General features: G+C 55.3%; 1 protein-coding gene across 5 annotated transcripts; it reads right to left on the bottom strand.

Moving 5' to 3' along the window:
- Positions 1-13,286: 13,286 nt before the first annotated feature.
- Positions 13,287-109,289, bottom strand: Ece1 (endothelin converting enzyme 1). 5 transcript variants are annotated; one of them, XM_046418846.2, is made up of 19 exons: positions 109,178-109,289; positions 64,794-64,880; positions 55,994-56,135; positions 50,684-50,896; positions 41,817-41,938; positions 40,633-40,779; positions 39,554-39,619; positions 38,485-38,676; positions 32,344-32,486; positions 30,808-30,922; positions 27,142-27,252; positions 25,153-25,251; positions 24,367-24,444; positions 22,715-22,818; positions 19,461-19,571; positions 18,791-18,858; positions 17,888-18,078; positions 16,398-16,493; positions 13,287-15,632 (listed from the first exon to the last, which is right to left on the bottom strand). In XM_046418846.2, exons 1-19 carry the CDS (start codon positions 109,178-109,180, stop codon positions 15,456-15,458), a joined length of 2,265 nt encoding a protein of 754 aa, XP_046274802.1. In that variant the 5' UTR covers positions 109,181-109,289; the 3' UTR covers positions 13,287-15,455. The 5 variants fall into 5 exon arrangements, with proteins under 5 accessions (XP_046274802.1, XP_046274803.1, XP_058427058.1 ...); XM_046418847.2 differs by lacking the exon at positions 109,178-109,289 and adding an exon at positions 103,334-103,545; XM_058571075.1 differs by lacking the exon at positions 109,178-109,289 and adding an exon at positions 73,629-73,655.
- Between the last annotated feature and the right edge of the window lie 504 nt (positions 109,290-109,793).

The following is a 109,793-nucleotide window of genomic DNA, read 5'->3' as shown; positions in this document are numbered from 1 at the left end:
GACTTCACTCAATCACCCACACACCCCTCCGGAGTCTAGAAACCACATCCCTCTACCCTGGGTGGCCCAGCCTTCCCCTGGCTCTTGTTGAGTCTGAGGCCATTTAAATATCCTGCCAAGCTAGCTGCCTTGGGAAAATCCTGGACTCTGATTTACCCCGTATCTAGTGACTAGAGGAGGAAGCTGGATTTCCAGATGCCCACAGCTGGCGCCGTCCAAGGCTGGCTCCTGTGATCTCCGTGGGAGCCAGCCCCGCCTGGCCGCCCTCGCTCCAGACACCTGGAAGAAGGCCGCAGCGTGGCTCGGCTCTGCCTTTTCCCACCAGCGGGAGAATGGAAATAGCAGTGGTTCAGGATTAATTCTGCAGATGAACATTTTTCATTTTCCCAAATTTGGCAATTAGCTCTTTTCTCCCCTCCACCCTCATCGCCTGCCTTCTCTTGCGCTGGAATAGACGCACTGGAGCAGCTGCTGGCTCTCGCCCATTATGCCGGGTAAGTGGGTATGGGCTACGGTCCAGTTCCTCAGATGGGCACCTGTGGCCCATCATTTCTGGTACTTGTCCATCTCAGTCCCCGCCCCGTGGCCCTCTGACACACACCCCGGACACCCACACACTCTGATGTCTCCAGGGCTTTTCCATACAGTGGCCCACACTCCCCCTGAAGGATCTCCTGGGTTGCCTGGAAGCTCCTATTTGCCCTTCCAAACCCAGCTCAGGTATCATCCGTGAGACAAACTTTCCTTGGTTCCCTCTCCCTGCCCTAAACAGAATTAATTGTTCCGTCCCCTGCGGTAGGACATTATTTTCTTGTGATTTCATTGCACTATATTAAAGGGCTTGTGTAGCCTAGTATCTGGCACAGAGGAAATATTCAATACTTATTTCTCCTGGGCAGGAGGTAGAGCTCAGTACACTTGCCTAGTGTGTTGGGAGGGCCCTGGGTTCGATCCCCAGCCCCAGAAAATCAAACAAAATATATTTATCTCTTCTGTGAAGCTGGATTTTTAAATAGCTTGGGGATAATAGCACAACTTGCTTTTTGAACATTAAAAAAAAAAAACTTTTTCATTTCATGCCTCAACACAGAGGCTTTCTTTCTCTCAGGGACAGAGACTGTGACTTTCACCTGCATTGCTGTGTGCCCAGCACAGAGCCTGGCACATGGGAGATGGATGCTCCGTAAACAGTTAAGGAGGGAGGTTGATTGAGTCTTTGAATGTTCCTCTACCCTGTCAGATTTGGGAACTACCATCTGCAGGGGTAAATGGGAGCCCTCTGCCACCCAAATTTCATTTTATTTGTTTGTTTTGGTACCAGGGATTAAACCCAGCTTAACCACTGAGTCACATCCCCAGTCCTTTTTATTTTTTACTTAGAGACAGGGTCTTGCTAAGTTGCTGAGGCTGGCTTTGAATTTACAATCAGCCTCAGCCTCCCGAGCTGCTGGGATTCTAGGCTTGCCCCACCATGCCCGGCCACCCAGGAGTCTCAGAGTGACATTTCCTGCTCCTAGGGGAAATTGGGTCCTTCTCCCTGACACTATAACTGAGAAATGTGGGCGGAGGACTCAGTGCTGTCCTACTTCTGCGGCTTGGGCATGGGGTTTGGAACACAATAGATCTTGGCTCAAATCCCAGTTCTGAGACCTTAGTTGAATTGCTTCACCCTCTGGGCCTCAATTCCTCTCCTCTGTGCATAGGACATGATGATAGTTCCAATGTTCCCAGGAAGTTGCAAGGTGGAAAGACAGGAGACTGTCAATCAATGGGGATCCCCCTCCCCCTTCAGCTCTTCCTTATCTCTGATCCAGCTGAAGCTCTTTGGGGAGGGGAAATGCCACAGGGCTCTGTGGTAGCAGCACAGAGCTCTAAATCATGGACCAGAAGGGCACAGCGGTTAAGAGCCCCAGCCTCAGGGCCAGGTTACTTGAGTTCCCATCTCAGCTTACTAGCCGTGTGATCTGAACTTCAGTTTCTATCTGTAGTGTAGTCATGATGATACCAGCCTTGATCTCCTAAGACTTTATAAATGAAAAAGTGGAAAGCACCCGTTGGGGGTGAAGGTCAGTGGTAGAGTGTGCTTAGACTGCATGAGGCCCTGGGTTCCATCCCCAGAACCAAAATAAATCAGAGCTCCCGATAGATAGGAAGCTCTCAAGAAACCAGAATGCAAGCCAGCTCTTGTGTTCAAGAAGTCTCCTGGTAGACTTGGTCTGGTCAGCCTCGTAGCTGCCCGTGACAGGACCTGCCACCATGACTTGAGGTCTGCAAGGACTAGAATTTCTGAATTACCATTCCTTGCTGACCCTCACTCCACTCCTGGCCTGGAGGTGAGGAGAAACCTGACTGCAGAGGTGGCTCAGTGTACTGGGTACCATGGTTTAAATAAGCCTCCAATGTTCTGGAAATTTCATCTCCAGAAATCTTGATAATGGTAATTAGAGGTGGAGATCAATAGATGGAGATCCCTTGCCTTGCAGTGATTAGAATTAGATGAGGTCACAAGGGTGGGGCCCCAAGGATAGCAGTAGTGGCTTTATTAAAAGAGGAACAGAGACCCGAGTTAGCCTGCTTGCTCTGCCTTACTGTGTAAGGCACTCCGCCATGTTCTCCTGCAGCAGGAGGCCCTCACCAGATGCCGGTGCCAGGCTCTTGGACTATAAGAAATAAATTTATTTTTCTTATAAATTACCCAGTCGGTGGCACTCAGTTGCAGCAATAGAAAATGGACTGTGAGGTCAGACTCAAAGTAAGTCTGAATCTGTTCCACCACTTCCTGGCTCCTTTACCCTCCAGATCCCAGTTTCCCACTAGGAATGACAATGTCCCTCTCACAGAGCTGATTTGAGGATTACAGAGGATCCCACATGCAAAGCCCTGACAAAGGAGCCAGGCCCCAGAGTGGAGGCTCAGGGGAGAGTGGTTCCCTGCCCCGCCTTCAGGGCTGGCGCTCTGCCCCTTCCTGGCTCTGGCACTGCCCACTGAGTTCAAAAGTGGCTGCTGCAGCTGTCGTTTCTGAAAATACATTCCCTGGCTTCTTTCTGACTTTTCATCCAAGTCTTTCCCAAATCCTTCAACAATCTCAAATTGGGGGTTTCAAAACACACGTACACACACACACACACACACAAAAAAACCCCTCAAACTCTGACCTCTGTGTCCCACCAAGTTGGCAAATGTCCCAGAGGATCTTGACCACTAGTCACTGAGTTAGACATTCAGTTCCTCGGTCAAATTCACTCATATCTGACAAGATCAATAAGGGAAACGGGCAGCAATGATCAAAAGGGCCCACACTGGCTCTGGAGGCAGCTCTCGCAGCAGGACCTCACACCACACAAAAGTGCATGCAGGGGGTGTTCCATAAAAGCTCCTCTACTCACAGGCAGCCCTCATGCCCAGAGACACTGAAAAAAAATGGTTCCCATGACAACGTGCTGCAAATGTTCTATATAAATGAGTCTGTGCGCTCCTGTGTGTGTACATAGCCACACAGAGAGGCACGGAAATAAACTCTTGGCATGATTTTTTCCTATTCCAAACACAAAATAACTTGCAAGGATTGATGACTGGAAGGGAGAACAAAGCTTTTTGAACCAACATTTTTCCAATGGACTGGCTCCCAGTGATGCCCAACCGTTTTAATGTGAGTCTGTTTTGGTTCCTGCACCCGGAATATAGTAGATTGTCAATAAATAATTGTTGAAGGAATGAATAAATGATGGATAAATGGAAGAAAAGAAAAGGAAGGAGGGAGGGAGGGAGAAGAAAAGCCTGGAATATCAGGGCTGGAAAGGCTCCTACTGAGTATCCAATCCCATCTTACTCCCTGTGTCTCTGTTGGAGAAACTGAGGCTCAGAAAAGAAGGATTCTTCCTTTCTTCTGCCCCAACATAATTACTGGCAGAGGATAGTAGCATAGACCCAGACCTAGAAATTCATTAAATACTTAATAAATATGAGTTAAATTTCTATAATAATACACATGTATTGAACAATTATTATCTGTCAGTCCTGCATTAACTACATGCAGACAGTATCTCATTTAAAATTTGCACCCACGCAAGGGATAGGTTAAAATTCCCATTGAAGCCAGGGGTGGTGGTGTATGCCTATAATCCCAGCAGCTCAGGAGGCTGAGGCAAAGGGACCAGGAGTTCAAAGCCAATCTTAGCAACGTAGCAAGGTCCTAAGCAACTTAGCAGACCTTTTCTCTAAATAAAATACAAAGGGGCTGGGGATGTGGCTCAATAGTAAAAGTGCCCTTGGGTCCAATCCCTGGTACCAAAAAAAAAAAAAAGCGCATTTAACAGAGATGGAAACTGTTTATCCTAGAGGTGACATCACTTGACCTAAGTTATAGAGTCAGTATGCGGTCGAAGGTGGAAATTGAACTCAGGACACTCAGATACCAAGACCTGAGCCTCTCTGTTCAGGACCTCTCTCTAAATCCACTGCCAAGGATAATTAGCTGCCTTCTTGCAGATGTTGAGGGCTCCAGGGGTGAAATAACTTGCCCAAGACAGGAAGCTGTGGAGGAAGGACTTGAACTCACATTTTCGGACACGCAGTCCAGGATTCCTTCCAGTTTCCTTCCTGCTTTCGAGAGTCAGCCATCTAACTGGGCAAAGGAAGGGGACCCCCTCTGGCTGTCTTTGCCTCCCAGGACTCAGTTCCCCCCAGGACTCTGCTGATTCTAAGCGTCTCTTTGGGTTCTTGCGCCGCCTAGTGGTAATATCTTAAAACTGCATCAGACCTAACTCCAATGAACCAGCCCAAGCCCTCTTTGGAACCAGGTGTTTGCCCTAGTTCTCTGGAAGGAAATAGAACTGGTGCTTAGGTCCAAGTGTAGGCTCCTTGCTGCCCTGGACGTGCCACACTCCCCTTTTTTCTCAGCTTCCTGACTGGCCTCCCTGACTCCATTCCAGCGTCCTTCAGTCTGTTCTCTGCATAACCAGCCAGAGAACCCAAAATGGACCATGGACCATGTTATTCACTCCACTCCCTGCTTATACTCCTCATAGTGTTTTTTGTTTTTTTTTTTTTTTTTGTAGTGGTGCTGGGGATTGAACTCACGGCCTAGTGCATGCAAGGCAAGCGCTCTACCAACCAGCTATATCCTCAGCCCCTACACTCTCTCTAGTGTCCATTATTCTGAGGATGAAGTCCATCCTCCTTATGGCCTGCAGGACACAGTCAACGGTCCCTACCTCTCTCTCTCCCTGCCTCCACCCTGTCTCTCTCTAATCTTCAGCCTCACTCGTCTTCTTCCAATTGCTTGTGTCTGTCCGAGCCACTTCCTAAGTCAGCCTTTACACACACAGCCCCACACCTAGCCAATTCCCTATCCTGTACCTGGAAAATTGCTAAGTTCCTGCTTGTGAAGCTGAAAGAGGACTGCCTCAGAGACGCACTGTTTCGAACCTCGGCCTGACCCTTGCTAGGCAAGTACTCTACCCTGAGCTGCACCCCCAGCCCAAGAACACACTTTTATATTCCCCTGCAATGCCACTCCCAGAGTGCTCTTTGGACTTGCAGTTACTTATGCAATGACTGCCTTTATTGTAGTTAACAAGAACCCCATCTCACTCAATGGGGCACTCCCAGCACCAGGCACAATTCCTAGACATGTAGCTTCTCAATATTTGTTAAATGAATGAATGGATTAAAATGAAGCAAAGGAAAAACCTGATACTTACTAAGCTCTATATGCCACAAAGTACTCTAAATTATGTGTGTGTGTGTGTGTGCGCACACACACACACACACAACTGGGGAATGAACCCCGGGGTGCTCTACCACTGACCTGCATCCCCAGAACTCCCCCTTTTTTTTGAGTCAGGGTCTCTATAAGTTGCCCAGGCTGGCTTTGAACAAGTGATCTTTCCGCCTCAGCCTCCTGAGTCACTGGGATTACAGGCACAAGCCTCTGTGCCCAAAGAAAAGCCCTTATAACCATTACCTCACATGAGCTATGACATGGCCATTATTAGCTTCATCTTGCAGGTGCAGAAACAGACTGTGAAAATTTAAACTGGTGGGGCATAGTGACACGTTCCTGTAGTTCTAGCCACTCAGGGGATTGAGGCAGGAGGATAATTTGAACCTGACCAGGCACTGTGGCACATACCTGTATTCACAGCAATTTGGGAAGTTGAGGCAGGAGGATTGCAAGTTCAAAGCTAGCCTTGGCAATTTATTGAGGCCCTAAGCAATTTAGCGAGACCCTCTTTCAACATAAAACATAAAAAAGATTGGGGATGTGAGTCAGTGGTTAAGCGCCCCGGGTTCAATCCAAACCCTGGTACGAAAACAAACAACAACAACAAAAAAAAAAACCCTAATGCATCCATTGCTGGGCATGGTGGATCATGCATGTAATCCCAGTGTCATGAGAGGCTGAGGTAGGAGGATCAAAAGTTCAAAGCCAGCCTCAGCAATTTAACAGGTCCCTAAGCCACTTAGCAAGACCCTGTCTCAAAATGCAAAATGAAAAAAGGGCTGGGGATGTTGCTCAGTGGTTAAGTGTTCCTGGGTTCAATTCCGAGTACTTAACAAAATAAATAAATAAAAACAAAAACCTTACTATAAGGCTATTAAAAAAAAGAATGCATACAAAAACTAGTGACATCTGAATAATGTCTGTATTCTGCTTAACAGTATTATACTGGTACAGTTTTTTGAGGTGATTATATCCGGTTTTGACATTGGCTATATTTATGCAGGATAGGTGAAGGGTACAAAGGAATCTTTATGCAAGTTTCTGCAACTTCCTGTGAGTCTATAATTATTTTATTTTTTTTAAATTTGTTTATTGATGCATTATAATCATACATAATAATGGGATTCATTGTTACACGTTCATACATGCACACTATAATTATTTTAAAATAAGGATTCTTTAAAATGAAAGCACAATTTTTCTGTATCCTGATTGTGGTTACACGATTATATACATGTCTCAAAACTCATTAAACTGTACATACAAAAAGCCAATATTATCATTTTTAAAAATGTGGTCAAACAAAGACTTCTTCAGATTAATAAGAGCTGAGAGAATTCATTACTACCAGACCTGTACTATATAAAATCTACTTTAAAAAAAGTTTTTAATTGTAGATGGACACAATACCTTTGTTTTATTTATTTTTATGTGGTGCTGAGGATTGAACCCAGTGCCTTACTCAAGCAAGGCAAGCGCTCTACCGCTAAGCCACAACCCCAGCCCCTATATGAAATCTTAAAGGAAGTTCTTCAGGTGGAGGAATGATAGCCAACAGGCCCTTGAATCTACCGAAACAATGATTCACAGAAATGGCTAAAATGAAGCAAATCTAAAAGACAAGTTTAATTTTTTTTTTTAACTGGGCATGGTGGCATGCACCTGGAATTCCATCAAATGGGGAGGCTCAGGTGGGAAGGTTGCAAGTTTGATGGCACACACATATAATTCCAGTTACTCAAGAGGCTGAGGCAGAAGCATCACAAGTTCATGGCCGGCCTTAGTAATTTAGCAAGACCCTGTCTCAAAATAAATTAAAAGGGCTGGAGATGTGGCTCAGTGGTAGAGCACCCCTAGGTTCAATCCCTGGTACCAAAATTTTTTTTTAAATAGCAGTTGTTTTTTTTATCACCCAGTAAATGGGTCAGAGCAACACATCCAAATGAAGAATATGATATCTTTCAAGTGCAGAGGTGCCCACTAGGTGCCATGCTGCTTTCTTGGACGTAGGGGTACCAGATGGAGCAACTGTAGAAGGATATCTCAGCATACCCACACTGCTGGACCCCTAGATATTTTGCTGAGGTAGAAGGCTCTGAATTCCAGCTGGATTTACTCCCCCCATCCCTCACATGCACATGGATCACCGAGTGTAGGACAGTCACCACTTCAGCGTGACGACGTCCATGTAATGGGCCAGTGTGGTATCTCGTGGAAGAGGAAGGTCATCGAGATCTCTGTGAACTAAGTTGGGACGTTGGCCTAGAGAGTTGATACACTCCTGAGGCAGGACAATGAAGGTGTCTTGCTGTCCTTTCCAGATCTAAGAAAGTCCCTTGTGATGGCCATGATGGACAGGGAAGGGGAAGGAAGGCAAGTTGCAGATCAGTAGCTGCGTGCCAGAATTAGGGATTGTGGTGTGTCATTTGATGGTGTGGGATGGAGGTGAGCATGTCACATGGTGGCTTACAATGGGTGTGAGTGTGTCACATGATGGTTTGGGACCGTAGGACCAGGTCATGACACCGTATCTAGATGGTGGCTGCAATAGAGTCACTGACCTTATAATAACCCACACTCATCCCCCCTGAGCCTTCTGCACAGACCCAACAGACGGGCTGGGATGTGGTGGGGATAAAGCTCAGTGGTAAAGGGCCTCTGGGTTAAATCCTCCATACAATAAAAATGGGTCGGATAACAGTTTTAAGTGGTGGCTCTTTTGGCTAATTTATGCTCTAGGCCCTAACACACTAGACTGAAAATCAAAATGGAGTAACCCATACTAACACTCAAACAAAAATTAAGCTGATATAGGATCTTTGTAGGAATCAGGAGAGAAAGAAGACAAAACTTGAATTCCCAAACGGCCCGTTTCAATGGCATGGCAAGTTTTTTTTTTTTAAGATGGACACAACACAATGCCTTTATTTATTTATTTATTTTAATGTTGTGCTGAGAATCGAACCCGGGTCCTGCCCTTGCTAAGTGAGCGCTCTACTGCTGAGCCACAATCCCAGCCCTGCATGACAAATTTTAATCCTTATCTTTTTTGTGCAATCAAAAATTTAATAAGAGGGATGTGGATGTTGCTTTGTGGAACAGTGATTGCCTGGCATATGTGAAACCGTGGGTTCAATCCCTGCTTAAAAAAGAAAAATTACTAGCAAAAATATTATTATTTTTTTTTAATGTATACTGCAGATGGATCCCAGCGGTGCTTTACCACTGAGCCACATTCCCAGCTCTTTTTATTTTTTTATTTTGAGACAAGGTCTCACTAACTTGCCCAGGCTGGCCTTGAACCTGCTATCCTCCTGCCTCAGCCTCCCAAGTTGCTGGGATTATAGGCTTGTGCCACTGTGCCAGACCAGCAAACTACTCTTTTTACTATTTACTTATTTTGACTAGATTAACTTCTTGCTTCATGAAGCCCCATAGGATGGAATAAAACTAAGTCCAGTATTTAAAATATGTTTCACTTGATTCTAGATGTAAAGATAATTTAAAATTAAAAAGAATTTCTGAAAAATCGGTCTGTTTAGAATCATAAAAAAATTGAACACATGTATATGGAACACACTTAAATGAGCATTTAAATAATTAAATTATTATTAAGTTTAATTTTTCTTTTCTTTTGGGTACTGGGGATTGAACTCAGGGGCACTCGACCACTGAGCCACATCCCCAGTCCTGTTTTGTATTTTATTAGAGACAGGGTCTCACTGAGTTGCTTAGTGCTAAATTGCTGAGGCTGGCTTTGAACTTGCGTTCTTCCTGCCTCAGCCTCCCGAGCTGCTGGGATCACAGGCATGTGCCACTGCACCCAGCCCCAGCCCTTTATATATTTTTTATCTTGAGACAGGGTCTTGCTACATTGCTGAGACTGGCCTTGACCTTGTGATCCTCCTGCCTCAGCCTCCCGAGCTGCTGGGATCACAGGTGTGTGCCACCGCACCCATCCAGAGCTTCTCTTAGGCCCACGTCCTGTGATTAAGTCAAAGGAAAACCACCACAGCCGAATGCATCCAGGCCCGTGATGGCCCAGACCTTCCAGGAATGAAGGGCTGGGTCACCCCACGTGGCCGAGAGCTACAGCAGATAAGGCATTTGCTGACAGAAAAGGAAATCTGAACTGGAGAGTGAAGGAAGGGAGTGATGAAAAGCAGCTCTTGGTGGGGGGGTCCTGTCTATGATCCTAGACTCAGAGAATCTCAGGTTCGAGGTCAGCCTCGGCAACTTGCCAAGATCCTGTCTCAAAATACATAATAACAAAGGGCAAAGGGCCTGGGGTTGTACCTTAGTGGAAGAGCATCCCTAGGTTCCATGCCAGTTCTATCACAGGACCAGCTGCAGAAACGAGCATTTCTCCCTTACTCTGTTAGGAACATGTTTGTGGGTGTCTAAACACCTCCTTTTGGGGGGAAATGGGGATTGAACCCAGGGCCTCCAGAATGCTAGGCAAGCGTTCTAGGACTGAGCCACACCCCGGGTCCCCCTCCCTGTCTGTACTGGTGTTTTGGGGACTGTGATTGGCCCTCTCCCAGCCCATTTCTTGAGGAGAATTCCCGTTTTAAGCCACCCTCCTTTGTGAATGGTGGTCAGAGGAGGGGGGAATTTTTCCTTATTTTCATTTATTTCTGGATTTCTCTTTTCCTTTCTTTTTTTGGTGATTCTGGGGGTTGAGTCCAGCACCTTCAGCGTGCCAGGCAGGCGCTCTACCGCTGAGCTCCACCTTGGTTTATAAAAGAACGAAATTTCGGTATTGCCAAATGTGTTTATCTTCTTTATGTTTTTCTTTTTGTGGTTTTTAAAAGGTGGCTTTGCTGGTGTGAGGTTGTGGCTCAGTGGTACAGCGCTTGCCTAGCTCATGGGAGGCCCTGGGTTCCATCCTCAGCACCACATGAAAGAAATAAAGGGGGACTGGGGTGTGGCTCAGGGGTGGAGCGCTCACCCAGCACGTGCAAGGCCCTGGGTTCGATCCTCAGCACCATATAAAAATAAAAAAATTAAAAATAAAGGTATTTTAAATTTTTTAAAAAAGAAATACAGGTATTGTGTGTCCAATTACAACAAAAATAAATGCTAAAAAAAGGTGGCTTTTCTAATCTAAAGTTATAAACAGATTGTTATATTTTATCTAATGCATAGAGAACTTACTGATGTACACAGTAGGAGGGAATTCCATCTAAATTCAGTTTTTCTCAAATGGATCTCCCAACACCATTTATTAAATGGTTCATTTCTCCACTCACGAAGTGCTTCCTCTATCTTACACTAATTCCTATATATGCGCAGGGTTGTCTCTGGCTTCTAGTCTATTCCAATTTGATACCTGTTCCTAACCTACAGCAGCTCTCATTTACCATTGCTTTATAAATATTTACATATGGAATATAGCTCCTTCGTTGTTTCAATTTTTTTCAGAATTGTCCTGATTGTGCTTTTTCTCTTTCATGTGAATCAGCTCATCAAATTCTATGCAAAATTATCTTGGGATTTTGGCTGAGAGTACGCTGAAATCATACATTAATTTGGGGAGAGCTGGCATTGAATATTGCATCGGACTTTTCCGCCCACCGGCAGGGTGCTCAAGGGCATTCTCTGACGGTCTTTGGTAAAGTTTCTCAGATTTCTCTTCTGAGGTTTTCCAAGTTCTGGTTGGGCTCTTCAGTGGACCAAATTCTTTACAAGTTTAAAGTCTGTCCTAACCCTTTCAGAGGCCTCTGCAGGCCCTTCTGCTTACACGATTGTTACAGATTGCTTACTTTTTCCAGCTGTTCCCAAGTTACATCCTGTGTGTTTCCACATGTGTTGGGTGAAGTCTGAAGGGCCAGGCTGGGGTTTCAAGTCCTGCTTGGGAGGGGAACAAGGTTGGGCGAGGATCTAGGAGGATGGGGGTGGGCAAGGGGCACTGGGACCCCAGCCCAGGGAGGAAGGAGCCTGTTCTTAGTCCCTGGGAGGTGGCCTGTCTGGAGGGAGGGCATCTGCAGGCCCAGGGCTGGGGGAAGGGTGGCTAAAAGCTAGGTCTCCCTTCTTGGGAAAAGGGTGGGCAGCAGCCAGCTCCTCCATCCTGTGCCTTCATGCATGTGTGTGTGTGTGTGTGTACGCGCATGTGTGTTCTGCACACATGGCATCCCTGGGGCTTTCTGTTTCTAGAGGCTTCTCACGTTTTCCAAAGCGGCTCATTGCGAGTGGCCTGTGTTCAGAACCCAGCTCAGCCACTTCCTGCCCTGCAACCCAGTGTCCCCGAATGACACCTCCTCTGAGCATCAGGGCTGAGAAATTCTCTGTCCCACAAACTGTGAGCTCCAGGGGAGGCGGGGTGAGAACTCTTCTTGCACATGGCTGCACTCCAATAGGCACGTGACTCCTGGCGGGTCTAAACAGAATTCACCCATCCATCCTGCTGGGGAGGGGTGTGCCCTCTGTGCAGAGAACATTCCAGCCTGAAGGACAAAAGGGACCCAGAGCCTCAGTGGGAAAGGGCTTGGCCTGTTTGGGCTCCAGAAAGAAGCTGGAGGCCTGGGGTGTGGCTCAGTGGTGGCTTGCAGCCTGAGGCCTGGTTAATCCCTGGCACTGCCCCAGACAAAACAAACAGGACAAAACAGGGTCAAACTCAAGAGGTGGGAGCCAGTGACAGGGAGGGACCTTCTCTTTAAACAGGCTGCTCTCCTGAGGACAAGAGGTGGAGGGGTGGGGGCTCTCCCAGCTGTCCCCAGGGAGAGACGCTGGTGCCTATGGGCCTCACAGGCCCCTTGGCACCTCGTGGGGACAATCTGAGCTCAAAGCATATCACCCTCTCTGGCATCCTCACTGTCGCCCATATCTGATGGTTACCAAGACAGAAGAAGAGAGTACATTGTAGGTCTTATAGCCAGAGAAGCAGAGTCCAAGAGAAATGACCTACTCCTTTTAAAGACAGGTAGAGTCAGGCTGGGCTTGGTGACCCACACCCGTAACCCAGAGACTTGGGAGGCCAACACCTCAATCAGTCGTGTAGGCCACCATGTTTGTGGTACTTACTTACAACAGCCCTAGTAAACTAATACCCTCTGGAAGGAGAGGAAAGTCTGTGTGAGCCCCCCCCCCCCCCATGCAGACCTGAAGCTTCCTAGAGTAGGTGATGGTGAGTGGGGCACTGAAGGATGGTAGGAGTTCACCAGGTGGGGAAGTCAGAACATTCCAGGCAGCAGGAAGAACATATGTAAAAGCCAGGGGAGGCTGTTTTTTGGTCCTCTTTGAACTTCCTGCCTGCCCTGCCCAAGTATCTGAGATCCAGAAACTCTTTTGCTCTGCGATAACGGAAACATGACGTTGACCAGGGAGCCCCTTGGGCCCAGGCCATGAGATGCATCATTCTCACGGGTAGGGGGCACACACAAGCCTGCCCATGAAGCCCGGCTGGCTAGGTGGGGGCTGGCAGGAGGAAGCCCCAGCCGTTCCTCAGGGTCCAAAGCCTCTTCCTAGTGAGGCTAGGGTGGGCCGCTCTGGGCTGGCTGGGGCTTTCTTGTGGTTCCAAAGGATGCACAGCACCCTGGAAGGACACTCGGACACAAGTGGCTCTCGATACAAGTACTTTATTTTAATTACAATAGTGCCACACAAAACTACAGTAGCACGAAACATAATACAAAAAATAGATTCCCACCTCCAAACCCCACACCCATGTGCCCACAGAGAAGCAAGCCCTGTGGCTCCCCTGGTCTTGGGAGTGCAGCTGCCCATCTCCCCTTGGCCTTGACACTGTGGAGGGGCAATGGGAGTGGGGACGCTGCCTCTGCCTGGGCCTGGGCTTCTCCCCCTGCCCCCGCACATCCTGACAGGGAGTGCCATCTCCGTTCCCTCTGGCTAGACACCAGCCCCAGACAATTGCTTCTGGCTGGTGGTGCTGACAGTTTCCTGGACTACCCTTCCCTGGGGAAGGCAGGAGGGTGGGGCAGCGAGGCACCGGGAGGCGCAGATGGAAAAGGCCCACCTCCCAGGTGGCTGGCTCTAGCTCCTTCCCTGGTTCCTTCTTATCTTTCTCCCAAAGAGCTCCCAGGCCTTGAACTTGTTTGTAAGGAACAGGGGCCTCACCTGGAGCCCACTCGCAAGCCTCCTGCTGACCCGAGCTCACAGGGCAAGGCTGAGCTGTCTGCGCCTCTTGGACAAGGCTTCCTCGGTAAGGGGCGTGCCATGGGGCAGGGCCTGGTCTCTCACGGGGGCTGCTGTGCGGCTGCAGTCGGGTCCACCTACCTGGTGGAGCCTGAGCATCCGCTGTTGGGAGGAGCTGTGGCCTCTAGGAAGGGGTGACCTTCTTGGTCTCTTGACTCCACGGGCCAGACTGGGCTGAGGAACCCTTCCCTTAGCCTCCTGTCTAAGGAGGGGAGCCTGTCCAGCTGCAGGGGCCGTCCTGATCTAAACCAGGGGGCCTTGATGGCTGGAGCCCAGGGCAAGGGCAGCGGCATCTAACTTCTACTACCCAGAGCCACAGCCCTGCAGGCCAGAGCTCCTGGGGGCTGAGGGGTGGCTCTGTGAGCATCAGGAGTGGGAGTATGGCCTTGGGTTCCAATCAGGACACTTGGGGGCTCCACTGAGGAGGCCAGGGGCCGCTGGGGCAGGGGTCATCTCCTCAGCACGGCCCAGGCCGCAGCCTCAGATAAGGCACTAGAGAACTGGTCTGGAAGCTGACCAGGCTGGGGGCTGAGGACGGAGCTCAGGGGAGGATCTGGACCCTTCTGCAGACAAGAACGGCATTCTCTTTCCTCCTTCCCTTGGGGGAGAGGGATCCTGCAAGGCAGAGCCCAGAATGGCTGGGGTCGGGGGTTGCTACAGAGAAGCAACAGGTCCCGGGGGTGACCCGAAGAGGAAGGACCAAAAGAGAGGGTCTATGGGCAGCTGCGTGCATCTGGTGCTGGAGGGCTCCTGTGCTCCAGATCCAGGGTGCTTGGGTGCCCTCAGACCTGGCTTCATCTGCCATAGCCATCAGTCCCCTGCTGTGACCGTGGGGATGAGATCTTCCTTGCTGGGGTTTCCATGGTTGAACTCCGGGGGCAGGGGCAGCAAGCTGAGACCAGCTGGCCATGAACTGGGCCTCTGCCTGGCTCCCACATTTCCTGTCTGTGGGTGACCATGCAGTAGTAACCACAGTCAGAGGATTTGCTTAGTGGCCTGGGGCAGGTGTGTGAGTGTCCCTGACTCAGCCCAGCCTTGCAGTGAGGGGGTAAATCAGTGGGGCTTCCTTTGTCCACAGGTTATTTAGGAAAAAAAAAAAAAAGAAAACATAATAAATATAACAATCCTTCCCTCAAAAAAAAAAAGTGTTTTAAATGCATTTTTCCCTGAAGATTTCCAGTGTATTCCACAATGTTTAAAAAATAGTTTCCCCAAAAAATATATCTTAAAGCATTTGACACAGTGGTAATTGTGGTCTATGTGGTGCTGGATGTGGGCGAGGGGGCTGTGTCCCCCGGCCCTTGTCGCTGTGGGGCCCAGGCCTGGTGAGCCACCAGCCCGATACCCGAAATGCCCACTGGAGCTGGTGCACGCTGGGACGCCGGTCTGCACAGGGGAGCAACTCGGGTATGCAGAGGAGCCCCACCGGGCCCAGTGCCGGCTGCAAACCCTCCAGTTGGGGGAAGGGGCCCTGGGCGGCCAAGGGGCTGGAAGGAGGGGCGGACTCGGCAGCCTCCCCTGGGGCTCGTCCTCAGCCCCTTCCTCTCTTCCGTCTTGGCTCTCTGTGCTCTGCCCTTTACCAGACTTCACATTTGTGATGAGGGTTCATGGGGGACCCAAGGGGGCAGTGGAAGTGTTCTGAGAACTCTTTGGAATTGGAGAGGGAGCCGATGACCCTGAAGCGAGAGGGGCTGTGGGGGTCGGTGATGAGGCCTTCGTGGGAGCTCTCAGGCGTACGGACAGAGCACCAGACCTTTGAGGGAACAAGGGGGAGAACCTGGGGTCACTGTGGGGCCCTGAGGCCGCCAGACTGGCCCCACCACTGCAGGGGTGGAATGAGCCCTCACCTCCTCACACCCCAAGGAGTCAGGAAGGCCCGTGGGTGGGTCGGAGGGGAGGCTGGTGTGCGCCCGTGCCCCTCTCTGACACAGGTGTCACCAAGCTGTGTCTCTTCAGCCAGAGCCGGGCCTCTGTCTGATGCCGATGTACTAGGCTGGGACTCTGCCTAAACTCCACTTTACAAATCTTAGATTTAGTCTAGATCTCATATTTCCTGGGCAGGACACTCTCTTGAGAGGCGGCTCTGGGAAACAACTGAAGGCCAACTCAAGTGCCAACCTGGTGGGTCCTGATGTTTTTCTCCCCCGGTTCTGGGGACTGAACCCAGGGCTGCTCTCTCACTGAGCTACATCCCCAACCCTTTTCATTTTCTATTTTGAGGCAAGGTCTTGCTAAGTTGCTGAGGCTGACCTCGAACTTGTGACCCTCCTGCCTTAGCTTCCCAAGGAGCTGGGATTATAGGCATGCATGACCTATGTTAAGAAGTTTCTAGAACCCCAGAAGCAGGAGGGGCCTACTCCACCACATACAGGATACTAGTATTCTTTCTTGGCCCTTCCTTGAATCTCTCTAATGACAGGAAGCTCACCTCCTCACAGGCTAATGACCTGAAGATGGTCTGATGAGTTAGGGAGCTGGTGATTGGAGGGGACCTTACCTATTCCCCTAATGAACTCACCTGTGCAAACCCCAGGAAGAAGAGCTGGTCATTGGTGAGACCCAGCGTGGGCAAGGTCTGCTCCTCCCCATTCTTCTTTACCCAGTTCTGGTAAGCCTGGGAGGAGAGAAGGCCAGAGGTTGAGGGCAGCCAAGACATAGGGGCGAGGGGCTAGTGTGCAGGCCGGGGCTGGTTTCTGGGGTCTGGGCCTTGGCTCAGCCTGGAGGATCCCTCCTCTTTCTCTGCTCCCACCCTGAAGGGGAGTGCAATCAACCCCAAGGCCTAAAACGCCACACAATGCTGATGGCTCTCCAATGTGCACTTTGGCGCCAGCCTCTTCCCTGATCTGGATATTCAACTGCCTTAGCTGGACACCCAAGGTCACATCCAACTCAGCATGGCACAGAAGGAATAAGTCACACACACGTACCCTCACCAAACCTGCCACCATAGGATGGCACCACCACCCTCCTAGTTACGCAGGCTCAGAGTTCCCCCCAACTCTTCCAGCCAAGCCAAACACCCCAAATCTGACCCTCCTCACCCTTCCCCCTGTTACACATGGCCTCTTGCCTGGGTAACCTCACAACAGCTTCCAACGGGTCTCCCTGACTCAGAGGTACTGAGGACTCAAGCCTGGTCCCCTCCTCACGTGGCAACTCGAGCGAGCCATCTAGGGCGGGTGTTGGCAGACCTCCTCTGTGAGGGCTGGAGTAGACGTTCCAGCTTTGGGGCTACCTGTTGAACTATCCTCCTCTGCGCTCAGAGTGCAAAAGTAGCCACAGGCAACCTGTGGACACAGTGTGGCCAGGTCCCCCAAACCTACGGGGACAGGCTGGGGCTGGATTTGCCCACGGGCTGCGGGCTTGCAGACCTGCCTTAGAGAAGGATTTAGATCATGTCTCCTGTTTGACCCTGCAGTGGCTCCCACTGTCGCCAGAACAGAACCAAGCTCCTTTCTCAGCGACAGAGGCCCTTGCTCCCCACTCCTTCCACTACCCCCTGCCCCTGGCCCTTTTTCCTTGGTGAGTCGCCAGGCTGCCTCTCGGGCGGGGACCTGTGTCTGAGTCCCTTGCTTTCACCTCCGGCCACCTGAGGGTGCAGATCAGGGGCTCAGAGCCAAGCCAATGGGCTCAGACGGTAGCGACTTACTCCAGACTAGGATCGGAACCCAGAACTGGCTCTGTGCTCAATGTCCTCCTGGGCCCTGCTGCCCTACCTGGCAGTGGGTTCCCCCGCAAAGGTAAGAAGGGGCCGGCTCTGCAGGTGGACCCCACCCTAGCTCTCTCCCGGGTCTTTCAGGCAGGTGGTCTCCGAGCAGAAGGCCTTGGGCACCCGGCTCAGGCTCTGCGTCCACAGTCAGTGCTCACGTCCTCCCCACCCCCACCCGACAGATGAGGAAACCGAGGCACAGCACTCTTGCAGCTTGCCAGGCGTCTCTACGCTGACCTACTGATGAGGCATCTGGACAGACGTGGACCTGGACAGGTGCACAGGGGGAGCAGACCCACCCGATAGGCCGCTTTGAGGCCCCCGTTGTCCGCAATGTTCTCCCCGAGGGTGTGGCGGCCATTCACCGGCTCCCCGTTCACGCTGTAGCTGCTGTACTGCTCCACCATGCACTCCGTCTGCTGCTTGAAGGCCTCCACCGAGGAGTTCTTCCACCAGGGCCGGAGGTTCCCGTCCTTGTCATACTCCCGCCCTGTGGTCAGAGCGCAGGAGTGGCACCTTGGGACCTGTCCCTGCTATGGCTCTTCTTCCCTCCCAGTGAGAAGTGGATTCCTCTGTCTGACCTCAGCCCTCCAGCCTGCACAGGGACAGGATACCCATCGGAGGGCCAGAGGACGGCCCAGACCGAGTGGGAGAGGGTGGGGGAAAGTGGCCAGGCAGGCGGCCGAGTGGCTGTGCAAAGGCTCGAGGCGCGGGGTGGATCTCCACTGGCCAAGGGCCTCGGATCCCAAGGAATGGAGGCCAGCAAGGGGCCAGCGGAGTTGGAAGAATCAGGAGCACATGACAGGCCTGGTCTCCAGGGTCTCTGCCACTTCCTTCTTGTCCCCGAGCAGGGGGCAGTTGAGGAAGACCCTGGACACTAGCTGCTGAGGAGGGTGTGACTTCCATGTCTCTGACTCCTGACTCCCACTGAGCACCGAGCACCCAGCATCCTGCAGAAGGTGCTCACTATACCCTTCACACGATCCTCCCCACCCCCACCTGGACCTGTTGCACCCATTTTGCAGATAAGGAGACGGAGGGTTGGAGAATGACGTGACTTGCCGAGTTGAGAGCATTTGGCAAGCGGCCGAGCCAGGGTTCAGACTCTGGTCCTTCTCTCCAAAGCTAAGTCCCAGGGAGCAGAGGCAGCGGGGCTAAGAAGCTGATGGGCTCTGTCTGGAGGGACCCCAAGGAACCTGTACCTTGATCATCAAAAGCGTGAGTCAGCTCATGGCCCACGACGACACCAATGCCACCAAAGTTTAAGGCCCTGGAGGGAGATGCAAAGTGAGAGCAAGGCCTCTGGCTCCTGCCCTGCCATGTGGCCCTTACTTGTTGGGCCTGAGATGTAGCAGAGTCCCTTGGGGACTCTGTGGGACACAGCCCTGGAGACAGTGGGAGGCTGGGCAGTCTAAGGGAGCCAGCTGTGCCCTGTGGGTGACATGCACCGTGCTGGACACTCTAGAGGATCACTGTCCCCTCCCACAGACTAGCAGTTAAACTTTCAAGCAAACGAAGCCTGGGAATGGGCCAGCACCTCTTCCCAAGCTCCACACGGTCATCCCGGGAGTCTAGCTTCTAGGACAGCGCCCTCACCCCGCCACCTCCCTGGCTGCAACTGCTCTAAGCCACCGTGACTGCACGACTGTGCCACGTTCCCCGGTTGCAGGAGCTTTCGGCCCCAGAGACCCCTGGAGGGAAGGCAGGGGATGGGGGCTGCTGCGCTCTGCACCCACGACGCTGCAATCCTAGGCCACCTGGGCCACCGGGGCACAGATGGCTCAGTGAGATGGCTGTCAGGGTCAGCTGCAGACACAGGGCTGGCTGAGGGGCGGGGGAACCGTCGGGGCACCAGCACCAGAGATGGCCTACTTGGGCGAGGAGCGGGTGTAGAAGGGCGCCTGCAGGATCCCAGCCGGAAACACGATCTCGTTCTTGGTGGGCGAGTAGTAAGCGTTCACCATGGGCGGGGTCATGCTCCACCTGCAAGCAACAGGTGCCTGAGAGCCCAGGCGGTGGGCAGAGCGGAGGGCTTGACCCCAGGCCCAAGTCAGCACAAGGACATCAGGCAGCACTGTTTCTGAGGGGGAAACTAGAAAACACCTGAATGTCTATAAATCAGTGATGTCACCTCAGAGGGTGCCACACCGAGGCGCTCACAGACAGCAAGGGGGACCATCAGATATTGAACTGAGGTTATTTTTGAGGCTTGAAATGTGTCTAGCAGCCGTTCTAAGGTGTGGTCTGTGGACAGTCCCCAAGATCCTCTGGTTTATGATGTCAAAACTATTTTCATTATAACATTAAGACACTTTGCCTCTGCCACGTGTTGAGATCTGCATCATGGTACAAAAGCAACCGTGGATGACACTGCTGCCGCTTGGGCAGGGAGCCAGGCAAGTCCTAGTGGCCACCTCTCCTTCCCCAGCAGGTGCTCCAACCAAAACAAGCCAGGGGGTCATTTTTGTTGACAACACCCAGGAAAAAGTAGCCTAATCATTAATTCCATTAAATCTCGACTCCCAAGTACCAGTCTTTAATATCCCGTGTGACCAGTGGTCTCTCTCATCCTCTTCGGATGACCGACCAGCCATGGAATTTTGGACTTGGGCAACTAGGCAGACATGTTCTTGAAAATGAGAAAGGAAGCTTAGCACCTCAGGGGAAATAATTCACATTTTGTCATTTATTACCAATGATAAAACTCTGAGGTTTCAAAAAAAAATGAAGTTTCAAAGAAAAATTAAAATTTTGGAAAACTTGTATTGACCATCATGAATTTGATAGCTTCCCAGTATGTTAAGACTTTTCTCAGGAGGTCAACTATGATGTTAACTAATGTGAATTTTTTTTTTTGGCTGCAGTATATGAGAGTGAAAAATCTATAAATCTTAGTGGAACCACGATTTTTTTTTCTTTTCTGTTTTTTTTTTTGTACTGGGGACTGAACCCAGGGGTGTGTAACCACTGAGTCACATCCCCAGCCCTTTTTTTATATAGTATTTAGAGACAGGGTCTTGCTGAGTTGCTTAGGGCCTTGCTAAGTTGCTGAGGCTGGCTTTGAACTCATGATCCTCCTGCCTCAGCCTCCTCAGCTGCTGAGATTGCAGGCGTGTGCTACCATGCCTGGCAAAACGCTATTTTCCAAAGGACTAATGCATGAGGCCATGATTATGTAAAAAAATCCATTCAAAGGGCAAGACAGATCAATGATTTTAGTGTAGAGCGTATGAAAAGTTCATGAATAAGTTTTCAGATTTTTCATATTGTATTTTTTGGGGGCGGGGCAAGGAGGTTAATGGGGATTGAACTCAGGAGCACATGACCACTGAGCCCCAGCCCCAGCTCTATATTGTATTGTATTTAGAGACAGGGTCTCACTGAGTTGCTTAGTACCTCACTTTTGCTGAGGCTGGCTTTGAACTTCTGCCCATGCCTCCTGAGCCACTGGGATTATAGGTGTGCACCACCACGTCTGGCTCAGATTTTCCACACTGCATTAATCTTTCCTTCCTTGGGGACTGAACCCAGGGGTGCTCTATCACTGGGCTTCATCCCTTGCCCTTATTTTTTACTTTGCTAAATTGCTTAGGCTGGCCTTGAACTTTGGCTCCTTCTGCCTCAGCCACCTGGGTAGCTTGGGTTGCAGATGAATACTGCTGTGTCTGGAAGACAAGTTTAAGTGAAAACTTTTAATCTAAAATTTAAAAAGCCAGGTAAGTTGGCAGTAGTGTCTGTGCCATATTCTGAAGGTGAAGGCCCACCTACCTTCTTGTTTGTTAGGGGGACTCTGGTTGACAATGGAAAACTTGGAGGAAAAAGATGTTTGGACCTCTATTGCCCACAAGAGGGCGCCAGAGGCAAAGAGGACTCGTTCTGACTTGGTAAGATTTATCCTGTTTCAGGAGTGGAGGGACTAGTACTGGGCTGACTACATCTAACTTTCCTGGGGAGACCATTTTATAAAGAAGGGTCTTTCTCCAGATTATTCTGACTTAAGATCTGGGGTAGAAGTTAGGCTATGGCCAGGTGCAGTGGTGCCCAACTGTAATCCCAGCAATTTGGGAGGTAGAGGCAGGAGGATCACATGTTCAAGGCCAGCTTCAGCAACCTAGTGAGGCTCTCAGCAACTTAGTCAAACCCTGTCTCAAGATAAAAAATTCAAAAGGGCTGGGAATTTAGCCCAGTGATAAAGCACTCCTGGGTTCAATCCCCAGGAACTTCCTACCCCCCGCTGCAAAAGCCCCCACAACCAAACACCACCACAACAAAAAACGTCAGGAGGCAACCCCCACACCCACACACACATTTTTGGCAGTGCTGGGGCGGGAACCCAGGGTCTCCAGTACTAGGCATGTACTCTACCGCGAGCTACACCCTCATCCTAGGAGACTATTTTTGAAACTGCTCTCCAGGGGACACTGATGCACAGTGGGATTTGCAGTGTGTTAATGTGCTTGCTTATCAGCGCCCATCTAGAACCTTCCCCAGCCCTCAGTGGGACAGTGGGAGAAACCACCGCTCCTGTTTGTGAGGAGTTATGGGACACTCACCCATGCGGAGGGCCTCCTCTCAGGGCCTGGCTCTCCCCAGTTCCCACACTGGATTGCTTCAATGACCCAAGAACCAGTTCCCTTCCCTTCTACTTCGAAGATAATGAAATGAAGGATCTGAATGCTGAGGCCATGAAGCTGGGATGTGCTGCCAGGTTCACTCTGCCAACAGGCTGGGCACTGCGGCACACAGACTGGGGCCAGGATGGGCTCTACTTTGGCTTTTTTTGCAGAGGATTCTGGGGACTGAACTCGGGAGCACTCGACCACTGGGCCACATCCCCAGTCCTCTTTTGTATTTTATTTAGAAACAGGGTCTCACTGAGTTGCTTAGCGCCTCACCGTTGCTGAGGCTGGCTTTGAACTTGCAATCCCCTTGCCTCAGCCTCTTGAGCTGCTGGGATCACAGGCATGTGCCACCGCACCCAGCGGCTTTTGGTTTCTTAATTTGAAAAGAGGGCCTCTGTGACAGTCACACCTGGCACCAGACAGTGGGTGAGGAAGGCAAGCTCAGTGGGGTGCATCCCTATGGTGGGGAACCCAGGCCTTCCTGGCTGGGCCTGGGGGACTCACTGGTCTCTGTTGGGGGCTTTCCTGAGCTGGTCAGCGGTGACCCTCCATGAGAAGTTGAAAAATCGCATGGCGTTCTCGAAGTAGAGGTCTGGAACTGCCGTGTACTAAAGAAAGAAGCAGAGACACAGGATGGGAGCACGCCCAGAGGAAACTCAGAAACTCAGACCCCACGAGGTGAAGGGATGGGTCGGCAGGCCCAGGGCCAGAGTGTGGGCTGGGAGCTGCAGGCTCCACCCCTCCGGAGGCCTCTAACCTGCTGGGCCCAGCAACAACTGTCTCCTTCAGGCGCCTGACAGTGTCACAGTGCTGCAGGATGCCCCAGCAGTGGTTCCCTTGGGCAAGAAGTATCTCCATCACTGTCCTGCAGGACTGTGACGATGGGTGTGTTCTATACCCACACTGGCCAATATGGTAGACTCTGGTGACAGGTGGCTACTGAGCATCTCAAATGTGCTAGTATAATTAAATTTTAATTAACTTAAGTTTTGATTAATTAAATAGCCCCCCCATGGCTGGTAGCTAACAAATTGGGCAGCATAGATTTAATGAACCACGCTGGAATCTAGCTCTGAAATGTCAGGGGACAGGCGTTATCACACCTTCACCCCTGGGCCCGGCCTCTCAGCTCCTGACAGGTGCAAAGCCCTCCCTCAGGTCCACTCCAGATCTTCACGGCTGTACCCAAGGGCTGTGGTAAAACACTGGGCCCTCAGGGGCAGGCCCCTGTCCTGGTGGCCCTGCCTGAGCCGTCTCCAGGAGACTCTGGGTCTCGCATCATGATGACCCTGGGGTGTCTGAAATTATTCTCAAGAAACATGGCTGCGGAATGAGTCTCCTATTCTCAGAAGCAATTTTAATAGTCTTAGGTTTTAAATAGAACCATGATGAGAGGTTATTATAATTTCAAAAATGCCTGAATTTTACAAATTTCACTCATGAGAAGATAGGAAGCTATCATTTGGGGCAAAATCACAACCCACTTAAAGGAGTGATGTGCCGAAGGTTCTGGCAGCAGGGAGGCAGCAATCCCCCTCCGCCTCAGTGGAGCTTCACCGTGCATTTGGGATGGCTGCCTCCTCATTTCCCATCCCCATCTCAAGGTCAAAATTTCAGTTCCAAGTTTTCTCTGAGGAGGTTGGGGTACGACCCTGAAGACAGGTGGCAGTTCTGGTGGCAGGAGCGGGGGTGTGAGGGGCTTCACTTTCTACCCCCCCGCCGCTGTGGTGTTTTAGGGCCGCGATGCTGGCCAGCTGACCCCAGCCCTGTGGGCTCTGGGCTCAGGGTCAGGTGGTGCTGCACCTTTTAGGATCTGCTTCCCCAAGTCTTTTTTTTTTTAAATTTTTTAGTTGTAGATGGACACAATATCTTTATTTTTTTATTTATTTAATGTGGTTCTGAGGATCGAACCCAGGGCCTCATGTGTGTGAGGCAAGCGCTGTGACACTTAGCCAACCCAGCCCCCCCCCCTTTTTTTGTAGTGCTTGGGTTGGAGTCATGAAGGAGGCCAGCGCTCTCCCGCTGAGCTAATCCCCTGATGGCTGTCATGATACCAGGACCGGACCGCCTCCCTGCCTCCAGAAGCCCTGGGCGCCCCGCCCACCTTGGCCCCTCCCCAAGTGGGCACTTGGGATGGCAGGGCTTAAGCCACTCACGTCGTTGAACACTTTGTCCAGTTCCTTGGGGTCCATAATGAAGTTGGGGTAGCCTATCATGTTGTAGATGGCGTCCGCCTGGATGGGAGGGACACAGAGGACTGAGCACCTGCGATGCTGACCAGCTGGCCCCAGCTTTGTGGGCTCTGGGCTCAGGCTCAGGTCAAGGGGCGGGGGATCAGGCTCCTCCCCACTTAGGGCTTTCACATCTCTTTTTGGAAACATTCCCCCCTTGCCTAACTTATCTTTTTTTTTAAATATTTATTTTTTAGTTATAGGTGGACACACTATCTGTTTTTTTTACTTGTATGTGGTGCTGAGGATTGAACCCAGTGCCTCACACAGGCTAGGCGAGCCCTCTACCACTGAGCTACAGCCCCGGCCCCTAGTTTATCTTTTGGGTTTCTGTTAAATGTTGCTTCCCCAAGGGAAGCTGCTATGGTCCAAATGTGTCCCCAAAATTCAAGTGTTGGAACCTTTGGGAAGTGATGAGGTTCTGAGGCTCTGTCCCCTACTGCTGGGGGACTGGGAGCTGTGGAGGGAGCGAGCACCACAGTGGCTTGGTCCACCTCTCTTGCACATGCTCTCCTGCCTGTCCACCTTCAGCCAAGAGATGTGTGACACTGGGCTTCAGGCCGTCCCCCCAGCCTGCTAGACTGGTCACAAGGCAGGACAGCATCCATGCGTGCCCAGGGGGCAGGCTGGCCTCTCCTAGCCCTGCTCTCTCTCTCTGCTGCTCTTGCCCGGTGCAGGAAGCCTGGGTGGCCCGAGCTCCGGGCGGCTCACCTTCTCCTTGGCTGATTTCCGGGTGTCCTCGTCCATCCACTTCAGCGTGCTCAGGCTCTCCTCAAACGCCTTCTTGATCTCCAGGATTATCTCGCTGGCCTGAGGAGACAGATGTTGCACCCTCAGCTCTGGCCACTGGCCCCCTGGATGCAACCAGTGCCCCAGGCAGGATGACACTGGACCCGAGGTCAAACTGAGGTTGGCTCAAGGCCTCGGGTTCTGCAGAGCGGGCTAAGAGGGTGGCCATGGCTGTGCTTTCAGACCATGTTCCTAAATGGACATCCCGCGAGATGAGACGGGCCTTCCGTGCACTGGTCTCTGTGGTCGAATGAGCTTGGACGTGCCTTGGGGAAGTGGAAAGGTCCGCAGCAGGACTTTTTGGAGTCTTTAGCGTGGTGGGGTGCTCTTTTGGAGCCATCCAGAAGACATGGCCTCTCCCAGGCTGATGGGATCCTTTTTGATGGAATAGAGCTTTAACACCCAGAGAACTTGATCTGAGGAGCACTCAGAAAGGCCACACTCAGGGCACAAATGGCAGCTGTTGAGGGTGATGATGCACGGGCAGACCCGGGGGCCAAAGATAGAAGATGGAAGATTCTGGGGAAGGGGAAGGCAAGAGCCGTGGGGCTGGGGCCAGACAGGACTCAGATTCTGCCTCAGCAGATTAAAAAAAAATATATATATATATATATATGTTGTAGTTGGACACAATACTTTTATTTTACTTATTTTTATGTGGTGCTGAGGATCGAACCCAGGGTCCCGCATGTGCTAGGCAAGGGCTCTACTGAGCCACCACCCCAGCCCCTGCCTCAGCAGATTAGAGGTGCAGCGCTGCCCCTTGACTACAGATACCAATTACGCAAACGATACCATCAGTGATAAACAATCGCTGCCATTGACTGTAGCTTATTTTGGGCCAGGTGTTCTTTACGTGTAGCATCTCATTTTGTTATGGCCAGGCTGTGTGGGCAATGACTACACATTCTCCATTTTGCCCTGAGACTCCACATCACGTAAGAAACGTTTCTCTCGTGGGAAAGCCCCGCCTCTGCACCCATCAGCGAGCGGTTGGCTAACACAGCATGTTAGGTGACACAGATGGCAATTCTTATACAACGTAAAAGTGTCCCCTCTTCGGTTCCCATTTTTCTTGGACAATCTACCCTGTCAGAGGTGGACTGTCTAGATGTTAGTAGCCATTCTTTAGCTTGTCCTTGACTAGGGACGTTTTGGCCCACCCTCTTTACTGCTGATGATTTTAGATCTTACGATGTTTGCTTATGGATTTGAATCATAGCAACAGCCACTTATGCGTTAATATGGTTTTGGACTATAAAAGGTGTGCTGGAACCCTGGGAGGGGTCGAAGGGTGTGGACTAGCAGCCTGGCCCTTGGCCCGCCAGATGGTGGATCCAGACATCAACTGGTGAATAAAGGTTCCGTCTCTTGCTTTAAGATCGACTTGGTGATTTATCGCTATCTCGCCTTAACAATTTAATACCCCTCTGCAGAAGGGACAGCCCCACTTTCATGTCCCAGGTGAGGGGAGAACACTGCTCAAGTCACCCAGCCAAGTGACAGAGCCAGAATCTGAGCTGGGGGCTGGCTGTCTCCCCAGCACTTAGCCATGATGATCCTCTACCTGCCCGAATAATTCTGTCACCCTCAGAGTAAGAAAAATGTCACTTCCAGGTCAACATTACCTGGTGGGGTCCTTCACAGCCCCAGGAGGTGGAGATGGCTGTGGTAGCCTCGTGGGGTCTCTGGGAAGATCAAATTAAATAACACAAACTGGCCTGGCCCTCAACAACGGAAGTCATTTAGTAACTCACACCCTGCAGCCTGAGAAGACGGCCTCTGAGTTAGGACCCAGGATCCTGTGGCCTGGAGCAGGAAAGGCCCAGGGCAGAGCAGAGTGTGGGCTGTCAGGCTGGGGGCAGGGGCAGCAGATGCGATGCCCACTCTGTCCACAGGAGAGGTACTTACTATGTTCTTGCTGTCCTCGGCGAAGGTCGCTTTGACAAACATGGGGCCCAGGGCAAAGCCCAGGTTGTTTTCCGTGTCACTCACGCAAAACTTCCAGCGAGGAAGGCAGGTCTGGAAAACACGAGTGCAGAGGGTCACTGGGCCCAGTCCTCCTTCTCCCAAGGCCTGCCTGGGGGGTGGCGCCATCGGGGGCCTGTGCTTCCCCCCAGAACTCCAGGGAGACAGACCTCTTCTGACCACAGAAGTTACTTTGGGCCATAGACAGCCCTCTTGGCCACCACCTACTGTCTCCTGAGTGCCAGTCTCTGTGCTTGGCACTTCACAAAGGTCTGCCACTGAGCACCCCCCCAGCGGGCAGGGATGGGCCACTGCACAGACAGGAAGCAGAAATTCAGTAAGGGCAGTCACTGGTCCAGCAGGTGACAGTGGGTAGGGGTGCCACAGGGCTGGGAACTCTGACATGCCTGGCCCTCCATCCGGGGCTCCCGCCAACTCCACCTGGTCCTGCCTCCTGGAGGACACAAGGAATCTTGGAGGCGCAGAACCTGGGGAAGCTGTCAGTCCACCCGAGCAACGGGAACCTGCCCAGAAGGCCAGGGGCCCAGCCCCATTTACAGCCTCCTAGAGAGAGAAGGCCACAGTGACATCACAAAACTTCAATGTCGGCTGTTTTTTAATGTGCTAAGGATGCCAGGCAGTGCCTCACCACTGAGCCGCACGCCCACCCCAACCCCAGCTCTTTCCTTATATTTTATTTTGAGACAGGGTCTCACAACGCTCATTGCCCAGACTGGCCTTGAATTTGCAATCCTCCTGCCTCAGCCTCCCGAGCAGCTTGGATCACAGGTGTGTCACTGCGCAGGGCTTAAGTTGGTTCTTCCTCAGTCTCACCCACTGCAAGCCCACAGGATGCCTCAGTATGAACCAGAAATGGTCCTTGGGCTGCAGCTCCCCAGAGCATGGGCTGATAAAGAGCACCCGGAGGGTTTCAGCCCACTGGCCCCCTGCCCGGCCATCCCTCCATGGACAGTGTGAATGACCAGGTGTGATGACCCTGCTTATGGAAACCGGTCCGGCTGCAGGGTCCTCTTAACCCTGAGGAACAGGCGTGACAACCAGCTCGGGGCAGCCTGCTTCACACCAGCCCTACTGCGAACAACCCAAGTGCCCATCGGCAGACAGATGGATAAACAAAATGTGGTGTTTTTCTACAGCGACATACCACTTGGCAGCACGGAGGAACCAGCTACTCAGAGATGCCACAACATGACGAATTCCACAGACTCACTGAGTCAGGCGGCCAGGCAGGCAGCGTAGGACTCGGCTGCCCATCTGCAGCACCTCGGGGAGACGCAGGAAGGGGCCCGAGGGCATGCCGGGTAACTGGGTCATGGAAACCTTCTCTGTCCTGACCGGGCTGGTGGTCACACGCACGACTTCATTGTCAGAAATCAACCAACTGTATCCTTCACCCACACTCTATGCATATGCGCGTGCATGTTGTTTTCTTAAGTGCTGGGGGTTGAACCCAGGGCTTCACACATGCTAGGAGGGCTTTCTTTCTTTTTTTCTTAATGGGGTGCTACGGATGGAACCCAGGGCCACCCTAGCACCACACTAAACTGGTCTATGTTTCAAATTTTTATTTTGAGACAGGGTCTCACTGGAATTACCGCAGTGTGCCACGTGGCCAGGTATACTGAATACTCTACTGTATGTAAATTGTGACTTATTAAAAATTTTTTCTTCTAGTCAAGAAGGAAGGGAAGGCCGTTCTAGTCTAAGTGTAGCCCCCGGATTCTGCTTAGCTGTCCCAACCTGTGTCTGTTTCAATGGCTGCTTTCTGCTCCCCTCTCCCTCCTGCCCGCCGCCCTGCCGGCCATTGGGCAGCCCACAGCTGCACACAGACTTGGCCTGGATATGCTGAGGCCGAGCACACAGTGGACACAGCTAGGGAGCCTCCAACTTTGAGGCTGGGCAGAGGCTCTGACGGCTGGATCACGGGCAGATTCTTACTCATCTTCTGCCCGGCGTCTCTGGAGAAGCCCATTCACTTTGCAAACACCCATTTGTCCCCTGAGTGACTCCCCTGCTCGGGGACTGTGCCAGGTCTCAGGAATTTGGAGCTGAATCAACCGCGGGCCTGCCCTTGAGGACTCTGTGGAAGTGCCCAGAACATCCAGCAGGAGACAGAGGCGCAGTAACGGTGTCAACAGCCGTGACAGCACCGAGCGCCTGAGTGCCCAGGGGGTGCAGGTCCCACGCCTAGAATGCTCCCAGGGAGACTAAGGGAGAGAAACGAGGCAGAGAGAGGTTAAGTCACTAGCCCAAAGGGAGCACTCAGGGAGTAAGTGGCTGCGGTGGGCTTGAGCCCAGAAAGTCTGGCTCCAGTGACTTCCTGCAAAAAGGCCACTCTGACTGCCTACGACAAAGGTTTTGGAATGAGGAGAAAACTCTTTGAAAGAAGAGAGGGTCAGGCAGCGTTCATGTGACGTGGGGGCCACCTCCGGGCAGAAAAGGAGGGGCCAATAGGCCCCTGAGGAGGCTGTGCGACTTGTAGCCTCTTCACTGTAACCCAAGGAGCACCAGCAGGGAGCGGAGAGGGGTCCCTCCTCCCCACCAAGAACTGCGGATTGTAGGCAGGTAGCACGAGGACAGGCGGCCAGCAGAAGCTTCCGCCTTTGGAACCAGCTTTACAGCCCGAGGAAAAGGAGCCCAGGGGTCAGTCACCCTTTTCACAGACGGGAAGACCGAGTCCCTGCCCCATTTAAGAGACCCGCCCAAGGCTGTGTGGTAAGAAGCAGAACCTCCCATTCAAATCTCTGCCCAGCCTCCCCTGCTCTGCAGCCGGGGCACTCCCAGCCATTCTCTGGGCCTTTGGTACATGAGGGCAGGTCAGCCCTGGCACCTCCCAGGCAGGCAGGGCTCCTAGGCACAGAGGCACCCCACCCATCTTGGTATTCCCACACTGGGCTCGGGGCCTGGCCCACGGTGACAAGTTCACGAGTAACTGTTTGTTGGATGCATAAATGAGAGGTGACTGCCTCAGTCTTGGGATCAGAATTCCTACGGAAGGCAAGATTCCCCGGTGGGAGGGAGGGAGGCCTGGGGCCTCCTACAGAAGGACCCGCAGAGGTTTGGGGGCGCTTAAGATGGGTGGAGCCTACTAGTCTGGTGCCTGGGACTCCTGTTCCCTGAGAGAACCCGAGGCCTGGATCTGGACTGGGGTTCCCCTGACCACAAACAGGGAGGATAAGAATCAGGGAACCCTCGTGAGCAGGTGCTGTTCTAAGTGTTTGATGCTTCTGGGGAAGAAGTCCCCACCTATAGAGTCACAGTTACATAGGAGAGCGCTGACATCTCCACGGGGAAGCAGCTAGAGGGACAGAACAGAAACTACCTTCTCTGCAAACTAGCTGAGTTGCTAAGACTCCTCTTTGTGCTTGGCATAACCAACTCCTTCAGGAAGCCTCTGCCCACCTAAGTCCCCATCAGAGTTCCCATGACCCCAGATGGACCCTTCAGTGGCCTCTTCATTCTCCTCCTAGACTCAACCCTCGTAAGTGCCACAGCCCTGAGGGTACAGTGGTCTTCCCAGCCTCTAGCCCAGGGCAGAGCACACAGTAGGTGCTCAGCATGAACCCGGGAATCACTGTCACAGCTCACCTTCTTGGTCCCGTACATGACTTCCATGAACTTCTCGTCGGCGTCCTGAAAGCGCTGGTCGAGGAAGGAGCTCGTTTTCCGCACCAGGTTCCAGATCATGTAGTTGTTCAGCAGGCTGGGGCGAGAGGACCGCTGGCTCAGAAATGCCCGGGGCTCCCGAACAGCCTCACCCCGGGCTCCTTCCTAGCCTACCTGGGGCTCGGCTGGCGGCTGCCTTCCAAGCACATGGAATGTAACTCTCCGAGGAACGCCTGGCGCTCCGCCTAGAACCCCGCAGTGTCCAGTGCAATCACTTGCATACCAGCAGTGCTCATTACATGCTGCTGCTTAGCTGCTTTGTGTCTGAAGCTGTGAAGCCGCTGCCTAGAGACTCGCCCTGGTGGTGTATGCTACAGTGGGGAGGAGGCTGCCATTCCCTGCTGAAGGCCATTCAGGAAGTAGAGGCCTTAGAGCAGCAGGGGCAGGAAAGGAAGCTCTGGCCAGCCAGGTTTCATGAATGACAGTTCCCATGTCCCACCCACAGGGCACAGGGAACCTATCTATGGCTGAGTCATGTTTGCAAAGATGTTACCTTAGTACAAAGATGTTCACTATATTGAACATTTAGCCTCAACCGGAATCACCCTAAAAGTCTGACCACGGGGGAGGGTGTGGCAAATATTGCATGTACAGTTGATGGAATACTACGCAACTATAAAAATGATCCTCACAGAGGGTTTGGGATGGCATGGGAAAAATACTCATAATGAAAGTCAAGGCAAGGCTTGGTGCGGTGGCGCATGCCTGTAATCCCAGTGGCTCGGGAGGCTAAGGCAGGAGGACAGTGAGTTCAAAGCCAGCCTCAGCAACAGCAAGGCCCTAAGCAACTCAGTGAGACCCTGTCTCTAAATAAAATACAAAAAGTTTGGGGATATGGCTTGGTGGTTAAGTGTCCCTGGGTTCAATCCTCAGTACTACTACTACTAAAATAAAAATGAAAAGTCAAGGGAAAAGTAGATTATCCATCTAGTCACATTAAGGAGAAAGAAGAGCTATGGTTTGTAAACCTCCCTTCCCTCACACCTTCTCTCCCTGATATGCACACACACAAATACCCCCCCAAAATGACCAAGAGTAGTATTTTGAATAATTTTACATTTTTCCTATTTTTCTGTATTTTTCAACATTTCTATAAGCCTTTGAAATAAAAAAATAAAATAAAATAAAAACCCCGTAAGTATTAACCAAAAATTATGGGTGGTATTGGCAGAGTCCCGTTCCATGCCAGGCATGGTGTTAAAACATGAATCATTTCGTGTGACTCTCACGAATCCCCTGCTTGGTAGGTGCTATCTGCATCCCCATCTTATGGGTGGTATGACCCCAACAAAGGACAAGGGACATGCCCACAGCTACACAGCTGGCTGAGGGCAGCAGGATTTGAAGCTGCCCAGGGGACTACCACCCTCTGCTGCCTCTCGGGGAAGCCCACCAGGGTGCAGTGCCCTGCGTCCAGCTGCCCTGCCGCCTCCTGCCCAGCAGGGCTGCCGGCCTCACCATCTGTCCGTGGTGTTGATGAGGGCGGAGACCTGCTCCAGGTAGTCCTTGTCATAGACCACGATGGGCTCGGACGCGTTGATCTCCACGGGGTGGAAGATGGCGTTGAGGAAGGGCAGCCAGTTGATGGCCGGTGCCAAGGTCTGCAAGGGAAGGGGACAGCGTGAGGCTGGAGGGTGGCTTCTCCTCAGCTCCGTCTTCGGGTGTCCCTCGGAAGGCGTCATTGTGCCTCTGCCCTGTGACCACGGTGCTGATGGAGCTCCAGGCAGAGGCTGGCTGGCTGGTGAGTGCTGCTGTGGACAGTGTCCGCAGGAGCCAGAGGCAAACCTCATCTGAAGCGGAACCAGGGTGGGATGAGAGGCTGCAGCAGCAGCAGGCACAGCAGCCACCACCGTCACCATGCCCTTCCCATGCGGCATGTGCCACTGCCCAACTGACCAAGCAGTGGCAACAATTATCCCCATTTACAGAGGAAGACATGGAGCCTCAGACCCCTAACAGGTAAGAATCAGGAGTCTGGACTGGGCTCCGGGTCTAGCTCCCTTGCTTATAAGCTGTGCAACCTTTAATAAGTTAACGTGCCCATCTGTGCCTCAGCACCTCATATGAAAAACAGGGATCATCATGACAATGAGTCCCGTGTATCTGGTAACTGGGAGGGTCACGCACAGAAGCCAGTGCTATCCCACTCAACAAGGGTGTCGGCAGCAGCAGTCTGCTGCAGAGGATCCAACATTCAGGAAGGCCAGCGTTGCGGGGTAAACTGTGGTCCACAGGTGAGGCTGCCGAGGGGGGAGCTGGGACAGCAAAGTCGGTGATGACCGCAGCAAGAAGGGAGAAGCCCGCAGCTCAGCCCTGCACACACCAGGCCCGCGGCTCTTTGTACTTGTTTGTTTTGGGGAGTTATTGGGGTCTGAACTCAGGGCCACTTTACCACTGAGCCACACCCCCAGCCCTTTCTATTTTGAGGCAGCTAAGTTGCTTGGGGCCTCACTAAGTTGCTGAGGCTGGCCTTGAACTCTTAATCCTCCTGCCTCAGCTTCCTAAGCCTCTGGGATTATAGGCATGCACCATCATGCTCAGCGGCGGCTCTGTTTTTTTTTTTTATTTATTTATCTTTATGTGGTGCTGAGGATTGAACCCAGTGCCTCACCAGCGTTAGGAGAGCGCTCCACCACTGAACCACAACCTCAGCCCCAGCAGCTCTGTTTTAAGGACCTAAAATGAGAACCTGTACCCAGGGCTTTCCAAAGAGAGACACGTGGCTTTTCATAACTGTCAGCTCCCAACAGATCTCACTTTCCCTTTGGCACCCCAAGGTGCCCTGCTCAGAGGTGTCTCCTCCAACACCTCCACATCACGGCCAGCATCTCCTGCAGCAGCAGCGTCCAGCCATGCGAGCTACCCCTCTTGAGGTTGCAGATTTTTATTATAAAGTCCTACAACATTTTAAAAATAAATTGTGGTAAAATATGCTGCACATTTGTAATCCCAGGAACCCAGGAGGCTGAGGCAGGAGGATCTCAAATTCAAGGCCAGCCTCCACTTACCCCCACCTGTCTCTGTGAGTCTGACACGGGCCCGAGTGGCCCAGTTTAAGTGCGAACACATCGCATTCGGGCTTCAATGCTGGCGTGTGTCCCTTGGTGTCACCTCCTCAAGCAGAGCTGCACAATGTGTCTGCTCTGGCCCTGTATTCCCCACACGCTCAGTTATTTTTAGTGTGCAGTTTTACAGAACACGAGGCTTTGGGCTGCCTATCTCGTCTTTTAGCAAAGACGCCTCTACATGTCAGTCACTTGGATGGGCACCTGACTTAGCTAGCAATCCCAGAAATTACGATCATCGCTTAAGACCTTCCAAAAGTGGCCCTGGGCCTGGCAGATTTCAAACCCCATTCTCTATTCTCTTGAAAGGGTGAAATGTAAGACAAATACGGGAAGTGGGAAATGCATTCCCTTCAAACAGGAAAACCGTACCATAAGGCCACCTAAGAGCCACCTCGCCTGCTGGGACAGGCAATCACAAGACCCCCTACTTCACAGAGGCTGAGTTTGCTGATCAGGGAAGGTGACTTTCCTGAGGTTATATGGTTTACTGTGGGGGTTAAATGAAACTCAGGGCACTCGTCTCTGGGCGTATTTGACGGGGTGCTGGGGATTGAACTCAGGGCCTTGAGCAGGTAAGCACAGGCTTTACCACTGGGCTCCACCCCAAGGCCATTGTTCCTGGGTTTATTTATTTATTTATTTATTATTTTTATTTTTTATTATTTCTTACACACATGACAAGATTTATTTATTTTTATTTTTATTTATTTATTTTTTTTTGGTTGTAGATGGACATAATACCTTCATCTATTTATATTTGGTGCTGAGACTTGAACCCAGTGCCTCACACGTGCAAGGCAAGTGCTCTACCACTGAGCCACAACCCCAGCCCCTGCTCCTGGGTTTAAGTGGACATCTTATCTACTGGGGAACAAAGATCTCAAAGGACAAATAAGGCTGGGGATGGGGAGGGGGCAGCTCCCAAAGGAGTACAAGTCATCGACCAGTTCTCAGTAGGGGGCTGATTGGCGTCATCCCTGGGTGAATGTTCCCACCAACACGGATGGCGAACCCCCACAGGGCTGGGAAGAGAAGCGCACAGTGGGCCCAGAGCCAGCAAGCGCCAGCACAGCCCTGTCGCCCAGCTGCGACATGAGCTGGGTGATTTGAGTTGGGCGTGAGGAGGCCTAGATCAGAGTCCCCAGCAGGAACCAGCTCAGAGCTGACTGCCGTAGGCCTCTCAGCCTGGCCTCCCCTGTGGCCTGGACTCCCTTCTCTCCCTGGCAGGAGACCCTCAGGCCAATCTCTACAATTCTGTGGCCACAGAATTCAGAGGTGTGTGATGAGACCTTCAAACTGAGTCCCACAATCAGGGTCACCTGACTGCATGGCCTGGCGGCAAAGACCCTGGGAAAGTGGGTTAGTTTACTGAATGTCACCAGTTACAGGGCTCACGAGAGCTTCATGAACTGAGGTGGCGGATCCCTGGTGCAGGGTGAGGCATCAGGTGGGGAAAACCCTACTACTCATCACAAACCCGCTAGTTCTGGGAGAGCAGAGTCCTGACACGGCAATTCTCACAACTCGGAGATAAAGAGGCTTGTGCTGACAGCAGGACATCCACATTTCAGTGTCTTGCTTTATTGAACTCCTAACTGAGACGCAGGTGCCGAGATCCATCTCTATGGATGTGGCAGTTTTGTTTGTTTGGTTGGTTGGTGCTGGGGAATTAAACTCAGGGTGCTCGACCACTGAGCCACATTTTTATTTAGAGACAGGGTGTCACTGAGTAGCTTAGCACCTTGCTTTTTGCTGAGGCTGGCTTTGAACTCACTATCCTCCTGCCTTAGCCTCCTGAGCCACTGGGATTATAGGTGCGCCTGGCTAATGCAGCAGTTTTAATGGACTAGGACACTCTGCCCTGACTCAAATCCCTCTGAGGCAGGCCTGAGAGCTGTTTCCCACACCCACAGCCTAGGAGGACCTCTGGGCACCAATCAACTCCCTGAGGAGTGGGAAAGATGAGGGTGCTTTCGGGCTTCATTTTTACAGGAGAAATGGCAGAGGATGGGGCTGAGGCCCAAACAGCCTGCGGGATGGGAGGTCCTAGAAAGGAACGAGAAGGCCCCCCTTCCACCCCCAGAGCAGCAGAAAGTGGTCTGACTCAGGCTCTGAATCCACACTCCACTTGGGGCTAGCCTGGAACACCATTCTGTTCCAGCAGGTCTAGCCTTGAACCACACGTAAGCCTGGAGTCTCTCTCCTCGATTCATTCTGAGTAGGAGAAGAAACCAAATCTCCAGCTACCAGAGAAGAACACACTCTCTGTCCCAGGGTGGAATGATTCAAGTTAATTTAGTGATGGGGACCTGAGAAATATCACCGATCACAAAAGCACAGCTCTACTGATAATGACTTCTGGGATGTTACTTTTCCACCGCGCATGCCAGTTTATAAAACAAAATCTCATCTTTTGCGTCATGTTATGTCCTCATAACCCGCGGACAGGCCAGGCAGGTTTCGGGGGCGTCCAGGACTTCTCTAAATGTTAGCCTGTGTGTTTTTTTCATGCACAGATGCCCATTTCTCCTGGGTGACAGTCCGTAGTTTTTGAGCTATTCTCAAAAGACTCCATGACTTAAGAGTTAAGAGCCACTGTCCCTGGCGAAGGCAGGGGCCGTGTCTCATTTGTCTCTGTTCCCGCACAGAACAGGTGTGAGCAGATGAGCAAAGGCCTTTTTACCTGGAAGGAAACCAAGGCTCAGGGTGGGCTCCTCACCTGCCAAGGCCACACGGCTCAAGGTGTGACCCTCTGACTCCAGGACCCCGGCAGGCACTGTGTGGTCTTCAGCCCCTGCTGAAGTTATGACCTTTCCTTTCTTCCATGAAACAAGAGAGCGGAAGCAATGGGGAGAGGCTGCCCGCGGCAGAACCCGCTGGCCACGCCAGATTGATGTCCATTCTCTGAGCACCACGTCAGAGCCGTGAGGCGAGCGCTCAGGCCGGGCCCCCTGCAGCTGGGGGGCGAACTGCATCTCCCTCCACCTCCCGGCCTCAGAGCGGAAAAACAGTGCCAGATGGTGCCCGACACAGGCTGCCGATCTCCATAACAACCCGCTCGAACCACTCACCCTGCCACCAACCTCCCCGGGGACCCGAGGGGCAGCTGTGGCACCAGGAGGCTGGGCTCTCTTGCCTCAGCCCAGGTCTTTGCATGGGCTGCACCTGTGCCTGGGAGACCCCACCCCCCACAGCCCTCAGGATAAAGTGTGTCTCAAAGTCCAGGATCTGCTGCATCGGGGGCCAGGTGGCGCCCTCACCCCCGGGGCCCAGCAGCCTCCCAGCTGGACCATGTAGTGCAGGTATCCGGTCAGCCCTGCGACTCAACACTCCCAAACTGCTGCCCACTAGGCCAGGGTGGAGCAGGGCTGGCTGTAGTCCTGTGCCTGGGGCCAGAGGGCCACACACTTCACCCAGGAAACCCAATGGAAACCACGACTTCCGGAATGAAGCCCACGAGGCCCTGCACAGGCCAAGGTCCCCGCGGGGCAGGTGTACCCTCAGCTTCCCCAGCCCCTCCCCGCCGGGCCTCAGCGCCCTGCTTCTCTCGCCCACAGCACTAGGCAGGGAGACTGGGATTGTTTCTCAGTGTCCCCACTAGACCAGAAGCACAGGAAAGCAGGGCCCAAGGTGGCTCCTGATACATCTGTCAGATTGAGAAGGAAAAAAGGGCAGAAACTTCCTTCTCGAAGGAAGAAGGAAAGGATGGGAGAGAAGCAGGGGGAAGATGGGCAGTGGAACCCACCGCAGGCGCAGGGTCCGCCCCAGCAGAACAGCAAGGGCCACCAGGCGCTCCTGCCTGAGGGCAAGGAACAGGGAGACCCGTGGGACCACTCTGCTCATTCCTCGGAGACCACCAGGGCCCAGGACAAGCAGGTCAGCAACTGCACACGGGCCAGAAAGAAGGGAGCAGTAGGAAGTCCACCCCAGGCCCTGGAGGCCTGAGCAGCCACCAGGGGGCAGCCTCGGCAAGGCTGGCCTACGGAGGGGACAGCAGGTCTCCGGTGAGTCACACCCGTTTCACAGAAAGGGCAGGTCTGACTCCCAGTTACGCCTCTGGATATTGCCTAGGGACATGGTCAAGAGCTGAGCCAAGCCTGAGTCCCAGGGCCAGCACCCCTGCCCTCAGGAGCCTCGGGGCCCTGACCATGTCTCTTCATCTCCCGTTCAGCAAAGGGAGAAGCAGCGTCGGAATCCACACCCCACCTTTACTCAGTGCTCGGTGCTGGATGACTGGGAATGCCCCTGTCCGCGTGAGCCTTACTGTCACGACCATGGAGCTGCTAGGGAAACGCTGTCACACGAAGCAGCCCGGCGAGGGCAGGAGCCTAGCTCTGGAGTCACTATGCACTCTGTGGCCACCAGCAGGTAATCTTACTTGTCTGAGCCCCAGTATATCTGTAACCTGGGCATAAACACCTCCTTCCAAGGGTGGCTTTAAGGTCATGATGAAGTGGGTATGACCCCTCCCCCCAAGAACCCCGTCCGACTCCAGTGGCCCTGCCCCTGCAGTAGCTGGCGCACAGGGTACCTGCAGCTCGGCGGCCGTCACTTTGTGGTAAATGAGCTCCTCGTCCCGACGCTTCTCCTGGGGGATGGTGATATTGGCCAGCGCCGTCTCAAAGTCCAGGATCTGCTGCATCTGGGGCCGGATGGCGTCCTCATCCCCCCCGCCCAGCAGCTTCCCCAGCTGGACCATGTAGTTCAGGTATCCGCTCAGCACCTGTGGGACCCAGCACCCCCAAACTGTCAGTGGCTGCCACCTGCCACTCAGTGGGCCAGGTGAGGCCGGCCCTGTGCACGGGGCCCGGGAAACATGCTGGAAAACAGCTCTGGGGAGGATTCTGGCGCTGTGTGTATTCACTGGTGTCCGTGGCGCTCCTGCTAAAGCCCACGGCCTCTGCACACACACAGGTCCTCCGCCATCCTCCTGTTCTGGAAATGCACCTTTTCTGAACCACCCTCTGCCACCACGTCCCTAGAGCTGAATCAAGTCCTTTCTCGGCTCCCTCTGCCCTGATCACAATATATACAGTCGGCATCGAGTTGGGTGGTCAGTTAAGTAATGTCTCCCTCTCCTACTCGACCTCGAGCCCCACGGACAGGTGAGTGAGCCTCAGGTGGGCCGGGCAGGGGAAGGGAGAGCTGTGAGCAGTTGGAGGTGATCTGGTTGTGGCTCTGGATCTCCCCACTTACTGGCTGTGTGACCTTGAACAGGTCACTTCTGTCTCTGAGACTTATTTCTCAGAGACAAAACGAATACCCATTTGACAGATAAAACAAATGATGTTCAGAGAAGCTGAGTGACTTTGGGGTGACTGGGAGGGTTAGAGGTGAGGTATATAAAAGGTCTGAGATCCTCAAATGGTGGGGGATGCTACTGCCGCCTCTCTACAATGGGGACAAATGACGCCTAACCCCTGCCCTTTGTGCCCACAGTGCCTGCATATGAACTAGCGAGCCTGGGGGCATCCCTCCCCCGACTGGGCTGCCTGCTGCCCATCAGGAAAGTGATACCCCTGTGTTCCCCCAGCTTCTAAGACCTGCCCAGGTATGCTGTGAGGGACACGGTGGGAGAACCACCGCAAAGGCCCACTCACCTTCTCGTTTTCAGTCTTGTTCAGGTAGTAATCTCTGGAGGGCAGGCCCAGGCCAGACTGGTCCACCTAAAGAGGGAGGCAGAGTGAGAGGAAGGCCCTGCTGCAGGCTTGTGTGTCTCCTGCGGCCTCTGCCTGCCCCAGGACTTCTCACACCAGGCACTGAGGACCAGCTCAGGTCCCAGCAGGAGCACAAGCTGGTAGCCGAAGTCACAGATGGGATCACTCAGTGATAGGACAGACATGTTCCTGCCCACCTGTGGGGTCAGCTGCAGGGACCTGGGCCCTTCTGAGGGCTGGACAGAGCCTCCTTCCTCTTCAAACACCCCTTGGCCTCAGCAATGCTCTCTACTTCTCTAAACCCTTCCCAAGTGGCGAGGAGCCAACACAGGTGACTTAACCCAAGTTACTTAACCTTTCTGATCCCCAGGTTCCTTGCCCAGAAGGTTAGGGAGATAACACCTAACCTTCGGAGCCGGAATGAGGATTCAAGAGGACAGTGTCAGTACAGGGTTTCCTGAGAGTGGGGCAGGCAGAGGAGGGTCAATTCCTGATGGCTACCATTGGAACCTTCTGGCCACACCTTGATGCACCTTGGGTAGCTGCTATTATAGTTCATTAGGGTGAAAAGGAAAGTGTAGCTCAGTGAGGTTGAGCCGCTTCCTAAGGTCACACAGTGAGTGAGTGGCACAGTTGGGCTGAGAACTAAGCCTTTATGACCCCTAATCTGGGGGCTCTCCTGGGTGTGCTGATCCTCAGCCTTGGGCAGGCTCTGGTGGGAGAGATGGACCAAAAGCATTCCAAGCAGCACCACAGAGCCAGAGGCTAAGGGAGGGGACAAAGAGGTGGCTACAGCTGTGCGCAGGAGTTGATATCACTCGTCACTTCTGTGGCCCACGATGGGCTGCCCACCAAGATGGCTAGTCTGCCCTCTCATAGTCTCTTGCCTGTAAAAATCTCACTGCTTGGGGCTGCCAGAAATAACCCTGGCTTAGAAACCAGAAGCCTGCCGCGGCCCAGGGCAGGTCTCCCTCCATCCCAGAAGGCCACACCCTTTCCTTCCCCGGCCCAGGCCTGCTCACCTGGATCACGTTACTGTTGGAGTTCTTAGAGTCTGCACTGACGTAGACGGAGAAGAAGGGTGAGGTTCGGTAGTGGGCAGTGACCACCTGCAGGGTGTCCTGGAAGTTGTCCTTGGCCCAGGGACTTGTGATATTCCAGCCTCCAAGCTGGGAGAAGGCAGAGCAGATAGGGAGGGGAAGGTGGTAAGGACCCTGTATGCAAATTCTGGTTCTGCAGCTGACTTGCCCTGTGACCCTGGAGCAGTCATCTGACCTCTGGGGGCGTCCAGGACAAATGAAAGGGATGGTCGTCCTTGGGGGAGTCTGACCTGTGACCTGGAGACCCACGGAGGGAGCAAAGACTCATCCTTGACAACTGAGCTGTGAATCCCAGAGACTTTGCCCCCTGTGCTGTTCATTTGTTGGACAATCAACCACACGAACGTGATTACTATTAAGACATAAATCCAATTGTGACTATGGGAAAAAAGGCTCCGTATTTTGAAAAAGGCTGATAAGCTGTGGTCTACCTTGGTCTCTCTCCAAGCTGGGACTTAAAAAAAAAATCTCTTTGGTCCTCCAGGATTGGCACACGCTGACACATGGGGCCTGTGCCAGAGAGGAGGGACTGGGAGAGTCCCCATGCCTGCAGCAATACCTTCCCCGAATTGAGATAGGATGGCAAGCCCCTGAGCAAGCAGGGGGGTGGTCAGAAAAGCCGCAGCCATCTCCATCTGTGCCAGGCAGCCTAGCCCGGAGGGAAGATTCCTCCTGGGCTCAGGAGCAAGGCGAGGCCTCCAGCCAGCAGGTCTGGCTCTGTTGCTGGCCTCAGACTCCCTGTTGGTTTCTCTGGAACAACACACACCTCTCCGCACACTCACACCCACCTCCTGAGGAAAAGGAAGTGGCAATCCAGAGGAAGAGATTCCCAGTGAATATCGTCCCCAAGGCCCACGCAGATGCACTGAGACACTTAGATGTCCTCAACAGATGCTGACACACAACCCCACACATTACAACAGACAGTCCCCCCACGCACAGACGTGCATGCACACGCAGTGTCAGACAGACAGGCTGCGTGTTCCAGCTGGGTGCGGAGGCTGGAGGTGTGGGGTGGCTGAGCACCAGTCGGCCTGAGAGCTGCAGCCAGAGGGGCTGGCAGGAGGCGCGGCAGGAGGAGGCGAGAGTGTGTCCCAGGGACTCACCTTCTCAATCAGCTCCATCAGGGGCTTGGCCCTGAGCTCCTCGATCCTGGTTTCATTCATACATGCGCGGTAGTATACTTGGGCCTTCCTCTCTGCCTCACTGGAGCTGGCTGTGGAATTTTCTAGAAGGATAAGAGATAGCATGAATAAGCCCCCATTTACCTGCTGGGGATCCCCAGGCAAGTTTCTTTTGGAGCCTTGGTGCTCCCCACTGTGAAGCCGTCAGGGAGCAGCCAGCCCCAGCGGGTATGAGTGCCCCCATCCTAGCTGGGTGCAGATCAGGAGGGCATGCCCTGTCTCTGCCCATCTGCTGATCAGGCCTGAAGACCTGTCCCTGGCATGGCAGCCCGGGGCCCACCCAGCAGGACAGTCGGCATCCCTGCCAGCCAACACGTGGCAGGAACTCCCCTGCCTGGTGCTGGGACAGAGCCATGTCTCGGCTTTCAGATCCCAGCTGACCTTCCTTGTGAGAAACACTGGGGTTGAGTGAAGCCTGAAAGGCCACATTCACTGTGAATTGACTTTCCGCTTCCTCCTCGGGGGGCCAGGCGCAGTCAACAGACCTGCAGACGACTCCAAGGGCTGTTTTCCCGGTCCCTCCCCAGCCCAGGCCAGCAGCACCTCATCCTCTTTGGTTCTCAGACGCCCACCCACCCACCCACCCAGAGACTCCCTTCCCATCCTCCCTCTTCTTAGCCCCTGGTCCAGAGCCGCCTGCTGAAGGCCACCCTCCTGTATCAGCAGAGCACAGAAGGTCCCCATCTGTACCTGGTGAGTTTGACTACTCAGGTCCCCAGGACCTACTATGTGCTGGGGCTTCTGGGCCTGCGTGTCTGTCTCAGAGCTCCACTCCATTCCACGCCAGATTCCTGGCCCCTGCGTCCATCTGTCCAGCTTGCTCCCACCCTGGGCTGGCCACTTGTCCTTGTCTCAGATTAGTTGCTCTCTGACCTTAAACCTCTTCCTTTGCTTTCTCCCAAGATCTCTCCAAACCCACCTCTTCCACAGGTACCTTTCTCGTGGGCCTCTATCGACCCACCCCTCTATCGTCCCATCCATCCATGGGACGCAGAGCAAAGGGTTGCTCTGTGCCAGGTACTGCGGGTACTCTGGGACCAGACAACAATGTCCTCAACCCCAGGAGGCTTCGGCATGGGACCCTGCTAAAACCCCACTTGCTTCCATCCTTTCTCAGTCTATTTTTTTTACCCAGAGCCTCTCCTATGATGCTCCTTCCAGAACATTCTCAGCACTCTGGGCACAAAATTAAGACCTGCTCTCTATCCCCAAAGAGCTTACGGTCTAGCGGGGACATAGATGTGCCAAGGAAGGAACACAGCACACAAAAGTGCTTTAACACTGCAGAGACTCTGGAACACAGAGAAGCACCCGCCTCTGCCTGTGGGTGGGGGGCCTCCAGAGGAGGTTCTATTGGAGCTGGGTCTCAAAGAGAAACAAAGGCGGTCTCCAGGTAGAAACAGGGCAAAGGACACTGGGTGGAGGGAGTGGACAGCGTGGGGCCAAGGAAGGAAGCAGGAAGGGCCTGCTGCTGGAAGAAAAGGAAAGTGTGTGGCATTCGCCGGGTGCCAAGGGCACGAGTCACTTCCTGGCCAGTCTTTAATCAGCTTCTCCAGTCCTCACCCCAGAAGGCTCCCCGTCCCTCCATTCTGGCATAAATAGCACCTTGGTTATCACTGGTCAGAGGGCATCAAGCCCAGTCTAGCTGAGGTCTGGGAGGTAGCCCCGGAAAGGGGATGGGCACGCGGGGGGCTGGATGAAGGCAGGTCAGAGCCAGGAGAAGGCCCTGAGCGAGAGACAGAGGTTGGGGGCTTGAACAGGGAGGGGCAAACCCTGCCCTGGAGACCAAGGGCTGCTGCTGGGCTCTGGAGACACCTGTGTGAGGCTTCCTGGGGACAAGGGAGGGAAAGGGGGCCAAGCTAGGGTTGCTGCCATACCTCCGACTCAGGAAGCAGAGCATGGGGCGGCAGAGGGGAGTCCCTCACTCCAGGGGCCTCAGCTCTGTGGCAATGCTTTTCCCTTTCCAGCAGCTAGGCTCTTGGAAGGACAAGCAGGAGAACTGTCATCATTTGCCAGGCCCAGAAGCTGCACCTCACCATCCACATCTGGCTCCAGTCATGACCCTGAATGCCAGGGCCACTGTTAGGGGAGCTGCTCTGAGCACAGCTAGAGGGCCTGGCGTCTCCCTCCTCCAGAGCCCAAGGCCACCCAGATAAGAGGCCCAGGAAGGCTCACCAGGAACAGCCTGGCTGTGCTAATCACAGCACATTCTGAGTTCCAGCTTGAGGCTGCCTGGCCCTTCCTTCCCTAGCACCTGGAGGTCAAGGACACCACCTTCGAGCATGTCCTCCCTCTCTCCTTTGTTGAGAGGCTCCCCAACCAAGCTCAAAGTTCCTCCAGCAGCCTGGGGTCCTGCTCACTGGCTTTCCCACAGCTGTGTGTTTTTGGCGTTTGGTGGCTGCCGGGCTGGGTGTGGAGATGCACGGACCCGTCCGCGGAAGCTGGCAGCCCAGTGGTGAACAGATGGCAACTAAAGTCACAAGAGTGTTTGATTCCACACAGGGGAGTATGAGGAGAAGGTGCCGGAAGCCATGAGAGGATGGTGGGAGAGGCCTGGGAAGGCGGCCAGAGGAAGCCCTGCTTGGGCAGGAGGAGGCTGACGTGGAGCGGGAGTGGGGCTGCGTGGGCCGCCTCGCCCCACATTGTGTCTTAGTCATCCCTGTGTCCCCAGAACCTGAACAGGCACAAAGTAGGCCTTCAGCAACATGTGCTCAAAGAAGGGAGTCAGTGTCCGTGTTTAACAAGGCAGGATGTCACATCAGGGGAGGAGGGTGATGGGGCTGGTGCCACGCAGGATTTGCATGGAGAGGAAATGCAGGTGTGTGCTGTGCTACTCCCCCTCCAGGGGTACCGCACCTGGGCCCCGCTTCCAGCTCTGGCTGGGGCAGAAGCCCTGGTGGAAGTTCAAGTTCCTCTTCCCACTCTGCTTCCTGGAGCCCCGGGATTCCCCCACCTCCTCTCCTTCCTCACTCAAGGGCTCCAGGGACAAGTGCTGAAGCAAGATGGCCAGGTGGAGGCCACTGCAGTAGAGCAGGTGGGCCAAGATGGGGGCCTGGGCCAGCAGAGGAGGGTGAGAGTGTCAGGAACCGTGCCAGGCTTCCTCAGCCTGGGCAAGAAGCTGCCTTTACCAGGATGTGGAGCCCGGGGAACCAGTGGCAAGTGAAGAGCGTCGGTCTGAAGTTCAGGTTCAGACACTTGGGCATCTCTACCAGACCCCCGAGTGGACCTCTGCCCTGGGCCTCAGCCACTGACTCGTGTGACCTCCAGTAAGTTACCCAACCTCTCACCTATAAATTGGGTGTGGTACTAGTAAGAGCCGCTGTGGGAACTGTTAGGATGAGATGTACACACACGGCCACACCCACACAGGGGCGGGGGGGGGGGGTCCCCAGAGAGGCTTAAGTGGCCTGAGTTCAAATTCCAGTAAGCCCAAGCCGCTGTGGGCTCTGCCCTCCCAGGCAGGCGCCTCCCCTCCCCTCCCTGGGCCTAACCTTCTCCCTGTCTCTGAAATGCGAGGATGATGCTGAATCCCCATGGGGTGTCCATGAGATCTCGGTGCAGGGCCTGGCCTGCAGTAGGCACCAGGAATGGCAATGACACATGGTATCCTTATTTTTTTTTCTCCTGCAGAACAAGGCGCCTTCTTTATCAGCTCCCCCTTTCCCCAGCAGGATGGGGCTCCGGAGGCCTGTGACTGTTGGAACTGAGTCTGTGGTTTTTATCTAAAACAAACACAGGTCCTGCCCTGATGGCGAAGTGGGGGCCCCACACGTCCCTGGCCAGGCAGTCCTGCTGCAGCCAGGGAGACCATGGAATTCCCAGCCCCCCCCCCCCCCCCCGCAGCCCGCCTGGGTCACCGCTCTGCCTGCCTGGGCTCGTGCAGGCTCCTGAGGAGTGATGTGGGAAAGGGCGTTCCAATAAAAACTCCCAGAGGAAGAAGTGGCCCGATTAAATGGGATGCTGTCTTTCCTCTCCGGGACTTTGGGGAAGTGACTGGGGAAGTTTCTGGAACTCAGGGCCCCAAGAAGGAAGTATCCAGGCAGTTGGAAACTCTGTGGTCTGGTCTCAGGTTGCCAAACAATTTCTATGCCCTTGGGACCCCAGAGTGGCCCCGTCCCTAGAATGTGCCCCACACAGAGCTAGTATTTCAGAGGCACAGCCTGTCCACAGAGGGCAGGAAGATGAAACAGCAAATGTGGGAAACATAAAAACAAAACCATGAGCGATGACACAGGGTGACCTGATTCATTGCCAGATCAGTGACGTGGACACATCTCATGCTGCTGGAATAGCGTGCATGTGTAGATTGGTGTTTGGGATAGAAGGAAGGAGGCTGCGAACTTTCCCTTATGATCCCGGTATTGCTTGAATTGTTACAAGCTTGCATTAGGTCTTTTTTTTTTTTTTTTGTTATGCAAAAAAAAAATCTATCTATCTATCTATATATACATATATATGATATTGTAGGTATTGTAGAATAAACCTGACAGTACCACGATGCACGTGTAGCTCAAGCCCTAAGAAGCCCTTGGAAGACACAATAGAGGCAGTGGGTCGAAGGGGTCTTGAAGGGCCGGGTGGGGGCACTCTAGAGGCTGGAATATCTGATCCAAGCACAGTGGGAAAGCCTCAGGCAAGGGCCAGGCTAAGGAGTGAGGGGCCTGTCTGTTGGCTTCCCAGATGATGTGAGGCCACACTTTTTTTTTTTTTTTTTTTGTACCTGGGACTGAACCCAGGGTCGCTTAACCACTGAGCCTCATCCCCAGCCCTTTTTATTTTTCATTTTGAGACAGGGTCTCACTAAGTCGCTTAGGGCCTCGATAAGGTGCTGAGGCTGGCCTCGAACTTGTGATCCTCCTGCTTTGGCTTCCCAAGTGGCTGGCATTACAGGCCTGCGCCCCTGTACCTGGTGAGGCCACACTCTTGTCTCCCCTAAGTCCACAAGGTAGTGCTTGTATGTCCCTTGGGGGAGTGGCAGAGTGCAGTGAGGCGCCTGTGTTCTGAACAGCTGAGGTCGCACCCTCCAGCCAGCAGGCTGCAAGGAGGGCACACCACAGTGGCACTGGGCCTAGTTCAGCCCACCTGCTCCAGGTCTCTGGATTTCCTGAGGGGCCTGGGGTGAATTCACCCATGAGAGAAACGCACAGCTTGCCCAAGCTCACTGGCACATGGATGATAATTGCTGTTCTCTGGACCAGTGGACGCCGTCCTTGCCAGCACTGCAAATATCCTTTTCCTCTGTCCATCTAGAAAGAAGTCTGCTCCGGGTGACCTCAGAGGAGCCTGAGCACTCTCTCGTTCCAGTGTCCACCCAGGTATTGAGGCCCCAGGTATCGAGGCCCACAGGTGAGGGGATGTTCTAGACTAATCCCCAGGAGTAACCCTGATGGGGACGGGACCCCAGGATGTGCCTTCCAAGCCTCTGGTCAGTGTGACGCGAAGGTGACACCAGTACTGAGTCAGGCCTGGGCCAGGGCTTGGCTGGCCTGCAAAGCTCGACCAAGCAGCCACTGCAGATGGGAGCCGTGAGGCCGGAGGCGCTGCTCAGCCAATCTCTTGAGCAGCGTCACTCGGGGCCTGTCTGTGGGAATCTGACTTCAGGAGAGCCAGGAGACAAAGGACAGAAGTTTTGAGACCCCATAGCTGATCCCAGCTCCACCTTTTCCTGAGAAATACATTTCTTTTGTCTTTGTGAGTCTCATCTGTAAAATGGGAATATACTGGTGCCTACTTGAATGTACCACGGGAATAAAATGAAGTAACCCAAGAGCCTCGGTGGCGCGGACGTGCCTGTACTGCCTGCTCTGGAACCAGGTCCGCGTCAGTGCTTCCCTGAGAAATAAAATAAGCAGTGATTCTTTCCCTTAGAGCATCCTTATTAACCATGTGAGCTGCAGCCACTTCACAGGTGGAGAGCTGAGGCCTGAGAGGCTGGTGGCTCTCTGCAGTCACACAGCTTGTCAGGATGAAGTCCGGTTGGAACCCACTCCACCAAGAAGGGCGCCTATGCCCTGCTGAGCCCTCGGTGGGTGCCAGGCCCTGTGCATGGCCCTCTGAACCACCACATGCCAGTCAGTGTCACAGCAGACTCACTCCCGGTGGCACTGGCTCCTCCATTTCACAGAGACTGGAGCGACAGTGGAGAGAAGCAGGTCACTTGGCAGCGGCCAAGCTCACACGCCAAGGCCACCAGACTTCGCAGCTCTCTGGTCTGCCTCCTGATACCATCAGCCCCTGGCCCTGGGTGGGGTCAAGGGTTTGATCGCCTGGTGCCGGCTGCTCTGTGCCCGGCTCAGAGCAGTTTTCCATGTACAACGGGGACTCTCAGGGACACGGTGATGTAAGGCTACGGCCCAGGCCTGGAGGCCACTCCTCATGAGCCCTGCCAACGTACAGGGAACAGGACAGGATGGATCCAATCTTGGCACAGGTCTAAGGTCCTCCCAGTAAGAATCAGCTCCAGGTTAGTGGGAGGCCAGCGCCCCTGACCACAAAGCAAAAGGACTGGTTCTGGGCCTAACTGCCCATCTTTCTTCCTCCCCCCCTCGATGCTCTCTGCCCCCCAGAGCACGAGCCCCCCTCCATTCTGGAATGAAGGTCTGTTCTTGGCAAAATTATCTCACATTTCTGAGCCTCCGTTTCCTTATCTATAAAATGGGAACGATAATCCCTAAGTCCCAGGATGCTAATGAGAATTAAAGAGGCAGTAGATATAAACAGCCTAAAATAACAGACACTCAAAAACTGCCAGTGTCCTTCCCACTCTCCTTCAGCCCTCAGTGTTCTGTGCTCCCTTCAACACAGTGACAAGGGAGCTATGTCTGTCCCTCATACCTGAGGAGAGGGCATGGGACAGGGGAAAGGGCACATGACCAGGAATCAGGCCAACTATAAGCCTATCTTGAGGACCTCTCTGAACCTCAGTTTTTTCATCTATCAAATGAGGTGAACGATACCTCCCCAGCTCCCACCCTACAGGATAAAATGGGATGACAGTTCAAAAGCATTCTGTGAACCGTACAGTCCTGTGCGGGGATTAATGTGAGGAATGAGAGTACTACCACCGCAAACAGCAACCACCACGTGCAGACTGAGGAGAGCTCTTTACACATATTTTCCCATTAAATTTTACAACTCAGAGGAGCATGGTTGCCAGTGTGTCAATGAAAAACCAGGCTCCGGACTGGCCCAGACCCCTCAGTGAGAGTCGGCACTGAACCCAGCTCCTGCAGCTGCAGCAGGGGGCCAGCCCACCTCGCTACATGTCTGGACCACCCGCTGCTTCATTATGGTCCTGCCAAGGCCCGGGCTGTGTCACTGGGCACTGGGGAAGGGACTGTCCTGAGCTGTAGCCTTGAAACCAGAGACATATTTGCCACTTGAGCTTCCAGATCTGAAACAAAAGGCGGCACCCCCTTTGGAAGACACCTTTGGTGGCCTCAGATGGCTGGGGGCCATCTCAGTCTGAGGCTTGGCCGTTTTGGCTTGCAGATTCCTTCACTCTCCATTGGCATACCACCCTGCTCCATCCCTGGGGGGCCAGCAGGAGGCTGTCACTGCACTGGGTGCTGAGGGGCATCCCACCCAGGAACTGCCCGGGTCAAGGAGAAAGGACAAGCAGGTTTTACCTGGTGGCAGCTGTGCCCCAGCACGAGGCACGGGCGAGTCAAGGACTCCTTCACCTGTGTGCATGTTCCCACCTTCACCAAGAACCCCAGCTGCCTTTGTCTCGTAAGGAGATGACTGTCCTTTTGAGAAGATTTGTCCCCTCTCAGGTAGCTTCTTCCATTTTATCTATTCGGGTGTCTTGAGTGGTTTTCAAAAAGTTAATGAGTATTTGTCAAAGCCAAGGTCTGTCCAGCATGGCTGCATGGATTGTTTTTTTCGTAATCTGGCCCTTCCCAGCATTTAGGGTCCCAGGACAGGGGACAGCAGGGGGCAGCAGGAAAAGGTCCCTACTGCCAAGGGGTTTGAGTCAGGACTGGGGTGTAGCCCGGCGCTGGAACTCCCTTTGGGTTCCATGGGGCTGATGGGAATTCAACAACATGAACCAGAAATACAGCTGCAAACAAGGGAGACAGGGATTGGAATCTGAGGATGAAACCATCAACCCCAAAGTCAAAAGTACTTTGGAGAGTCTGTGAGGCCATGGAAGACCCCTGCCTACGTGGAGAACTTAACTCTCTGATAAGCTGTTAGAACTTTCATTGGGCCGTAGCGTTAAAGTCTGATGTGGTATGTCCAGCCTTGACTCCATTTGCTCACAGCTTTCAAAACTCAGTCAATGCTAGTCAAGGACGATGCTGCATCCTAAAGCCACAAAATAAAATGACCACAGCTACCAGCTCCTGTGTGCCTGGTATATGTCACAGACGGGCTGACGCAACACAGTGTGTTCTGTAGTGCTCAAAGCCCTGCAGTTTGGGCTGAACGCAATGGTGCATGATTGTAATCTCAGCTACTTTGGAGGCTGAGGCAGGAGGATTGCAAATTTGAAGCCACCCTGGCCAATTTGGCAAGTACCCTGTTTCAAAACTTTGACAAAACACCTGCCTAACATATGCAAGGCCCTGAGTTTGATTCCCAGCACCTCAAACAAAACAACTCTACAGTTTGGATGTTATTAATGCTGTTACACAAAGAAATTGAGACTAGAGATGAATAACTCACACAGCAGGGCCCCACAGCGAGTGACAGGGCAATGCCCCTCCTCTGACCAGGCCTGGCTGGCAGGTGCAGTAGGTGGCGCCCCCTGCAGCCCATTCCTTAGTGTCCCCATTGGTGCTTACCCAGCAGGTACTTGATGATGGCTTGATTGTGTTCCCAGAGGTTGCTGAAGGTCCCCCAGCGTGAGTGGCCATCAGGCACGGGGTTGGCCTTGATCCAGCCCCCACAGGCATAGCTGAAGAAGTCCTGGCAGGGGTCCACCGTGGGGTCCATGGAGTTCAAGATGGAGCTGGTCACCGAGACGCAGGCCTCGCTCAGGCACACTGGGGGTGTTCCTGGAGGGGTAAGGGAAAAAAGTCAGTGATGGGCAGGGAGGAGGGTTGCGGAGGGCAGCGCAGGTGGCCTAGGGACCCCAGCACACGAGCTCCACCCTTGCCCTGACCGAACAGACTTGGAACTGGATGGTCACTAGACCCCGAACAAGAAAGGGTTCCGGCAGCTTCATGATCTTCTGGTTTGTGAAACAAGACTTCTGCCCGTTGCCTAAAATCCCTTCTGTGGCTTAAAAGTACCTAGAGCCCAGGTGCTTTTTTTCTAGGGATTGAATCCAGGGGCTCATCACCCCAGGGCTACATCCCCAGGCTTTTTTACTTTGAGACAGTTTTGCTAAACTGAGGGTGACTTCAAATGTCCTATCCTTTTACCTCGGCCTCCGACGTAATCTGGGATTACAGGTGGGCACCAGCACACCCAGGGGTGCTTTTCCCTTAATCAACCCTTCCCTCCACAGAGATTCTCTGACTTCTTATTATTCCCCGATGCTCAACACACCTATCCACTCATTCACGCACTCATCTACTCCACAAAATCAATACTGAGGCCCTTTGCCGAGTACAGAGTGTGTGTGAGGCGGGGAGACAGGAGGCAGTCCTTCCCTTCAGGAGCCGACCCTTCTGTTGGGGACACACATGTTACATAAGCAAAGTCAAAACACACCAGGAGAAACTGCCACTTATTTACAAAACTAAACTGAACATTGACTAGGAGCCAACTGGGTGATGCGGACATATGGTACCAGGACTCAGGGCAGGGAAAGGACTGAGAGAAGCCATTCCCTCACCAGGCAGGAGAGCTGCTTGTCCCAATTGAGGGGGGGAGGTGGCGAACAACCCTAAACCAAAAAAAATAAATAAATAAAATAAACAGAAACAACCTGAGAGGCTGGTTTGCCAAAGGCGTGAGCAAGGGCCGGACCCTGCCTCAAGGCTGTCTGATGAGCTCTCGCAAGGGACCAACCTGGCAGGTCCCCAGAGGCTCCCTGAGGCCGCAGGACGAATGAACCTGCCCGCCTCATGGCCTGCCCCCAGGAGCCACCCAGGCCACAGGGGGGACTGCTTCCTGAACAGGCTGGGCACCAGGACCACCACGCACATTCACAGTCTTTCAACCCTCGCTCCAGCATCAGATGCGGGTGGAATATCCCTGAGGAAACTGAGGCTCTGAGAGAGCGACCAGACCAAGGTCATCCAGCCGCACGGGAGAGCTGAGAGCCGAACGCTGGCCTGTCCTGGCCCAGCAGCCCCAAGGCCGGGTTTTCCTGCTGTCCGTCTCCTCTTTGGTGGCCACAGCAGGGGCTGGAGTGGCCTGACTGGCAGGATTGGTTCCTTCACCACACAGGGAGGCAGTGAGGCTGGGTAGCTTTGGAGACTGGTAGATCTGGGTTCAAATCTCAACTTTCCGCTTCTGCCTCTGCGGTCTGGCGCAGAGACCTCCTGCCGAGCCTGGTTGGGGGCGCAGCTCGGCAGTGTGCACTCTGTCACTGAAGGCCCTGGGTCAACCCCCAGCACTTCCAACGAAAACCAAAAACAAAACCTCTGAGCCTCTGTTTTTCCAGGGTCCATTTCACAGTGACGACAGGAAGACCTCACATGATCCCATCACACAGGGTACACCAGACAGGTCTGGGGTGCCGGCTAATCTTTAGAGAGGACGAAAGACTGCAGCCTTCAGCTCACTCAGAAACAATACCAGCAGGGCTGAGGGTCTTGAGCAGGTCCCCCGGGGGCTTATCCCCCTCAGCTGACAAACACCAAGTCCTTCAGGTGGATGAAGGGCTCAGAGGAGTCACACAACAGCAAGAAAATCAGGGTGACTTAATTTTGAGTTTAGGCAGTAATTAAAAATTACTGAGCTACTGTGCGTGAACCCAGAGCATCTCTTCTACGGCAGGACTGAAGCTGCCATTTTCAATATTTCCAGATGAGCTTGTCATGAGTTTCAGAGTTGCATGTCCCCGTCCCCAGCCACAGCGACGACAGGACTCTTTATGGGGGAAGGCGGAAGAGAACTTGTGTGTGGCCTGACAAGGCCTATTCACTATTATGATAAAACTTCATATTTGGGAAATAAAAAGAATACCTATTGTTGTTACACCCAAACCACAGGAAGTAAAGCTTGGCACGATCCTGGCTGGTGGAAAGACCCAGAAGGCAGAGTGCTGAGGGGCTCAGGGTTGAAGACAAAAGCAGAAACCAGCACCTAGAGTCAGTCCTGCAGGTGGCATCTTCAGCAGGCGCCTCCTCTGCAGACACTGCCCTGGGTTCCTGGCTGGGCCCGGGTAGTGACTGTTGGGTTATCTAACTATTCTAGGGTTTGACGATCTTTAAACAAATAGTCTTGGCCAAGCAGGTCTTAATGTATATTTGGTTAGTTAATTAATGGTTTCCCGCCCTGCTCATCCAAGGCTTCCGTTCCTTAGGGAAACCTTTCCAGACCCTCTTCCCCTCTGGGTCCCTCGCTGCCTGGGTGTTTGCCATCTCAGCGTGGGCTGCACTGGGTCACGACCGTATCTCCCTATCCACCTCCTGCACTAGAATATGAGCTTCAGGGTGGGTCAGATATCTCCCTTGTTCCTCTATGTCCTCTTCTTGTCACTGTGCTTGGCATCAGGCAGCTCTTCAATACACGTCTGTGGAATGAACAAGTGATTGAATGAAAGTGCCTTGCCCAGCGCCTGTCACCACCTGCAGCAGGGCTCATATTTCTTCCCTTTAGGATGTGTGGTCAGCTGAGAAGCAGGAACCAGACCCACGTCGAAAGCATTCATCTGGATAGTGCCATCAAAGATGCTTTGAAATATTTCCTGGGAGAACATAATTGTTTGTTTGGCGGCTGCTGTCTGCAAAGCACCTGAGAGTTTCCGGGAGGGAGGGCCTAGCAGGAGGGTGGACGGGAATGCACTTCACTGGCCAGACATACTCACTGGCGGGTCTTGTAGAATCACCAGAGGATCTGCCTTGACTGGCCTGATGTTTGCGCATCTGTGACCAATGTCAGCACCTACTGCTGGGTAACGAGGTTACTGTCAACATCCGAGGTGGCCACTGCTTTCTCAGGTGGCCCAGGGTCACTGATCCTCTGCCCGGCTCATTCCTCTCCCGGGTCCAGGCCAGGGAAAATCTGCCTGAGGCCCTGAGAGCCAGGAACACGAGGCAGAAGCAGGATTCTTCCGTGTGGGCCCCACTTGGCGGAAGTGTTTTGGGTTTGATTGCTAGGAGCTGACCCTGGGGGTTCCCTTTTGGTTCCCGGTGAAGAAACTTCCTGGCAGGAATTCCTAGGGATGGTCGCAGGCAACACTGGCTGCTGAATCTGCCCCACTCCCCGGGTCCTGGGCCACGAGCTGAGCAACGGGGCTGGCCAGGCTCCACACTGACTGGCCAGCTGTTCTGGACTGACTTCGATGAGGACAAGGTAAGGTGGCAGCTTCAGGGTGAGGAAGATCTTGTGCCCTGTTGACAGAGAGGTGCATGCACACACTCGCAACTCACACCTGCACAGTCAGGTACACACACTCGGCAGAGAAAGGCTTAATCCTCCTACTCTGTGGTTCACTCCAACTTCCAGTTCCTAGGCCAACATGATGAAGATCTGGGCCTACTTTTTCTTCTAGTAGGTGCAGGATCTCTAAGAAAATTTCGTCTATTCGATTTACTGTTTGCACAGTTAAGATATGCAGGCACAATGCCAGGCACATATGGTTAAAAGTCTGGAGATTAGTAATTAATGAATCAAATAGGCATTAAGCACCTGCTGGGCCAGGCACATTTGGTAAAAAGCCCATAAACCATTAAATAGTTAAATAATCAAGTGATTATTTCTTAAGTATTACACAGGTCCTTAGCTCAGTGCCTGTAAACAGAGTAAGCACCCGTCACGTTTGTGGAATGAATGAATGATATGGGTCCCATACAAGAGGGATGCAGGGGTGACTCAGATGAAGTCTCTGCCCTCTCCTCAGGCCCCCAAGGGCCCTCCCCACCCCAGCCCAACATGGCTACCCTCACAGGTCAGCAACTTCACAGTGGCAAAGGCTCAATACAGCCATGAACTCTCTGATGGGGTGAGTGACCAAGTTGGTGGATGGAACCCCTGGGGCTGCTCACCAGGTGGACCAGCAGAAAGCAGGATGTGGGGGTACAGGAGAGTGGGCCCCTGGCCTTGGTTGTAACCTGAATCTACCCTGTTGGGTTGTGTAAGGGCTGAGCAATGAGGCACTGACTGGATCTACGCAGCTGGACATGAGATCCAGCCTCAGACCCCTGACCGTAGGACCTGAGAGGCCCCATGGCATCACCATGTGGGATGGAACAGACACACCACTTACAGAGAGGTGCGAAGGCCTTGGGTCACAGAGCTGAGCTCCTTTGGGGGTCCTGGTATGCTCCGGAGTGCCTCCTGATTACAAAGCGGGTGGGCAGGGCCTGGGCCCCAGAGCCCTCAGGAGCCGGCAGCCTGTGCAAACTCCTCCACTCAACCTGCCACTCGACCCCCACTGGCTGTGTAAGCTTGGACAAGTTACTTGGTCTATGCCCATTTCCTCATATGGAAAAGGACCCAAAGCAACCACGCCTTGCAGGGGTGCTCTGAGGAGGACAGGAGGCGACAGCCTTAAATGACGGGCGTTTGGCCCGCGGGAGGTGTACAGTAAACAGAAGCCTTTGTTGCTAGTCTGTTGGGGCTGAGGACAGCAGGCAGTGGCAGCCTGTCTAACCGTCCCACGTCCTAACAACAGCAGTGCCCAGAACCGAGCTGAGGAAGTCCTCTCAGGCGCCAGGTACGTCCTCAGAGCCATCTCCAAATTGGGCACTGCTTACCCATTTAAAGTGGAGGAGACGAAGGCTCTGGGAAGTGACGTGGCTTTTCCAGGTCACAGGTGAGAACTTGCCGGTCCTTCTGGTTCCAAGACTTTCATACCATCCATGCGGCCCACCTCCCTGGGCTCGCTCTATCCTCAGCTCCCTGAGCCCAGCAGGCCCAGCCCCCTGCCCAGCCTTGGAAGCCAGTCCAGCTTGAGCAGGAAGCTGCCCTCGCACAGCTGGACAGGGCGGGGGCAGGAGGGCGTCGAGCCCACCACGAGACACAGAGGCACCTACTTGTCTGGATCTGGATGCCCAGAGCTGCCAGGCAGGCCACCAGTCCTGCCACCAGAAGCACCACCAGCACCACCAGCCGCTTCTCCACCTGGGTCCGCGCTGCCCAGCACCTGTGGCCGCTCCGGGGGCTGCGGAAGTTCACCTGCAGGGGAGGAGGCAGGAGGGGGGGGAGGACAGGTGCCCAGGGTGCCCCCTGCCCAGGAGGAAGGGGCTCCACGGCAGGCCCGGGCCCTGGGGAGGCATCAGGGCTGCCCTCCTAACTCAGGGGTGGTCCAGTTCCCACAGAGTCAGCCCTAATCCAGGAAAGGAGCCGCCACCCTGCTCAGTAGCTTGGAGCTGCTTCCACCCGTCAGTGCCGGCAGCTCAAGCCAGCCAGGCTTGTGTGTTCCGTCCGTGTCACCCGATAGGAGTAGATGAAAAAAACCTACAGTGTTTCCCTGTGGCTCCAGGAGGGAGTTCAAGAAAGAACAGGATGTTTGGACTTGCGGGCGTCCAGCTGGGCTCTCCTCAGAGCCCCCACGTCCACAGAGCTGGGGACAAGGCTGACCACGGCTCAGGCTTCCCAGAGCAGGGACGCCCTTAGCTCAGAGAGCCCTCCCAGCCCCACTAGAGCAACCTGATGAGTCCTCTTTTTACATTTGAGGGAGCGGAGGGGGAGCAGGTGCGACCCCACCTCCCAGCACACAGCTCAAGGGGCGGAGTCTGCAGACCCCAGAGCCCACGAGAGGGAGGGCCAGAGAGGGGGGGTCTCGGGAGATGCTGCGGAAAACACAAGGAGAAACAGCTCCGGGCAGGCAGGTCCTCAAAGGGAGGGAAAATGCCCGCCCCCGGCTCAACAGGAAAGGAGGCACAATGGGGGGAAGCAAGAGGGTGTGGCGGGCCCTCCAGCTCCAGGGACAGAGCAGACAACAGCTCTCAGCCCAGGCCACGCACACCCAAAGCCTGCCCTGGGTTCCCCACTGTTCTTAGAGGTACTTCCTGCAAAAGCCAGGGCCACAGGACAGGAAGGGTCTCCTGAGGGTGGGGGTTGGCGCAGTGTCATGACCTCCCGGTACAAACAGCTGGGCACCAACTCAGGCCACACTAGAAACGCTGACGGGAAGGTGGACTGTTTTGCTTTTCACTGCTCTTGCACGGCAAGCAGGCAGACCAAGAAAAGTTTGGGGTGGGCAGGGTTTCAGTCTGGGAAGGCTTCCTGGAGGAGGTGATATCTGGGCTGGGTCTTGAAGAGTAAGTAGGAGTTGGTGAGGGGTGCGAGGCCTGGATCCCACAGGGCGCTATAAGCTAAAGAAGGCGGACTGCCTCCTGGGGCCTGGAGAGACAGCATTAGATTTGCCCTTTGGGAAGGGCTGGGAGAAAGGAGTGAGGCCTGCCAAGGAGGGGAAGGCAGATAGGGAGACATTAAGGAGGCCAAGGCAGCCTGCCAGGGGGTTTAAGGAGACCCAGACTCCAAGCAGCACAAGGAGGGGCTCTCTAGAGCCAGGAGAGGGCCCTGAGGATGTCCCACGCCACCACTTAGGGATCTGACATGGGCCCCTGAGGGAAGGGCACTGTGGCCATCCTCGGGGACTCTCCTGGCAGGAGAGGACTGGGAACTGCTGCACCAGAGAAAGGGGAACACGAGAACTTTCTGTGGAAGAAAAATTGTGTCCTAAAACTGAGAAAGGAACTTGAGAATCGGTGACACTTTCATGGACATCCGGGAGGCTCCGACACCGGTGGTGGGTCAGCAGAGGGAGTGAGCCGCTGCCTGCTGGGACCCCGTAAAATGCTTTTTTAAAACGGGGAGACCCAGGCTGGGTGCGGTGGCGCAGCCTTTAATCCCAGCTATGGGGGAGGCTGAGGCAGGAGGATCGCAAGTTCAAGGCCAGTCTCAGCAATTTAGTGAGATCCTGTCTCACAATAAAAACAAAATGGGCCGGGGATGTGGCTCGGTGGTGGAGCACTTGCCCAGCGTGTGTAAGGCCCTCGGTTCTATCCCCAGCACTGCAGAAAAAAAAATGGGGTGGGGCGAGCAAAGATTTCTGACCATGTTACTTCGATTAGTTAAACTTTATATTAAGCTGGGCATGGTGGCAACACCTTTAATCCCAGCAAATGGGAGGTTGAGGCAGGAGGACAGCAAGTTCAAGGCCAGCCTAGGCAACTTAGCAAGACCCTGTTTCAAAATAAAATAAAAAAAGACTGGAAGGTAGCTCAGTGGTAATGCAAGCCTGGTTTTGATACCCAGTACCCCCCCCCCAAAAAAAAAAAGCCTTGTATTAAGGTGAAAGCCATCGGTGCTCAGACACACACACACACACACACACACACACACGGCACTCAAAAGTTCATAAGGTGCTTTTTTAGGCATCGGTGACCTCATCCCATTTACCTGGGCACTGATAATCAGAGGGGCCCATGGGTTTGAGGCAGGCACTGCCTCCCCTGGAGACACGGTCACTGTGCCCTCTGCCTGGCCATGGTTTTTCCCCTGGACTTGTCGCGGCCTTCCTCCTCCTCCTCGTGGCCTCTCCTGCCCCAGCCGTTGTGGCTCAGCTCACAGGGTGCAGAGGCTCCCCTCAGCTGCAGCCAGCGTTAGGAGGCTGGAGGGCACACCACGAGGCTTGGGGAGACACAGGACACCCTCGCCATGTTGGGAGACTCAAAAATGCTGAGGTGAGGGGACACGGAGGCCAGCCAGAGCAGAGGTACTGAGGAGGGGGAAGAGGGGGGGACAAACTAGAAGGCAGAAGAGGGAGGAGTGGGGAGCACGGGGAGGAAGAGGCACTGATGGCAGCTGGGAAATGCTTGCGTGCCTGGCGTCCTGAGCCTTCTGATTTGTCACAGACGGTATGATTCTGGTTTTGTCCCTAAGAGTAGGTACTAGCGTTAGCTCCAGAAGAAGCACAGAAGGGGGGCGGAGGAGAAGAATAAGGAGAGAGGACAATGAGGCGCCCCATCTCTCCAGGACTGGCACCCCGTCCCAAGGCGACCGTGCCATGTGCCAGAGGAGCCGAGTCAAGCTGGGAGTCCTTGTTCGATGTCAAGCAAAGTGCTGAATCTAAACAGATGGTGTCTGCTGGAAATTAAATTAGAATTAGGCCAGAATTGAATTAAAAACTCATAGTTCCAGGCAAGAACCACAAACAGAATCTGAAAAGAGATTCTTAACCCGTGGCATGTTTTTGGCTCGACTTGGGCTGCCGGGCCAAGGCCTCCTGGTTTCTGCTCAGGCCTCACCTCGAAGGGCAGAGCGGATCCAGAGGCAGCTCCCCGGGGCAGGGAAAGTCACCTGGCAGCACTGGCCAATTCTGGGTGCAACGGACAGGGCAGAGGCTGGGCCAGGTACCACTCTGCTCCCTCCGGCCACCTGCTCAGCCAAGTCCCTTTTCTCTGAGCCCCCACTGCACCTGCCTTGCCCCCTGCATAGGACCCTGGGGACCATCCCAGGAGATGATGTCACAGCAAGGGGAGAGGTGAGCAATTTCTCGCTTTCCTTTTAAAGAAACAAGGGCCTGTCAATCATGGGAGACTGGGCTGTGGCCAGTTAGAGGGCAGAGGATTAGTGGCAAGCAGCCCAATCCATCTTGGGGAACATCACTGGGAAGTGGCCCTTGGCCAAAGTCCAGAGCCAAAGGCTGGAAGATGGAGCTGCGAGCCGGGTGGGCGCTCCCCGCTGGCCGGCCTTATTTCCTAGCATCATCCTGTGAGGCTCAGAGAGAACGAAAGCAGTAGGGAAAGGAGCGTCTCCCCGCAGAGAGCAGCGGAGGAGACCAAGGAGGAAGCACTGGATCCAGAAAAGCCTGGGGGTGGGGGGGTGGGGAGAACTGAGCTGCTGGGCCCAGGAGTTCCCAGGGTTTCCACAGCCAAAAAAACAAAGCCCTAATCGGGGATAAAGATTCGGTTACAGAACCAAGTGCGCGGCTCACCTAGCCTTTCAGCAAGAACGAGTTCTGCAGGTGAGGACAGGGACGCCTGGGGCCCAGGAGCCTCGCCAGTAGCAGCAGGGGCGGGGAGCCTGGCTCTCAGAGTCGGGGAGCCAGGTTCTTCCCAGCCAGAGCCAGGTCCCCCAGTGACCAGGCCGCATGGAGCGGCAGACAGGAAGCCATTTTCAAAGGTCTGGTGGGGAGCCCACCCCCTGCCTCCAGAAGCCCAGCTGCTCCGAGGGCTGGCAGGGGAGCAGGCTGCCCTGGAGTCAGCCTTTCAGAACAGACAGACCGTGACCTAGCGGGGGGGCCCTGCCTCCACAAGGGTGTCAGTTTGGGGAAGTTTCTTTCATTACAGTTTCCATGAGGTGGACTTCCTGCTGAGGCCACTGGGGTCAGCCCAGAGCAAACCTATGGTGCCTTGTCCCCCGCCATCTGCCTGAGCCCTCCCTACCATCCGGTCCCCAAGCCTGATCTTTGAGTAATAGCTTAAAATTTTCCCATCATAGGGGAGGGGACACCTTACAGGTCCGATATTTAGAGAAACACTTCCCAGCTGTCTTTGATTTCCAGAATGAATACCCAGATCTCTGCGGCACAGGGAAGAAAGAAGTCAGAGGCCGGCCGAGCCTCCATCACATGCGCCTGGGCAGCCTCTGGGCCTCATCAGTGTCCCCTCTCTTAAGTGAGGAAGCTGGGATGAAGCCCCACATGGGACTGTCTCAGATTCTAGAACCTTCAGGCCAAGAGTCTAATCTTGTAACTGGTAGAGAGTTGAAAGGCCCCCTGCTAAGCAGAGAAGGCTTTTTTAAGTCCTGAATGGGTCTGCCTCCAGAATCACCCTCCAAACAACTGCCCTGTGAACTTAAATATCTCAGTATTCCTAAAAAATAAAACTAAAAGATTTTGAGAAATCACTGGATGAGTGTCACAGGTTGTGGCTGGAGGCTTCCCAGGTTGGCTGCAGGGGCAACCAAGGCTACTTCCCTTCAAGCCCCTGAAGTGTACAAGTGTGGGGCGACCAGGCTCCGGCTTTAGCAGGCCAAGGCCCAAGCAGGGAAAGCTGGTACATAAGGGCTGAGATGTTACAAATGGTGACTTTCTCGGAGAATTCTGCTAGCAGCCAGGTCTGTGCTCTGAGCACTGAGACCACTTTCACCTCTGTGGCCTCATTTGAATATTTGTAGCAGCTCCCAGAGGTGAGTTGCAACATTATTAACCCATTTTATAAAGCTGTGTGAGTGAGCTGCTTTAAGGTCTAAGGCCACGAGGGACAGAGCGAGGGCTCCAGGTTAGGACGAGGTGCCTTAGAGGCTGAGATGTAGCTCAGCGAGAAAGCGCTTGCCTCGTGTGCACAAATCCCTGGCTTTGATCCCTAGCACCAAGAAAGAAAAGGCCAAAAAAAAAAAAAAAAAAAATTAAATAAATAAATAAAAATAGGCTTAGCCCTCAAACAACTCATTTGAGTGGATTGTAAGTAATTCGCCTAAAATAAGATAATAAGATAAAGGAAAACTGCTTTCAAATAAGGTATAGGTAGAACTTTCCTCCAGCTAAATTCAGCACTTTGTTAACACATCCAGTAATAAAAGTGGCAAGTGTAGCTGAGAGATGAAAATTTATATTTTCATTTATTAGCTATTGGTGTTGATCACTTTGGAATTAGAGCTAATTGCTTCTTCTTCTTCTTCTTCTTTTTTTTTTTTTTTTGTACTGAGGATTTAACTCAGGAGCTACACCAGCAGCCCTTTTTATTTTTTATTTTGAGACAGGGTCTCGTTAAGTTGCTAAGGCTGGCCTTGATCTTGCCATCCTCCTGCCTCAGCTTCCTAAGCAGCTAGGATGATAGATGTACACCACCATGGCTGTCAAATAGCTTATTTTTATAGTTGCCAATTAAAAGAGGAAGATTTGGGGGTTCACAGTCCATCTTTAAAAGGCTAACATGGAGGGAGCAGTTATGTTTCAAGCATCCAGACCATGGAATAACCTGAAAGGCTAAAGACGGTCACCTGTAGTGTGATGACAATTTTCCTAATTGTTCATCTATACTAGATTGAATAAATAATATGCACAAAAGCTACAGATTTTTTTAAAAAATATTTTCGTTGTAGATGGACACAATATCTTTATTTTACTTATTTATTTTTATGTGGTGCTGGGGATCAAACCCAGGGCCTCACATGTGCTAGGCAATCGCTCCACCACTGAGCCACAAACCTCAGCCCTCTATAGATTTTTAGTGGTGGCATGTTTTGGAAGATTTTAACATGGAAAATGATTATGAAATGGCACTGAATGCAAAATTCAGGACACATAAAGAGTGAGCTCAATTATCTTTAAACACACACACACACACACACACATACATACAAAAGGGACCAAGGAAGTAGCTAATGGAAGAGCACATATCCAGCATCATGCACAAAGTCCTAGGTTCAATCTCTAGCACCAAACACACACATGTATGCATAGAAAAAACTAGAACCCATTATCTCTGAGCAGTGGGATCTCTGTTTCTTTTTAAATCCTTTTTTATATTTCTCTCTCTCTTTTAACCACAAATGAGCATGTAAAGATTTTATAGGAAAAAGACCTTCAAAGGATTAAAAGCATTGAATTGAATTAATAATAATAATAAAGTGTGCCTTGAGCTGTGCATTTGGTGCACAATGACTTGGGAGGCTGAGGCAGAAGGATAGAAAATTCAAGGCTAGCCTCAGCAAATTAACAAGACCCTGTCTTAAAAAAATAAAGGGGGAGGCAGGGGTGTTGCTCAGTGGTCGAGTGCCCTTGAGTTCAATCCCTAATACTGCAAAAAAAAAAAAAAAGAACAGCAGAAACCCAACTCTGCCTTGTAAGTTGAGGTAGACAGGTCTTAACTCAGAAACGCAGGCACTGGAGAATTCACAAAATTTTGCCCTGGGCACCAAGCAAGCCAAGTGAGGTACCCACAGAAATGTCCCAGCCTGGGCTAACCCTTTTGCCTTTCCTTGCATGGCAAGTGGAAAATATACCCAGCTGGGCAGTGTGACATGGGGATACCAACTGACCTCCAATTCACATGACAGCGATATGGCCACAGGATGTCCCCAACTTGTCCCTAGGGCTCAGTTTTGACATCTGTCTGTACCATGGCCATGCTGGCCCTTACTTCATAGGTCATAAAAACAACAGTGCTCCTAGCAGACGCTGGAGTGTGCATTCCAAGCACTTTCTCTGATCCCATCTCACAGATGAGGGAATGAGGACTGATGGAGATGCGGCACCTCACCCACGCCCACCAGTGGGTCCCTGGATTCAGAGTGGGCTCCCTGCACTCTGCCAGGGGGTGCACCTGGATGAATGTACTGCTGATCTGAAAAAGGCTGTAAACCCAAGTGGGCTGCTGTCGGAATAACGGCACAGCATGTGATTTTGTTGTGAATTCTGATACTTTTGTGCTGATATATTTAGAACCTTCTGGGGAAGATGAGATGGAAAAAAAAGATTGCTGATTAGATTCTGTTTTGATTTGTGAAGGGAAAAATGCCTGCTACAGAAAAATAACTTCCGGCTGGATTTAGCCTCTGAAGGGTTCACAGGGAAGCAGATTTAGGCAGATTGGGTTGTCTCTCCCAGACTTCTAGGTCTGTGACCAAGCTAAGTTGGGTTATTCTCCTCTCAGGGCCTCAGTTTCCCTATCTGTGAGTTGGGAGAAGTCACTCTGCAGCTCCTAGTGGTGGTCCTGAAGGTTAAGTGGGACCACATAGGTAGGAGTACTGAATCTTAGTGTGTATAGCACTTGGAATATGAGTTTGGATATCCCTGGGCCTACCTAACTAGTCTGGAGGACTTGGGGTATCGCTCAGGAGTACGGCACTTGGCTAGCATGCACCCAGGACCCTGGTTCAATCCCCAGCACTAAAAAATCAAAACAGAATTGACTGGAGAAGGAACTCAATCAATGCTACTCCCCTTTACTGCTGTCTGAATTCCAGCTTCTCAGGGGTGTGTCTGTCCAGAGCTGCGCTGTCCCCACTCTTCCTAAGTTCACCCTTGGGAGGAGTTCTGACTGGATTTCAGTTCCCCAAGCAGCCCCAAGACTCTCCTAGACACCTCTCTTGGTCTAACTGCCAGAAGTCCTCCTGGGCTGAGGGGGTCACAGTCCTCCTCTCTCAGATCACAGGGCCACCCTGGGTGTTCTCTTCATTTCCAATTCGTTCCCACCCCTACCTGCCCAGGTGCAAACCCCACCAGGGCTGACCCCCTGGCAAGAACTGTCCCCGGGGCAGGTGTGCAGGGCAAGGACAGCAAAAGGTGGCCTGGCTCACCGCTCTGCTGCCAGGCAGGAGCTGGCCAGTCCGGGTGTCAGATTCCCCAGGGCAGACCCTGGAGGGAGGAATCCAGCTGCCCCAGTAGGTTGAAAAGGGGCAGGGAGAGGGGGACAGAAAACCATATCCTCCCCCTCCCTTCCCCAGGAAATTCAGGTACTGGGGCAGGGAGGGGCAGGAAGAAAGGGTAATGTCCCCAGATAGGGTGGGCTGCCCAGGGCCAGGCGTGGAATGTAGGGACTTTCATGTTAAAGCTGGAGCAGTTTTAGATCCCGCCAGCAGTGGGTTGTGGGACCCGGGACAAGTCCCACCAAACACGGGGACTGCCTCTTCTGTGACTTGGTAACTGGGACGACTCGGGTCGAGGGGGTGCTCGACTCTGCCACCTGGGCGTGACCGGGAGCAGGTGTCCGGGGGATGGGGGGGGGCAAGCCGGCCAGGCCCGGGGAGCGGCCGGCCTCAGCGGCCCTGCGGCCAGCAGGGGACCCTCCGCGCGGGGAGCGGCCGGGGTCCTGCGGGACGGGACGGGGCGGGGCGGCGCCACGCCAGCGCGCATGCCCGGGCCTGGCCGGCTCCTACCTGCAGGCCGTTGGGGTACGCGTCGCCCTCGGAGAGCGAGTCCACCAGGTCCTCCTCGTCCAGCGTGGCCCGCTTGTAGGTCGACATCTGCAAGGCCAAATGCAGCACGGACTCCCTCAGCGCCTCCATGGCTCGCGCCCGAATGGGGAAGCGCCCGCGCCCCGCCCCGGCCGGGACACCCGAGCCCTCGGCCGCCCGCCCTCCCGCGCTCACCCCCAGCGCCGACAGCACGGCGGCCACCGGGCGCGGCGGCCACACGCTCCGCATGCTGCGCCCCGAGGTGCCCGTCCCGCCGCCTCCGCCGCGGGATGGGGGGAGGGCCCGCCGGCGACGCGCCACCTTCGCGGGCGGGGCCTGAGCGGCGCGGCTCGGGTTCCCTCGCTGGTCTCCGAGCGGAACCCGGCAGGCCCGGAGCCCCGGAGGAGATGGGGACCCCGGCCTCCCCCGCGGGGAGGACCCCGACTCAAGACCCTAGCAGGCAGGAAGGGCCTCTCAAGAGTTCCCTCCTCAGTAATGAGGTCCCCAGTGCCAGTCGGTATCAGGCCTGGCAGTAAAGAAAGAGGTTCTCCCCACTCTCAGCTTAGGTGGGTCCAGGGGGTGTCCCCATCAAGCTAGAAAGGCTATGTAGGGGGCTGGGCGAGGAGGGGAGGGGAGGGGAGATAAAAATGGCAGGTGTCTCCCGTCTGAGCTCTGATTGCCTCTTTCCTCTATCTCAAAAGGGTTGTTCCCCACCCCCCTTCTTTTTCTGTTTCTGGTACCCAGGGGCACTTTACCTTTGAGTCACATCCGCAGCCCTTTTTGTTTCATTTTGAGAAGGAGTCTCACTAAGTTGCTTAGGCCCTGCTAAATTGCTGAGGTTGGCTCTAACTTGAGATCCTCCTGCCTCAGCCTCCCCAGTCGCTGAGATTACAGGCTTGCGCCGTCACACCTGGCTAGCTCAGGGATTTTAAAGCTGGATGAATGAATTTCAGAGAATTCCAGGGAAATTTCTTGACATAGAATGAAAAAAGCCATATGCATTTGATTGGCTAAAGGTAATCCGGTGCCTGCCACACTCTTCCTCAAAGGTTGTGTCCCTTCCTGGGTACATGAAGAATTGTAGCTTTGAGAGTGCTGGAGATGTAGCTCAGGAATGGACCATTCTCCTAAGCGTGCAGAGGCCCGAGTTCCCTCCCCAGCACACAAAAACAGAACAAACACATCATGGATTTGGACCAGGTCAAAACTCATAAGTTGTTAAACAAACCAACCACGAAAGTGACCCTTGGGTCCCCCCTCCCACAGGAGTAGAGAGCTCCACACAGGTATCCCCTCCAAGCACCCTTCCCTCGCCTTCCTCAGCCCACTGGAAGAGTGGGCTCTCTTAAGTGTCCGGTGTTTAGGTGGGGACTCTGGGGCCCAGCACTGTCCCTGCCACACTGAATCCAAAAAAGGCCTAATCCAGCAGAATCCCAGAGGACACACCACTTTAAACCATACTTTTCAGTTTCGGAAAATGCATTTTTGTTCATTCCCAGTGGATTCTCACAATCACACAGGTTCGAATGCGCGGGATCAGAGCAGGGAGATGACCGACCAAGTTCTCAGGATCAGCAAGATGGTGGCTCCTCAGAGTGTCCTGGCTGCCACACCTGCTGTCTGGTGGTCTCCCCAGCAGCCAGAGCTGTCTTCAGAACCAAAGTTCTCATCTTGCCACCCCTTGCTTAAAAGCCCTCGGCCAGCCCTGGAATGACATTTACCAGGGCCCCAGAGCCCTGGCCACTCCTGTCCCTTATCTCAGGCTGCTCCTCGCCCACTCAGGCCCATCTTCTCTGGCATTCACTGTTCTTCAGATTCCCCAAGTTGCCCCTTCCCCCAAGATCTTTGTAGCTGCTGCTGTCTCCTCTGGAACTTTCTTCTTTCATCTTTCTCCTCTCAGCCAGCGCCTGCTTCAGGGCTCAGCTGAAATGCCACCTCCTGCAATATACCAGCCACCCGCAGGAGCTCTGCACCTTCTCATTACAGAAGCCTGTTTGCTTTCCTTTAGAGAATTTATTGTAGTCTGTTAATACTTTGTTGTTTTTATGTTTTCATTGTCTAGCTCTTTGCCTCTTCCCAGAATCACAAGCTCTATCAGGGCTGGGACCTTGTCTGGCCTGTCAGCAGAGAATCTCCAGCCCCTGGCATATAGTAGGTACTCAACAAACAGCACCCTACTTAAAATGAATGGTAGAACAAATGGGGGGGGCAAGTGTTAAAATGAATGGTGGAGCAAGTTGGGGAAGGTGCCTTTATATCCTCAAGATTTCTGTCTTTGTAATGTCTAAGTCCAAAGAAAACAGGGGCACAGGTCCTGGGTGAGCGGGGAGAATCTTAATTCTTGAAACTTCTGCCTCACTCCCCCTTGGTAGAAAAAATCCCATTGTCCCCCTCAAAGAGAGAAGGGACTTCAGAGGTGCTTCATTTGGGATTCTTCTACACCAGAACACTGGGTTACACCAAGAGACAGGAGTTGAAACAGCTCCTAAACTTCCTCATGCCAAAAATAAAAACTACCCCCCTTCCCATCAGCACCACTGACATGTGCTCTTGCTAAATCTACATACATTTATCGCCTGGCTTTTGTTTCTGTAAACTGTCACCACTTCCTTGGGACCCGAAGAGGAGCAATCTAGTTCTTCCTCCCCAGTTTGATCAAACTACCTAAGATTCCTTTTTCCATCCTTGGCCTATTTCTTAGGTGGGCAGGTGGACAGCCGAGTCAGGCCAGCCCCGCCCAGGCAGCCTCCCTAACTTGGCTGCCAGTAAAGTGTCAAGTGCCCGAGGGAGAGGCCCTTGAAAACGAAGCTAAATCCCGGTCATCTCCCCAGGAGCCCCTGGGTGTGAGGGATTGTCACCCCCTCTCACCTACCTGTTCTCAGAAGCAGATCCGCTTGGCCCCTTTGGTGGAAAATGAAACTGAGGCTGGGCGTAACTTGCCAGTGTCCTTTAGCAAGGGCTTCCTCTCTCTCCTCTGTCTCATTTCAGAGACCTCCCTTTCTGGGAAGATCTCCTGACTACCCCCCCACCTGCTTGCCTGCTGTGTCCCAGGACAGCTTGCAGGACAGTGGTGTCTTCCACTCTGGACAGGAGGTCCAGAAGTTGGGTCTGTTGCCTCTAGGCCTCGCCTGAGGCTGCAGCCTCCAGATGTGTGAGCAAAGGTGGGAGGCAAGACAGGGAGGCTGGCCGCTGGCTCCAGGGACCAAGACCAGGCACCCTGAAGTCTACCCCGACACGGCCATACAGGAAGCTTATGTGCACCCCAAAACACTGAGATGGAGGCCTGTTTATCTTTCAGCACACAAAAGTTGAGGGCCCCCTTCCTGAAATACTGCTGCAGCCCCCGCCCCCTCGAGGTGGGGAAGGCTTAGCGGGGCTCCACTGGGTGGGGAGCACCATGGGGCCTCATTGGTGAGTGACATTCCAACAATGGCAGCCCCACCCCCGGATGTGCTAGTCAGCCACTGTGTGGAATCCCTACACCCCCTTAGGCTTGGCCTCAGCGGGATTTAGGAAGGGCAGGGGAGAGGGGCTGCACAGACCTGACCTCCACCGTGTGCCACAAACACCTACTATGTGCCATGAACACCTACTGTGTGCCATAAAACAAAAAAAAGTATCCCTCCTCTGCTTCACTTAAAGACTGAGGATCAGGGAGGAGGCAGCACTTGTCCCCTCCTGTCACCAGGCTGGAGAGCAAGGACCAGGATCTTCTGCGCTTGTCTCCCAATCCTGTTGCTACTGACTTCACTAAGCAGCCTCCAAAGCCCAAGGCACACAGCTAGAAGGTGGCCAGGCCGGCCTGGGGCCCGGACTCTGGTCCATGCATTTTGCGGAGGGCGGGCTGCTTCTCCAGGTGGGGACCTCAGGGAGTCGGTACCCCAGGACGACCGGGGTGCTGGGCTGGCGGATGGCCAGCGCTGTGCTCCCTAATTGCCTCATTTGCGGTTGCAGATGCCACACCCGGCCCCAGGAGCGCAGGGAAAGGAGAACAACCTTGGCTTTGTGGGGAGTTTCCGCCTTGGTGTGCCTGCAGCTGCGGAGGAGGAATCTGGGCTGACTCCGGGCCTGGTGCTCAACAGAAGGGTTTGGCTGAGACCGAGAATGAGCAGTGGAACCATAGCTCCCTGCAGAATGCCCTGGTCCCCCATGTCCCCTCTAGATGGGGGGAAAGTGCCAGAAACCAGTGAGGGCTGGAAGCCCTGCCCTGTGGAGATGGAAGGCCCAGGGTGGATGAGAACGAGACGTATAAATGCTCACGTTTCTGACAACAAAGGCCTCATGGCCTGGTGCCACCCGGGCACGGCCCATTTGTCTGGACAGCGTTAGTCACTCCCATGGCTCTTGCGGTTGGTTTGCCAAAGGCAGGGGATCTTCAAGGAATCCTGGAACATGTCGGAGGCAACAAACAGCAGCCCCATGAGAGGAACTCTGAGGCCAAGGGCTGATGGCCACACCCTCAACTGTCTGCACACTCTACTCCGAAGCTCAGCTCTGTAGAGATGCCGTCCTGTGGCCAAGTGCCCATCAGTTCCTGCTCCTGGTGCCCGTCATTGGCTGGCCTGTTAAACTGTCACATGGCACCCAGGGCACATGCATGTTGCCTATGAGCTAAATGCTTACATTCAGCAGGCACAGTGAGTAAAAGGTCTTTCCAAACCTCAGTTTAGAGCCTTAATCTACAGTTCCAAGCTGTGTGACCTTGGGCAAGTGACTCAGTGGTCTCTCTGAGCTCAGTGGTCCCATCTGTAAAATGAGGGAAGATTAAGATAGTTCCTCCCTCTAGGATAGCAAGACCCTGTTAAAAATAAATAAAAGGGGCTGGGAATATAGCTCAGTGGTAAGTGTCCCTAGTACTGCCAAATAAATAAATAAATAAACGGGCACGGGGTACACGCCTATAATCTCAGGGACTCAGAAGGCAGAGGCAGGAAGATTGCAAATTCAAGGCCAATCTGAGCAACTTAACGAAGCCCCAAGCCACTTAGCGAGATTATCTCAAAATGAAAAATAGAAAGGACTGGGGATGTAGCTCAGGGGTAAAGCACCCCATCGGTTAAATTCCCAGAACTTAAATAAATATATAAAGAAGACAAACGGTCCCTCCCCATCAGGACTGCTCTGATAACTAATATAGACAAAGTACCCGAACAGTGAGGGGCCCTCAGCAGGTGCCCACCAGGTGTTAGCTGTTATTACTATGCCATGGTCACTTTATAAAATATCAGGTTTGAGGGGCTTCAGTTGATCTGCAATGTGTAAAGAACAAACACCCCCTCCTTGGACCGGCACTCAGGGGTTCCCCAAATGGCCCAGCCTCCCCCACCCCTCCCCTGCCCCATCTTGTGTCCTTCGACACAAGCTTGCTAGTCCCTGATACTTGCCAGGCCCTGGCTGCGAGCTGACGGGGCAGCTCTGAGTAGGACCTGGTCCCCACCTGCAAGGGGCCTGGGGCTGTTTTCTCCACAACCAGGACTCTGCCTGCTCTACTCTAACTACCCCTCTCCATCTTGATCCCCGCCTCCTCCTCCAAGAAGCCCTCCTTTCCTCCCCAGTCAGAAGGAATTATGCCCTTCCCTCCAGCGTGCCCCAGCACAGCACCCACAGGATATTTAGGCCTCTGGGTGTCTACCTGTGATGGCGAGAACCTGAGGGGGCAGGCAGCCATGGCTTCACCTTCGCACCTGCATCCTCGGCACCCAGCAGAGAGCCTGCTACACAGGCAGCTGGTTGGTTTATATCCCAGATTTTCACTAGGGCACAGGCATCCGTGATTTCAACCATGAAAAAACAGAATTTACTGCTTGAGTAAACTCGAGGAAGGGTCAAATAGGAGGACCGTGGGTAAAAGGCAAGACAGTAACAAAATGGCCGCCACTCTGAAGGATGACACCCTTGGACATCACTATTACTTTTTGGGGCGGGGGTACCGGAGACTGATTCAGGGGCACTTGGCCACTGCGCCACATCCCCAGCCCTATTTTGTATTTTATTTACAGACAGGGTCTTACTGGGTTGCTTAGCATCTCAGTTTTTGCTGAAGCTGGCTTTGAACTCGAGATCGTTCTGCCTCAGCCTCCCAAGCCACTGGGATTACAGATGGGCACCACCACACCCAGCTTTTACTTTTTGTCATAGGAGTCAGCCTCTATCCCTTTTTCCTTGGCTGCCAGGATCCTCACAGCCAAATCTGAAACTCACTTACTGGTACTTTCCTGGCCTTTATGTTTGGCTTTTCTTTGTTTACGTTTTCCACGATCCTGATTGTCTATTTCTAGAGCATATTGTTTTACTGAATGTAGTTTAGTTGTAACCAACCATGAATCCTATGGAATAAAGTGAGTTAAAAATAACCTTATCAGGAACGTGCTTCCCCCAACACCCTGTCCTGGAAAGGCAGCTTCGAGACATTTACTTGGCAGAGGGAAGGCCTGGCCCAGAGGCAGTAAAGACAGACCCGGGCCCAGCCCCAGGTTCCCTGGCTCACATGACCTTAGCCATGTTGCTTTCCCTCTGGGGGCTCCGTGACCCCACCTCAGGCCTGCTTCCCGCCATCTCCCCCACCCTGCCCTGGCCACTGGCTCCTGCTCTCAGGTACACTTTCTAGTCTTGGCCTTGGTTCCGTCAACATCTGACTCTATCCCAACCCTGTTGCTGTCCTCAGGGCAATAATAACTGACTGCCCAGGTGACCGAGGCTGCTGCCCACAGCCAGGGCCGGAACACAGCCGTCAGCAGGTTCGCTGAGCCCTTGATGTGATGACCAGGTGCTTTACCTCTGTGGTCCCCCTCCCCAAACCACATCACCCACGTCTGATTGTGAGCCACAAGAGGAGACCCACTTGAGGAACATCCTACAGAGCACCTGGCTGGGACCCTCAAAACTGCAAGGGCATCAGAAGCCAGGAGAGTCTGAGAAACTGTCACGGTCACGAGGAGCCGAAAGACACACAGAATAACGTCATGTGGCCTGCGGAGAGCACAGAAGGGGACGATGGGCACCCCTAAGGAACGTGAGTGGGGTGTGGACGTCGGTGAGTCATAAGGCCCCAGTACTGGAAGCGCTTCACACAAGACGCTAATAATACGGGGAATTGAGAGTGGGGTGCCAGGGCCCTCTCCACACTATCGTCACCATAATTCTATCTAAAATTGCTCTAAAGTTAAAAGGTTTATTTAACAAAATAACTGGCCATTCCCTGGAAGAGAAAGCAGTCCTTGACCGACACAGCTCTTCTACGCTCTCCTCTTACTTATGGCTTGGGGTCACCTTGTGGAGTCAGTCCCGGGAGCCCCATTTCACAGACGCAGAGGCCGAGGCTCCAGCCAGGGTAGCGCTGGCTAGTGAGCAGCGCTGAGATGCAGACGGGGCCTTCCCGGCTTCTCGGGGTCTCCCCATCTCCTGTGCCTCCTTCCTGGAGCCAGCTCTCCAGAGCTGTGGAGCCTACGGGTCGCCCCAGTCGGGCTGTGGGACAAAGGGAGGGATGTGGCCGCTGGGCGTGGGGGAGGGAGACTGCTTTGTGCCACCAAGGGGTCGGAGGAGCTGGAGGCCTAGCAGGGAACGGTGGCAGGGGTGGCGCAGGTGCCCCAGTGAGACACGGGAAGGCCAAGGGTAGAGGGGCATTGGGAGGTCAGCCTGCTCCCCCTTCCTTTGGGCAGCAGCAGCCCCCCCAGCCCCCAGCCCGTGAGTCAGTCGCCCTGGTCTGGACCGCAGTCCCCGGGCTGGCGCTGGCTCTGGAGCGGGTGGGAGAGACGTGCCCGCACACGCAGGGGCCAGGGAGCACACGCCACCGGCCCAGGGCTGACTCACGTGCAGGGTCCCCGGGGGCATGGAGAACCCTGCCCAGCGCTGTCTCGGTGCCCAGGGAGGAGGCCATTCGTGCCAAGCCCCCCGCCTCGCGGCACCACCTGTTCCTCCCCATGGGCCACCCCGCACCCACCTAAGGGCCTCTACCTGCCCGCTGAGCCTCTGTCCAGGCCTCCTGGCTCTGCCCTCCTCGGAGGTCCTTCCTGGTCAGCACCCAGGCCCTGGACCTCCAACTCCACTCACCCTGGCCCCTCACCGGCCGGTGGGCTCGGGCGGAACTTTCTAAATGGATTGGTGCGACTCAGGTCTCTCGCCTCACGCGGAGCTGGCTGAATCAAGGCTCTCGGCCCCACCTCCCCCACCAGGGACCTGCTCCTGGCCCCTCACCTCTCACTGCTCCCCCGCACTGTGACTGGCTGGACCCCTGCCCAGCTTCCTGCTCGCAGGCCCTAACCCTCTCCGCCTTCCGTCCTGCTTGACTCCTACGAGCATCTTCCTCCAGGTGGTGGGACCCTTCCCCAAGGCCCCCAGAAGCTTGCTTCTAGCATCTCATCCCAAGGGAGTGGCTGGCCTCCAATGGGGGCTGTGTGACCTTGACAAAGGCATTTCCCTGCTTGTCTGGGCTTTGGTTTTCTCCTCTCCTAACAGGAGGCTCAGGGTGCCTTGTCTGTGGGGTCACTTATCCAAATAAGCTAAATGAGACTCAAGGTCCTCAGCCTGTCCCCGGGAAACCTCAGCGCATGTGGCAGTGGGCTCTTCAGGAGGGAGGGACCCCTGGGGAAGCGCGCACACGCCAGGCACAGGTGAGTTCTTGACTCTTTTCCAACTCGGTGTAAACCACCTGGGCTGCAGGGGCTGAGCTACCTGTCCAGTCACCCACCTGGTAAATAACAAAGCTGGATGTGAACCAGGTGTTTCTGTCCCCAGAGCTCGCTGTATTGCCATGATAATAAATAAGGTGGTGGCCGCCACCTCCCTCCACCCTGCCCTGCCCACCAGCTTCATCCTCACCATTTTGGACATGGCCTCCCAGCTGGGTTCAAGGGGCTTAGATGTCTTCTCTGAGCTTTCCTGAGCACCAAGTTCAAGGCAGACCAGGGAGGCACAGCTGGCCCTGACCCTGGGGCCACTGCAGATGCCAGGGCACCTTCTCAAGCTCCGGCACCCTTGCGTGCAGCACAAGTGGGCTGGGTGAGTCTCCAGCTGGGGAGGCCAAGTGTGCCCGGACAATTTGCCGATCTAATCACATAAAACTCAGGACAAAGTCAATCTGTCTCATTTAATGATATTTATAATGGTGACGATGACTGTCCTGCCCAGTAATTAGGCTCAACCAGGAAACAGCTCATGGAAACGGTTATAATTAGTATTTGTGCTACCCAAGTGGGAGGGTGGTGGCTGAGAAGAGGGAAGAAGAAGTAGATGGAACAGGAAGCTTTGGGGACTCCCCAGATGGATGAACCCCAAGCTGACCAATGCAGGAGAAGGATCCCGTCCGACTCTCACGATGACTTCCTGATGTGGGCACTGTTACCCCTTTTCTAGGGTGAGCAAACATGCTCAGAGAGGTCACTTATCCAGAGTCACAGGGTCAGTGGGTGGCAGCCAGGGTTCACCCAGGCTTGTCTCCCCCTCCAGCCCAGGTGATGTCTTGGGCGGCAGAAGCGACTGGGAGCCCCACACTCTGGTGGCAATTCTGGTGCCACCTTTCCCTGGGTGTCAGCGAGTGACTCCCCCCTTTGGATTATAAGAAGGAGTGTGTCAACCTGGGGGCTGGGTGAGAGTGCAGCTTTGGAGCCAGGCTCCCTGGAGTCTAATCCTTGGGCACCTGAGCCTCGGAGTGCTCGGGTCAGGGTCTCCTCACAGGGCTGTGAAGTCAAAGAGCAAGAAAGACTTGGAACCAGGCGTGAATCGAATCCCCATTTGTGGGGAAAGTACAGGCTTTGCCGTCAGTTTTTTTGTCTATGAAATGGGGAGGTGGAGGCTGGATCAGAGCAGTGGTTTACAAATATACAGATTTTTAATCCCATGGAGCCATTTATTTTTTAAAAAAGAAACTCAACGTGGGTGGAACACTGTGGCACACACCTGTATCCCAGGGGTTTGGGAGGCTGAGGCAGGAGGATTGCAAGTTCAAAGTTCAGCCTCGGCAACTTAGCAAGATGCCGTCTCAAAATAAAAAATAAAAAGGGCTGGGGATGAGGCTCAGCAGTTAAGTGCCCCTGAGTGTGATCCCTGGGACCAAACAACCACCACAAGAACCTTGATCTAAGCCGAGCTGCTGCTTCTGCCCTCAATGGCCTCGTGCCCTGACCCTGGTCTTCTCAAAGGATCCAAGAAACAGAGTTTGAAAATCTCTCTGAGAACTAATGGCTCTAAAGATCCAAGACTGCATGCAGGGTGGGCACAGAAAGTCTCAGCCTCCATGGGGACGGTGCTCAGCATCACGGGGTGGACACATGGGCCGTGGCACAGGCAGGCCACCCTCATGGTGGATTCCCTGAGGCCTGCTGGCTGCTGCGTTCAGGCTGCACAGCTGTCCTCCACGGAGGTGGCTGAGCAGCAGGGTGAGAGCGCTGGACCTGGTGTGGCCGGGGCCCCACATCCTGGCCCAGCCACGTGGCCTAGAGCAGTTGGTGTCAGGGTCTCACTTTCCTCAACTGTGAGATGGGGTGACAGCACCATCCTCATTGGGTGTCATCAGGACAGAGGGACTCAGGTGTGGGAAAAGGCTCTGACAGTGGACGGCCACCCCAGATGGGCACTTCCTGTTCCGGAGGGCTGCTGTCCCTCCTCGAGGACTGACTCTGGAGCCACACTCCACAGGGCAGAGCTCCAACCCCAGTGCTCTGCATGGTGCCTGGTATGCAGTAAGTGCTCAGCAAGTGATTGCTGGGCTCAGGTTTGGGGGACAACAACTATTGGCCAGGTGGCTCCCTGATGCCCTTGTGCGGCGACAGAGCTGCTGAAAAGGCTCAGTGCCTCCTCCCAGCCTCGAGAAGTGGGGTTCCGAGCTAATGTGTGGACCTGCTCCCCGGGGGTCTGCTGGTGACCCGTCTTCTGTCCTCAAAGGCCAATCATCTCAGCAGCCACTTCACAGAGGTTCTGACCCCTGCTTCCTGAGCACCTACCGCACACGCCGGGCCTTCGCCACCACCCTGCAGGGTAGATAGCGCTGCCCCCACTGGACCGAGGAGGGAAGCGAGGATCGGAGAGGTGATGTGATCAGATCAGGGCCAGGCTGCCCCTCCACAGTGCCCGGGACCAGCAGCTGGCCTGGGGGGCTCCCCTGGGGTGGAAGCTGCTGGAAGGTCTGGAAAGGCTCCAGGGCCCCGCCCAAGCTGCTGGGTGCTCTCACCCAGGTCACAGAGCTGGCTCCAGGGGAAATGGCAGCCTAGTCCAGTCACCTCCTCTGTGAAGCCGTCTTTGACCAGTCCTGCCCCCCCCGCGCCTCCTCTGCTGCCACCGTGGGTCCTGCGCCATGCACCAGGCTGGCACTAAGTGCACCACACATCAGTTTACTAGTCCTGCCAATGCCTCTCTGGCTGTGTGTCCTGGGCAACCTCTCTGATCCTCAGCTCTCTCAAATAGCGGGTGATAACAGCACAGATCTGGAAAGTGGTGGTGAACAGCAAACTGGGAAAACCCAGTAATAATGGCAAAAACTTATTTAGCACTTACTGCATACCAACACAGGGACTTGCCTGTAGGATAAGGGCCAGAGGGGAAGGTCTATTGGTCCCACCCTGCCATCCCCTTCAAGTTCCAGAGAGACCACAGACCCTCTTCCCTGCAATTCCGGGCTTTGGGGATATGGCCAGATGGCACAGGAAGGGAATTCAGGCCTGGGGTGCAGGCCCCGCCCCTTTGGGTGGGAGGTGAGGATAGAGAGGGGCAGTTCTGCCAGGTGATCCTTATCTTTCCTCCTGCTTCTCCAGGCAGCAGGCCTGTCTGGACGAGTCTCCAGGGAGTGGGCATGCCCAGCCACTAGCACCCTGGGGCAGCAGCCCGTCCTGACCTGGACGCTGTCACCCAGGACACATTCTTTCCCTGTCCCTCCTGGGCTGGGCTCCCCCCTGCAGGGTCCTGCTGCTTCTCCCCTTTCCACACCTCTGGTGGCTCCTCGTGGAGCACTGGCCGGGCCTGTGCTCCTGACTCCACCACTGGCTTCTCTCCAGGCACTGCTTACTCAGGGTTCCTCCAACCGCCTGCCAAGGTGCCCGGACCCCAAAACTGCCGGTGCCAGGGCAGACCTGGGGGCAGCACCCCTGGTGACTGGCAAGGCCGCAGCCCCAGCAGCCTCGGCCACCACCCTGCTCCCTGGGGAGGCCATGCAGCATGTGGGAACCCAGACACTCACAGTCCAGATCCCAACCCTGCCAAGGCCTCGGTCTGTAACCTTGAGCTGCCCCTAATCCCTCCCCAGGGCTCAGTTTACCGTCATCTGTGAAACGGGTTTATGAGCACATTGTTCTGAGGACTTCAGTGACTTCATAGGCAGCCCTTGGAACAGGACAGAAAACAAAGGAAGCCCTGGACAAGTCCCAGCTATGACTGCCACCGACACTGCCCCAAGACCAAGCTCACGGAGCAGCTGACCCTGGATCTGGCCCACCGCCGTGTAAAAGTTTTTGAAATGCCAACTTTCTGGAGATTTTGGTGATGACATGAAAATCAGTATTTCCAACTTTCCTTTAAAAAAGAAAAAAAAAAGATAGCAACAAATAAAAAAAGACTGGGTGATGCTGGACCCACATTCTCTCGGGGTAACTGCCCACTGCAGCTGGGGGGGGCTGTCCCGAGGACAGGCCAAGTCCCCAGGCTCCACAGCCCACCCTTTCGTCCTCCGCATGGCCCAGGGCTGCCCCACTAGTTACCGCGCAGTGCCACTTGCAGCAAAGAGAAAAGACACATATTTCTTGGAGCTTTGTTTGAGTCAAAAGTGGGAAAATGATTTATGTGACACTTCAAAATGGGTCAGACTAATCCATGGTGACAGACGTCAGAACAGTGGTGCCTCTGAGGCTGGAAAAGAGGGAACTTTCTGGGGGATGGAAATGTTGTCTACAGGGATCCCAACGTGCTCATGAGACAGCAGGGGACCACCGAGGTGGACAAAGGCTGAGAACATTCAACAGACCCCTGGGCATGGTAAATAGACTCTGGGCTTTGAGGAGGGTGCTTCACTCTTGGCAGTGGACCTGTCAGGAGATCCTGATGAAACCTCAGAAGCAGATGTCTGCAGAGATGGAACTGTCGTGGGGCGGCCTAAATAACGCCCAGCTTCACTTAGTCAACTTCAAAATCACTGAGTTTGGAGGTCACACAGCTGGGCAATATGTTATTAGTTTCCCCAAAACTGGCTTGGCTGTAGATGACACTTCTGACACACAGGGTACGATGCTAACGGTCGCCAAGGTTACATTCCAGGGACCCAAAGGCTGTTTTTGCTGAAAATCCTGAGTCTTCCCTTGGGCCAGTGGCTGTCTGATGGCAACAGGGACAGGGCCCTGTCCCCTTTGCTGCCTTCACTTTTGGGTCAGATTCCAGTGGGCTCCGCATATGTGTGTCGGCCACCCCCTGGGGCTGGTGTCTGTCCCACCCGCCTGTGTGCTTTTCCAGCAGCCACAGCAGCCTGAGCACCGGGAGCCCTCAGCCCTGTCCTGGGGCCCGGATGGAGCCAGAGGCCAGGGTATTGGCCCAGGAGGGTGGCACCGGCCACAGGGCAGCTCAGCAATTCCTCAGACAAGTTGAAGATAACCTCAGGGCCATCGGAGCCTTATGCCAGATGGTCTCTTGGAACCCTGCCCGACCAATGCAAAGTCACCAGGCTTGTGCCCAGCCCACCTCCCCCTGTGCTGCTGCCTTGGGCTGAAGCCCCTGTTAACGCCGCCGTCCCTGTATATCTGTGTTCACTTGACTCAATTCCGTTTCCACTGTCACTGAGCCAACCGGTCCCCTCTCTGGTGTCAGTTACATGGCTGTCTGCATTTGTCAAAGCTCCTGGCCCGCGTGCTTTGCCTTGTGTAAGTCACTGGAGCAGAAAGATGGGTCAGGACGGTCTCACATTTCAAGGAAAATAGGGACTGATTCCTCTGGGCATGAAGAAAACGCCACCCGGGTTTAACATGCTGACAGCTGTGATGGACACAGAACTCAGGATGCCTCTGGGAAGCCAGTCCGGCTCCCCGCGCGGTCCCTGCTCACTGGGAGCCTGAGACGTGCGGTTCAAGGCCAGGGATGGTTCATCCTCAAAGAATGGTCCAGACCCGAGGGCCCTGCCACAGAGCCATTAACTGCGTGTGGCTATTCAACTTAATTAAAATGGAATAAAGCGAAAAGTTCAATTCCTCATTTGGACAAGTCACACATGGCTCCCAGACAGCACAGACACAGAACCCACAGATCCTTGCGGAAAGTCCTCCTGGATGACACTGGTGTACAGTCGCCAAAGCTGGGCTCCCTCCTGGTCTGGTGCCAGCCTGGGCCTCGGCAGGGCAGCCCGACCAGGCGCACAGAGCGGCTCATGAACGTGCGCTGAGCTGAACGAGGAGGAAGCCCACAGCAAGGCCTGGGTTGCAATCCCAGCTCTGGCCCTGGACTGCGGGCCTCCAGCAGACCTGTCCTCTACAGGGGACAGTCCCATGAGGACTGGGCCCATCCACAATGTTCTCAGGGGCACTCAGAGCACCAGGGACTAAGAAAAAGCCCGAAGGGGGACTGATGCGTCAGGAGCGGTACCTGCCCTGCCAGACAGCAGGGGCACGGGCGGTGTGAGGGGCAGGGCACCTCTGCTTGTGGGGGTGGCCTTTGAAAATGGGGGCAGGAGGGTGAAGGTTAGAGAGGCTGGGCTCACCGTGAACTTGTGGGACGGGCTCCTGAGCCCAGGGGGAAAACTGTCCCCTTCCTGGCAGCTGGATCCTGAGCTGGAAAACAGCATCAGGCACCCAGACACCTGCTGTGGCCAAGGTGACAGGACAGGGGCTACCTTGATCCCTGGGGGGCATGGACCCCCTACCTGGGAAGGCTGAAGTGGGGACTCACCATGGGGGCCGCTGGGAACAGAGAGGGCTGGCCAGCCCTGAGCCAGAGCTGGCTTTGTCTTCCCAGCACCCACCCTCCCTACCTAGGCATGGCGGGGCGGGGTGTCCACACTGGTCTGTTCATTGGTTCATGCCATGAGTACTCACCATGTCCCCACAACGAGCTGCCTGCCAGGAAGGCATCACTGAAGCCGAGTCCTGGCCCTCAGGAGCACGAACTGCCCAATAACACGGACAATAAACAATGGTGCTAAGAGCAAAAATAATTGCCTCTAACATTTACTGAGTGCTTACTGTATGCCAAATACTAAGTGCTTTTTCATGCATTCTATTTAATCCTTACAAAATAATCATATGTATTTACTGATCTGATCTGAAGAAACTGAGGCACAGTAAGGTCACATATGTCATCCAGTAAAGATGACCCAGCTCTCAGTGGTGGAATTTGAGAACTGAACCCAGAAACCCGAGTCCCTAACAGGAGGCGGATGGCCTGACTGCGGAGAGGAGTGGGCAGTGTGAGGAGAAAGGACGGCAGGGAGGGTCTCTGTGAGCTGGGGACATGCAAACGGAGGCAGGAACGACCAGGTGTCCACCATGAGAAGAGCACTTTAAGCCCTTGGCAAGCGCAAAGTCCAGAGGCAGGCAGGTGGCGGGCACCTATGACCCCAGCAACTCCAGAGGCTGACGCAAGGGAATCGCAAGTTTGAGGCCAGCCTGGGCCTCTTAGCAAGACCCTGTCTCAAAATAGAAATTTTTGAAAAGAACTGGGGTTGTAGCTCACTAGCATGTGAGGCCCTGGGTCACCCAAATACTGGGAAAAAAAAAAGCAGGACAATATGGTTGTAGGAGGGGGTGACTCTGTCTGACCCTCCCAGGCCCCATGCCATTCTACAGATGAACTAACTGAGGCCCTGAGGTGAGGCCTTGAGAGAAGAAATCCACCCTATAAGGAAGCTGATCAGGAGCAAAGCCAGGGCAGGACTGGAAGCCAGGCCTCTGCATCCCTGGCCCAGGCTCCTTCCGAAGCCCTGCACACCTGGCCACCGATGCTAAGGGCTCAGCACTGAGCCAACTCTTGGGCTGACAATGCCAGGCCAGCTGAGGGGTTCCCTGTCTTCGTGCACCCAGACTCTACCTTCCTCTGAGTCCAATGCGTGTGTGTCAGGCCTGGGCGGCCCCCTGCTCAGAGTGCACGCTACCCCAGCCAGGCTGCACGGTGCTGGCCGAGGTGACGGCACTTCCACCATGGTGGGGCCAGGCTGCCCCCTGCACTTGCTCTGAGCGGTGGGAGTGAGGGCTGCCCTGTGGTGGCCGCAAGGAGGTTTTAAAGTCAGACACACTCGGCTCAGCTGTTAGGAGCTGTCTACTAAGCAAGCCCTGCTGCCTCTGGAGCCTGGGTTTCCTCTCTGTACACAGGAAGGGAACAGTGGATTCCCCACTGAGGATCTGAGGGTCAGAAGACACAGAAGAAAGTGCCCAGTATGGCGGCTGGGGCCTCATGTATCACAAAGGCAGGGTTGTTTTTTCTTTTTTTGGTGCTGGGGATTGAACCCAGGGGCACTTAACCACCGAGCCACATCCTCAGCCCTTTGTATTTTGAGACAGGCTCAGGGCCTCATCAAGTTTCTGAGGCTGGCTTTGAACTTGTGATGCTCCTGCCTCAGCCTCCCGAGTTGCTGGGATGACAGGCGCGTGCCACTGCAGCACAAAGGCAGGTTTTAAACACTGTTGTCACGGTCATTGATGTGAGGATGCCAGCAGGGCAGGGGCCCTCAGGAGATCATGCCTTGCACTCCAGAGGCCTTTCTGGTCCCTTACCCCCACGGGGACTGGAGCCGGCAGCTTTCTGCACCATTGAGGATAATAACCGAGGACTGGAAATGGAAGCTCCACCTCGCTGGCTGAGAGCAGCCCACCAGGCTGCACACATGGGGCTGCTGCTCCTGGGCCTTGGGCTCTGGACAGGAAATGGGAAGGGATGGGTAAACCTTTGTGGCAGGCAGCCAGGCACAGGAAAGGCCCCGCCCACCAGGAAGTTTGGCCCCGCCCACCAGGGAGTCTGGCCTTCCCCTGCCAGGCAACCTGGCCCGTCCACTGGGAGACTGGGCTGCACACTGAGCACCCTTGCTGGGTAGAGATCTGGGGCAGGACAGAAGAGCCTGGCTCACTGTTTCCCTAATTAGGCAGCAGGTCACATACCTCTGGAGCCCCACAGAGGGTCTAGAACAGGGTCTCTTCCATGCTGTTGGCATGGAAGCATGATGGGGCTCCTCCCCGCCACCCCGGGACTGGTGGCCTTAGAGATCTGTGCTATTCCACCTGCAGGCTTCCCTGATGCTGTTTCCTTTTTCTCTTCTCTTTCTTTTTTTAGTGTAAAAGAGCAGGGTTTATTTATTTATTATTTATTTATTTTTGGTACCAGGGATTGAACTCAGGGGCACTTGACCTCTGAGCCACACCCCAGCCCTATTTTGTACTTTATTTAGAGACAGAGTCTCACCGAGTTGCTTAGTGCCTTGCCATTACTGAGGCTGGCTTTGAACTCACGATCCTCCTGCCTCAGCCTCCTGAGAGGCTGGGATTACAGGTGGGCGCCACCACACTGGGCTTATAGGATTTATTTAAGTGAAAAGAAAAGAGACCGCTCCCTCAGGTCAAGAGGGAGCCCAGTGGGGGCGTCCTCCCTTATACTGTTCTGTCAGCTAGAAAACCACACTTTCAGCTCTTTACTCAGAAAAGGGCCAACTCTGGGGGCTCAGCCTAAAATTTCCTTTATCTGCAGCAGGAGCATCTCCCTCCTCCCAGCTGGAGTTTAACGAAGGCTCTCAAGACTCGCTGGGCTCGTCTCTCAAATATCCTGCCAGGGCTGGCCACCAGGGGGACATTAGAGTCCACCAACGCAAGGCCATCTGGGTAGGACTCCCGGGGGCCACCAGGCAGAGCACTCCTTACTGGGGGAAAGCCCTCTGTGGAATTGGGGTTAAGAAGGAAAGGGGTGTTTGGTGGGAAGGAGGGGTGAGGCCCGAGGGAGCTCAGGCGTCTGTGCCTGAAACCGTCCCATCAGACAAGGAAAACGCAGCGGGGCCCTCAGCCTGAGCCCTGTCCAGCGCCCTGACATGGAGCTCGGCAAACTGGCTGTGTGACCTCAGGAAAGTCCTAGCCCCGGCTGAGCCTCAGCCCCCTCCCTTGTAAGCAGGGCTCATACCCCCAACCCCTGTGAATGAGGAGGTGAAAGTCCTGAGCACCCCGAGGACCGGGGCCTGGGCGTCACGGCAGGCTGGCACCTGGGCTGATGCCGGAGGTCCTCAGGCTCCACTGCAAACGCCACCGTCCAGAGCACTGTCCCCTCTGGCCTGCCCAGGGCTTCCCTGGCCAGCACCAGCTGAGAACTCCAGAACCTGGGCAAAGCGCCAGAGCTTCTCGAAGCCACCAGCTTCCCGCTGAGGGCTCAGTGGCCCAGCCAGAGCCCGTCACTTAGAGCTTATCGCAGCGGGCGCTGGCAGGAGCCTGGTGTGGTCCTCACTGGCTGGGGCTGGAGCTGGACCAGGGCAGCACCCCACAGCCTCTGAGGGAAGCACAGGGCTCTGTCCCTCCCTTCCCCGCCACTCAGGCCACACGGGGCGCCTCCCAGGCACGGTCCCGCAGGCTCACCCCCGGGGCCAGGGGACAGGAAGAGAACCTCGAGCTGGAGTGGCGGGCGCTGCGGGCAGGCCTAACTCTGTCACTCCCGCGGTGTGACCAGGAGCCAGCTGCTCGGCTCTCTGTGCCTGTGCTCTCCCCTGTGGGGTGGTGAATGGGTGGCCCCCCTGCTGGGTTGCTGAGGGGACAGAACTGGATCTTCACTAGGCGTCTGGAGTAGCCCAGCACCTGGCAGTGACCCCCTCGGGGGCTGAAGGGAGATTGAGTGGCTGAGTCGTAGGTCTGAGCTCCACTCTGTGACACAGGGCCCTTCAGGATCCGCCCAGACGTCCCCTCCTGTGGGTCAGGGTCACGTGCTTCGCCCCAGCTCCCTTACAGATGGACATTTGTCCCAATAACTCCTCCAGTGCATGGTTCAAGTGCCACTCCCTCCGTGAAGCCTCCTCGATGACCCTCAGGGCTGTAAGTGACAGAAAATCAACTCCTGCCTGGTTTGATAACAAACATCTTGGTTTGCGTCCTCTGAACGGAGGGAGGGTCAGATGTCAGGTGGGAGGTGACACAGGAGTTCAGGTGATGACGCTGGAGTCTCCCCGTCCTGATCCAATGGCCCTCCCCTCACTGTCGTCCCCGAGCTTAGCCATCTTCGCGGGCAGAGGCCGGGTCGGGCTCCTCTTGCAGCGGCCTGGAGGACAGAAACCTCCCCGGGAAGAACGGACTGGCCGGCCCTCATTCTTGTGCCAGTTCTTGTGACAAAGTGGGGTGGGGCCGGATACTGTGACTGGCAGGGGGACAGTCCCCTAAGGAAGGCAGCTGCTCTTAGCCAAACCAGGAAGAGCAGCCGTCCCCACGGCCACACGACACCAGCCCGCACACAGTCCTCCCTGTGCTCCCACGCGCTCTGCAGCCCTCCGCGGGCCCACGGGGCTCAGGGACAGCTCAGGGACTTGGGTCTGGGTGGCTCTCTTTGTGTGGACCATGAAGTTCTGCAGGAGCAGGCTGGGGGGGGGGTTGTCCCTCAGCCCCGCCCCTCTACCTGATGTCATCAAACCGTCCTGGAAACCAGGTTGACAAGGACACTGCCACCCACCTCCTGGGAAGCAGGACGCACACTCAAAACTCACTTCCCCAAAGACGAGCTGTCGCCTGGGGCTGGGGAGGGAGGAGCACAGGGGGGATGGTGACGGCTGACTGACTGGGAGGTGGGCTCCTCTGGGGACAATGGCTGGGTCACAACCCCAGCGCCTCCCCTGGGCCCAAGGTCCAGCCCCTCCTCTGTGTGTTCTATGCTCCAGCCACAGGGCGCGAGGAGAGCACCCGGCTGGCACAGCGCTCTCCTGCCCGCCGTCATCATGTCATCAGAGGCAGGACACAGGGCAGGCAGGCGTGTGGCAGTCCCGACACGCAGACGGCCTGCATGCTTGGCCTGGCCCCCCGCCTCGGCTTCCTCATCAGTAACGGCATGAGCACCCCACTTCCAGGAGCACTGGGAGAATAAGAATGGTTCAAAGGTCACGCAGGGGGACGCGGGCAGCTGCCCACTCGATTCTCCCACCACCTGCAGGCTCGGTACTGGCCCCAGCCCCCATTTTGCAGAGATAAACCTACAACTCAGAGATAGGAACTTGTGACACAGCCAGGCCTGTTTGTCATTGCACTCTGCCCCTCTGCCCCCCAATGCTCCCTCCCGCCTCAGTAAGAAGTGCTTGTCCCCACCTGCACAGTACCCAGGCCTCATGGGAAACACTCCCCACATCCAGCCCGGCAGAGGGGACCCGCGGCCAAACCAGATGCTGCTGAGCTGCCTCTGCCCAAGGAAGCCCCCTGGCTCGGCTTCCCATAGGGTGCCCGCTGCCCCCACACATCCATGTGTTGTGCTTGCCTGGGGCTGTGCAGGGGACCCAGGAGGATCCCCTAGTGGGGAGCGGAGGACTGATGGTTGCTGACCGTGGGGGAGCAATGGTCGTACTAGCTCCAGAGGACACGAGTGGCCCATGTGTGGTCTTAGCTCAAAGCAGTCTCCAGGCCCTGAGGGGTTGGGGGAGAACCAGGGACAGGAGGATGTGACAGTGGGAGTGGGAGGATGGATACTAGGCTCAGAGTCCACTGGAATAAGCTGCTGTCCCAATCTTAAAGTAGGAAGAGTAAAGGTTTTGGAACAGTAGATCTTGGGGTGAATCCCTGTAATTTATTGCTGTGTGTCCCTGGGCAAGTTGCCTCACCTCTCTGAGAGTGTATCCTCATCTATAAAATGGGAACACGTATACCTACCTCATTAGGCCTGGAAGGAATTACAGAGGAAATCCAGGAAAAGGCACTCAGGAGTTCAAGTCCTGCCTGCTGAGGGACGCTGCCTAGGTGTCACTGCCTAGGTACAAGCTGTGACACTGGATGCAAATGTCCTGGCTCATGGGCAGCTGGAATGACCCTGGGGGTTCCCCCTGAGCAATGGAGTGGCCTGGGTTATGGACGCAGTGGCAATGATGACAATGTTGCTGCTGTAATGACAACAGCAGTAGCAGACGGGGCGAAACTGCTTCTTGAGCCGTGACTTCTTTCTGGGCCTTTGCTTGCGGTCTCCGTGTGTTTTCTAGTTTACTCATCCTGTGACTCCATGTAAGAGATGTGCAAGTAGAGGCACAGAGAAGTTAAGTAACCAGCCCAAGGCCACCCAGCTGGTGGATGAGATAAAATTTGAATCCAGGTCTACCTCACTCTTAGCACTCTGGAGTGGAGTGGAAATCCTGGTCAGGGAAGCGTGGCTAGGTCAGGCAGGTGTCCCTGCTTGGGACAGTCACATGGTGACATTCCCAAACCCCCTCTTGGGCCCCTGAAATCACGGCTCTGTAGCCATCCAGCCAGGCCCCTCCTTCCCCTCTGGGGCTTGGCTCTGCTCTGCTCGGCACAGCTCAGGAGCCAGTTTGCAATTTCACAATTAATAATTAGGAACAAGTTTTCTTCGCTTTCAAGAGGGATTGGCCAGAGCCGAGGTGACAAGAACACAGCAGGGCTCCTGACAGCACCCAGGGTGTCTGTCCCCAGGCCCCTACAGAGATAGGCAGCCCCTCTCCTGAGCAGGGCCAGCCAGGAAACGAAGGGTCAGGTAGCCTCTCTCCTCCTCTATACCCCATCCTACCAGCCAGGCGCTGGGCTCCGATGGTCACACTCATTACTTCTCAATCTACCAATAGCTCTGAAAGAGTCAATATCCCGACCTAACAGGTGGAGACGATGAGGCTCCGAGAGGTCACCCTAGACTTGCCTCAAGTCACACAGCTAGTAAACAGCAGGCTGGAGATTTGAATGCAGAGCTGTTCACACTCCAAGTCACGTCAGGTCGCCTCCCTCCTCTGATGGCATCCCCAATCCTTGATTAGCTGGCCAGGTGAGATGCCACACCCCCAGCCCCAAGCACACCTGGTCAAAAGGTGACCAGCCAGCTGGCCCCACCTCACTGTAACAGCCCCAGGAGACACAGAGAGCCCTAAGGGCGTCTATGCAGGTGCTGGTCCTTATATCTAGAAGCTTTCCCTGTGCACCGAGCTCTGCAAATCTACCCTGCTCACATGGCAACCTCAGGAAAGAGCTGGCTGATTTGGGGGTTGGCTTTAGGACCTTGGGACAAGATGTAACCTTTCTCTGAAATGGGAAGGACTCCTCCTTACAAACAACTGAGTAAGACTATGAAAATTTCACCTAGAACCTGGCAAACATCCACTCGTCCGGTGAACAGATGTTCACTGTGCACCTACTACATGCCACCCACTCGACGCTGCTCACAATGGTGAACAAAAGAGAGCAACATTCCTGTCCTGGGGGCTTCTCACTTGCAGAACAGGAACCCCGATATCTTTGGCCAATTATCTCAGTCCTAAAATGTGGGGCCTTACCCGATTCCACTCCTTAATGAATACCAAATAACATCTCCTTGGAATCTTCAGGTCACCAGGAGCCAGGGCACGGGTGACAGCAGTGAATATCGTAGTTGCCCATCTCCAGTGGCCAGGATAAACCACAGGATACAGCCCCGCGGTGACATTCACAGCGGTGACATTCACACTCAGGCCCACAGGAGGAGGGACCAGAAATGACAGCCTCCTGCCGGGTTGTTAACATCTCCAAACAGTGGGCGGTGCCAGGTGTCATTTAGGGAGGTGGCAACATCTAGTTAGTACCAGCATCGAGGTTGTCATTCACAAAGTAGTTTCCCCACGAGATGCACGAGGTGATGGCTGCCTCTGGAAGGTTTTCTTTTGCATTCACTGTGCTCTGCGCTTTGTAGACCCCAAGTCTCGGGCTTTGGCGTCAGACAGGTGTGAAGAAAAGCCCCCTGTGCTCTGCCTCTGTGAATGGGGACCCGGTGCGCACGGCTGGCCTCCAGCCTCTTGGAGAGTGGAACGAGGCCTGTGTGTACAGGGGCTGGCACCAGCCGTGTCCCTGCTGCTGTGGGGGGGTCTCCACGAGTGAATAGCTGGAGGGGGGGGGGTCGGGCCCAGGCCTCGGATGAAGAAGAAAGAGCTCGCTGGTAGTCACAGGCCAGGCCACACTGCGGCAATTCTTAGCCGGTGACACATCAGGGGCCTGGCAGTTGTGCAACCTCGGTCCCTTCATCAGCACTCAGAAAGTCACAGCCAGGCCTGGCGGGACTCCCTCTGCCAGCCCCCAGCGGCCTCTCAGACCTTCTGCGCAGTGTCCTCTGAGGGTCCCTCTAAGCCAGCCACCCCACCCCCGCCCAGAGCTGGAGGGAAGCCAAGCTCCTCCCCTGCCCAATTCTCCTGGGCCTCCTGAGACCTGCTCTTGCTCCCAGTGGAATCTCAACCACCCTGGACCCAAGAAACCCTCTGGGTGACCTTTGCTGGTCCCTGGCCCTAGCAGGTGTGGCTGAGCTTATGGGATCTGGGTGTCTGATTTCTGTCTCAGATCCAAACTCAGAGTGGAATGCCAACCTTCCCAGACTCACACAGAGACGACACCACCTCTCTCACAGAGTAGGGCAGCACCTGTATCTCCAGGTGCCCACCCCTCCAGCTGTTATGTGTAAATAGTCCCTTCCCCCTCCCCCAAACCCAGGTCAAATCTGGGTTTGATCCCCACTACTGGGGAGGATGGGCAGGGGGAGAAACCCGGCCAGCGCTCCCTTGCTCTCTCAAGTGCAAGGCCCTCTGCCATGTTCTCCTGCAGCAGGAGGCCCTCACCAGATGGCAGTGCCAGGCTCTTGGACTTTCCAGCTTTTGGAACCATGAGCCAAATCATTTCCATTTTTATAAGTGACCTGATCTCAAGTATTTTGTTATAGCAACAGAAAACAGCTGGAGATGCTCTCCTAGGTACCCACATTTTGTGGGCTTTGAATGGAGTTGGGTTTGTACGACTCCTAGGGCTCATTTCCTCATCAGCTGGGTAAAAATAATCATCCAGGCTGCGTAGGGCCGTGTGGAGGGGTGAGAAGACACGGCCTGCAAATGGCCTGGCGCATATAAGATGCTCCATAAAGTCTGACTCTGGGCCGCCCCCACCTACAGGGGCACCTCCGGCAGTGTGCCAGGCTCAGGGAGGCACTGGCCGCGGCTTCCCTGGCCTGTCTCAGGCCCCCACTGGGCTGACAAGCAGTCCGGATGTTTACACTGGCTGGTCAGGGCCCTCTGCTGCCTGGGACAGGCTGAATAAACACACCCGGTCCCACGGCTCCCACCACCAGCTTCCCACGCAGGCAGGCGGCTCCCCTCGGCTGCCTCCTCCCGTTTACAGCTCACACCTGAGAACCCTAACTCCGGAGGAGGGGCGCAGGGAGAGGAGGGGGCTCTGCGGTCCGTAGCTCTGGGCTGGGACAGGTCTCCTACTGCTGGTAGGAGGGGTCAAGGCCAGGGCCCAGCCCACAGAGGACTACAAACATGAAACGGGGTGATTTGGCAAAGGCACTGAGAATGCCCTGGCTCACAGAAGGTGCAGGAGAGATGGCTTCAAGACTGTCATCGCTGTTTTAGGAGTAATTAAAGAGTCTGGCCAGGAAGTCAGCGGAAGCTCAGTGCACATCCCAAAGTAAATAGAAAATTCTTGGCCAGACCGTGCCCAAAACTCTCCATACACAACTCACACCAGGGCTCTCCTCCCGCAGGCCACGGGCCCTGGAGCTGCCCGTGGCCTGGGGACACCTGAACCTGTGGTGCTCTTCCCTGGCCCTGCTGCTGCCGCCGCGGCTGGGCCTCCTGGTCTGGAAGAAGGGGAAGGGGCCATTCTGACTGTCCACCCACCCTGTGCCAGGCGGTGCCCAGACACCGCCCACATCATCTTCAAGATCGCGCCGGAAGTGTCATTGTCCCTAATTTACAGAGGAGGAAATTGAAGTTCAAAGAGGCAAAGTCACTCTCCCAGGGTCCCGTGTCCCAGAGCTGGGGCCTGAAACCCAGGTTAGCCTGACTGATTCCACAGTCTTGGCGCTCACCAGTCTGCCCCGGGGTCTCTCCTGGGAGAGACGAGACAGGGACATAAACAAGCCTAACACAGACCAGAAAGGCCTTGGGGGAGGGCCAGATAAGGGGCTGGGGACAAACACAAAGAAGGTCTGGCCAACCTCCCTGGGGAGCCTGTGTGAATGGCACGGGGGACTCCCCTCAGGGAGGAGGGATTGGCAGCTCAGGAAGCTTCCAGAGAGGGGCAGGGGCGGGGGCAGGGCAGGGCAGGGCAGGACCCTCCAGAGCTGGGGCTGGGGATCAGACTTCCTCCACCCAGGACCCCACCTAGGTGACTCAAGCTCTCTGAGCCTTGGTTCCCTCCTATAAAAAGGAGGGACAGTGATGTGCCCCTCTCTTGAGGTGGCGACAAGGGGTAGATGAGCTCAAGCATGAAAGTGCTTGGCACAGCCTGGTGGGAGCAGGGGCTTTGCCAGTGACTCTAATGACTCTTGGCGGCTGGGGCTGGGGCGTGGTCACAGGGGGACAGAGGCAGGCATCTGCCCGGCACCAGCGAGGGCCAAGCATCCTCACCTCTCATCTCACTCTGCTCACCAGGCAGCCCAGCACAGTGGCTGTTTCTGTCCCCATTTTACAGACAGGAGACTGAAGCTCAGGGAGGCCAAGTGACGGTCCAAGGTCACTCGCCTGAGAAAGGATCCGGTTATGTCTCTCCCCCAGCCCTCCCTTCACTCTTAACCCAACACCTGCTCTCGCTCTGAGGATAGAGAAAACTCACAGGGATCTCAGGGTCTGGCTCTGCCACCCTGTTCAGCCTCATTCCACAGCCTGTCCCCACCCTCCTGACCCTGGGTCCTCTAGTGACTCTTTTAAGTCCTCCTTCATATTCCCTAAATCACAGGGCCTTTGCACACACTGCTCCTCGCACCCAGAATGCTCTTCCCTTCGTGCGCAGTTAACATGGCCTCTCTTTCACATCATGTACGGAAGGCCACACAGGAAGGGACGTTCTGTAAGCTGACCTCCCAGAGCTTCTGACGGGGACCCCCCTGCACGCACTTGTTCCTGCTGCAACTCCCATGTCCTGTCTCCACTCCTTCACACCATCACCAGGTATTCAGCAAGCACTTAGTGCACCAGTCACTGTCCAAGGTACTGCGGGGATAGGGGAGAGCCAGAGGAGGTCTCCATGCTCAGGGAGTCACCTCCCAAGGGCAGGAAAGGAAGAGGGCAGCTGGGAGCTGGGAGGGAGGAGGCAGCAGAGGCTGCGGGAGGGCGGGGGAAGGCCTAGGAGAGGCTGGAGAAGAGGTGGGGTCAGCAGGGTCAGCAGGGTCAGCGAGGGCCCCTAGGAAGCCTGACCGGCTCCCAGGGTGACGGGGAGCCGCAGAGGGGTCTGAAGTGGGCCATGCCCTGCCCAGACCTGAGCTTCTGAGGTGCGGCTGAGCAGGAGGAAGGCGGCGGGCAGGGAGCTTTGCCCTCCACCAGGAGAGCAGGTGCCCAGCCAAGGCTGGCCAGGGCCAGAGGAACAGGAGCAAGGCCGAATCCAAAGGATGTGGTCAAGAAAGGGGGTGGGGGACAGGGGGACACCCTGAATTCCATCCAGGAATGGATACCCCGGACTGAGGTGGAGGGGCAGGCCACGAGAAGGTCTGGACACGAGAGGTGGGGACAGAGGTGGCCTTCATCAGTGAAGAGAGGAGTAGCAGAGCGGAGGGCAGAGGAAGAGGGGTGACCTCGAGGACCACGCCACCACGGGTCTCAAGAAAGATAGGAAGAAACCCAGACAGGACGCAGGACCCACCCACACTGAAGGGCACCACCGTCCACATCACCTGGCCAGCGCCCTCCACACTGCCAAGGTCCTGAGAAACAAACTGCCCTGGACAGACAAATGTCATGCGGTATCCTGGATAGGACTCCGGCACAGAAGGACGTCAGCATCAAAGCCGGTGACATTGAACACGTGTGCACTTTGACAGGAAGGCAGCAGTGTCTCTTAGGGTCGACCACGGCAGAGGAAATGGTCAGCGTCACAGGGGTTCACCGGGGAAGCCGTGGGGCGAGGTGGGGGACCTGAGCCAGGCTGGGCAGGTTTAAGGACACAGTTCAAGTCTGCTGCAGTCTCATCTTTGTTTATCTTAAAAATTTGTGCCAATTCTGCATTCGACTCCAAAATAGCACGTTTGGACTTAATGTGCTTCGCTCTATTCCCCAGGGCAGTCTGGACCCAGCCAGGAAAAGCCAAATGTAAAAATCAAGCATGAAACCTCAAGAGCTGGGTAAGCAGCCCGAGAGGGAGGCTGGCGGGGGGCCCCCCCGAGCCTGGAGCCGCAGCTGGAGAGGAGCCAGGCGCGAGGCTGATGGGGACCAGCCGCGGCCGCTGCTCACACTCCCTCATCCGTTCATTTTCTCCATTTATTCTTTTTACATAATGTGTGACACTATGTGCCAGCACTGCTCTGGGTGGGTACGACAGGGGACAAAACAGACCCAGTCCTTGCCTCCGGGGACCTGATATGCTAGTAGGAGACAGTAAGAACGTCCAATATGGAGCAGGTTCGGTTGTGGCAAGTGCCAAGGAAAACAGTAAAAGAGGGAAGAGAGACAGAAATGGGAGGTGGGGGCGATTGTCACTAGGCTGTCAGGAAGAGGAGACGTTTAAGGAGACACTCACGGAAAGTGAGACAGTGATTTTTTCTCTTCTCGTTTGTTTTTCTCAGCTGTGGGTGGTGACCAGCTCTCCAGACCAGGAGGCCCAGGGAGGTGGGAGGAGTTCCTCCAAGCCACCCTGGAGATGACCCGGGAATCCAGGGAGGGCTCGAGGCTGAATCCAGGTGGCTTCTCCCCAGGGAGGGCAGTGAGGTGCACCCCTGCCCACCTGCCCCCGGCTTGGCACATGTCACTAACTGAGGGAATCCATCACACCTTCTCCCTCCCTTGCTAAAGCTAGATCTCCAAATCCTTAAAATAACGACAACTGCAACAGGGCTGGCCCAGGCTCCGGGGGGTGGCTTAACACCACAGGACTGAGGAGAAGAGACGGGACAAGGGATGGAGAGGACCCTGCTACCTCCCCTCATGCACCTTCTTAACCTGACCTAGCCTCAGAGGGGGGAGAGGTGCATGGGTCAGCCCACCCCGCCGAGGGCTTAGGGCAGCAGAGGACGGGGGAGGCAGAGGCCATCAGTGGGGGACCGAGAGGGACGCCCCGCCTTCTGGGCCCAACACGATTCTGCCCAGGGCGACCCGGATGCCCACCAGAGCTGGGGATTCTGGCCTGCCCAGGTCTGGCTGCCCCGCCCCTCCAGACAAGGTGCTCCCCTGAGCTGAGGACTATTGGGGGGCCAAGATGCTGCTTCTACCCCACCCTCTCGCTCTCTCTCCCACTTGGAGACAGACATCTCAGGGCTGGAGAAGTGACTCATTTTCCCCAGAGGACCCGGGTGGGGCTGAGCCAGGCCGGAGGAACCTCTGGTCACTAAATCTGCCTCCCTGCTTTGGCTGATGGCCCCGGGCCCCAGGAGGACGGGGAACAAAGGGAGGCAGAGGTGCAGAGACAGAGCAGCAGGGGCGGGTGCCCCCTCCCTACCCAACCCGAGTGTGTCACCAGGTGTCACCCAGCCTGCTCAAATAAAACCTGATGGAGAAGAAAAATTCCTCACGACTTTCCTGAATGAGCTTTAGGGTTGACTCATGGCCACCTGGGGACATCGCAAAAACTCACAACTCACCAAAGAAGGAAGAAACGGTTCTCCTTCGGAAGCTCTTCAGTGGCGGGTCAGAGACGGGGAGAAAGGCTCACGCCTTGCTCTGGTTTTTGCTCTTTTTTTTTTTTTGTAGTTACAGATGGACTGGATGCCTTTATTTGTGTATGTTTATGTGGTGCTGAGGATGGAACCGCATGCTAGGCAAGTGCTCTGCCCCGAGCTACAGCCCGGCCCTGGTTTTGTTCTTCAAAGGAACACATTACACCATGGGGGGGGGGGAACCTGACTGCAAAGTGCAATTGTGAGTATTGAATTCTGTTTCTTTGTTGGCTGACACTAAACGCAGCTCCCTAAAGGCCCAAGGGACACACACTGCTCCAGGACCTGCACCTGCGCCCCAGCAGACCCTGCCTGAACATCTGCCCCAAGTGGGAGACAAGCGAGGGTCTCTGTTCTCAGGGATGGCCCCCCTTCCCGCCCCAGGGAAAAGAAGTAACAGTGGCAATTAAAGGACATGAGTGCCCCAGGGCAGGATGGCACCACCTTATTCAGCTGGGAACCTGCTCCCAATGTGGCCTGCCCCCACCTCCCAAGGTCACACCTGTTCCCCTCCAGAGCATCCCCTGCTGGGGTCCAGTAGGACCTTCTCATCCTCTTCTGTTCACTTCCTTCCTCTTTGTTGCACGAGGCCTTTCTGAGCTGTAAGCAAAGCACCCTGAGTCTTGAAGACTGATGCTCCCAGGATCTACAAAGAACAGACTCTGGAATCAGCAAGGATTCTGGCTCTATCACCTCTCACCCATGGGGCTTTGGCCTCATTCTCATTGCCTCCCCAAGCCTCAGCCTCCTCATCTGTTAAATGGGGGCACAGGCAGGATGTGATGGTACACACCTGTAGCCCAGCTACTGGGGAGGATGGGGCAGGAGGATCGCTTGAGTCCATGTGTTCAAGACCAGCCTGGGCAATTCAGCAAGACCCCCGATCTAAGAAACACTGGGGACACATAAAACCCATCTCTTTAGAGTGAACCCGGATAGGAAACGATTCTGTCTGTTGCCCAGCTCAGTTAAGGTCCCGCAGTGGGTCCTACCGCTTGCTCCAGGGAGCAGATCGGGAAAAGATAAGGGAGGCAGTGAAGGGTGTGGCACAGAATGCTAAGGAGGTGCTGGTTCCATCCTCTGACTTCAGCTGAGGCTCGGGCATCCAGCTTCTGCATCAAGCCGCCGGGGGGCTTTCTCCACCCGACTCATTCCCAAACTTAGTGTGCGGCCCCCAGTGCAGCTGAGGCCACGTCCTCAGCCAAACATAGATGCTTCCCCTGCACGGCTGCCGCGTGCGTGCCCCTCCTGAGCGAGGACCAAAAATACCCGTGTGCGGGGAGGCGGGAGGCTCAGAGGAGCCACAGAAATAGGGCAGAGGGAGGGGGTGGCAGGAGCGAGCACAGCTCTTGAATGCCTACTGTGTGTCAGGCTGGTGGGACACAGGACCCTGGGAGACTGGCGGGGGGGGGGCCGGGAGGTCCTAGACTCCTGGCCAGCTGGGGACCAGTCCCCAGAGAGGGGTGAGGCCCAGATCAAGGGTCCAGGAGGCTGAGGGGAGAGGAGGCTCCTGACACAGTGAGAAAAGAGAGCCCAGCCTCACGGGGTCCGAGTCCTAAAAAAATGGGGCTCAGATGCAGGTGGCCAGGTTGCTCCTGGGGAGCCGTGGCTGTCCTGGGGGCCAGGAAGGATGGCTTTGCCCAGGGGGAGGAGGTTCAGGAGGCTCCCAGCCCCTAGTCACTTAACAGAGCCTCTTAGAGTCCCGCGGTCTGGGGAGGAAGCCTCCCTAACTCTCCCCCATTAGGCGGGAGCCCAGCCCGCGCCAGGCCCAGGCTTTGGCCCTCTCCTCTCGGGGGCAGGGGCATCTCCGCACAGCTCTGCAGGCCTGTTCTGCTCCAGGAGGGGCTGTCTGTGCACAGGAGGTCCAGCCCCGACCCCCACTTCTGTGGAACTCTGTGGAAGCCCGGGGAGGGCGGGGTCCCCAGGGCCCCAGTCTCTCCAGGGTCACAGAGGTCATGAGGAAAGAATTTGGAGGTCAGCGCACTGCCCCTCCCCCATCCGTGGCTTCAAAGCCAGAGCGGCTGTCCTCCCAGCAGGGAAGCAGGGGCGGGAGGGGGGCAGCCACCAGAGGCCCGGGAGGGGCCTGCGAAAGCAGCTGCCAGGGACCTGGCTCCAGGCAGGAGGCTCCAGCTCAGCATCTGGGCTCTGCCGCTCATGCTGTGTGACACCAGCAGCTCACAACGACCCTTCTGGGCTCTGCGCTCTCACTTGCCAAAGCCACGGGCGGGCGCCCGGCCCCACCTCCATCAGTTACCAAGCCAATCGCCAGGCGCTATCAGCTGAGCCCGCTCCTCCATCTGGGTCCCCTCTCCCAGGCCAGCACCATCCTGAGCCCACTCCTGCCCCTCCCCCCAGCCTATTTCGCTGGCACCTGGGACCAGGCACGAGGTTAATAAGCCGCACAGGGGACCCTGCTAACCCTGCTCCCAGCCCTGCCAGATCCGGGCAAAACCCCCACCCCATCAGCCATACGTTTTGGCTTTTTCTTCCTTTGAGGACTTAAAGGGGTTTTTTAGTGTAGAAAAAAAACAAGAAAATGAAGCCTTTGCTATAAAGAAAATAAAGTTTAAGTTTGAACACACACACACACACACACACACACAGCCCAGGGACAAAGTCCAAACCTCTCCCCTGGTCTCTCTGCCCCTGCAGGGCCCAACCCTGGCCACCCCTCCGCTCAGCCTCACCTGGGTCACCGTTCCCTTGCTCTGCTGCAGCTCCATGGAACACACACGTAGGTCGCCCACCTCGGGGCCTCTGCAGATGTTCCTGTTCCCTTAGCACCCTTCGCTCTCCATCTCACCTGGTTAACACACCAGCTCTCTCCTTCAGTGTTTCTTTCTCAGGGATCTCGTCCCTGCCCCTGCTCTCCGCCTGGGACGGCTCCTCTGACATCAGTTTACATAGCACCCTGGTCATAAAGAGGGACCTGCGCAACTATCGAAGACCATGTCTCTTTGCTTACACCCAGTGTGCCCGACACCCAGGGTGTCACAATAGATGGTAGTTATCACCATTAGTTGTCCTCTGTTTACCTGCAGCAGTGGCTGGCACAGCTGGAGTCTGTCCTCCGGGTGACAGTATGCAAAGGTGGCCTCCGGAGCTGAGGCCCAGGTTCCCATCCCAGCTCTGTCACTACAGCTGTGTGGCTTTGGCAAGTTGCCTAACCTCTCTGAGCCTGTTTCCTCAGGCAATTGGTTTGTGGATGAAATGAATACCTTAGACACACAGGAGGCTGAGGCAGGAGGATCGAGTTCAAAGTCACCCTCAGCAACTCAGTGAGATCCTCTCTCTAAATAAAATACAAAAAAGGGCTGGGGATGTTGCCTAGTGGCTAAGCACCCCTGGGTTCAATCCCCAGTGCCCCCCCCAAAAAAAAAGTCTCCATGTGACTGGTGGAAGTCACTCTCAGGACTTCTTGCCTCCCTTTGTACCAATTTCCCCTACCAGGAGGTGATCTGATGACCAAAATGACAAAACAAAACACCCAGGACAGTGCTGAGCCCAGAACAGGCCTATGATATATTAGGATTTCAAGTGTGTTCTGAGGCCACCAGCGTTGGAACCAGATGCCGGACCCCACTGCAAAGGTGCTGACTCAGAATCTCGGGAAGGATGGCGAAGACACCTGTCAGTACCTGTGGTCCTCGGCGCCCTCCAGTGAGAGCAGCTGCAGGGGACACAGTGTGCCCAGGCGCTGCCCTGCAGGTCCTGGGTCCTGACGCCATACCACAGGGTTTCCAGGGGGACCGAGCATCTGTCCACACAGTGCACGGCCTGTGGTGACCAGGGTTCTCTCTAATAGCTTGGAGCTCCAGTCCCTCCACTTGCTTAGCTGTGTGGAGCAGGACAGGTGGCTCCCCTGAGTCACCTTCAGAATGACAACGAACAACCCCTATCTGCCAGGTTGTGGGGTGGTCTGAGCAGGTGCTTTATGCAAAGTCTACTCCAGGCACAGGGCGGGGGGGGGGGCAGGGAACAGTCGCAAACAAACCAGGAAATGCTCCGGGGTCTCCCTGCCCTAGGCACACCAGGGGTGAGGGCCCTGTGTGCTCGCAACACCACAGTCCTGGGTATTTTTTTTTTAAACTTTTAAAAAATGTGTTTTATGTTTATTTATTTATTTTCCCGTGGTGCTGAGGATCGAACCCAGTGCCTCACACCTGTGAGCCAAGCGCTCCACCACTGAGCCCCGGCCCCGGCCCCAGTCCTGGATATTTAGAGTGGAGACCCTCTTGCAAGTCCGGCCAGCCACCCGCAGAAGGCGCTGGGAGTGGAATTCATGAGGCACAGAAGCCGGGACTGCGTGAAAAACAGCTCTTCGTTTTGGCCCCCACTGAATGACACAGAAGTCACATTTCCCAAGACCAGACTTTGCAGGGCAGCAGAGCGGAGCACCCGCTGTGGGTGAGAACACAGACCAGAGTCCCCTGGGTTAAACTGCCCTGAATGGTAAACTCCTACTCATCCTTCAAGACCCAACTCGTGGACTCCCTGCGCCTCGTTGGCTGTCCATCCCACCGGGCCTCACGAGGGGCTCCTGCCCACCGCTTACCAAATACCATTTGGCAACTCCCCCCCTGGCTTGTTCACCTCTCCCACAGGCTGGGACTTCCTGGGGGACCCAGGCACCCCGTGCCTGGTACTGGTTCAGCTGGAATCCCAGCCGTTCCCCTTCTGAGCTCCCCTTCCCCCAGCTAGGGGCTTTGCACCCTCTCTCTGTCTTCCAGGGTTCGAATGTCGGACTCCCTTTCCTGAGGCCTGCGTCAGCTCACCACAGAGCTGAGGACGGGAGGCCTCAGAAAGACCCTGTGTGAATCTCTCCTAGGGAAGGTGAAGTGCTCTCTAGAGTCCCTGCGTGGCCGTCATCAGGGACGACGGAAAGCTCAGTCGCAGAGAAGGCGTGGGAGCATGGGGTTGAGGACCTGTCTGGGTCTGCTGCTCACAGACAGAAGGTTCTACCAATTGCTCTGTGCCTCAGTTTCCCACCAAGAAAGGAAGGATGACAATAAACACCTTACAGGACTGATGGGACGATCAAGTGACTTGATAACAGAATATTCAGCTCTGTACTTGGCAAACACTGAACAGACACCATCCTATTGCTGCCAAGACCAAGGAACACTGGAGGCAGGAAAACCCAGTGTAGTCAGAGTTGGTGTCACCTAGGAGTCCAGTGTCACTGGTCCTACGAAGACCAATCTGAAGCAACCTGACCCGCTCTGGGCTGGTCATTTCTAACGGTGTCAGGGCCATTCTGCCCTACATCCCTCCACAGAATATGAGCTCGGTAAGGGCAGCACCCTCCCCTGCCTGTCCCCAGCACACAGTGGTGCAGGGTTGTGGGAAAAGCCTGCCAATCCACCCAGTAGACAAGTTCACAGTGTGACCTGGACCAAAGCCTCAAACACAGTCTCATTGGAATGGATTCTTCTCCACTGCCCACAGCGCAGATCCCTAGAGAGCCGACCCCACTCTTCCCAGGTGCTGGGGATCAGTCGTGAAAAGGCATGGGCTCTGTCCAGCAGAGAACTGCCTAGTGGCAAATCACTTAACATTTATTAGGCACTTGCTGTAGGGCAGGCACCCATCCTGGCACCTTACAAGATTTCGATCACTTATGTAAACAACTCTGAGTTTGACCCTATTTTGTTCATGCAGCAACAGAGGCCAAGGCTTAAGCAATCTGCCGACCACCGCTGCAGTACCAGGGATCTGGGAGCTCAGACAGGGGCGCGGCTGGGCCAGAGATCCAGCTCCTCATCTGTCAGAGCGCAGAGAACGCGAAAGAGCCGGCGAGTGCCTGAGAGGAGACAGGCCGGGGTGGTGCAGAAACGCACGGGTCCAGGAGGAGACCCAGAAAGCTTGGGGGAGCAGCTATGGAAGGAGAATGGGCCGAGGGAGTTTGGGATCCAATCTGTCATTAGGGCCGCCCACTTTTTTGAGTCCACGCGCACCAGGCCTGTCTGGGCGTATTTTCTCATTTAACATTGGCAATCACCAAGGGAAGCCATCATCCCCACTTCACGGACGGGAAACCGCAGGCTCAGAGGGAGACTCACCTGCCTGCTGATAAGCGGGGATCTGGGGCTGAGGTTCAAGTTGGGCCCCATGGTCCCTGATCTTAACCACTTGATCACAAACGGGCACTGGGGGCAAGAGGGAGGGACCAATGCAGGAAGAGAAGAGTGGTGACAGTTTTGCCTGTCTGCCCCAGCTCACATGAGCTTGTGTGCGCGTTCTGGGTGGCGGAGGCAGTCAAGGGCTGGGCAAAGGGCCTGCCCCCTATAACGAGGAAGCAAACAGAACAAACTGCTGCGGATGGGCCAGGGACGGGGATCTCGCCTCCCTCCCGCCCTCCCTGCGCTCCTCGGGACTGGAGACCGAGCAGGCAGCCACCCTCCCAGCTCTTCCCAGGCTTCGGGTGACAGAGCCTCCCTGGTATTCTCAGCCTCCACTCACTGAGCACCATGCAGCAGCACACACCAGCCCATGAGTTTCTCAACTCCACACAAACCACCCGCCACGCCTCACAGTGCCACCACGAGGAGGGCTTTAGCTTCATCTTGGCCCACAGAGGAGGAAACTGAGGGTCAGAGATGGTCACCTGCTTCAGCCAGCTGGGACTAAGTGGCACTGTCTGGCTGCATCAACCTGCCGTGTGGCCTCAGACAGAGTCCCTTTCCCCTTTTGAGTCTCAGCCTCTCCAGGAGGAAGTTGGTGTGGGCAATGCCAAAGCTCATTTCCACCCAGACCTGTGAGCCCTTGTGGCCCCTGCCACCCTCCCCTGCCCACTGCTCTCCAAAGCCCAACAGGACACCAAGTCACCACCCCGGACACTCAGGGGCAAGGAAAGACGAAGTGCTGGGTTTTTTGCCCAAACCAGCCCAGGACACCAGGAACCACAAAACCACAGGATTGCCTTGCCCCTGGCCATGGGAGCAGCAGCCCAGAGGGCAGAGGGGACAGGCACCCCATGCAGCCGGGACTTCCTCTCCCTCACTTCCCAGCAGGCAGGGCGTGCAGGAGCAGGGGAGGCAGGATCAGGCTCTGTGCCCACCGGGTCTCTGGGGGCTGGGATGGAGGTCACTCTGAGAGAGTCCTGAGGCTGAGTTCAAGGGGAGGTCTTGGGACAGGTCTGGGGCTCTGGAGGCAACTTCTGCCCACTCTGCCCCGTTGCTGGGAATGTCTGGAAGCACCTGGGAGGGAGGCCCTGTCCCCTCACTCCTGTCCCTGAAGTAGCTGAAATCCCAGATGCTGGAGCCTCCTGGCCCTGGGGACAGGTGCACAGCGGAGGTCAGGCTCCCCCCTCACTCCACCAGCCTCCCCGCCTCACTGCTGCCCCCTGCAGTCGAGGCTCCACACGGCAGCCAGGGCCTCTGAACAGTCCACACTGAGTCATCTCCCTGGCGCCCTCCAGTGACTTCCCATCACTCAGAACAAAATGCCCCCGCCCCCAATTCCAGGCAAGGCCCTCCCAGATGGCCCCCGCCATGCCCACCTCTTCCCACTCCCTGCCCCTCACCGCTTCTGCCCGGTCGCATGGGCCTTCTCGCCGCCCATAACACCCCGGTCCGTCCTTCTGCACTTGCTGTTTTTCCTGCCGGGAAGCCCCACGACCTTGGCTCTCAGCTTAGGCGCTGGCTCCTGCCCTGGCACCATCTGGAGCAGTCCCGTCCCTCACTGCCACTCGCTAGCCACCGTCCTGTCCTCCCCGACGTGCTCTTTCCGGCTGGCCCATGTTCCCGTTAGGCCTCAGCTTCCACCCCTGGAACGGAGCTCCCCGGGGGCAGGGACCTGGCTGCCCACTCACTCGTCTCAGCAATGAGTCGGGGCCTCGTTGGGTCCCCACAGCCCGGCAGATGGGGTGATGGGGATGCTGTTGCTCAGGGAAGTGGAGGGGACTGCTCAGGCCCCGGCCAAGAGGGTGGCAGGATTCGGACCCAAGGTGGCCTGGTGCCCAGGCGGTCTCTGGAGAGCCTCGCGGGGGAGTGTCCACATCCAGGGGCTCTTGCCCACAGGACACTCGCCCACAAAGACACTCTCAAGGAGGGTACCAGGACGCGAGCACCGCCCCACTGTCCCAGCGGTCCTCCTGAAGAGACTGGCAGGCTCCACCCTCACCTCCCCGGCTCCGAAGGCCTGGACAGCAGCACAGTGAGGAGGCAGCCATTCACCAGGCCGAGTCCCGGGAGGCCGCAGGTCCACCGCTCACCCTTCCTAAGGACCTGCCACCTGCACCAGCCTGCAGCGGAGGAAGGCAGTCAGCAGGAGCCATCGGCACCGAGGGAGGGAGGCCACCAGACACCAGCGAGCGCAGGGACCCCTCAGCCTCCCGGTGGGAGGACACTGAGGATGCGGAGGGGGAAGGTCAGCCCAAGGCCACAGAGCCTAACAGGGGTAGACCCCATGGCTGGGGACTCCAGCGCCAGGACCCCTGAGAGCACCAGGTGAAGCAGAGGCTCAGCGTGGGACAGAATGCAGCCGGGAGCTGCCAGGCGCTGGGGACAGGAAGGCCGGAGTGGGGCTGAGGCCCTGGGGCAGGGAAGGCCCTCAGAGTCCCTCCTGCCTCCAAGCACCCACTGAGCTGGAGGAGAGAGGAGACCCATCTGCTCTGGGAATGGATGGCCCCTCGGGATCCTGGGCAGCTCCGGGGAGGGTCCCGCACAACGGCCAGTTCCCGCTCCTGGCTATGCGTCAGGAGACGGGGGTTACAGGTCTGCGGAGACCCCCAAGAAGGCCACAGCAGCCCCAGACTGGGCCACCCAATGTCATCCACAGACACTGACAAGTCCATCCCCCAACACACTCAGCCTAAAGAGACCAGAGGCCGGAGCCCACGCCCCTGGGATGGGCCTCAGAAACGGTGCCACCTGCCGCCGAAGGAAACCAGGCACGAACGGTGCGCTGCATGGACCAGGCAGACGACGCTCAAACCAGGCCAGCCAAGGGGACAGCAAGGGCAGGGGACTGGCGAAGGGCCACGTGGGGACTGGGGAAACGTTCTGCGCTTTGGTCCAGTGGTGTGCAGGTGTGCCCTTGGGACAGTCGAGCTGCCTGCGACGTCCCCTCTCTCCGGCAGAACCCACCACTCTGCCCTGGGGAAGGCGTGGGCCAGCGCCCGGCTTTTCCGAAACACTTCAGATGAAACCCTCCCGACAAAACAGGCAGCAACCACTCCGAGAGGGGACAAGTTGTCCCAAGTGACACAGCAAAAAGTGACACAGCAAAAAGTGACGCAGCCAGGTTTGAATCTGGGCCCACTGCAAAAGACCTCCAAGGCCCACTCCTACGACCCCGGCAGCCCCCTGTCCCTGTCCTGCCCTGTCCACACTCTGGGCTGCCAGTCCCTCCCCACAGCTGCCCTCCTCTCCAGGGCTGGGAACAGGAGCTTGTGCGAAAGAGCAGCTTAGGAAATGCGTCCTTCCTCCCCTTCCCGCTCCCTCCGCCCTCCCTCGCTCCTCTCAGGGCACAACTCTGAGGTCATTTCAGCCCCATAAGAAGGAACTCCAAAGACTGGGCAGCTGGGGGCAGAGGCGGTGCTGCCTAGGGGTCTTTCTCCACCCCTGGGATCCCCCAGCCCAGCCTGTGGCCCCAGAGTAGCAGGAGGGCTTGAGGTTAGAGTCCCCACCCTTGGCTCTGATTCCCGAGTGACGCAACCCAGCGTCTGGATTCAGAGAGTCATAAAATGTTTATTCGGAATAACAACTGCCACCACTACCATTTGTCCCTCTCCTCTCCTGTGCCAAGAGCTCTGCTGGGTACGGCAAGTAGCCGACAGCCTCCAAAGCAGATGCCGTTGGGATCCCACTTACAGATGAGGAAACCGAGGCTCCGGGGGTTAAGCGTGTGCGCGCAGCCTCAGCGCGAGGAAGCAGCAGGGTCCGAGGCCAACTCCAGTCTGCGTAGCTTCGAGGCTGTGCCACAGCACTGGGCTCGCCACCCTACATGTCACTGCTGAAAACAGCCCTTGCGCTGGTCCATCCCAGCTGTGTCATTTTACAGATGGGAAGACTGAGGCCCGGCAAGGGAGAGTGCTTGGTTCAGAGTCACATCAAATGTCAGTGGCCCAGCTTGGGCTGGAAGGCAGGTCCCCACCCTTAGCCTTGCTCTCAATGGCCAGACCTGAGCCAGGAGCAGGCCACGTGCACCTGGCTGGGCGCTGGAGGCAGCAGGGAGGTGGGAGGTTCGGGTTCCAGCCAGAGGTAAATATTGACATGACTGTGTTTACGCGGTAACTGGACTCCTCCTGGCTGCCGCTTCCTTTCTCCCAGCCAAGGAGGGAAGGAGTCTGTGGGGAGAGGAGGCTTGTGGGCCAGGGGCATGTGGTCAGAAAGCCTGGGACATCCACAGCTGGGGGGCCTGGAGTCCGGGAGATGGGGGTCACAGGCCTGGGTTTGAGCCCTGGCCCTGCCAGTGGGTTCCAAGACACTTAGTGATTGGGGACGAAAGGGCTTTCTAACTGTCACAAGCACAAAGGTCAAAGATAAATAATCAGCAGCTCAGCCTGGCCAGCGTTCACCCTGTCCACCCCGTTAGCTCCTGAGAGCTGCACCCCTGGCGGGGGTGGGGGGCTTTCCCAGGAAAGTGGAGTTTCACTAAATCTAGTGGCACCCTGGGGTGAGGCCACAGCTCTGAAGAATGGGGCGGCAGGCGCTGCCTCAAGCCAGCCCCTGGCTCCTGAGAGGCTCCTGAGCCTCGGCTTTGGCTTCCACAACTCAAAAAGTGGCTGCTGCCTGGGGTTGGTGCAAAGATCAGGGAGATGACGTTTGTTTGTTTGTTTGTTTGTTTGTTTTGAGGGATTGAGAATCAAACCCAGGGCCCCTCTACTGCTGCTCTTTTTATTTTGAGACAGTTTTTATTTTGAGACAGTTCCTTGCTTAGTTGCAGAAGCTGGCCTCAAACTTGTGATCCTCCTACTTCAGCCTCCCAAGTCACTGGGATGATAGAGTGCATCATCACGCCCGCCCGGCAAAGGGCACATTCAGGTGCCAGGCAGGCGTGTAGCAGGTGCTCATTTCACGCCTCAGTCTTCCCCCCTGTACACATTCCATGGCTCCCAATCCCCCTTTAGCAGAAGCATTCTGTGCTTAGCTCCCTCTTGGGCCCTGATGTCAGCCCCTCCCTCAGCTGATTCCCTGAATGTTCTCCAGAAATTTGCCCCTCTGTGTATTACCCCCCCAAGCCCTGTGGGGAGAGGGGAGCCATTCCTAGGCTGGTCAGGGGCCAGGACAGGCCTGCAGACACCCCAGCCAACCTGACCTGCAGGGCCCTGAGACAGGGTGGAAGCCCAGGTGGAGACTCCCAGCGCCATCGTGACGCTGGGGCTGTCAGGGTGCCGCTCCTCACTGCCTGCTGACATGGCTCTGGAAGGACAGACAGCCCCCCATTCTTATCTGTGGATGAGTGAAACACCTAGGGGCACTGCCGCGAGCCGGGGTGGCTTCCCTGACGCGCGCCCTGGCGGGAGGCCTGCAGCTACACCCTGGTTGGCGCTTGGTGTTGTCCGGGTGGGAACCTGTCTCCCCCACTAAGCTGCGGTCCCCTGAGGCCCGAGTCTGCTCCAGGCCCAGGGGAGGAAGGTGTGTGGGGGGGAAGGCCGGGGCCCACAGGGGAAGGGGCTGCAGGGACCCTGGGCTCCTCATCTTCACGGCCCTCCAGGCAGCGTGATGGAGTGGCCTGGAGGCGCAGGGGCAGTGCCCGGCGACCGACCACCGGTGTCCCCCCGGGCCCCTCTGGTGGCCTCCTAACTGCCCCCTACCATTCCTGCCCTCAGGTACCCTCTCTGCTCCCCTGGCTCCGCATGTCTCCTTGGCAACAGTAACTACACTGGTATTTCCTGCCCACATCGGCCTGTCCCCAGCTGTGGCAGAGAGACCACGTGGCCCTCCATGCTGACCCCGGCCCCAGCGCCGTGTTGGGCCAGGCACTTGTTGGGTGAATACAGGAACAAAGCACCTTGGCCGTGGCCCGGGCACTGGCCTCGCCAGCTGAAAAGACACTGAGCAGAGGCACAAAAGGTCGTCACCATTTGCTGAAGGTCCCCCTCTCTGTAACCCCCAGAGCGTGGACTTCAGCTAAGCCACGACCTCGGCTCAGGCCAGGGCAGTGCCCCGACCCCGGGGCTTCGCACCCGAGCCCTGCTCCTCGCCTGCCAGGGGCGAGCCCCTCGGCTGCTGGCGGGAAACAAGGGCTCACCCCTCAACACAAAGCGACAACATCCTTACTTACCCAAACCTAGCAATGCAAGGAAACATGAGTAACCCGGTTACCAGGCAGGCGCTGGCCGCCCAAGTGGCTGAGGCTCGACTGTGGCCGGGCGTGCGGCCGTCCTCCTACCTTCAAACAATGACCTTGCCCCTCGTGTTTTTAATAGTGTCCGCACCCATTGTGTCCTCACAATGGTACCCCAAGAAGTGGAGCAATCTGCCCCCCTTGGTAGGGAAGGTGCACAGACAGGGAGGGTGGCTGACCCAAGGTCACACAGCAAGTTGGTAGTTCAACAGGATTCAAACTTGGGCCCTGGACCTGTCCTCAATTCCACCACTGGGAGTAAAGATGACCCGGAGCTCTGAGGCACCGGCTTGGAAGGGGAAGGCACCGTGCGGGCAGAGGGGAAGCTGGGCTGGTCTCCTTCCCCGGAGCCTGCCTGTCTGGCTCACCTGGCTCACGTTTTAAACATCCAGGCGATAGGTGCCTGTCCTGGCACTGTGCCCTGGCAGCCTCCTACACCTCTCTGTGACTGATGTTGGGTGGTCTGAGGACAGCCAGAGGCAGGGGGCACAAAAAGCCACCTCATCCCCCAGCCTGCATGGAGGTGGGGTGGGTCCATTGAGGGTTTTTTTTCTTTTTAATAATGTTATTATATTTTTTATGCCTTTATTTTATTTATTTTTAGGTGGTGCTCAGGCTGGAATCCGGGGAGCGCTCCCCCAGGGAGCCCCAGCCCAGCCCCTCCACTGAGTTTTAAGGTCAGTGCTGACTCCCTGCCACGGGGGAGAGACCTGGTGGGGAGCAGAGCTTGGGGGAGTCGGGCAGCACAGCAGGAAGCAGCCCACACATCTGCCAAGGAGCCCCATCAGGACCCGGGGGTCAGGGGAACCTTGGTCACGCTGGAGGGGAAGGACACTAGACTTGGTGGAAACCCACAGAGCAGGAGATCCAGGGGCAAACGCTGTGGCAGTCCTGAATCGCCCCCACCTCAGGAATGATGGCCCAGGGACCCCTGTTTGGGGGAAAGCTAAATGACAGGGGCCAAGGAAGCCTGTCACAGGTGGTGAGTCAAGGGTCCACCCTGGGGCCTCCACTCAGCCTGCTGCACCCTGCTCTCTGCCCCTGCGCCCCTCTACCTGCTCCCCCCACTCCTCCAGGCTCCCTCACACACTTGCCAGGCCAGCTCCATCCTGGGCTTTCAGAGTTCCATGTCACTCAGCTCCTGTGTCACCCAGGTCCCCGAACTGGGATGAATTTTCCAATTCACATGCCACCTGCTCAGTGATGCCTTCTCTCATCTCTCCAGCCAGAAGTCAGCCCTCTCCTGGGGTGATACTGCCACCTTTCCTAAGGACATGCCACATAGCCTGAGGACCAGGTAGACACTGAAGGACTGGTGGACGCTCTCTTAACAGGGTATTTCAGTTTTTTCTTCCCCTGCACAAGAGTTTGGTACATAATAAGTGTTCAATAAATCTGTTTGAACGACACACAAAATATTATCTACATATCACTGTCCTCTTCTCCTCACATCATGATAAACATTGATCCTTCTTCCAGACTATCAAACAGGTCAGACATTAGGTAGAACTTCCCAACCTTAGCTCAAGGTTGTAAAAGTAAGGAAACTAAGCTATATCCAAGCAAAACATTCTCACTTGGGTTATCTCAACCAATCTTCAAGTCATCCCTAGAAGATAAGACTTATCATCTCCTGTCATTGATGAGCCAAGTTGTAACCCGGGAAAAATGGTGCAACTTGACCAAAGTCCCTGTGGGGAAGTGGAGGAGCTGGAACTCGAACCTAGACCTGTTTGATGCCAGAATCTGGAATCTTCCTGATGGGCTGGGAGGCTTCTCAGATGTGAGGTTCTGGAAAGTGTCACCAAGGCAAGGTGGGGACCTCTCCCTCTTCCTCTTTATGATGGTTTTTAAGGAGGAAAAAAGACTTCCTTCCATGTAACTTAGGTCAGAGTGGGCTTGAAGGCACAATGGGTGACATGATCTCACAGACTTACCCTCTTTTATGACTCATATTTTAAGACTTTGAATCAAGTGCTGGTCCACAGGTAACGCACCCTAACAGTGAAACTGACCAAGCAGAGCATTCCTGTGGGATTCTTAAATCAGAGGTAGGTGGAGTCCAAGACCGTGTCTGGGTGCTTTGGCAGGTAGAATAAAGCCACAGTTCTCTAAAGAGGTAGGTGATGGTACACAGGAGGAAGATTCTAGTTGGTGCATAAGGAAGAAAATTCTAGAAGTGACTGACAGAGAAAGGGAGTTTGTAAGGAGTCTCTTGGAGCTGAGCAGAGCAGGGAGTGGTCCTGGGTAGTCACTGGGGGCTCTTCAGCTGTTCCCAGTGTGCCCCTCAGTCTTGGCAGCAGCATCACAAGAGAAATAGAGGAGCTGCATCCCTGGGACTGTCATCCACCATCACTGGCACGTGCTCTCCTGGGGCCTGACCTGATGCCTTGTGCCTACTGCAGAGGGCACAGAACCTGACTGGTAGGCGACAGAATCAGAGGGACTTGTCCATTGGAAAAGGGCCAAAGAGAAGCAGGTGGCCTCTTCGTGGTGATGGAGAGGAAATCTCCAGGCCCTGGAGAGGTGACCAGAGCCCTTGGCTCTGGGCGGGAGCCAACTCCCTCCCGACAAGGACCATGTTGGATCAGCCTGGACCAAAAGGATTTCCCTGAGGGCTTCAGAGACCCCCATGAAACTTCCTCCCCTTGGTCCCCCTTTTCTCTGGTGCCTCTGCCCATCCCTGCCAGCACCTGGCCCCTCCTCTGAAGACTCTTGCTGGGAGACGCTGGGGAGACCAGACCTCTGGACATAGAGCCTCCAAGTGCCCCTGGTCTCTGACAGCCTCCAACCTGGCCTGGCCACAATCACCAACCCTTATGCCACAGCGGGATCAGCAGTCCCGGAGTGTCCCAGTCTAGCCCTGAGAATGCTCTCGGTGCCGCCACACACCACTTCCCAATGGAGCCCCAGAACGCCCCCAGCTTTCCGGACACTCAGGTCCAGCTGGATTCGGACGCCTCGGAATCACCACCACCCTCAAACCCGACCCAGCCCGCTTCCACGGGTCTGCACGCCAAGCAGGGTGAAAGGACTTCCGGATGCCCCAAATCAGACCGCACCAACGGTCCCCAAGCCGAACCGGCCACCGCGAGTCCTCCCCACCCAGCCCGGGCCAGCTGCCCAGAACCAAGCTCCGCGCGACCGGCCTCAGGCCATGAAGCCAGCGCGGGGCGTGGGGCGCGGGGCGAGCCGAGCCGTGCCCGGGCGCCCCTCGGCTCCACGCTCTCGAGGGCCGAGCGGGAGCTGCACTGCAGCGGGCGCCCAGCCCCCGCGAGTCGGGCGGGCCCGGGTGCCATCCGCGGCGGTCAGCGGAGACCGTCGAGGCTGGACCGGAACAGTGCGCAGGCTGGAACCGCACTCACCATAGCGCGCGTGCTCGGCTCTGGCCCGGCTCGGGCTCCCGGCTCGCGGCTCCCGGCTCGCGGCTCCGGCTCCGGCTCCGGCTCTGGCTCCCGGCGCGCTGCGCAGCTCGGACGGCGCGGCTGGCTGGCCCCGGCGGCGCGCCTGGCTCCCCGCGGGCGAGCGCGCGGCTCCGGCGCCCACTCCCGGGAAGGCGGGGCCCGCCGCGGGCCAATGGCCGGGCGCGGGAGCCCGGACCCGGGCGGCGCAGCCAATCACACTCGGAGGCCGGACTCCCCCTCCCGCCCCCCGCGAGCCCCTTAACCCTTGGCGCGCCGGGAGCTCGAGGCCCAGGCTGCCTGGGGACCTCGGAGGGCCGGCGCGGGCTCCAGCCTCGGGCTTCGGGATGCGGAGTCCAGACCCGCCGAGACTGGCTTTGAGGGCAGGAGGAGTCGGGGAGAGGCTGTGTGGTGTCGGGTGCAGGGCGCGGAGTCTTGGCGACCTTTGTCTCCTGCCTGGCGCCTGCTCTGGAGTATGACCCGGGGCTCTGCAGCTGTGTATATGTGTGTGTGTGTGTGTGTGTGTGTGTGTGTGTGTGTGTGTGAGAGAGAGAGAGAGAGAGAGAGAGAGAGAGAGAAG

This window comes from Marmota monax, unplaced genomic scaffold, assembly GCF_021218885.2.
Source record: "Marmota monax isolate L192 unplaced genomic scaffold, Marmota_monax_Labrador192_F-V1.1 WCK01_AAM20220418_F8-fsc00008, whole genome shotgun sequence".
NCBI classification, from domain to species: Eukaryota; Metazoa; Chordata; class Mammalia; order Rodentia; family Sciuridae; genus Marmota; species Marmota monax.
Note: the sequence above shows the minus strand (reverse complement) of the source record. Positions and strands in the feature narration are given on the sequence as shown.

Bases quoted from the DNA above. Each gene is read 5' to 3' on its own strand.
- Ece1 (XM_046418845.2), bottom strand. From the start codon at position 65,060: ATGCGGAGCGTGTGGCCGCCGCGCCCGGTGGCCGCCGTGCTGTCGGCG. The intron at 24,445-25,152 runs GTGAGCCGCCCG...CCTCCCATCCAG, and splicing joins GGAAATCAGCCAAGGAGAAG to GCGGACGCCATCTACAACAT. The intron at 22,819-24,366 runs GTGAGTGGCTTA...TTCTTTCTTTAG, and splicing joins TGGACAAAGTGTTCAACGAC to TACACGGCAGTTCCAGACCT.